Here is a 144,179-nt window from a genome sequence, read left to right as displayed (position 1 = left end):
CACAAAATATAATGCATAAATATTGATAGATTAGATTCACTAACCTGATGAAGCAGAAGAAGTTGAAGTGAAGACGTCACTCTAGCGTTACAGCACCGCACCACACTGGACAGTGCGACACCCACCACGCCACTGACAACAATCCACACCGCACTGACTGAGTGAGCAGCTGGGCCTCTCTGACTGGTATATAAGCATATACATATTATATATTTATATTTACTGCTTATCGCTGCGCTACTTAGCCCCTTCGCTGCATTAGTTCTCATGCCGTGTCTAATGAGGTAACATTGAGGGCGCTAATATACTCCCCAAAGTCTTAGCTTTACAAGCTGAAATAATTTTACATAGTTTTGCATCACTTCCAAGGATGGATAAACAATTTTGTACAATTCCACATATTTTCTTGTAATCTTTGCTATAACTTGTAACAAAGATAAGTCTGTTATTATTTCTCTTTCTCTGTTGTTTTATATTATTATTGTTTTTGAATAATATATCCTCTCTTTTTAGTTCATCTACTACAGTTTTAGTATCCTTTAAGAGTTTGATGTTATAACCACGGGCCTCCAATCTCTGACTGGTATATAAGCATATACATTTATATTTATATTTGCTGCTTATCGCTGCGCTACTTACCCCCTTCGCTGCGCTAGTTCTCATGTCGTGTCTCATGGCATCAGAACGAGGCTTCCATTGGAGCCTATTGAAGCGCACTTTCGTTAGTGCAATGCCTCTCAACTTGTATTTCCAGGTCACATTTGCATGCAGTGGTATTACTTATCTATAGCGCTCTAGATGCTGCGCTAATGGACCATCTACTTTAGAGCAGACTCTGGGATCCCTGCACCTACCCCCTCATCCCTGGTGGTCTGGTGGCCCAGCTTCACCAGGGGAATCCAGGGATGCTGGTGATGTCACTACAGCTATGTGTGGTGACATCACCAGGCCATGGTAACTTTAAAGCACTGGGTTACTGCAGAGGGCATAAGAGAGCTGGATGGAAGCGGTATGAATCCAAAAGCCCCAGTCTCAGCTCTAGAAACCCCTAAGAACCCTAGATTTAAAGCCCAGAAGCCCATCTTTAACATCAGGCCCTTTTATACCTTTTAATAGCCAGCAGATCACTATGGTAATAGTGTGGTGTGAATAATGGGGCATATATTTGAGCAAGGGTCAATTTTATTTGTTCTCTTTATATCCTTTACTGAAGAATACATCTATTTAGGCCCATAGGACTTCAGGAGTGTTCGCATGTCTAGCACTCTATGGCAGCAGTGTTTGCAACATTGTATAACATTGCAACAAACATTGTTGCAAAAACTGTTCCCATAGAGTTCTAAAGTACGTGCACGCTTTTGAAGTCTTATGAGCATACCTAGGTTTACTCTTCAAAATTTGATAATATTAGTAAAATAAAAAGTTGTTTAAAACTACATGCTCTATCCAGTTTTATTTTACTGTCCTTTTAAACGTCACCAAGTGGTGCTGCATCGCAAGTAGCGAGCAATTTAATTTTTTATATATATTTTATAGTATTTTTTTTTTTTTTTTGACCATATACAGTTTTTTTTTTACAAGTGGCTGGTTATTGCTACCGTGAGTTCAGGGTTCCCATAGACGTCAATGTAAAGGCATTTTTCAGTGCTGTTTTTTTTCTAACATTCCACACCTTCCAAATTTTAACCCCTTAAAAATGCCTAGTGCAGTATTTTTTTAAGAAAAAACATATGCTACATTTTTTTCTGAAAAAATAAATTAAAAAACCTTAGGGCGAGAATCTCAGGGGTCAAGTCCTACAAAAAAAGTGTGGGAACATGGGTAGTATTGAATGTAATGCTAAACCGTATATCATATTCCTTACTAGTGGTAGTGGACATAAATGTTTTCCCTTGTTGTATGTGAGTTTTACAGATTTCTCCATTACATTTTATGCACCCTACTTTTCTAGAAAGACAAGTTTGATTTTTATTTGGAGGTAACATAGAGGGCGCTAATATACTCCCCAAAGTCTTAGCTTTACAAGCTGAAAAATGGCAGCCTTCTGAAATCCTTTTACTTAGTTTTGCATCACTTGCAAGGATGGGTAACAATTTCGTACAATTCTACATATTTTCTTGTAATCTTTGCTATAACTTGTAACAAAGATAAGTCTGTTATTATTTCTCTTTCTCTGTTGTTTTTTTATTGTTCTTGTTTTTGAATAATAGATCCTCTCTTTTTAGTTCATCTACTCTAGTTTTAGTATCCTTTAAGAGTTTGATGTTATAACCATGGGCCTCCAATCTCTGCGCTACTTACCCCCTTCGTGCACTAGTTCTCATGCCGTGTCTCATGGCATTAGAACGAGGCTTCCATTGGATGCTATAGAAGCGCACTTTCGTGAGCGCAATTTCTCTCACTAAGACTTCCACCCTCTCTCACAATTCATATTGTTTTATATATATATATATATATATATATATATATATATCTACACATCAAAATAAATGAGGGCAGAAAAATAACCCCAGAGCAAGCCACACAAAAATGGAAGCACCATGTGTTACACACATTGCGGGGTGATAACACAGCAGGACCGCTGACAGTCTTACACTTAGGGCTCCATATACATGGCCACTTAAAGAGCTGATTGCCCTTTTAAGGGCAATGCCCATACAAATGCCCCTTTAGGAACAATAGGTAGTGTGTTTTTTAAGTTAGGTCTATTTTTATTTTGGGGGGTTTGTACTGTTAGGGGAAACTTTGAATTTCTTTTTTCAAAAAAAAGTTGATTTATTTAGGGCTATGCCCTACAAAAGGCCCTTTTAAGGGCTATTGACAGTTTATTGTTAGATTAGGGGGTGTTTTTATTTTGGGGTGACTTTTTTGTATTTAAGAGGGGATTAGAATAGGAATAACTTTTTTTTTTCCGAATAAATTTTTTTATTAAACAGGTTTAGAGTACATATCAAAAGATACACAGTTTATATAACAAAGACAAATTGTTCAGTTCCATCTAGGTGCAAGACTAAGAAAAAAAATATGAGCAGAATATATCGCTTCAACTGTGTACCTAAAGGACAATAGGTGTATAGACTTGAAAATAGGCCTCCGAAAAGGCTGGTCTTAGTAATTGCCCTTCCGAAACTTAAATAACCCTTTTTAACAATAATTAAAGGCAACAGATCGGAGAAGAGTAAGAAAAAGAAAGAGAAAAAAAAAAAGAAAAAAAAAAGAAAAACAAGATAAAAGAAAAAAGAAAAGAGAAAAAGGAAAAATAGATCTGACAGGAGTAAAGAATGGAGAAGTCTCTACCATAATATCTACTGCTACTGCTAAGTATCATGATTTTGTGAACATCTTGCTGGTCCCAGTGAGTACCAAAAAAGAAAAAGGAGAGGATGGGAGACACTATGCACAGCTTATATGTTAGTAAGTCGTCAGTGACTAGGAACCTGGGTCAAAGTTGTTATTATGGTGGAATTTGCAGCGTTTCCCAATAAAGTTTTATATTTAAAAACATGTAATGTCTATTTTGTTTGAGGTAGGAATATTCTTCCAACGAGATGAGTTCATGTGTTCTAGCTGCCCACTCCGCAATGGTCGGTGTAGTATGAGATTTCCATCTCCTGGCTATTAGGGACTTAGCTCCATTTATGCAAATTTGAAGCAAAGAGAGTCTAAGCTTGCAAGGAGTTTTAGGCCTACCATTGAATAATATAATCATGGGGGTAAGGTGAAATGTAATTCCAAATAACGGATGTAGTTTTTTTTCTAGGGATTTCCAAAAGGTTCGCAGGCAAGGGCATGACCACCATATGTGTGATAAGGTCCCTATACCCCCACATCCCTTCCAGCACAAGGGAGAAAACTCTGGGTATATTAATTTCAGTCTGACAGGAGTCATATACCACCTTGAGAGAATCTTGTAATTCATTTCAAGGATCTGGGGAGATGCCGATGACTTTCCAGTGAAGTCAAATATTTTGTACTAGTTCTGGGGCCATGTCTAAGTGCAGCTCTTCCTGCCAGGATTTAGTGTATGTCGGTAGTGTTTTATTTAAACAATAATCTAAAATTCGCTTAGACAGAGCTAAAGTTCCTCTCGAGGGAATGCCAGTCCTACAAAGCTTCTCAAATGGAGTAAGAGGGTGCATGAGCTGGGGGCTATGAGGGGAGACATGCAGTAGATGTTGTAATTGAGAATATTTCAACCAGCTAGTGAATGTACCCTCCAGAATCTCTGCCAAGTCTTGTCTAGGCTTAAGTTTCCCCTGAGAGAGAAAGTCTATCAACGGAGAGAAAAAACTCTCTATAGTGAATGTCACCTAGTGTAAGATGCATACCTAATAGCAGTTCTGTGTTTTGGAAAACCGGTGTCATAGGGGAATGTATTGTGGATATGCCTCTTATCTGTTTAATTATAGTATCCCAAGTGGAGAAAATGTGTCGATACAAAGGAGAAATCCTAGCTTTAGAAGGGCAATATTTATCTTGTAACCAGCAGATTGGGCCAACCTGAGGTGTTTTTAAGATATGCGTGTCCAGTGGAATCCATGCCTTATCCTGGGAGTCAGTGTGCCAATTCAAAATGCGTTTCATCATGTTAGCTTGATAGTATCAAAGTATATAAGGAGTTCCCAGCCCTCCCCCCTTCCTAGATCTGAATAAAGTTTGCCTAGCTACTCTCGGTTTCCGACCTCCCCAGATTAACCCGTTGAGGATGGACTGTAGCTGCCGGAGAAAGGCCGAAGGGAGGTGAATAGGGATAGTCTGTAATAAATAAAGTATTCAGGGCAATATTGACATTTTCGCAATCTGGTTTCTTCCCCACCAAGAGAAGTATTTATTTTGCCACGACTGACAGTCCCTCGATATTTCCTGTAAAAGCAGTGTGTAGTTAGATTTAAACAGGGATGTAATTTTTGGTGTAATATTTACTCCCAAGTAGCTAATTTGATCCCTCTTCAACTGATATGGGCAAACCCGGGCAAGAGCTGAGAACTTTTGTGCGTTCATTGTGATATTTAGGATGGTAGATTTCTGGTCATTGATCAGGAAATTGGAAAGATCACCAAAGCGCCGAAATTCGGCCAATACGGCTGGGAGAGATACAGCGGGTTCAGTTAGGGATAATAAGATGTCATCAGCATACAGACTTACTTTATAATTATTAGGTCCAATAGGTATCCCGGCAATGTTGTTATTTAATCTAATGTGGGCTGCAAGGGGTTCCATTGCGATGGCAAAAATTAGCGGGGAGAGAGGGCACCCTTGTCGCGTGCCATTATTTATATTGAAAGATTCTGAGATTATGCTGTTTACCCTGACTCCTGCAGTGGGGTTATTATATAGACTGAAGATCCTATTGATCAGTTTATCTCCAAACCCAGTTAAGGTAGATCGAAGATATACCCAATTCATCCTATCAAATGCTTTTTCCACGTCGGTTGAGGCCAGGACCATCTCTAGATTGGAAGTAACAGCGTAATCGATCAGATGAAGAGTCCTGATCGTATTGTCCCTGGCCTCCCGACGCAGAACAAAGCCTGCCTGATCCATGTGGATAAGATGAGGCAAGAATTTACTGAGTCTAGTTGCTAAGATCTTGGCATATATTTTCACATCCATATTTATTAGGAAAATAGGCCTGGTTCAAGTGGAGATTTCCCTGTTTTATGTATAAGTGTGATATGTGCCGATAAAAGATCCTGGGAGAAGAAACCGTTTTCATCTATTGAGTTGAAGAGTCTATGTAGGTGTGGCAGTAGTATATGTTTAAATGTTTTATAATATATGTTGGAAAAGCCGTCGGGCCCTGGACTTTTTTGTGTTGGTAGGGAGTCAATAGCTTTCATAATCTCTAGGGAGGAGGTGGGTTCATCTAGAGTAGCAGCATCCTCTTTCGTTATCTTAACCAATTCAGCCTCACTAATATACTTTTCCATATCTCTAATTTCCTCAGGGGTACCAATCGAGGGAAGATTATATAGTTTTCGATAGTAGTCGTGAAACGCCGAGGCAATAGACTTGCTATCTTGTACCTCATGCGCTCTGCAGTTTAAAGTTTTTGGACGTAGGAGTGCTTTGTGTTTAAGAAAAATGCCCCTTATTACTGCCTTGTGTGAATCCCATAGGGTACTGGGGGAGATGGAATCAGTTTCTTTTAACTTAAAGTACTCAGTCAGAGCTTTCGAGATTTGCTCTTTCAATATTGGGTCTTTTATAAAGGTTTCATCTAGTCTCCAACAATATTGGGAAAGTGGAGCTGAGGGCCAAGTAATAGTTAGCGTGGTCTGACCAAGGGGTTGACGAGATATTGGTGGAATCAACTAAATGTAAGCTGAGCTGGTTTACAAGAATGTAGTCAATTCTAGACCAGGACCTATTCGGGTGGGAGTAAAATGTGAACTCCCTGTTTTGGGGGTGTTGTAATCTCTATGCGTCAACCAGAGAGTGAGCTGCCAGCTTATTGTTAATGTTTTGCAATGTGGATATTGGGATACCACTTCGACTTTGGGAACAGTCTAGGAGGGGTGAGACCGCTACATTAAAATCGCCTGCACAAATAAGAGTTCCTTTAGCAATTGTCAAGAGGTTATCAAAAGACTGCCTAAGGGAATAACTTTTTTTATTTTGGCTACTTTTTTTGTAATCTTAGCTTTATATATTTTTGTAATTATTTTTTTTTTAAGTGTACTGTTAGTTGTTTTTTATTTTGAGTAAGGGTAGGTTTTTTATTTTCAGTAATGTTAGTGTTTTTAAAGTATTTTTTTGTAAATGTTTATTATTTTTTAATGCAGTTAGCATTTTTTTATATTTTGTTAGTGTATTGTAATTGTGGTTAATTTAGGGGGTGTTGCCCGATTAGTGGTTAATAGGTTAATTAGGTAGTTTACGCTGTGGGGGTTTTGGCGGATTAGGGTTTAATAGTGTTAATAGGTAGTTTGTGTTGTGGGGGTGGCGGTTTAAGGGTTAATAGTGTAATTAGGTACTTTGCATTGTGGGTGGTTGCTGGATTAGGGGTTAATAGGTTAATTAGGTAATTTATGATGTGGGGGTGGCGTTTTAGAGGTTAATAGGTTTATGTAGTATTTTGCTTTGTGGCGGTTTAGAGGTTAATACATTTTATTAGTTATTGTGGTGGGGGGATGGCAGATTAGGGGTTAATATGTTTTATTACGTATAGCAGGGTGGATGACGGATTAGGGGTGGATATTGCACATGCGTTAGGTGTTTGTTAAGGCTCCTAGGCTACATTTTTTCCCCATAAAAACTAAAAGGCCCTTTATTTATGTGTTAATATGTGTTAATACACATAAAAACACATAAATATATATATATATATATATATATATATATATATATATATATATATATATATATATATATATATATATATATATATAAAAGCATATAGTAGACACACTCTGCAATCCCTGCATCTCCAGATCAACAAAAAAGAAGAAAATTAAAAATCTGAATATCCTTTATTTAGAAAAAAGTAAAAAATCCATAACATGTAAAAACATGGGTATAGCTTACAGGCCTGTAACCAGGTGGAAACAAAAGCCAAATATGTTTCGAGCCAAGTCTCAGCCCTTGTTCACTGGCATATTCTGTGTTTTACCTGAATGCTATAATTAAAGACATGATTGCTTTTTAATTACAGGCACCTGTTACATGATTAACCTCTATCGTTTAGGTCAAGGGAACATTTTTATTTAAATTCAATAGTGTAACTCCAAATATTCGCCTAACCCCTATCCCGCCACTCCCGGACCCCGCCACCACCTAAATAAAGTTATTAACCCCTATCCCGCCACTCCCAGACCCTGTCCCCACCTAAATAAAGTTATTAACCCCTATCCCACCGCTTCTGGTCCCCCCGCCACCTAAATAAACGTATTACCCCTATCCCACCGCTCCCGGACCCCACAGCCACCTAAATAAACATATTAACACCTTCCTGCCGCTCCCGGACACTGCCTCCACCTAAATAAATATATTAACCCCTAAACCTCTGGCTCCCACATCACTACCACTAACTAAACCTATTAACCCCTAAACCACCAGCCCCCCACATCGCCATAAACTAAATTAAGCTATTAACCCCTAAACCTAACAAGCGGCTAATTTTAAATTAAAATTACATCCCTATCTTAAAATAAATTTAAACTTACCTGTAGAATTAAAATAAACTATTTTTAAACTATTAATTAACCTACCCGAACTATTATACTACATTATACTACACTTAAATTAACTAAATTACATATTAAAGAACCCTAACCCTACTCAAATTATTTAAATCTACTATTTAAACTTATTAAAAATTACTAAATTACAAAAAGAATGAACGATAAGTTACATAAAATTAAAAACACAAAATTACGAAAAAAAAACACATTATCAAAAATAAAAATGAATTATACCTAATCTAATAGCCCTATAAAAATAAAAACCCTCCCCCAAAATAAAAAAACCCCTAGCCTACAATAAGCTACCAATGGCCTTTAAAAGGGCCTTTTGTGAAGCTACCAATGGCCTTTAAAAGGGCCTTTTGTGGGGCATTGCCCCAAAGAAATTAGCTCTTTTACCTGTAAAAAAATATACAAACACCCCCCAACAGTAAAACCCACCACGCAACCAACCAACCCCCCCAAATAAAAACCGTATCTAAAATAACCTAAGCTCCCCATTGCCCTGAAAAGGGCATTTGTATGGGCATTGCCCTTAAAAGGGCATTTAACTATTTTACCTGCCCAGACCCTACTCTAAAAATAAAACCCACCCAAAAAACCCTTAAATAAATCTAACACTAACCCCCGACGATCCACTTCAGTTCTTGAAGTCCCACTTGAAGGATCCATCCAGCCAGCAAGAAGTCTTCATCCTGGCGGCAAGAAGTCTTCATCCGGACAGCCTCTTCCATCTTCATCCAGCTGGCAAAGTCTTCATCCAGATGGCATCTTCTATCTTCATCCATCCGACACGGAGCGGGTCCATCCTGAAGACATCTGGTGAGGAGCTCCTCTTCAATACGGTCGCCGCCGTAAACTGGAACTTGAATGCAAGTGATGTCATCCAAGATGGCATTCCTTGCATTCCTATTTGCTGAAAGGTTCCAATCAGCCAATAGGATTAGAGCAGCTCTCCTCCTATTGGGTGTTCCAATCAGCCAATAGGATTGAGCTCTCATCCTATTGGGTGTTCAAATCAGCCAATAGGATTGAGCTCTCATCCTATTGGCTGATTGGAACAGCCAATAGGATGAGAGCTCAATCCTATTGGCTGATTGGAACAGCCAATAGGATTTTAGCAGCTCTAATCCTTTTGGCTGATTGGAACCTTTCAGTCAATAGGAATGCAAGGGACGCCATCTTGGATGATGTCACTTGCATTCAAGTTCCAGTTTACGGCATCGACCGTATTGAAGAGGAGCTCCGCGCCGGATGTCTTCAGGATAACCCCGCTTTGCGCCGGATGGATGAAGATAGAAGATGCTGTCTGGATGAGGACTTCGCCGGCTGGATGAAGATGGAAGAGGCCGCCCAGATGAAGGCTTCTTGCCGCCCTGATGAAGACTTCTTGCCGGCAGGATGGATCTGGGCAGGTAAAAGAGCAGGTAAAAGAGCTAAATGCCCTTTTCAGGGCAATGAGGAGCTTAGGTTATTTTAGATAGGGTTTTTATTTGGGGGGCTTGGTTGGGTGGTGGGTTTTACTGTTGGGGGTGTTTGTATATTTTTTTACAGATAAAAGAGCTAATTTCTTTGGGGCAATGCCCCACAAAAGGCCTTTTTAAGGGCCATTGGTTGTTTATTGTAGGCTAGGGTTTTTTTTATTTGGGGGGGGGCTTTTTTTATTTTGATAGGGCTATTAGATTAGGTGTAATTTGTTTTTATTTTTGATAATGTGGTTTAATTTTTTCCGTAATTTAGTGTTTTTTATTTTTTGTAACTTAACATTTTTTTTTTTTTGAAAATTAGTAATTTTTAATAAGGTTAAATAGTAAATTTAAATAATTTGAGTAGGGTTAGGGTTCTTTAATATGTAATTATTTAATTGCTAGTTTAATTTAAGTGTAGTATAATAGTTAGGGTAGGTTAATTAATAGTTTAAAAATAGTTTATTTTAATTCTACAGGTAAGTCTAAATTTATTTGAAGATAGGGATGTTGTAATTTTAATTTAAAGTTAGGGGCTTGTTAGGTTTAGGGATTAATAGCTTAATTTAGTTAATGGCGATGTGGGGGGCTGGTGATTTAGGGGTCTATAAGTTTAGTTGGTGGTAGTGATGTGGGAGGCCAGAGATTTAGGGGTTAATATGTTTATTTAGGTGGCGGCGGGGTCCGGAAGCGGCGGAATAGGCGTTAATATATTTTATTTAGGTGGTGGCGATGTCGGGGGCGGCAGATTAGGGGTGTTTAGACTTGGGGTTTATGTTAGGATGTTAGGTGTAAATGTAACTTGTTGTCAACCATAGAAATGAATGGGATATCTGGCAGCTTTGAACATAAGCTTTCGGTGCTTTCAGACTCCCATTGATTCCTATGGCATCCTCGGCCTCCAGGGTGGTGGATTGAAAACCAGGTACGCTGGGCTGGAATAGCGCAAGCGTAACTGTTATAAATTTGATAAATGGGAAAAGGTGTCAAATAGGGCCGAATGTGTATTCAGAACATCTGTAATGATGTAAGCATCGATCTGTGTCGGATTGAGACCGGCGGATCCTATGTTACGTCACAGATTTCAAATTTTGCCGGTCTGTAGGCTTTGATAACTAGGTCGGATCAAGCTTGCAACAATTACGCTGCTGAATATTGCGGTTGACGGCTTGATAAATATCCCCCATAAAGTCTTATCATTTAAAATTTGTTTTTAAATTATGCATAATTAACCTATGTTTACTTAATAGAACAAATTCACATCCATGATAGAGTTTAGACCAATGGGATGTTTAGTTTTAAGATTAAAAATCCAAAAAACTTCCCTTTGGGCTAAAAGTCTCTCCCTATCTCCTCCCCTTCTGTGTCTAGGAACATGATCTATGCCTTGAACTGTCAAAATGGAATCATTTGAATTATGTTCCTGCCTAAAATGTTTGGCTATTGGTGTGGTACTATCAGGGTTCCCTATGTCTCTTAAGTGTTGTAACACTCTGTCCCGTAGGGCACGTTTCGTGCGCCCTACGTTCTGTTTCCCACATCCTTGACAAGTCAGCAAATAGATAACATGGGTAGTATTGCATGTAATGCTAAACCGTATATCATATTCCTTACTAGTGGTAGTCGACATAAATGTTATCCCTTGTTGTATGTGAGTGCAAGTTTTACAGATTTTTCCATTACATTTCATACGCCCTACTTTTCTAGAAAGACCAGTTTGATTTTTATTTGGCGGTAACATAGAGGGCTCTAATATACTCCCCAAAGTCTTAGCTTTACAAGCTGAAATCATTTTATTTAGTTTTGCATCACTTCCAAGGATGGATAAACAATTTTGTACAATTCCACATATTTTCTTGTAATCTTTGCTATAACTTGTAACAAAGATAAGTCTGTTATTATTTCTCTTTCTCTGTTGTTTTTTATTATTATTGCTTTTGAATAGATCCTCTCTTTTTAGTTCATCTACTCCAGTTTTAGTATCCTTTAAGAGTTTGTTGTTATAACCACGGGCCTCCAATCTCTGACTGGTATATAAGCATATACATTTATATTTATATTTGCTGCTTATCGCTGCGCTACTTACCCCCTTCGCTGCGCTAGTTCTCATGCCGTGTCTCATGGCATCAGATCGAGGCTTCCATTGGAGCCTATAGAAGAGAACTTTCTTGAGCGCTATGCCTCTCAACTTGTATTTCCAGGTCACATTAGAATGCGATGGTATTACTTAGTGGAGTGCAAATATCGCTTTCTCGAAAGTGTCAACTGTAGGAATTTTACTTATCTACAGCGCGCAAGGAAGCAATGATAATCCGACCTATCTTCACTAAGTCCAGGGTCACGTTAATAGGAGGATCAGTACGGTTGCTCCCAGAGCCTACGCTAATGGACCGTCAACTTTAGAGCAGACACTGGGATCCCTGCACCTACCCCCTCATCCCTGGTGGTCTGGTGGCCTAGCTTAACCAGGAGAATCCAGGGATACTGGTGATGTCAATACAGCTTTATTACATTTTGTTTTTAATTTTTTGTTTTGTTTCAGTAGTTCAGTATTATACTTATACATTCCAATAACTTCAATTGATTTTAATTTCAGGGCAGCAGGCATCACTCACACTTTATTTGATGTTTAAATTGTGACCTGCTGTCTGCCCTGGACTTTCCATTTTTGGAGCGCACTTCCGCGCAGATAGGGTAGCCTAGAGACTGAGTCTAAATAAAAAGAGAGAAGCGCTCAACCTGGAAACAAACAATAGCATAATAGCTTGTTCTATGGCTAGTTACCACCCAAGAAGCAGCCTCTTTTTGCTCAACATGTGCCTTTCACAGAGAAGAACTTTCCTGAAGCATATCAGTCTGATCCTGACTTCACAGTACAGTCCAACCCCGAAATACCAGGGGATATACACCCCCTATCCCCACACTACAGCCCCTATCCCCACACTACAGCCCCTATCCCCAAACTACACCCCCTATCCCCACACTACACCCCCTATCCTCACACTACAGCCCCTATCCCCACACTACAGCCCCTATCCCCTCACTAAAGCCCCTATCCCCTCACTACAGCCCCTATCCCCACACTACAGCCCCCTCACTACAGCCCCTATCTCCACACTACAGCCCCTATCTCCACACTACAGCCCCTATCCTCCTACAGCCCCTATACCCCACTACAGTCCCTATCCCCACACTGCAGCCCCTATCCCCTCACTACAGCCCCTATCCTTCTACAGCCCCTACAGCCCCTATACCCCACTACAGTCCCTATCCCCACACTGCAGCCCCTATCCCCACACTACATCCCCCTCACTACAGCCCCTATCCCCATACTACACCCCTATCCCCACACTACAGCCCCTATCCCCACACTACATCCCCCTCACTACAGCCCCTATCCCCACACTACAGCCCCTATCCCCATACTACACCCCCTATCCCCACACTACAGCCCCTATACCCTCACTAAAGCCCATATCCCCACACTACAGCCCCTAACCCCACACTACATCCCCATCCCCTCAATACAGCCCCTATCCCCACACTACAGCCCCTATCCCCACATTACAGCCCCTATCCCCACACTACAGCCCCTATCCCCTATAATAGGCGCATAGGGAGCAGTGGGCGCAATTGAAAAAAAAATTCACATTTTTTACACTTTGTAATTTATTTATTTTTTATTGTGGTGGAGACAGTGCGGCAGTTGGGCGGCGTTGGTTGAAGTTCTAGTAGTCAGACTCAGACAGTCAGTCAGAGAGGGAGGGAGGCGATTAGGCAAATGGTGGGACTATGAAACAACAGGAAGGAAGTTGGAACACTCAGAGACAGACAGTCGCCAGCTAGCGATAGAGCGGGAGGAAGGAAGTAGGTTTTTTCCCGCACTTTACAGTGTTTACACACACTAATCTCATCTGACTGTCTGTCTCTGACTGTGAGTGGGTGACTGTTGATAGAGACTACTGGTCCCAGGGCAGGCAGGTGTCTCCAGAGAGTCCTCAAGAGGTCGTCCATCCCCATCCTGAAAGCACATCAACCGGCAGCAGCAGGCACTCACCCACTCACTGACAGACACGCACGCACCTTATCCCCAGGGCCAGCCAGGGGGGACTCCAGCCGCCGACAGCCTCACCTCAGGCCAGCAATCAGAGACAGCCTTGCAGCTCTGACCAGACCATCCCAGTGAGCCCCCAGACAGACTGGCTGTACATCGATCATCATCAAGTTAAGTAAGCAAACTAATTTCGTAAAACACAGTCACCTCCCTCCAACTAGCTCCAACAACTTGTTACCCTATGACGGTCTCACAGTCACAGGCTAGCACTTTTTTTTAACTATATAGAGGTTGGCCTGTCATTTTGAACCCGGTGGTGTCCTGAGTGGTGACAGTGAGTGCACATTACGCCCTGCAATTAAAATCCATAGCTAAAATGGGTTAGTAAATAAAGTTTCTGTTCTGTGCCTCTTATTGTGTTTGTATTGTCACACAATTCTGATGCAATGCATCTATGGTATCAGTGTAATTAATTGGTGTAAACTCAGATCATTTAAAGCAGTTCTTAATAATATAACGACTACCCCTGAGGAGAGGGTAATACTATTTCTTCAAATATGCACCATATGTAGGTAGTGAATACTTCATGGGTAATGCACCAAGCAACATTTAGTAACTGCCAACAGAAATATAAGGTTTCAGATGAGTATCTGATAATATGGACAGATTCACAAAAAGTATCTGTTGGATACCTCTTATTGTGTTTAAATTCACGAACAAATCAAATGTGATGTATCTATAGCAATATCATGGTGATTAGTGTAAACGTAGGTCATTTACAGGCAAATTACCACAAACATTTGTTGTGATATCTGCAGTAAGCTAGTATGAATTAAACGGTTAAGGCAATATTAGTCGTTAATCAGCCATACAACTGGATATTAAAAACCTCTCTTGTGAGTTAAAAGGAATATATATTATTACTCTTACTTAAATTTCTCTGCGCTTCTAAACACTATTTATTAATAACAAGAACTAGCAATCAGTGTTTGATACGGCTATGTTGCCAATGTGAAATAAGGGGGAACTCTAGATCAGATACCAACATTGTATACAATCTATTTACACTATCAGATATTTATATGCAATCTGATATTCATATTGGCAGCAACCAAACGTCGGATCATATTCCATTAAGCATTTCTATCTTCGCATTGTGCGCTCTGTTATCCTCTCCTCAGAGATAGCTGTTGCAATATAAATAACAGCTATAAATGACCTAGGTTTACACTAATCACCATGATATTGATATAGATACATCACATTTGATTTGTGCGTGAATTTAAACACAATAAGAGGTATACAACAGATACTTTTTGTGAATCTGTCTATATTATCAGATACTCATCTGAAACCTTATATTCATGTTGGCAGTTACTAATTGTTGGTGCATTTTCCATGAAGTATTCACTACCTACATATGATGCATATTTATTTATTTATACAATATTTTACCAGGAAGGATAAATTGAGATTTCTCTCGTTTTCAAGTATGTTCTGGGGTACTATTTAGGTATGTCTGGAGTAATACTATTTACATTTGTACGGTATCGATTTGAAGAAATTAATAATGCTCTTATGAGCCTAGAAGAAGACATCAGTGACCCAGTAATCACATCAGAGGCAAAGTCACTTAATTTGCATTTTGAGGATTTCAGCTTCATTTTAACTCTTGTTATATGGTATGACCTTCTATTCCAAGTGAACATCGTAAGCAAGTCTATGCAGTCAAGACAATTTAATTTGGCACTCTACAATGATATTCTAAAGAAATGTATTCGTTTTGTTCAAAACTATAGAGATTCTGGCTACGAATCTGCCAAAGTGACTGCTAAGGAAATTGCTTTAGGTTTGGGTATTGAAACCACTTTCAAAGCAGACAAGAGGAAGAAGATGAAAAAAAGAATGTTTGCATATGAGATCAGAGATGAAACTCCTACAGATGAAGAACAACATTATAAGTCTACAGTATACTACCCTCTAATTGACAACATGACAACTTCTCTTGAACGTCGTTTCAGTCAATTATCAGTACACAATGAAAGATGGGGCTTTCTATATAACATAATGGCATTACCAGAGAAAGAAAAACTGCTAAGTTTATGCAAAGATCTGGAGCATATCGTGGCTAATAATAATCAATCAGCACCTGAATGTGATATAGATGGCTTCCAGTTGTCTGAAGAACTGACACAGATTATACCTACTATTCTGAAGGAATCTGTCACACCACTTGAAGTCTTACAACACATACAATCTACTAATACTAAATGCTTGTTTCCTAATATTTGGGTTGCCATGGGGATCTTACTCACCCTTCCAATCACTGTGGCTAACTATGAAAGAAGCTTTAGCAAAATAAAACTGATTAAAACCTATTTACGGTCGGAGGCGGAGCTTGGCTTTGCTAGAACATGGCCGCATAGAGTTAGAGCTCCGGTACCACTCTTCCCTATCAGCCCTCCTGCGAGACATCACCCTGACGAAACCTGACCCCGAGAGCTAAATGGGGTAAACTGCTTACCTGGAATCTTTTGGCAAAGAGCAGTTATGCCCGGAATTACCGCAACAGCAGTTCTGAACCAAAGGCATGCCACCCCCTCCACACGGAGCTGCCAGCACAGGCCTCCTAAATTAAAACACTCCGGATACACTGGGTAGGCTCTATGGCACTAAAGAGTACCTTATTAAAGCTGCTCTAGAAGCACACAGAAGAAACAAAGGAATCGTTATGAGGAGCAGTGCCGGTCGCCATCTTTAATTCCGGGCCCATCACGCTTACACCACCTAGCAGCATGGCGGAATAGAATCTGCAGTAGAATTGAAAGTAAAGGAGAAGCAGGTCAATCAAGTGCACAAGGTATTACACAGCCCTGTTGACTGTCCTACTTATGCATACCTTATGCCCACAATGTTTATGAACGAGGGGAACTGGGGAGAAGGGAAGGTGTAGTGACACACAGCAGTATAAGAGGATTCACCTCCTAAATGCCAGTTGGAAAGCATATCGGTTGATCAGAGGACCTAATTCATAACACATATGCAGCTCCTTAAATCTTTGGAGAGGGGAAGTTTTGTATGTAAATAGGAATAAGCTGACCTGCAGAAAAGGGGGTAATAACCTTATACAAGGAATGCTCTGGCCTATGGAAAAAGGCGCTGAGAGCTATACATACTTAAAAGCTATAACATAAAACACTTCATCTCAGCTTTATAATCCTACTTAAATATCTCACAATTACTTGTGAAAATGTCGTCTAGGAGACCAGCAAAGTCAGATAAAAATGGAAAACCTGCTACGCAGACAGCATCTGTGTCTGCCTTTTTTTCTCCCTCAGACCATGGCAAAACAGATACCCCCTCTTCACCAAAAGAGCACTCACAGGTTGCACCAATCCAAACAGCTGCCCAATCCTCAGAACAGTCTATAACACAGCAGCAACTCTCTACTCTGCAAGCTACCATAGACAAATTACCATCCAAATCTGATATAGCAGATCTTAAATCCTTTATACAGTCAGAGATCTCTACTGTCAAAAAAGAAATTAACACTTTAGGCACCAGAATTGAAGATCTGGAAGACAGCCAAGAAGTAATAAATTCCATGTTAACTAATACAGAATCAGGCCTATCAGAACAAGCTTCTCTAATCCACACTCTGCAAGACAAGGTGGAGGACTTGGAAAATAGGAGTAGGAGAAATAATCTGAGAATACGTGGAATACCAGAAGATGTTCCGGCAGAAGACCTCCACTCCTACTTAACACGTCTCTTCAACTCTATCACTAAGTCCCCCACCTTCACAAAATCAGCCATAGAAAGGGCTCACATGGCTTTAAGGCCTCGCCCTAATCCGTCTGCACCTCCAAGAGATGTGGTTATCAGAATGCTACATTATAAAGATAAAGAGTATATTTGGTCGGCTGCAAGAAATATCCACCCCCTGTCATTCCAAGACAAGGAATTACAAATCTACCAGGACTTGTGCCCAACTACTATTGAACGGCGGAAATCCTTGAAATTCATAACTTCAGTGTTACAAGATCATAAAATATGCTATCACTGGGGATTCCCCTTAAGCTTGCTTATACCACATGAGGGCAAATTGTTGATATACAGAGAGTCTTCGACTTGGACACTCTCTCCAAATCACAGATGAAGAAGGCGGCTCCAGAGGTCTACCCAAAAACAAAATATCTTCAAGCTCAAGCTCAGGTTGGACCTCTGTCCCCCTAAAGCATAAGCGAAGTAATTCGTCTGTTTGACAGAATCCTCCACCTTGATTTCCTTTATCATTTCGTCCATGAGATCCTTTGGTCCAACTACAGATAAGTATAAGTATACCTTCTTGACTGACATAACCTATTTTTCTAACAGGAAATCGCCTCCAAGTGAACTTTCAAGGGACGGTAAAATACTTCATCTTTAAACCATTTCCATATGGTTCCCTCACTGGACAATGCTTACACCTGTTGTGTGATTAATGTGCTTATGTGATAATTGCCTGATCAGTGTGGTATATGTTGACAAGTTTTAATGTCCTCTCTTTTCTCACCATTGTTCTGAGATGTGTTCAGTCATCTGGTTGTTTCATGCTCCCCTTTCCCTCGTTTGCTCTGACCTAGTTAAATGTGTTCACGTTGTGTTACAGTGCTGATCATCGGTGAAAGCTAAGATTTATACACTCCCCTTCATCTATTTAGATTTTCATCTCTGATTTGGAATGTTTCGTTCTCAATTTGGGGTCAGGCCTTGAAGGGCTTGTTTAAGACATACCTGTAGATACCCATACATCAGATGATACCTGATACTTTTAAAACAAAAAGTCACAATTCCTCACACATGGCTTCGCAAACTAGTAAAGGTGATAGTAGAAACATAAATTGTATAGCAATAAATACCAAGGGACTAAATTCTCCTAGAAAAAGAACAGCCTTGGCCGACTTTAAGAGAAAAAAGGGAGATATAATACTTCTCCAAGAAACCCACTTCCTAAAAGGAAAAGAACCCAAAACATTCCAATATAAATATGGTAAAAGTTATTATGCATCTCACCCTCAGAAAAAAATACAAGGAGTTGGCATCCTGATTAAAGAAGGAATCCCATTCCAGGAAGTCTCTGCCAATAGAGATAGAGAGGGCAGATACATTATTTTAACAGGTCTCTTATATGGACTTCCCATCACAATAGTCTCACTATACACCCCACACACAAAACAGCACTCCTTCCTTAAAAAAGTGTCAAACGCAGTCACAGAATTCCAAAAAGGCACGTTACTAATAGGCGGGGATCTCAACCTGCCATTATACCCTAAACTGGATAGTTCCACACACACTACATCTATCTCCAAAATTAATATTTGGAAATCGAATAATATACTGAGACAAATGGGTTGCTTGGACGTCTGGAGGACAGTGAACCCAGATGTTATAGACTATACATTTTACTCCTTCCCCCACAAAATATACAGTAGACTTGATTATATATTAAAAGGACATAACCAGCATGAGTCTAGTGAGAGATGTAGGTATCTCTTCGATAACATGGTCAGACAATGCGGGAGTTTGCTGTGCTCTAGAATGGCCTTCTAAACCTTTAAAAAAACAATATCTGGAAATTAGACGACAGCTTACTAACAGACCCCACCATTAAATTGAAAATACAAAACAAGATAGACAAATTCTTCCTACATAATGAACATACAGACACATCCCCACAAATCAATTGGGAAGCCCACAAATGTACTATTAGAGGCGAACTAATATCCTGCAAAGCATATCTCTCTAAATTAAAGAGGGAGGCAACTACTAACCTTATTAAAGAAATATCACAGCTAGAGGGAACTCACAAAGCAAATCCCAAGGACACATCCACTCTACAACTCCTACAAACTAAACATTTCAACCTAGCTTCTATTATTGGTAAGGAACAGAGTAGGAGAGCCTTCTTATTTAAACAACATTCATATATGGACTTAAATAAACAAGGACGCACGTTAGCCAGATACATAAAGAAAAAAACAAAATCCAATTATATTCTTCACATAAAGGACAGTAAGGGTAAATCGCATCGGTCAACACAGGCAATAGCAAAGACATTTAGGATGTACTACCAAAATTTATACAATTTACCAAACCCTTCCCGGGGCGCGGGCCCAATCACTTCAACACGGCAACAACTCATCACAGAGTACCTTTCGGAACTAAACCTCCCTAAAATAACCCAATTACAAAGGGAAGCATTAGATGAACCTTTCTCACTAGAAGAGCTGCAAATAGTAATTAAAAATCTCCCCACTAATAAAGCCCCAGGTCCTGATGGATACACGTACAAATATTTTTCAACATTTGTAGAACAACTATCCGTACGCCTATTACAATATTTTAATTCCATAGATTCTAAGCACCTCTTCCCGGAATCGGCCCTTGAGGCTCATATAACCATAATATTGAAACCTCAAAAACTTGCAGAAGAAACCACTAGCTACCGCCGAATTTCCTTACTGAATGCCGATATAAAAATGTACTCAAAATTGTTAGCTAATAGAATTAACGCCCTATTACCTGATCGTTGTGGGAAGGGAAGCTAAAGACAACACGGTCAGAGCCTTAAATACAATTTTTTACGCACAAGACCATAATTTACCATTAATAGCACTTTCTATTGACGCTGACAAGGCCTTTGACCGTGTCGCATGGGGTTATTTACAGCTCACACTTCAGGCCATGGGATTTGGGGAGGGGGTGATACAAAGAATATTCTCATTATACACTAATCCTAGCGCTAAGGTACTAATAAATGGGACCCTGTCGGGATCATTTAAAATATCTAATGGGACATGACAGGGATGCCCGCTATCCCCCTTGTTGTTCGCTTGTGTAATTGAGACGCTCAAAATCAGGTCCCATCCAAATATTAAAGGAGTCCCAATAGATAACCAGCAATACATCATATCATAGAAGTCTCGCTACCCTTGTTGATTGGGAAATTCCATGATTTCCATGTTTTATCAAACTTCCTGGTCAATATTACCAAGTCTGAAATACTAAATATCACATTTGACCCTCATAAAAAGGAACTACTAGAAAAGTTTACACCATTTAAATGGAACAAACACTGCCTTAAGTATTTGGGAATATGCCTAGCCATGTCCATAGAAGCGCTATTCCAACTCAATTACGAAAAGATTAAATTTGAAGTGATCAGAGATATATCAGCCTGGAGATCTAAAAAATTGTCTTGGCTAGGTCGTATTAACCTAATAAAGATGAACATATTTCCCTGAATATTATATATTCTCCAGACCCTACCAATCCCTTCACCAGAAAAATATTTAAACTCCTTACAATGAGCTCTTAGTGACATAAAAAACATCCTAGAATCAATAAAACAATTATGTCAATGCCTAAATTGCAAGGTGGATTGGGTCTGCCCAATTTAATCTACTACAGATATGCAATATTTTTACAAAGAGTTATAGACTGGAATGTTCATAAAAAGTACAAAAGATGGGTAGACATGAAACATGGGATAGCCCGATCACAGAACCTTAGCAGACCATGTTGGGCTTTTCAACCACAAAAAAGCATAACCTCTTGGTCGAGTATTACCATAGCAGAAAGATACAAATTATGGAATAAGATATTGATCCTGTTTCCAAATCTTTCCTCTAGACCCTCCCCATTAACATCTCTTATAACGAATGGAGAATTTGACCTCAGGCCTTGCATAAGAAAACATTCCCACCCTTCTCACCTCCATGATTTCCCAGTTTGCTGGCTTATTCAGAATGAACAGATCAAATCACAAATAGAATTAATACAACAGGGCTTCTCCTGTCTAACTAACATATTTATGTACAGACGAATCCACAACTTCCTTACAACCCATACACAATCCCTAAATATGACTAGACCTTTGACTACATACGAACAATTATGTATAAGAGCTCCCCCAATTCGTCATACCCTATCACTGATATATAAGATATTGATTACACCTTTCCCAGGATATCCCATTCCATACCTAGAGAGTTGGGAAAAAGACCTAGGAATAATAATTCCACAACACATTAGGATGAGGATAATCTGCATAACACTGAAAAAAACTCTATTTCCACAGCTACTACAGAAATTAACTTGAAGCTGCTCCATAGGTGGTACTATACACCTCAAAAATTACACTGATTATTTAATAAAACTAGAAACAAATGTTGGCGCTGTGGCCATGTTAACAGTGGAATGGCTCACTGTTACAGAAGCATTAGTTATTTTGTTGTGAAGAAACTTATTTCCCAGCAGCAATGCCTGAACCAGCCAAGCCAGCGCCTAAGAAGGGCTCCAAGAAAACTGTAACAAGTATCATTTCATAAAGGGTTAACTCTGTTCAGTTTTGAGAAAACTATTTTCTGAGGCAGGTTTCCTAGCATATTGTGTACTGTAATTAAGTTTGTGATAAGCATTCACTGCTAGGTGATAAGAAGGACTCAATTGTTTTCTTGTGTGTACTTGTTATCTGCGGTGGCCTGTCCAAGGGCTTTGTCTAAATGTGTGATGGGGGATTTTATGCTTCCCCCCCTGGGAGTGCCCTGTGTGCATGTAACCTAAATAAAAAGCAGGCTGGGCATCCCAGTCCTCAGTTCTTGGTTGTCCCTCAATCGCAGCGTTGACTCGTTTTTGTGGGCAGAAGGGTATCCTAGCTGTACTACAGCTAAGGGGGATTATTCTACATTTGCGAGACTCATATAGAATACTATGGAAAGCAGTTTCTCCCCTCTTCAGCAATAGGAATCCAGGCTACTAAGCGGTCCATCTCTCAGCGAGACTAAGGGTAACCGTAACATTTGGCGGCAGCGGTGGGATTTTTCCTGGATTTCCTAGGAGAGGTACAGAACGGATGGAGAGCGCTTACGAAAAATTGAAGCGTACAACCCTAAAGGATTTACTTGAAAGCAGAGGGGGGTACGCCAGCAACCGGCCGAGGAGAGAGCTGATCGCAGAATTGACCGAACTGGATCAGAGCTTCACAATGGCGGAAACACCGACCACGATTAGTGACGAAAAAACCAGGATTGTTCGGGAGAGGCTCTCACTGTACGGGCCGAACCCCTCCATGGAATTGGTACAGCAGTTGATGGCGGAAGCGGACAAGGATATACGAGAGACTCGAGCCCACGAACTCAACCTAGCGAACGCACACCGCAATGCTGAAGCCCCGCAGGTAATCATCCCTGTCGAAAATGCTGGGAGGCCCAAGATACCCTATGCGGCATTTCGACCCTTCCTAGAGAGCGAGACAGGGATTGATGAATATTTGGCGGACTTCGAAAGGCAATGTGCCCTGCACCAGATTCCCAACAGGGAGTGGCCCACGATATTGTCTGGGAAACTATCCGGGCGAGCCCTGGAAGCCTTTCGTACTCTGGGTGCTGAGGAAGTGACACAGTATGAGCTAGTTAAGGAGACACTGTTGCGACGGTACGCAGTAACTCCGGACGCGTATCGCCGACAGTTTCGGGGCACGAAAAAGAAGCCTAACGATACCCATATGGAATGGGCGCACCGAATGCGGAGAGCGGCAAATCACTGGATGAGCGGAAGTAAAGCGGTGACTGGTGAGGAAATTTTACAATTGTTTCTCTTAGAACATTTTTATAATGGCATGGAACAGCAAGGGAAGGAATGGCTGCGAGACAGGCGACCTTCTACCTTAGAAGAAGCAGCCAAATTGGCCGATGAACATTATGACTCCCGTCTTCACGAACCCAGAGAGGTTTACCGTGCACCCCCTCGTGCTGAATTCCGAGCCCCGGTGCCCGCAGGGCCCGCCCGACACTCAGGACCACCCAATAACAGCTCTGAGCGTCCCAGACCGACTTGCCACCGATGCAAGCAACCAGGGCATTTCATGGCTAGCTGCCCCCTTAATACGCACCAGACACCCAGGAATTACAATTACCCCTCTGGGGCATATCGTCCGGCCCGGACCCTCTGTGTTAACCAAGAGGCCCCTATGGAGGAATATTTGGGGCCGCTTCACGAGGCGGACCCTGTATATGCTGCCTCAGGTAACCGCCAGCACCATCGGCAGAAGGTATGGCTCGAGGGGCGATCTACCGAGGGATTGAGAGACACAGGGGCTACTATCACGCTGGTACAGAGTCATTTGGTGCCGGAGCACAAGCGATCTGGACAGACTGTGGCCGTTAGAGTGGCGGGGGGGGATGTGTACAAAATTCCAACAGCTAAAGTGCATCTTGATTGGGGAGCGGGAAAGGGGGCTGTGAACGTGGGCATAATGGATAATTTACCTGCCGAAGTACTACTGGGCAATGATTTGGGCCCCATGACTTCTGCCTATGCTCCAGTATGCAACAACGAGGCGGACCCAGTGACTACACGGGCCCAAGCCCGGACGGAGCGAGAACTCTCACCAGTGCGGGAGACACAGGTAAGACCTACCCCGACATTGCCTGACATGTTAGGCCCCATACCCTGGGACACCCCAGATGCTTTCGAGACAGAGTCTAAGACTGACCCGACCTTACAAAAGTACCGGGAACGAGCAGAGACCGGAGGGGGCGGGGCAGATAATGAAACATTCTTATGGGAAAAAGGGAAACTATACCGCTGGACAGAGAAAAGGGGACAGCGTAGGCGACAGCTGGTAGTGCCCCACAAATACCGTCAAGAAATCCTCAAGATAGGCCATGACATCCCCTTAGCAGGCCACCTAGCTGTAACCCGTACCCTACACCGCATTACTCACACGTTCTTTTGGCCAGGGGTACACGCCGACGTTAGAACTTACTGTAACACCTGCGATGTGTGTCAACGAGTAGGAAGGCGAGGCGATCACCCTAAAGCCCATCTAGTAAATATGCCCATTGTAGAGGAACCCTTCAGCCGGGTTGCTATTGACCTAGTGGGACCACTGGCTACCCCTAGTCCCTCCGGTAAGCGCTACATTCTTACCGTAGTGGACTACGCTACCAGGTACCCAGAGGCTGTCGCCCTATCCAACATACAAGCGGATACGGTAGCGAATGCACTAGTACAGGTGTTCTCCCGGGTAGGATTTCCAAAAGAAATCCTATCCGACCGAGGCACCCAATTTACGGCTGAATTGACCCAACAACTCTGGCAGGTTTGCAAAATTAAGTCCCTCCTGAGCTCCCCATACCACCCCCAGACGAACGGGCTGTGTGAGAGGTTCAATGGGACCCTCAAGCAAATGCTCAAGACGTTCACTCAGGAATACCGAGACTGGGAACGCTTCCTGCCGCACCTCCTTTTTGCTTATCGGGAGGTGCCCCAGGAAACGACAGGGTTCTCTCCCTTCGAGTTGCTCTACGGAAGAAAGGTACGGGGACCCCTAAACCTGATCCGGGAGCACTGGGAGGGAGAGATGGAGACTGACGGTGTCCCCATTGTGCCATACGTGCTAGAACTCAGGGACCGAATGGAGCAATTAGCCAAATCCGTGCGGGCTAATCTCCAGTCGGCCCAGAGAAGACAGAGAGTATGGTACGATCGGGGGGCCCGAAAGAGAATCTTTACCATAGGACAAAAGGTGTTAGTACTTAAGCCGGTGAAGACAGACAAATTGCAGGCGTCCTGGCAGGGCCCCTACCAGATCGTAGAGAAAAGGGGAGACACCACTTATGTGATAGCTAGCTGCCACGACAACAATCTTAGAAAGACATTCCATGTAAACATGCTCAAGGAATATTTTGAGCGACCAGAGAACGTGACAGCCGTATGTTGTTCCCCTCAGGAAGGCCCCGACAGTCTACCCATTCCAGACCTATTAGAAAAGAGTCTCCCCACAGGTATAGTGGCTCAGGTTCAGATAGGAGACCGACTTAGCCCCACTGAAAGGGAGCAGCTCAACCAACTCCTACAGTCCAAACACCTCACCTTCTCCCCGAAGCCAGGGTACACTACTTTAACCACCCACCAGGTAGATACTCCGGGACAAGCTCCCTTGCGCCAGGCTCCGTACCGAATCCCCGAAGCAGTTAGGATAGGAATGAAGAAGGAGATCGATGAGATGCTCCAACTCGGGGTAATTGAGCCCTCCGATAGTCCCTGGGCCTCCCCAGTTGTCTTGGTGCCCAAGAAAGATGGGACCACCCGGTTCTGCGTAGACTATCGGAGGCTCAATGAAAAGACCGTGACGGACGCTTACCCTATGCCCAGGGTAGACGAGCTACTCGATCGTATAGCCAGGGGAAATTACCTGACCACTATTGACCTCTGCAAAGGTTACTGGCAGATTCCCCTGGCCCCGGAGGCTATCCCCAAGTCGGCATTCGTCACCCCATTCGGCTTATATCAGTTTAGGGTAATGCCGTTTGGGATGAAGAATGCCCCAGCTACATTCCAGCGCTTGGTGGATAGGCTCCTGGATGGCTTCCAGAGTTTTGCTTGCGCCTACCTGGACGACATAGCGATCCACAGTGAGTCATGGGAGGACCACTTAGCTCACATAGGAATGGTTCTGGATCAGATCCGGGCTGCTGGCCTGACTCTGAAGCCAGAAAAATGCCACTTTGGGATGGCCGAGGTACAGTACCTGGGTCACCGGGTGGGGTGTGGAAAGCAGCGACCAGAGCCGGCCAAGATAGAAGCTGTCGCCAATTGGCCCACCCCCATCACTAAGACTCAGGTCCTAGCCTTCCTGGGCACGGCAGGGTACTATAGACGGTTCGTACCAGACTACAGCACACTTGCCAAACCCCTGACTGACTTGACCAAGAAGAACTTACCTCGACAGGTCCTGTGGTCTCCCCACTGTGAAACGGCTTTCCAGGCTCTCAAAAATGCTCTAATTAACGCTCCTGTCTTGGCGGCTCCAGCCCTTAACAAACGTTTTATCGTCCACACAGATGCTTCCATGTTCGGGCTGGGAGCCGTCCTCAGCCAAGTAGGCGAAGATGGAGGGGAGCATCCAGTTGCCTACATCAGCCGGAAGCTCCTGCCCCGCGAAGTCAGCTATGCAGCGGTCGAAAAGGAGTGTTTGGCTTTGGTGTGGGCATTAAAGAAATTGACTCCCTATTTATATGGGCAGGAGTTCACTCTGGTCACCGACCATAACCCGTTGGTGTGGCTGAACCGGGTCTCTGGAGATAATGGCAGGCTATTACGTTGGAGTTTATCGTTGCAACCCTTCAATTTCACCATTACTTACAGACCTGGGAAACAGAATGGCAACGCCGACGGGTTGTCCAGACAAACCGACCTCAGCCCCGCATAACCAGCGGTCTGGACAGCCTTAGTCTGCCCCGAAAAGGGGTCAGACCGTGTCTGCCAGAGTGTTCCACAGAAAGGGAGCACTGTTACAGAAGCATTAGTTATTTTGTTGTGAAGAAACTTATTTCCCAGCAGCAATGCCTGAACCAGCCAAGCCAGCGCCTAAGAAGGGCTCCAAGAAAACTGTAACAAGTATCATTTCATAAAGGGTTAACTCTGTTCAGTTTTGAGAAAACTATTTTCTGAGGCAGGTTTCCTAGCATATTGTGTACTGTAATTAAGTTTGTGATAAGCATTCACTGCTAGGTGATAAGAAGGACTCAATTGTTTTCTTGTGTGTACTTGTTATCTGCGGTGGCCTGTCCAAGGGCTTTGTCTAAATGTGTGATGGGGGATTTTATGCTTCCCCCCCTGGGAGTGCCCTGTGTGCATGTAACCTAAATAAAAAGCAGGCTGGGCATCCCAGTCCTCAGTTCTTGGTTGTCCCTCAATCGCAGCGTTGACTCGTTTTTGTGGGCAGAAGGGTATCCTAGCTGTACTACAGCTAAGGGGGATTATTCTACATTTGCGAGACTCATATAGAATACTATGGAAAGCAGTTTCTCCCCTCTTCAGCAATAGGAATCCAGGCTACTAAGCGGTCCATCTCTCAGCGAGACTAAGGGTAACCGTAACACTCACATGTGGTGGTGGTGCACGGCCATTCAAAACCTTTGGAGATCTGTTATATCGGAAATAGAGGACATACTTGAAGTACAATTCCCTTTGGATCCCCTACTTTGGCTACTAAACAATCCCCCTAAAATAAAACATAAACCCCCTCTCAAACTATTTTTTATAATGTCAAATAGTATAAAATTTTTGATAGCCAAAAACTGGAGGTCAAAAGACCCTCCCACTATGGAAATGTGGGTACAGAGTGTATCTGAACTAATCCACCTTGAAGAGCTTTACTACTTAAAAACTGATAGGATGGAGGTATACTTGGAAATCCTAACAACATGGGAAACCTACCTTAAAGATAGCTAGATGGGTCTGGTATTTGACATTAGCCATGTGGGGAGATAGGCATACCTGATCTATAGATTGTCCCTCCATATAAAAAATAGAACAGATACGCGGAGGCTATTGCTACTTACTGTAATTTCTATTAAATTTACCTCTCAAGAGACAATTCATATTGAAGTGCGTTGGTTGCACCAGCCAAGAGTTAAGTTATTAGCAAAATTGAATTAGCTTAAAATATAACATGTTGTGCTTAGCTTTATATATACTATCTTGGAGCTGCGTCTCCACAATCTGTAACTTTAACTTTATAATCTTCTAAATAAAGCTGATTCTTCAAAAACAAACAAACAAAAAAAAAAACTATTTACGGTCATCAATGGCAGAAGAAAGACTTTCAGCTCTTGCTCTATTGTCTATAGAGAGTGAACTGTCAGAGCAAATGGATTACACTACTGCAATAAACAATTTTGCAGCTGCTAAATCAAGAAAAGTAGCCTTTGTTTAGACCTTCATTTCTTTTAGTGGGCTAATATGTTTTCATTTTCTCTTAATTGTAGCCTTTATTGGTTTACTTTGCAGAAACCACACACTTTACCTACTATATATATATAGACTGTTCCAGGTGTAAAATCAAGAGCATTATAATACATGAAAGGGCTCTCCTTTATTATATAATAATATGATGTGTAAGTTTGCTTATGATGACATTTGCTGTTGGCGGTTGCTTTTTTTTAATTGTATTTCAAATGTGACATTATTGCTTTATTGTAAAAATGATAGTTGTTCTGGCTTTTAAAGGCCCAAGATTGGCCTTAGCCTTGCTAGTTAGTTTATCTCCATTATTAACCTATTATACACAGGTTCAAGAGTGGCCTCTTGATTTCATAGGAGGTTTATACAAAGAGGAGGTTTCAGCCTAACCTTTGGTTGACTCACTTGTAATTGTAGTAATGATGCTATTTGATTTGGAGAAGAATTTCTGACTTTGTTTCTTTTGTGGCATGATAAATGCTTTTTGTATTGTATTCCTAATAAGGTCAATAAAGTAATTATGTCATTTAAAAAAAAGTATCTGTTGTATTGTAATTATTTTGTATGTACACTTTACAGATTTAAATTAAAATTAAATGGCAGTGAGACATGGAAGGTAGACGGGAAAAGGTTGCACTTTAGAATGGGGGGGGCGAATTTTGAAATTTCGCCCTGGTTGCCAAAATCTCTAGAAACGGCCCTGCCTATCCCCTCACTATAGCCAATATCCCCACACTACAGCCCTCTCACTACAGCCCCTATCCCCTCACTACAGCCAATATCCCCACGCTACCGCCCTCTCACTACAGCCCCTATCCCCTCACTACAGCCAATATCCCCACACTACAGCCCTCTCACTACAGCCCCTATCCCGTCACTACAGCCCCTATCCTCCTACAGCCCCTATACCCCACTACAGTCCCTATCCCCCCCCCTACAGCTATCACTATCAGGCTATCAGTACAGGTGTGTTTGTCCTTTTCTCATTTTAAGTGTAAGTTGACATGATTAACAGAATTTTTTGACAGTGTTACATGTTGCAAAAAGCAAAGAGAAAAATTTAAATGTATCAAAATCACACTTTTTGGGGGGGAGGTGGGTGGGTGACCCTTCATGGATTCTTTCATTTGGCCCCTGCAGTTTCTAGTTACGCCTCTGCAGCTATGTGTGGTGACATCACCAGGCCACGGTAACTTTAAAGCACTGGGTTGCTGCAGAGGGCATAAGAGAGCTGGATAGAAGCGGTATGAATTCAAAAGCCCCTGTCTCAGCTCTTGAAACCCCTAAGACCCCTAGATTTTAAGCCCAGAAGCCCATCTTTAACATCAGGCCCTTTTATACCTTTTAATAGCCAGCAGGTCACTATGGTAATAGTGTGGTTTGAATAATGGTGCATATATTTGAGCAGGGGTCAATTTTATTTGTTCTCTTTATATCCTTTGCTGAAGAATAAATCTAGTTAGGCCCATAGGACTTCAGGAGTGTGCGCATGTCTAGCACTCTATGGCAGCAAAAGCATGTGCACACTTTTGAAGTCTTATGAGCATACCTAGGTTTACTCTTCAAAATTTGATAATATTAGTAAAATAAAAAATTGTTTAAAACTACATACTCTATCCACGCCATTAAAGTTTTATTTTACTGTCCTTTTAAACGTCACCAAGAGGTGCTGCATCGCAAGTGGCGAACAATTTAATTTTTGTATTTTTTATAGCATTTTTATTTAAAAAAATGTGTTGACCATGTACAATTTTTTTTACAAGGGGCTGATTATTGTTACCGTGAGCTCAGGGTAGCAATTAGCATTCAGAAAATTAACCAGAGATCAGATCTCTGGTTAGTTTTCTAAAAGTGCCCCAACTGCCTCCAAAATATATACAGTATGTAAATAGGCATATCCATATATATTTACAGGGAACTCACATTTCCCATAGACCGCAATATTTTTCAGTCCCACACCTTCCAAATTTTAACCCCTTAAAACTGCCTAGTGCAGTATTTTTTTAAGAAAAAAAACATATGCTACATTTTCTTTATTAAAAAAAATGAAAAAAACGCCTAGGGCGAGAATCTCAGGGGTCCTACAAAAAAGAAGTGTGGGAACTCAGTAAGACTTCTATCTCCCTCACAATTAATATTGTTTTATATATACTGTGTATATATATATATATATATATATATATATATATATACACACACACATTGTATTTATATGTATATAATCTATACACTTTGGTTAATGAAAGCAAATTAAATCAAATAAAGGGTTAAATGGTTGCCTTTGGGCCTGAGAATCCTCCCCTGTCACAGAGTCACACTCATTTAATTTGCAATAGTCCTATTTCTTCTGAGGGGAGCAAAATAACCCCAGAGCAAGTCACACAAAAATGGAAGCACCATGTGTTACACACATTGCAGGGTGATAACACAGCAGGACCGCTGACAGTCTTACAATTAGGGCTCCATATACATAGCCACTTAAAGAGCTAATGACACTTTTAAAGGCAATGCCCATACAAATGCCCCTTTAGGAACAATGGGTAGTGTTTGTTTTAAGTTAGGTCTATTTTTATCTTGGGGGTTGTACTGTTAGGGGGGACTTTGTATTTCTTGTTCCAAAAAGAGTTCTTTAGGGCAATGCCCTACTCAAGGCCCTTTTAAGGGCTATTGGCAGTATATTGTTGAGTATGGGTAGGTTTTTTATTTTCAATAATGTTAGTGTTTTTGAAGTATTTTTTTTGTAAATGTTTATTCGTTTTTAATGTAGTTAGTATTTTTTTTAATTTTTTGTTAGTGTATTGTAATTGGGGTTAATTTAGGGTGTGTTAGGTTAGGGGGCTTAGTTATTAGTTTAATACTTTGCGTTGTTGGGGGTTGGTGGATTAGTGGTTAATAGGTTAATAAGGTAGTTTGCGCTGTGGGGGGTTGGCAGATTAGTGTTAATAGGTAGTTTGCATTGTGGGGGGTGACGGTTTAAGGGTTAATAGTGTAATTAGGTACTTTGCATTGTGGGTGGTTGGTGGATTAGGGGTTAAAAAGGTTAATTAGGTAAAATACGCTGTTTAGAGGTTAATAGGTTTATGTTGTATTTTGCTTTGTGGCGGGATGGCGGTTCAGAGGTTAATACATGTTATTAGGTATTGCGGTGGGGGATGGCAGATTAGGGGTTATTACGTTTTATTACTTAATGCGGGATGGCTAATTAGGGGTGGATATTGCACATGCGTTAGGTGTTTGTTAAGGCTTCTAGGCTACAGTTTTTTCCATAAAAATCTAAAAGACCCTTTATGTTAATACATATACAAACACATAAATATATATATATATATATATATATATATATATATATATATATATATATATATATATATACATATATATACACTCTGCAATCCCGTATCTCCAGATCAAAAAAAGAAGAAAATTAAAAATCAGAAAATCCTTTATTAAGAAAAAAGTAAAAAATCCATAACATGTAAAATCATTGAGTATAGGTTACAGGCCGGTAACCAGGTGGAAACAAAAGCCAAATATGTTTCATGCTTAGTCTCAGCCCTTGTTCACTGGCATATTCTGTGTTTCATCTGAATGCTATAATTAAAGACATAATTGCTTTTTAATTACAGGCACCTTTATATCATTAACCTTTACCGTTTAGGTCAGGGGAACATTTTTTATTTAAATTCAATATTCAATATAGAGTTTAGATCAAAGGGATGTTTAGTTTTAAGATTAAAAATAAAAAAAAAACCTTCCCTTTGGTCTAAAAGTCTCTCCCTATCTCCTCCACTTTTGAGTCTAGGAACATGATCTATGCCTTGAACTGTCAAAGGGGAATCATTTTAATTATGTTCCTGAGTAGAATGTTTGGCGAATGGTGTGGTACTGTCAGGGTTCCCTAATCCCTATGTCTCTTAAGTGTTGTACAAATGTCAGCCTTCTGAAATAATTTTACTTAGCTTTGCATCACTTCCAAGGATGGATAAACAATTTTGTACAATTCCACATATTTTCTTGTAATCTTTGCTATAATTTATAACAAACAGCTAGCTTACAAGTTTTCAGCGCTATATGGAAATTAGCGACTGCCACAAAATTGGCGTTATTTCACCTCCCTGTAGCGCTGCTATTACAAGTTTACAAAAAGCATGCTTGTGCAGGCAATATGGTGGTGTTGAGCTCCATACCACACCGAAATACAAGCGCTGCTTTGACGCGCTTGTGCACGATTTCCCTATAGACATCAATGGGGAGAGCCGGCAAAAAAGAAGCCTAACACCTGTGATCGAGGAAATAAAAATGCATAAATAAAAAGAGTGAAGCGCTCAACCTAGGAACGAACAATAGCATAATAGCTTGTTCTATGACTAGTTACCACCCCAGAAGCAGCCTCTTTTTGCTCAACATGTGCCTTCCACAGAGAAGAGCTTTCCTGAAGCATATCAGTCTTATCCTGAATTCACAGTACTGTCCAGCCCGAAATACCAGGCAATCCCTCTCTGAATAAGAGAAACAGCAAAACCCCAGACGTACGTTTCGGCCTATCCCTCTAGGCACACTGAGCAACGGGTCCACATCTGGATTCCCGCATCACACTTAGGGAGACTTCCCTAAGTGTCATAATTTGCATAAATAAAAAGAGAGAAGCGCTCAACCTAGGAACGAAAAAGCAAAAGCTTCACAACGCAGCCCCATTAATGTCTATGGGGAAAGAAAAAGTTTGTTTAAACCTAACACCCTAACATAAAAACCACGTCCAAATACCACTAATCTGCTGCCCCCAACATCGCCGCAAACTACATAATGTTATTAACCCCTAATCTGCTGCCCTTAACATTGCCGCCACCTAAATAAAACGATTAACCCTTAATCCGCCGCTCATGATATCGCCTCCATCTAGATTACATTTATTAACCCCTAATCTGCCATCCCCAATGTCGCTGCCAATATACTAAAGTTATTTACCCCTAAACCTCTGGCCTCCAACATCACTAACACTAAATAAATATATTAACCCCTAAACCTAAGCATAACCCTAACCCTAATGTAACCCTAACCCTAACACCTCCTAAAAAGAGGATGCTCTGTGCCGGATGTCTTGAAGATGGACCCGCTCCGCGCCGATGGATGGATGAAGATAAAAGATGCCGTCTGGATGAAGACTTCTTGCCGTCTTAGCTTGTTTGGATCTATGATTACTGCCACTTGGCAGTTTAAAGATCATACCTGTCCTGATGAAGGCCCAACTGAGGGCCGAAACGTCGACCATGTATTAATGTTCTAAGAATAAAGAAAATATTCTTCTCTATACAAACCCTGAGAGTGCCCTTCTTCCACACTGTTCTCTCTCTCTCTCTCTCTCTCTCTCTCTCTCTCTATATATATATATATATATATATATATATATATATACACACACACACACACACTGTATTTATATGTATATAATCTATACACTTTGGTTAATGAAAGCAAATTAAATCCAATAAAGGGTTAAATGGTTGCCTTTGGGTCTGAGAATCCTCCTCTGCCACAGAGTCACACCCATTTAATTTGCAATAGTACTATTTCTTCTGAGGGGAGCAAAATAACCCCAGAGCAAGTCACACAAAAATGTAAGCACCATGTGTTACACACATTGTGGGGTGATAACACAGCAGGACCGCTGATAGGTTTACACTTAGGGCTCCATATACATGGGCATTTAAAGAGCTGATTGCAATGCCCATGCAAATGCCCCTTTAGCAACAATGGGTAGTGTTTTTTTAAAGTTAGGTATATTTTTATTTGGGGGGTTGTACTGTTAGTGGGGACTTTGTATTTCTTTCCAAAAAGAGCTGATTTCTTTAGGGCAATGCCCTACACAAGGCCCTTTTAAGGGCTATTGGCAGTTTATTGTTAGATTAGAGGGTGTTTTTATTTTTTGGGGTGGCTTTTTTGTATTTAAGGGGGATTAGAATAGGAATAACTTTTTTTATTTTGGATACTTTGTTTTTTTTTTGTAATTTTAGCTTTTTAAATGTTTGTAATTTTAGTTGTTTTTTTTTGGGTTGTGTACTGTTAGTTTTTTTTATTTTGAGTAAGGGTAGGTTTTTTTGGGGTTTTTTTTTGTTAGTGTATTGGGGTTAATTTAGGGGGTGTTAGGTTAGGGTCTTAGTTATTAGTTTAATACTTTGCATTGTTGGAGTTGGTGGATTAATGGTTAATAGGTTAATAAGGTAGTTTGCACTGTGGGGGGGTTGGCAAATTAGGGTTTAATAGTGTTAATAGGTAGTTTGCATTGGGGGTGACGGTTTAAGGGTTAATAGTGTAATTAGGTACTTTGCGTTGTGGCGGGTTGGTGGATTAGGGGTTAAAAGGTTAATTAGGTAAAATAGGATGTGGGGGATGGCGGTTTAGAGGTTAATAGGTTTATGTTGTATTTTGCTTTGTGGCGGGATGGCGGTTTAGAGGTTAATACATTTTATTAATTTTTGCAGTAGGGAGATGGCAGATTAGGGGTTAATACGTTTTATTACTTATTGCGGTGGGAGATGGCTAATTAGGGGTGGATATTGACACAAAAAAAAGCACATAAATATATATATAGAGAGAGGAAAATAGTTAGTGGTATGGTATTGATTGACTTATATTTCACTTCGGAGACTGAACACTGTCGTCCAAGCAGCGTGAAGCAGCTTATGCACTCGGAAATCCAAAACAAGAGTGAGGATATCCACACTGTGCGGTCTGCTCTAAATAAGTGGATAAAAAGAAACAAACTCCCAGAAACGGGAAGAAAGTGTATCCGTACAGGAAAATGCTGGAACTTATTGTATAAGCTGAGGCCGTACACTATGCACAAATACCTTGGGTAAGTATAAAACAATGTAGAAAATGTGTTCAGTATACATTCCAGTCCTTGTCTTTCAACTGTGAGTCTGTTCCTTTTCTTGAATTTTAATGTATACTGAATACATTTTCTACATTGTTTTATACTTACCCAAGGTATTTGTGCATAGTGTACTGCCTCAGCTTATACAATAAGCTCCAGCATTCTCCTGTACTGATACACTTTCTTCATGTTTCTGGGAGTTTGTTTCTTTATATATATATATATATATATATATATTTATATATTTTTAGATCCGTGTCAAGAAGGGCACTCTCAAGATTTGTAAATTCAAATACATTGGGGCATATGTATCAAGGTCTGGCGGACCTGATCTGGCACTTTGGATCAGGTCCACCAGACCTCACTGAATACGGCGAGCAATACGCTCGCCGTATTCAGCATTGCACCAGCAGCTCACAAGAGCTGCTGGTGCAACGCCGCCCCCTGCAAACTCACGGCCAATAGGCCGCCAGCAGGGTGTCAATCAATCCGATTATACTCGATCGGGTTGTATTGTGGCGATGTGTGTCAGAGCAGGCGGACAGGTTATGGAGCAGCGGTCTTTGTGACCGCTGCTTCATAAATTCTGTTTCTGGTGAGCCTGTAGTCTCGCCAGAAACACGGGGCATCAAGCTCCATTCGAAGCTTGATACATATGCCCAAATGACTTTATTTATAAATCAACAGAAAATGATCAGCGTTTCGGCTCCTAAACGAGCCTTCATCAGGACATAGTAAATCTGAAAACAAACACATAAAACAAAACAAATATAATAGACATTTTCGTGAGGACAAACAACAGAACTACCCATCACCAACCTTTATAAACATAATTTAAAAACATGATCAGTTAAATTATTCATCCATACTAACCAGAGGGCGAATTTCTAGGTATCAGCATATACAATCATATGTGTGTTCACACACATGCCTATCCAGGCAACCTTTAAACAGACATAAGCATCAGGGACCAACCATACTTAACAACAAATTCAATAAATGAATTCTGAAACTTCAGAAAATTCATAAGGCTCAAACTGCTAGCTCCCAGCCCTTAGCCAAAGGCATATCTAGGAAATAGCTACCTGGAGTACCTTACTCAAAATGGAGATCAGAAACAATGTGACAATTAAATCAAACTCACATATGAGTAAAGCATAATACAATCCAACCAATTATATAGTAGCAATCCGCTAACACTCACGGCTATCTCCTCTATGTGCATAAAACGCTACAGCACATCAGCCCTGTATCATAAGGGTAGAGAAAAATAAGAGCTGCACAGACTGCAATACTTTAAACATCATTCTATGAAATGCCTATGCAGCGAAGGCTGCGTATATATAGATAAGCATTATGCGATAAACTGCACCTCAACCCTGTTGTCTCACTCAGTGGTGTTCAAGAATGGCGCTTTGACATAGGCCGCAAGAACTTTCACTATTAGAGACCACCGTAAGTGGATAGAAACAAAATAACCTTCTATAATGTATCCACGGCACTAGACATAATTTCGGAAGCAATGTACACTAAAAAAACAAACATTCCTTAAACACCTACAAGTGGCGTGGAGCCCAACATAAGCATCAATCAGATGTCACAGGCCCGTGAGAACGCCAAACAAACCCACACCTGAGACCGGCTTCTTAGCCAGGCTGCTTTAGCGGCTATGCCGTGAAACTTTGCAGCGAAAAATACCCGGTCCACATAATGGAGCCTGTAATGAAAACAAAGGCATGCAGCTAAAAAAACTAATACAATATATCAGACATCAGATTAAAAGAGACGTCCATGCACAATTGACTGATAGCAACCTCAATCTCCAAATGCAACTTTACACATCAGACAAATACATATGCAGAACAACACATCAAACTAGCAAGACGAGCTGGGGCTAATGTCAATAAAATGGCGCCTGTGCATAATAGTGGCCGACCTGTCGCAATAAGGTAACAACTACGTATACATTGACACATCAAATAGAGAGCAAGACGTGTAGAAAATACAGCATACCTTCAGATGCTGGATTTTCTACACGTCTTGCTCTCTATTTGATGTGTCAATGTATACGTAGTTGTTACCTTATTGCGACAGGTCGGCAGCTATTATGCACAGGCGCAGTTTTAGTGACATTAGCCCCAGCTCGTCTTGCTAGTTTGATGTGTTGCTCTGCATATGTATTTATCTGATGTGTAAAGTTGCATTTAGAGATTGAGGTTGCTATCAGTCAATTGTGCACGGACGTCTCTTTTAATCTGATGTCTGGGGCGCGATCCGATATACATCGTAGTTTGCAGCGCAAGCGAGGGAACCCCCACCGCCCGTAGTTTCAGCTCGCAACTCGAGCTATCCAATATACCCTGCCGGCAATTGCTAAAGTGCCCTAAGTCGGATAAACTAGCGATGTCCAGAAATCTGCGAGTTGCCAGTGACTTACGGCACTTTAGAAACTGCTGTCGCCTACAAAACCTGACTAAAGTATTAAATCTCCTGTACTGTCTAACATGCCTCCCAAACATAAACCCGACATGTATACCCCTCTATCCGCTATCCCCCCTCACTCTCCTAATAATAAATGTATTAACCCCTAAACTGCCGCTCCCGGACCCCACTGCACCTAATAAAGTTATTAACCCCTAAACCGCCGCTCCCAGACCCCGCTGCCACCTACATTAACTACCCCCTAATGTGAGCCCCTTACAACGCCGCCACCTACATTAACTACCCCCTAATGTGAGCCCCTTACACCGCCGCCACCTACATTACCTACCCCCTAATGTGAGCCCCTTACACCGCCACCACCTACATTAACTACCCCCTAATGTGAGCCCCTTACACCGCTGCCACCTACATTATCTACCCCTAATGTGAGCCCCTTACACTGCCGCCAGCTATATTAAATTATTAACCCCTAATCTAATCCCCCTATACCGCCGCCACCTATATTAAATTAATTAACCCCTAAAATAATAAAATATCCCTACCACTAAACCTAAGTCTAACCCTACAAATATCCCTGAAAAGGGCTTTTTGCGTGGCATTGCCCCAAAGTAAACAGCCCTATTGCCATCCCTTAAAAGGGCCTTTTGCGGGCCATTGCCCTAAAGTAACCAGCTCTTTTACCAGCCCTTAAAAGGGCTTTTGCGGGGCATTGTCAAAAAAGTAATCAGCTTTTTTGCCTCTAATCTAAATCCCCCAACACCGCCGCCACTTATAATAAATGTATTACCCCCTACACCGCCACCACCTATATTAAAATTATTAACCCCTAATCTAATCCCCCTACACTGCCACTAGCTATATTAACTATATTAACCCTAATTAAATAAGGGTTAATGTAGTTAATATAGTTATAATTATATTAGGGTTAATATAGTTATTATATTATAAATATTAACTATATTAACCCTAATTATATTAGGGTTAATATAGTTAATATAGTTATTATATTATATATATTAACTATATTAACCCTATCTAACCCTAACACCCCTAACTAAATTCTTATTAAAATAAATCTAATTAATATTATTAATTAAAATATTCCTATTTACATTTTATTAACCCCTAATCTGCCCCCCCCCAACATCGCCGCCACCTACCTACACTTATTAACCCCTAATCTCCAGCCCCCAATGTCGCCGCTACTATAATAAAGTTTTTAACCCCTAAATCTAAGTCTTACCCTAACACCCCCCTAACTTAAATATAATTTAAATAAAACGAAATAAAATTAATATAATTCAATAAATTAATCCTATTTAAACCTAAATACTTACCTATAAAATAAACCCTAAGATAGCTACAATATAATTAATAATTACATTGTAGCTATTTTAGGGTTTATATTTATTTTACAGGTAACTTGGTATTTATTTTAACTAGGTACAATAGCTATTAAATAGTTAATAACTATTTAATAGCTACCTTGTTAAAATAATTACCATTTTACCTGTAAAATAAATCCTAAACTAAGTTACAAGTACACCTACACTATCAATAAATTAAATAAACTACAAATATCTAAACTAAAATAAACTTAAATACACTAAACTAAATTACAAAAACAAACAAACACTAAATTACAAAAAATACAACTATTCTAAGCCCCCTAATAAAATAATAAAGCCCCCCAAAATAAAAAAAAATCCCTACCCTAATCTAAATTACAAAAGTTAACAGCTCTATTACCAGCCCTTAAAAGGGCAGGGCATGCCCCAAAGTAATGAGCTCTTTTGCCTGTAAAAAAAAACACAATTCCACCCCCCAACATTACAACCCACTGCCCACATACCCCTACTCTAAACCCACCCAAACCCCCCTTAAAAAACCTAACACTAAGCCCCAGAAAATCTCGCTACCTTGAGTCGTCTTCACCCAGCCGGGACGAACTCTTCATCCAGATGTGGTCCTCCATCCCGGAGATGTCTTCATCCGAGTGGCAAAGAAGAGGTCTTCCATCCCGGCGATGTCTTCATCCAAGCGGCAAAGAAGAGGTCCTCCATCAGGGCGAAGTCTTCCTCCAAGCGGCATCTTGAGCTTGCATTCTATTGGCTGTTCCGATCAGCCAATAGAATGCAAGCTAAATCTGATTGGCTGATTGGATCAGCCAATCGGATTGTTTTTCAATCTGATTGGCTGATTGAATCAGCCAATCAGATTTTCTTACCTTAATTCTGATTGGCTGATAGAATCCTATCAGCTAATCGGAATTCGAGGGACGCCATCTTGGATGACGTAATTTAAAGGAAACTTCATTTGTTGTTCAGTAGTCGGGCCAGCTGGATGTTCCGCGTCGGAGATTGGAAGAAGCCGGAAGAAAGAAGATTGAAGATGCTGCTTGGAGGAAGACTTCACCCCAATGGAGGACCTCTTCTTTGCCGCTTGGATGAAGACATCGCTGGGATGGAAGACCTCTTCTTTGCCGCTTGGATGAAGACATCGCCGGGATGGAAGACCTCTTCTTTGCCGCTTGGATGAAGACATCGCCGGGATGGAGGACCACATCTGGATGAAGAGTTCGGCCCGGCTGGGTGAAGACGACTCAAGGTAGGGAGATCTTCTGGGGCTTAGTGTTAGGTTTTTTTAAGGGGGATTTGGGTGGGTTTAGAGTAGGGGTATGTGGGTGGTGGGTTGTAATGTTGGAGGGTGGTATTGTGTTTTTTTTACAGGCAAAAGAGCTGATTACTTTGGGGCATGCCACGCAAAAAGCCCTTTTAAGGGCTGGTAATAGAGCTGTTAACTTTTGTAATTTAGATTAGGGTAGGGAATTTTTTTTATTTTGGGGGCCTTTGTTATTTTATTAGGGGGCTTAGAATAGGTGTAATTAGCTTCAAATTCTTGTAATCTTTTTTATTTTTTGTAATTTAGTTTAGTGTATTTAATTGTATTTTAGTTTAGATATTTGTAGTTTATTTAATTTATTGATAGTGTAGGTGTATTTGTAACTTAGTTTAGGATTTATTTTACAGGTAAATTGGTAATTATTTTAACAAGGTAGCTATTAAATAGTTATTAACTATTTAATAACTATTGTAACTAGTTAAAATAAATACCAAGTTACCTGTAAAATAAATATAAACCCTAAAATAGCTACAATGTAATTATTAATAATATTGTAGTTATCTTAGGGTTTATTGTATAGGTAAGTATTTAGTTTTAAATAGGAATATTTTAATTAATAATATTAATATTAATTAGATTTATTTTAATAAGAATTTAGTTAGGGGTGTTAGGGTTAGATAGGGTTAATATAGTTAATATATATAATATAATAACTATATTAACTATATTAACCCTAATATAATTAGGGTTAATATTGTTAATATATATAATTGATAGTGTAGGTGTATTTGTAACTTAGTTTAGGATTTATTTTACAGGTAAATTGGTAATTATTTTAACAAGGTAGCTATTAAATAGTTATTAACTATTTAATAACTATTGTAACTAATTCAAATAAATACCAAGTTACCTGTAAAATAAATATAAACCCTAAAATAGCTACAATGTAATTATTAATTATATTGTAGCTATCTTAGGGTTTATTTTATAGGTAAGTATTTAGTTTTAAATAGGAATATTTTAATTAATAATATTAATATTAATTAGATTTATTTTAATAAGAATTTAGTTAGGGGTGTTAGGGTTAGATAGGGTTAATATAGTTAATATATATAATATAATAGCTATATTAACTATATTAACCCTAATATAATTAGGGTTAATATAGTTAATATATATATATATATATATATATATATATATATATATATATATATATATATATATAATATAATAACTATATTAACTATATTAACCCTAATATTATTAGGGTTAATATAGTTAATATAGCTGGCGGCGGTGTAGGGGGATTAGATTAGGGGTTAATTAATTTAATATAGGTGGCGGCGGTATAGGGGGATTAGATTAGGGGTTAATTAATTTAATATAGGAGGCGGCGGTGTAGGGGGATTTAGATTAGAGGCAAAAGAGCTGATTACTTTGTGACTATTCCCCGCAAAAAGCCCTTTTAAGGGCTCGTAAAAGAGCTGATTACTTTGGGGCAAAGCCCCCCAAAAAGCCCTTTTAAGGGCTGGCAATAGAGCTGTTTACTTTGGGGTAATGCCACGCAAAAAGCCCTTTTCAGGGCTATTTGTAGGGTTAGACTTAGGTTTAGTGGTAGGGATATTTTATTATTTTAGGGGTTAATTAATTTAATATAGGTGGCGGCGGTATAGGGGGATTAGATTAGGGGTTAATAATTTAAAATAGGTGGCTGCGATATAGGGGATTAGATTAGGGGTTAATAAATTAATATAGGTGGCAGCGGTGTAGGGGGCTCACATTAGGGGTTAATATAGTTTAAATAGGTGGCGGCGGTGTAGGGGGATCATGTTAGGGGGTAACATAGTTAATGTAGGTGGCGGCGGGGGAGGGGGCTCACATTAGGGGGTAAAACATTTAATGTAGCTAGCGGTGGTGTAGGGGGCTCAGATTAGTGGGTGATATCCGGGAGCGGTGGTTTAGGGGTTAAACACTTTATTAGGGATTGCGTCGGGGATCGCGGTTGACAGGTAGATAGACATTGCGCATGCATTAGGTGTTAGGTTTTATTTTGCAGGTAGTTTATGGAGTTACGGGGCTCCAATACACAGCGTAAGGCTTACTGCAATTTGTGGCGAGGTGAAAATGGAGTAAGATTTCTCCATTTTCGCCACGTAAGTCCTTACGCTGTATATTGAATACCAAACTGCTCTGGTTTGGTATACCTGTCTATGGGCCAAAAAACTACGGCCGAAGGCAGAAATATACAAGCGTAACTTCTAGGTTATGCCGTATATGTGATACCAAACCAGTGCAAAATTTGGCGTCACCGGCTTTTGCGGGCAACGCTGCATATCGGATCGAGGCCCAGATATATTGTATTAGTTTTTTTAGCTGCATGCCTTTGTTTTCATTACAGGCTCCATTATGTGGACCAGGTGTTTTTCGCTGCAAAGTTTTGCGGCATATCCGCTAATACAGCCTGGCTAAGAAGCCGGTCTCAGGTGTTGGTTTGTTTGGCGTTCTCACAGGCCTGTGACATCTGATTGATGCTTATGTTGGGCTCCACGCCACTTGTAGGTGTTTAAGGAATGTTTGTTTTTTAGCGTTCATTGCTTCCGAAATTATGTCTAGTGCAGTGGATACATTATAGAAGGTTATTTTGTTTCTATCCACTTACGGTGGTCTCTAATAGTGAAAGTTCTTGCCGCCTATGTCAAAGTATTGCAGTCTGTGCAGCTCTTATTTTTCTCTACCCATATGATACAGGGCTGATGTGCTGTAGCGTTTTATGCACATAGAGGAGATAGCCGTGAGTGTTAGCGGATTGCTAGTATATAATTGGTTGGATTGTATTATGCTTTACACATATGTGAGTTTGATTTAATTGTCACATTGTTTCTGATCTCCATTTTGAGTAAGGTACTCCAGGTAGCTATTTCCTAGATATGCCTTTGGCTAAGGGCTGGGAGCTAGCAGTTTGAGCCTTATGAATTTTCTGAAGTTTCAGAATTCATTTATTGAATTTGTTGTTAAGTATGGTTGATCCCTAATGCTTATGTCTGTTTAAAGGTTGCCTGGATAGGCATGTGTGTGAACTTGTGATTGTTCACACACATATGATTGTATATGCTGATACCTAGAAATTCGCCCTCTGGTTAGTATGGATGAATAATTTAACTGATCATGTTTTTAAATTATGTTTATAAAGGTTGGTGATGGGTAGTTCTGTTGTTTGTCCTCACGAAAATGTCTATTATATTTGTTTTGTTTTATGTGTTTGTTTTCAGATTTACTATGTCCTGATGAAGGCTCGTTTAGGAGCCGAAATGTCGACCATTTTCCATTGATGTATGAATAAATCAATTTTATATGAATTTACAAATCCTGAGAGTGCCCTTCTTGACACGGATCTACATAGCTACATTTTGAGGATTGCACCCAGGTCTACTATACACCCTGGTTGGAGTGCTGGGCCACAGGCTAATTGTTATATATATAAGCATATAGTAGACACACTCTGCAATCCCGTATCTCTAGACCAAGAAAAAAGAAGAAAATTAAAAATCAGAAAATCCTTTATTTAGAAAAAAGTAAAAAAAATCCATAGCATGTAAAATCATTGAGTATAGGTTACAGGCCTGTAACCAGGTGGAAAAAAAAGCCAAATATGTTTCATGCCTAGTCTCAGCCCTTGCTCACTGGCATATGCTGTGTTTCACCTGAATGCTATGATTAAAGACATAATTGCTTTTTAATTACAGGCACCTGTTATATCATTAACCTCTACCGTTTAGGTCAGGGGAACATTTTTTATTTAAATTCAATATTGTAACTCCAAATATTCGCCTATGTAAAAAACAAATTATGTAAATGAAATTATGTACAGTCCTGCATTAGAACCCAAATTTGACATTGATTTATCTAAAAAAGAAAACTTTCTTAAAGGGTTAAGACATAAAGTCTTATAATTTTTTTTTTTTTAAATGATACATGATTTCCCTATGTTTACTTAATAGAACAAATCCACATCCATGATAGAGTTTAGACCAAAGGGATCCAAAAAACTTCCCTTTGGTCTAAAAGTCTCTCCCTATCGCCTCCCCTTCTGTGTCTAGGAACATGATCTATGCCTTGAACTGTCAAAGGGGAATCATTTGAATTATGTTCCTGCCTAAAATGTTTGGCTATTGGCGTGGTACTATCAGGGTTCCCTATGTCTCTTAAGTGTTGTAAAAATGGCAGCCTTCTGAAATAATTTTACTTAATTTTGCATCACTTCGAAGGATGGGTAAACAATTTCGTACAATTCCACATATTTTCTTGTAATCTTTGCGTTAACTTATAACTAACAGCTAGATTACGAGTTTTCAGCGCTATAGGGAAATTAACGACTGACACAAAGGCGTCGTTATTTCACCTCCCTGTAGCGCTGCTATGACAAGATTACAAAAAGCAGGCTTGTGCGGGCAATATGGTGGCGTTGAGCTCCATACCGCACCGAAATACAAGCGCTGCTTTGACGCGCTCGTGCACAATTTCCCCATAGACATCAATGGGGACAACCGGCAAAAAATAAGCCTAACACCTGCGATCGCGGAAACAAAAGCTTCGTAATGCATCCCCATTGATGTCTATGGGGAAAGAAAAAGTTTGTTTAAATCTAACACCCTAACATAAAAACCATGTCTAAACACCACTAATCTGCTGCCCCCAACATTGCTGCAACCTACATAATGTTATTATCCCCTAATCTGCCGCACTTAACATCGCCACCACCTACATAAAACTATTAACTGCCGCTCCCGATATTGCCACCATCTACATTACATTTATTAACCCCTAATCTGCCGTCCCCAATGTCGCTGCCACTATACTAAAGTTATTAACCCCTAAACCTCTGGCCTCTAACATCACTAACACTAAATAAATATATTAACACCTAAACCTAAGCATAACCCTAACCCTAACGTAACCCTAACTCTAACACCCCCTAAGAAGAGGATGCTCCGGGCGGAAGTCTTGAAAATGGACCCGCTCCGTGCCGGATGGATGAAGATAGAAGATGCCGTCTGGTTGAAGACTTCTTGCCGTCTGGATGAGGACTTCGCCGGCTGGATGAAGATGGAAGAGGCCGCCCGGATGAAGACTTCTTGCCGTCTGGATGTCTGGACTTCGATAACTGTAAGTGGTTTGTCGGGGTTAGTGTTAGGTTTTTTTTAAGGTTTTTTGGGTGTTTTTTTTATTAGCTTAGGGTTTGGGCAATGTGAAAGAGCTAAATGCCATTTTAAGGGCAATGCCCATCCAAATTTTTAATTCCCCCCCAAAAAAATAATTTAAATCATTTTTCTAGTGTAATCTAATAGTATTTTCTATCAGGCGTGTGTGTATCTGACTTACAGAGCCTACTGTGTTTACTAGCTGCCCTTCCAAGGCTATCAGCCACGACTCATATGTATGTGCTTAACCTTTTTCTTTAAATTCCCCCCAAAAAAGTCTTTAAATCATTATGCTAGTGTAATCTAATTTTATTTTCTATCAGGCCTGTGTCTAACTGTCTATCTGACTTACACAGCATACTGTTGTTAATTGCTGCCCTACGTAGCAGCCAGCCAGTGCGACCACTCATATGTCATTGCACTTCTTAACATAATTTTAATATTAAAATCTAAAATTTTAAAATATTTTGCTAGTGTAATCTAACTTAATTTTCTCTCAGGCCTGTGTTTTTGTCACTTACACAGCATACTGTGTTAAATTGCTGCCCTACCTACCATCCACGACTCATATCTGCCAGCCTGTGTGCCAGGCCCAACTAGCCAATTAGTGGCGCCAATCATAATTCTTGTAACAGTATCCAAAAAATTAAAAATCATAATTTTTTTGTACTTCAAATATTCAGTCTACTAGTGCCATTGAATTGCAGTTTCCTCCTGCCTGGCAGCCTGTGTGCCAGGCACAAACTAGCCAATTAGTGCCACCAATCCTAGTTTTTGTAAAAGTATTGTTAATCTTTGAAATTCCAAATTGATCGTTTGTGATTCCTCAGTTTGCTCGGGCCATTGAATTTCACTTTCCTACTGCCTGCCAGCATGTTTTCAAGGCCCAACTAGCCAATTAGTGGAACCAATCATAATTCTTGTAACAGTATATAAAAAAATAAAAATCATAATTTTTTGGACTGCAAATATTCAGTCTCCTAGTGCCATTGAATTTCATTTACCTCCTGCCTGCCAGCCTTTTGTGCAAGGCCGTCTAGTCAACTTTTTACACCAATCATAATTGTTGTCATAGTATAGTTACTAATTAAAATTAAAAAATTTTTGATTGTTGATCTTAATCCTCAGTTTGCTCGTGCCATTGAATTGCACTTTTCTACTGCCTTCCAAGCCTGTGTGCCAGGCCTACTTTCAAAATATTTACACCAATCATATTTGTTGTCACAGTATTCTTAATAATTAAAAATTAAAATTTTTGTTAATAGTTCTGAATCCTCAGTTTGCTCGTGCCATTGAATTTCACTTTCCTCCTGCCTTGCAGCCTGCTGTGAGCCAATTATTGCCAGCAATCATATTTCTTTTAACAGTATTGCAAAAAATGTCAATCATCACTGTTTTGACTGTCAGTATTCAGTCTCCTAGTGTCCTTGAATTGCATTTACCTCCTGCCTGCCAGCCTTTTGTGCCAGGCAGTCTTGCCAACTATTTACACCAATCATAATTGTTGTCATAGTATAGTTACTAATTGAAATTAAAAAATTATTGATTGTTGATCTTAATCCTCAGTTTGCTTGTGCCATTGAATTGCACTTTTCTATTGCCTTGCAAGCCTGTGTGCCAGGCCTACTTTCAAAATATTTACACCAATCATATTTGTTGTCACAGTATTCTTAATAATTAAAAATTTAAATTTTTGGTAATAGTTGTTCTGAATCCTCAGTTTGCTTGTGCCATTGAATTGCACTTTCCTCCTGCCTTGCAGCCTGCTGTGTGCCAGGCCCACCTAGCCAATTATTGCCAGCAATCATATTTCTTTTAACAGTATTGCAAAATTGTCAATCATCACTGTTTTGACTGTCAGTATTCAGTCTTCTAGTGTCCTTGAATTGCATTCACCTCCTGCCTGCCAGCCTTTTGTGCCAGGCCGTCTTGCCAACTATTTACACCAATCATAATTGTTGTCACTGTATAGTTACTAATTAAAATTAAAAAAAATTTGATTGTTGATCTTAATCCTCAGTTTGCTCTTGCCATTGAATTGCACTTTTCTCCTGCCTGCCAGCCTGTGTGCCAGGCCCAACTATCCAATTAGTGCCAGCAATCATATTTCTTTTAACAGTATTGCAAAATTTGTCAATCATCACTGTTTTGACTGTCAATCTGCAGTCTACTAGTGCCCTTTAATTGCATTTTCCTCCTGCCTGCCTGTGTGCCAGTCCCAACTAGCCAATTAGTGCCACCAATCATATTTATTGTAACAGTATTGGAATTTTTGTTAATCATAACTGTTTTGACTGTGATTCTTCAGTCTCCTAGTGCCATTGAATTGCAGTTTCCTTTCTCCCAGCATGTGTGCCAGACAGGCCCATTTGCCAACTAGTGCCAAACAATCATATTTGTTGTCACAGTACTTGTAATATTTTAAAAAAATAACAATTTGTGATTTTTAAAAATCTGTCTTTTTTGTTGTTGTCAGTCTCACAGCGTTTACTGTGCCCACTTTCACAGTGCCACCACTCAATTGGTGTAATAGTATTGTTAGTGTCCATTTAAAAAAAAATGACAGGCAGAGGCAGGCCACCCCGCAGGTTCCGTGGTCGTGGTTGTGGTGCTGTGATTCCTTTAGACCCTACAAATATGCACATTGTTCAGACGCCGGGTGCCAGGGGGGATGCGAAAACTTCTGAGGAGGACCTAGTTGAATGGCTAACACAGGACACCCAATCTTCTTCAGCTTCCGCTGCTAGTCCTCCTAACCTTGACGCACCATCTACGTCCAGCTGTGCTTTGGGCAGGTCTCAAGTGACCAGTGCCACTCCCCCGCCTGTCGCCACCACCAACACTAGCACCACAGCCGCTTCACTTGATTTGTCACAGGAGTTATTGACACATCATTTGGAAGAAATGAGTGATGCGCAACCATCATTGACAGAGGATGTAGATAATAGTGATCAGTCTCAGTCAGGCAGCATTACCGACATGGAGGTACGGTGTGATGATGATGATGATGTTGTACCCGCTGCTGCTTCCTTTCTTGATGTTTCAGATACAAGTGAAGCGGTTGATGATGGTGTGTCGGTGGATGTCACGTGGGTGCCTGCTAGAAGAGAAGAAGAGGGGGAAAGTTCAGATGGGGAGACAGAGAGGAGGAGGAGGAGACGATTTGGAAGCATGGGGAGGTCGTCTCAAGGAGCTAGTGGCACAGTCAGACAGCATGCATCGTCACCAGGTGTCAGCCAGACAGCACGCCGACGCCCATCAACACATGCTGTTGCCACCACCAGAATGCCGTCATCACAGAGCTCAGCAGTGTGGCATTTTTTTTGTGTGTCTGCCTCTGACAACAGCGATGCCATTTGCAACCTGTGCCAAAAGAAACTGAGTCGTGGGAAGTCCAACAGCCACCTAGGTATAACTGCTTTGCGAAGGCACATGGTCTCCCATCACAAACGCCGATCGGAAGAACACATGAGTAGAAGCAGCACACAAAGTGAAAGCCGCCCTCCTCCTCCTGCTCCAGCATTTTCAGCCACGTCAACCAGTGCTGTCCTCCTTGCCCCCTCTCAACCATCCTCCACTCAGTCTCTCTTACGTAGCAGTTCCTGGTCATCTGCCCACAGTCAGGTGTCTGTCAAGGACATGTTTGAGCGTAAGAAGCCAATTTCTCAAAGTCACCCCCTTGCCCGGCGTCTGACAGCTGGCTTGTCTGAACTCTTAGCCTGCCAGCTTTTACCATACAAGCTGGTGGAGTCTGATGCTTTCAAAAAATTTGTTCTATTGGGACACCACAGTGTAAGGTACCTTGCAGAAATTTCTTTTCACAAAAGGCAATCCCAAACCTGTACTCTGTTGTTCGAAAGGAAGTTATGGCATGTCTGGCACACAGCGTTGGGGCAAGGGTCCATATGACCACGGATAGCTGGTCTGCAAAGCATGGTCAGGGCAGGTATATCACCTACACTGTGCATTGGGTAAACCTGCTGACTTCTGACAAGCATGGAATGCGTGGCTCTGCAGAAGAGTTGGTGACACCGCCATGACTTGGAGGCAGGCCTGCTGCTACCTCCTCTACTCCTCCTACTCCATCCTCTTCCATAACCTCTTCCTCGGCTGAGTCCTTTTCAACTTCTGCGTCTTGCTCCACATCTATGGCACCCCCCCCAGCTCCCCAGGTACTATGCTACATCCCGGGTACGGCAGTGTCACGCCGTCTTGGGGTTGACTTGCCTGAAAGCGGAGAGTCACACCACACCAGCACTCCTGACCGCCCTGAACGCACAGGTGGATCAGTGGCTGACTCCGCACCAACTGGAGATTGGCAAGGTTGTTTCTGACAATGGAAGTAATTTGGTGGCGGCATTGAAATTGGGCAAGTTGACACATGTGCCGTGCATGGCACATGTGTGTAATCTAATTTTACAACGATTTGTCCATAAGTACCCAGTCTTACAGGATGTCCTGAAGAAGGCCAGGAAGGTGTGTGACCATTTCAGGCGTTCCTACACGGCCATGGCGCACTTGTCCGATATCCAGCGTCGAAACAAACTGCCAGTGAGGCGCTTGATTTGCGACAGCCCGACACGGTGGAATTTAACACTCCTAATGTTTGAACGCCTGCTACAACAAGAAAAAGCTGTTAATGAGTATTTGTATGACCGGGGTAGTAGGCCAGCCTCTGGGGAGCTGGGGATATTTTTTCCAAATTACTGGACTCTAATGCGCAATGCCTGTAGGCTCATGCGTCCTTTTGAGGAGGTGACAAACCTTGTCAGTCACAATGAAGGCACCATCAGCGACATCATAGCATTTGTTTTCTTCCTGGAGCGTGAGTGTTGGATCAGGCAGTAGATGAGCGTGAAGAGGAAGAGGAAGAGTTGTGGTGTCCATCACCCCCACAAACAGCCAAATCAGCATCACTTGCTGGACCTGTAGCAACGCAGGAAGAGGATTGTGAGGAAGAGGAGTCAGAGGAGGAATGTGGCTTTGAGGAGGAGGAGGAAGACCAAGCACAACAGGCATCCCAGGGTGTTCGTTGTTGTCACCTCTCTGGTACCCGTGGTGTTGTACGTGGCTGGGGGGAAGAAGATACCATCAGTGAGATCAGTGAGGAGGAGGAACGGGACATGATTAGCTCGGCATCCAACCTTGTTCAAATGGGTTCTTTCATGCTGTCGTGCCTGTTGAGGGACCCTCGTATAAAAAAGCTGAAGGAGCTGTACTGGGTATCCACGCTCCTCAACCCCCGGTATAAGCATAAAGTGCCTGAAATGTTACCAAATTCCCGCAAGTCAGAAAGGATGGAGCATTTTAAGAATAAATTAAAAACTATGCTTTACACAGCGTATAAGGGTGATGTCACAGCACCACAGGAATGTAACAGGGGAAGAGATGAAATTAATCCTCCTCCTCCCATGACCACGGCGGCAAGGACAGGACGCTTTCCTGACGTCTTGTTGATGGAGGACATGCGTACCTTTTTAACTCCCATGCACCATCAGAGCCTTTCGGGATCCAGCCTTAGAGAAAGACTTAACCGACAGGTAGCAGACTACCTAGCTTTAACTGTGGATCTCGACACTCTCAGGAGCGATGGACCCCTTGACTACTGGATGTGCAGGCTGGACTTGTGGCCTGAGCTATCCCAATTTGCAATGGAACTTCTGGCCTGCCCCGCTTCAAGTGTCCTGTCCGAAAGGACTTTCAGTGCAGCAGGAGGTTTTGTCACTGAGAAGAGAAGTCGCCTAGGTCAAAAAAGCCTTGACTATCTCACTTTTCTAAAAATGAATGAGGGCTGGATCCCGAAGGGCGATACATTTGAATAAAAAAGGCCTGATGATGAGATGAGCTGGCTTGGGCTACAACTGGTACACAGGCTGGCCTTTTTTTTTGGTTATAAAGCCGGAGGACTTGCTTGACTTATCCACCAACAACTAGTGTTCAAGCCACAAGCTTTTAGGGCACTTTATAAATGTTTTACAAACATCAATTTTTCTGGCCGCTGCTACAGCAGTTGCTACAACAATACGCAAATTTTTCAGTCATTTGTACATTCCTAATTTTTCTGGCCTCTGCTGCAGCTCTGTGGGTACAAAACTCAAATAAAAAAAATAAGGCACATAACAGTGATTAAACTGTTACGAATAGTACAACTCATATCTGGTGGACCATTAAATTGAACGCAAAATGCCACAAATTTGAAGGAGGAGGACCGACCAAGCATCTTTATCCGTCTCTTGGTTGCTCTAAATTATCTCCGTGTTCCATCTATGCCATACCTGTACTCTATTGTGCAAAAGGGTGGCATATGTGGTGTTTCATGCTGTTGTGCCTGTTGCGGGTCGTGTCCCATGGTATAAAAAGGCTGAAGGAGAACGACCTGTAATGGGTGCCCCAGCAAATTTTGAGAAAAATGTTCCTGGTTCCTCTCAATTATCTCCGGAGAAAGAGGTGTACTGGGTGTCCACTCAATTTTTTTTTCTATTTCACATTTGCCCAAAATAATCTCTGGGTTTTTTAAAATCAATGCTGTACCTGTACTGTTCAAAAGGATGCCATACGTTCCCTTTCCTGCTGGTGTTTTGTTTGAGGGTCCTGGACCATCTTATAAAAAGGCCTAAGGAGAAAGAAGTGTACTGGGTGTCCATCGAATCATTTGTTTGATTCAAATTCCCGGTTGCAACAAATTATCTCCGGGTTTCTAAAATCAATGCCTTTCCTGTAATCTAATTTTCAAAAGGATGCCATATGTCCTCTTTCCTGCTGCTGGTTTTGTTGAGGGTCCTAGAGCCTCTGCTAAAAAGACCTAAGGATAAATAAATGTACTGGGTGTCTAATCAATGTTCTTTTAGATTTCCTGGTTGCAACTAATTATCTCTGTGTTTCTAAAATCAATGCCTTTCCTGTAATCTATTATTCAAAAGATGCCATATGTCCTCTTTCATGCTGTTGTTTCGGTTGAGGCTCCGGGACCCTCTTATTAAAAGGCCTAAGGATAAATAAGTGTACTGGGTGTCTAATCAATGTTTTTTTCTATTTCACGGCTGCAACTAATTATCTCTGGGTTTCTAAAATCAATGCCTTTCCTGTAATCTATTATTCAAAAGGATGCCATATGTCCTCTTTCATGCTGTTGTTTCGGTTGAGGCTCCGGGACCCTCTGCTAAAAAGGCCTATGGATAAAGAAGTGTACTGGGTGTCTATTCAATGTTTTTTTAGATTTCCCGGTTGCAACTAATTATCTTTGTGTTTCTAAAATCAATGCCTTTCCTGTAATCTATTATTCAAAAGATGCCATATGTCCTCTTTCATGCTGTTGTTTCGGTTGAGGCTCCGGGACCCTCTTATAAAAAGGCCTAAGGATAAATAAGTGTACTGGGTGTCTAATCAATGTTTTTTTCCATTTCCCGGTTGCAACTAATGATCTATGGGTTTCTAAAATCTATGCCTTTCCTGTAATCTATTATTCAAAAGGATGCCATATGTCCTCTTTCATGATGTTTTTTCTGTTGAGGCTCCGGGACCCTCTTATAAAAAGACCTAAGGATAAATAAGTGTACTGGGTGTCTAATCAATGATTTTTTCTATTTCCCGGTTGCAACTAATTATCTCTGGGTTTCTAAAATCAATGCCTTTCCTGTAATCTATTATTCAAAAGGATGCCATATGTCCTCTTTCATGATGTTTTTTCTGTTGAGGCTCCGGGAGCCTCTTATAAAAAGGCCTAAGGATAAAGAAGTGTACTGGGTGTCCAATCAATGTTTTTTTCTATTTCCCGGTTCATATAAATGATCTCTGGTATTCTAAAATCGATGCCTTTCCTGTAATCTATTATTCAAAAGGATGCCATATGTCCTCTTTCATGCTGTTGTTTCGGTTGAGGCTCCGGGACCCTCTTATTAAAAAGGCCTAAGGATAAATAAGTGTACTGGGTATCTTATCAATGTTTTTTTTCTATTTCCCGGTTGCAACTAATGATCTCTGGGTTTCTAAAATCTATGCCTTTCCTGTAATCTATTCTTCAAAAGGATGCCATATGTCCTCTTTCATGATGGTTTTTTCTGTTGAGGCTCCGGGACCCTCTTATAAAAAGGCCTAAAGATAAATAAGTGTACTGGGTGTCTAATCAATGTTTTTTTCTATTTCCCGGTTGCAACTATTGATTTCTGGGTTTTTAAAATCAATGCCTTTCCTGTAATCTATTATTCAAAAGGATGCCATATGTCCTCTTTCATTATGTTTTTTCTGTTGAGGCTCCGGGAGCCTCTTATAAAAAGGCCTAAGGATAAAGAAGTGTACTGGGTGTCCAATCAATGTTTTTTTCTATTTCCCGGGTCATATAAATGATCTCTGGGATTCTAAAATCAATGCCTTAACTGTAATCAATTGTTCACAAGGATGCCATATGTCCTCTTTCATGTTGTTGTTTCTGTTGAGGCTCCGGGAGCCTCTTATAAAAAGGCCTAATGATAAAGAAGTGTGCTGGGTGTCCAATCAATGTTTTTTTTTATTTCACAGATGCAAAAAAATTATCTTTGGCTTTCTAAAATCTATGCCTTACCTGTCATCTATTGTTCAAAAGGATGCCATATGTCCTCTTTCCTGCTGTTGTTTTTGTTGGGGGTCCGGAACACTATTCTAAAAAGGCCGAAGGAGAACGACCTGTACTGTACTGGGTGTCCAATCATGTTTTTGTTTTCAATTTCACGGTTCATAATAAATATCGTCGTGTAACTAAAATCAATGCCATACCTGTACTCTGTTGTTCAAAAGGATGGCAAATGTGGTGTTTCATTCTGTTGTGGTTGTTGAGGGTCGTGGCCGTGGGACAGCGTATAAAACGGCTGAAGGAGAACAACCTGTACAGCCTTGCTCCTCTTTTTAGGCAGGCCAGCTCTTTGCATACATGCCCACAGACTCTGTAACACATGCCTCTTTTAGGGAGAGGTGCAACCATAATGCAGGGTCAGAACCTCTGCCTGCAACTGTTATAATCGATTTTGCGAAAGGAAGTAGCTTTACCATGGTTCCCTACACGCACGTATTGTTGTTATATTTTGGTGAGGGTAATCACCACCACCGAGAGTCCTGGAAGTAACAGGGATGAGATGAAAGTGCTAAGAATAGTACAACTTGAAACAACAGAGTTAGCCATGGGTGTTAGTGCAAGACCGCTTGGCTTTTTTTTGGCTTTGGGTGCGGCTAATCATGCAGGCCATATAGAGCTGCCACCATTCGGTGTTGTATCAGGTATTAAACTAATAAGAACAGTACTACCAAAATACAGCCAATGAAGGGCCTTATGAAGACTGAGCCAAGGTTGGATTGTAGTATTTGGTTAGGCTAATCATGATGGCCATGTAGACCACCACCGAGAGTCCTGGAAGTAACAGGGATGAGATGAAAGTGCTAAGAATAGTACTACTTGAAACAACCGAGTTAGCCATGGGTGTTAATCCAAGACCGCTTGGCTTTATTTTTGTTTTGGGTGCGGCTAATCATATAGGCCATATAGAGCTGCCACCATTCGGTGTTGTATCAGCTATTTAACTAATAAGAACAGAACTACAAAAATACAACCAATGAAGGGCCTTATGAAGACTGAGCCAAGGTTGGATTGTAGTATTTGGTTAGGCTAATCATGATGGCCATGTAGACCACCACCGAGAGTCCTGGAAGTAACAGGGATGATGAGATGAAAGTGCTAAGAATAGTACTACTTGAAACAACAGAGTTAGCCATGGGTGTTAATCCAAGACCGCTTGGATTTATTTTTGTTTTGGGTGCGGCTAATAATGCAGGCCATATAGAGCTGCCACCATTCGGTGTTGTATCAGCTATAAATATAATAAGAACTGTACTATCAAAATACAGCCAATGAAGGGCCTATGAAGACTGAGCAAAGGTTGGATTGTTGTATTTTGTTCGGCTAATCATGATGGCCATGTAGACCACCCGTAACAGTGATGAAAGTGCTAAGAATAGTACTAATTGAAACAACCGAGTTAGCCATGGGTGTTAGTCTAAGACAACTCAGCTTTTTTGGGGGTTTGGGTGCAGCTAATCATGAAGGCCAGATAGACCTGCCAACATTTGGTGTTGTAACAGGTATTAAACTGCAAAGAACAGTACTACTTAACACAACCTACTTACCATGGGTCCCAGAGCATATGTTTGGTTATTATATTTTGTAAGGGTAATCATGCAGGCCATATAGACCTCCACTGATAGGGTGAGTATGAGTAACAGCTAAGGACATTACTAATTAACACAACATAGTTACCATGGGTCACAGACCAAGAGCAGATGTCTTATTATTATATTTTGTATGGGTAATTCTCCAGGCCGTATAGACCTCACCAAATAGAGGGAGTTACAGAGATTAAAGTGCTAAGAATGGTAGTACATAAAACACAACCTAGTTAAAATGGGTACCAGACCGCATGTCTTATTATTATATTTTTTCAGGGTAATCAGGCAGGCCATATAGACCACCCCCAATGGGGGGGTAACAGGGATTAAAGTGCTAAGAAAAGTACTAATTAACACAAGCTAGTTATCATGGGTCCAACACCGTGTGTCTTGATATTATACCTTGTCAGGGTAATCATGCAGGCCATATAGACGTCCCTTGATAGGGGGAGTAACAGGGATTACAGTTATAAGAATAGTACTACTTAAACACAACCTAATTACCATGGGTCCAAGACCAGATGTTTTATTATTATACTTTGTCAGGCTAATCATGTAGGCCATATAGAGCTCCAACAAAAAGGGGGGTAAGAGGGATTCAAGTGATAAGAAAAGTTTTACTTAACACAACAAAATTACCATGGGTCCCAGACCGTGTGTCTTGTTGTTATACTTTGTCAGGGTAATAATAACCGCCATATGGACCTCCACCAATAGGGGGAGTTACAGGGCTGAAAGTGCGAAGAATAGTACTACTTAACACAACCTAGTTGGGTCCAAGAAAGCATGTTTAATTATTAGACTTTATCAGGGTAATTATATCTAACAAATCTATCTATTTCTCTTCTATCGATTCTATCTAACTATCAATCTATGTATATCTATCTATCTATCCTATCTATCAATCTATCTTCTGTCCGGGATGTTTTGAGACAGCCACTTGTGTTTCTGACAAATTTGAAGTAGGAGGACAGAACAATCATCTTCTTCCATCTCCCGGTTCCACAAATGAAGGCCATATAGACCTCATCTGATAGGGGGAGTAACAGGTTGTAGTAAAATGTTAAGAATACTACATGTCTTATTGTTATACTCTGTCAGTGAAATTATATATATTTCAAATCCATTTATTTATATATCAAATCGATCGAACTATCAAACGTATCGATCAAATGTAGATTGTATCTATTGATCGATGTAATTCGTATATATAAAATGTATATTACATATTTTGGTTGATGTCATTCGTATCTATAAAATGTATATTGCATCTTTGATTCGATAACATTCGTATCTATCAAATGTATATTACATCTATTGATCGATGTAATTCGTATCGATCGAATGTATATTGCATCTATTGAGCTATGTACAGTGTATCGATCATATGTATATTTCATCGATTGAGCTATGTTATCTATGTATTTATCTATCAAATCTATCTATCTCGTGGTTGTGCAAGTGGACTGTTTGCGGTTGATCGCGGTGCGTAACACTTGGAGTTTGCTCTGTCACTGTGATGCGGCCGTAACCCTTACACTACCTGATGGATACGACATCATAACTGATTTTTTTAAAGCACGTTATTGCAAACAATTTGGGAATGTTAGTTGATTTAGGCCCATTATGGGTTAAAAGCAGACTCTGCATAAACTATGTAATTTTCCATGGGAGTTTTGCCAGCATGCCACAGTCCAGGTGTTAGTACCCTTGAAACAACTTTTCCATCACTATTGTGGCCAGAAAGAGTCCATGTAGGTTTTAAAGTTCGCCTGCCTATTGAAGTCATTAGTTTTAATTTTTGATCATTTCATTTTTTATTTTTTGTAATTTAGTGTTTATTTTTTTTGTAATTTAGAAAATTGTATTTTAATAATTAAATTTATTTTATTTTATTGTAATGTTAGTTTTTAGTGTAAGGCAGGTTAGATTTTATTTCACAGGTAAGTTTGTATTTATTTTAACTAGATAGCAAATAGTCAATAACTATTTACTAACTAGTCTACCTAGTTAAAATAAATACAAACTTACCTGTGAAATAAAAATAAAACCTAAGATAGCTACAATATAACTATTAGTTATATTGTAGCTAGCTTACGGCTAGAATACGAGTTTTGCGTTATGAGTAAAAAAGCAGCGTTAAGGCTCATAACGCTGCTTTTTCACTACCGCTGCTATTACAAGTCTTGTAGGTACAGCTGTCCCGCACACTTTTTTGGCCGTTCCGCAAATTAACTTACACAATTTTCGTAAAGTCTTTTTTCAATGGGACTTCCTTAGCGCCGATATTACAAGCTTTCTTTTGGAGGCCAAAAAGTGAGCGGTACAGCCTATCCCGCAAGATTCGTAACACATTCTAAAGTCAGTTGTTATGAGTTTTACACTACAAAGCTGTAGCATAAAGCTCATAACTAAAGTGTTAAAAAGTACACTAACACCCATAAACTACCTATTAACCCCTAAACCGAGGCCCTCCCGCATCGCAAACACTAAAATAAAATTATTAACCCCTAATCTGCCGCTCCGGACATCGCCACCACTAGAATAAACATATTAACCCGTTGCGACATTGGGGGCGGCAGATTAGGGGTTAATAAATGTAGGTAGGTGGCGGCGATGTTAGGGGCGGAAGATTAGGGGTTAATAATATTTAACTAGTGTTTGGGAGTCAGGAGTAAATTAGGGGTAAATAATCTTTAAATAGTGTTTGTGATGCGGGAGGGCAGCGGATTAGGGGTTTTTAGGTTTATTATAGTAGCGACGATGTCGGGGAGCTGCGGAATAGGGGTTAATAAAAAATTTTTTGGTGGCGCCAATGTCTGGAGCGGCAGATTAGGGGTTAATAATTTTTTTATAGTGTTTGCAATGCGGAAGGGCCTCGGTTTAGGTGTAAAGTAGTTTATGGGCGTTTTGTATATTTTGTAGGAGTTTAGTTATGAATTTTATGCTACAGCTTTGTAACGTAAAACTCATAACTACTGACTTCAGATGGCGGTACGGATCTTGTCAGTATAGAGTGTACCGCTCACTTTTTGGCTTCCCAGGCAAACTCGTAATACCGGCGCTATGGAAGTCCCATTGAAAAAGGACTTTTTTTTAAAGTGCGGTACTGACGTTGTGTGACGACCAAAAAGGTGTGCGGTACACCTATACCTGCAAGACTTGTAATATCAGCTTTAGGGAAAAAGCAGCGTTATGAAGCATAACATACGGCTAGGTTACAAGTTTTGCGGTAAGCTGAAAAAGCAGCGTTAACAGGTCCTAACGCTGCTTTTTCACTACCGCTGGTATTACAAGTCTTGCAGGTTTAGGGGCACCGCACACTTTTTTGCCCTTACCGCAAACCGACTTACGTAAACTTCGTAAAGTATTTTTTCTATGGGACTTCCATAGCGCCGGTATTACGAGTCTGTACTGGGAGGCCAAAAAGTGAATGGTACACCCTCTACCTCCAAGATTCCTAACGCATTTTAAAGTCAGTAGTTATGAGTTTTACACTACAGCGCCATAGCATAAAACTCATAACTAAAGTGCTAAAAAGTACACTAACACCCATAAACTACCTATTAACCCCTCAAACAAGGCCCTCCCGCATCGCAAACACTATAATAAAAATTTTAACCCCAAATCTGCCGCTCCGGACATCGCCGCCACTATAATAAACATATCAACCCCTAAACCGCACCACTCCCGCCTCGCAAACACTAGTTAAATATTATTAACCCCTAATCTGCCGCCTCTAACATCGCCACCACTTACATTATACTTATTAACTCCTAATCTTCCGCTCCGGACATCGCCGCAACCTACATTATATTTATTAAGCCCTAATCTGCTGCCCCCAACATCGCCGCCACCTACCTACATATATTAACCCCTAATCTGCCGTCCTTAACGTCGCCGCCAGTATATTAAATTTATTAACCCCTAAACCTAAGTCTAACCCTAACACCCCCTAACTTAAATATAATTTAAATAAATCTAAATAAAACCTACTATCATTAACTATATTATTCCTATTTAAAACGAAATACTTACCTATAAAATAAACCCTAAACTAGCTAGAATATAACTAATAGTTACATTGTAGCTAGTATAGGGTTTCTTTTTATTTTACAGGCAAGTTTGTATTTATTTTAACTAGGTAGAATAGTTATTAAATAGTTATTAACTATTTAATAACTACCTAGCTAAAATAAATAAAAATTTACCTGTAAAATAAAACCTAACCTAAGTTACAATAACACCTAACCTTACACTATAATTAAATAAATTCCCTACATTAAATATAATTAAATAAATTAAAGGGACATAATACTCATATGCTAAATCACTTGAAACTGATGCAGTATAACTGTAAAAAGCTGACAGGAAAATATCACCTGAGTATCTCTATGTAAAAAAAGGAAGATATTTTACCTCAAAATCTCCTCAGCTCAGCAGAGTAAGTTCTGTGTAAAAAGTTATACTTCATCTGCTCCCAGCTGCAGGTAAAAAAAAAAAAAAAAAAAATGAAGAAATGAACAGCAGCCAATCAGCATCAGCAGTGCTGAGGTCATGAACTCTTACTGTGATCTCATGAGATTTGACTTAACTCTCATGAGATTTCATAGTAAGCTTCCTTTACCTGATTGGTGAAATAATATGAGAGTTCAAGAGGCTCATCCCCTAAGCTGTCCTAGGACAGACACACTAAAATGCTGCTTAGAAATCCTTTACAATGGGAGGTGGCTACTGAGGAACTTTTGAGGTAAAATATCTTTCTTTTTTAGCCTTATCTAAGAGCCCTAGCAATATAAAAAAGCCCCTCCAAAAAATAAAAAAATAAAATACCTAGCCTAAACTAAACTACCAATAGCCCTTAAAAGGGCCTTTTGCGGTGCATTGCCCAAAAGAAATCAGCTCTTTTACCTGTAAAAAAAAATACAAACAACCCCCCAACAGTAAAACCCACCACCCACACAACCAACCCCCCAAATAAAATACTAACTTAAAAAACATAAGCTCCCCATTGCCCTGAAAAGGGCATTTGTATGGGCATTGCCCATAAAAGGGCATTTAGCTCTATTGCAGCTGAAAGGCCCTAATCTAAAAAATAAACCCACCCAATACACCCTTAAAAAAATCCTAACACTAACCCCCGAAGATTCACTTACCGGGAGAAGTCTTCATCCAAGCGGCAAGATGTACTCAACGAAGCCAGCAGAAGTTGTCCTCCAGATGGGCAGAAGTTGTCCTCCAGATGGGCAGAAGTCTTCATCCAGACAGCATCTTCTATCTTCATCCTTCCGGCGCGGAGCAGGTCCATCTTCAAGACATCCGACGTGGAGCATCCTCTTCTTCCGACGGCTTCTTCGTAATGAATATCACTTTAAGTGACGTCATCCAAGATGGCGTCCTTTAGATTCCGATTGGCTGATAGAATTCTATCAGCCAATCGGAATTAAGGTAGAAAAAATCCTATTGGCTGATGCAATCAGCCAATAGGATTGAACTTCAATCCTATTGGCTGATCCAATCAACCAATAGGATTCAGCTTGCATTCTATTGGCTGATTGGAACAGCCAATAGAATGCCAGTTCAATCCTATTGGCTGATTGCATCTGGATGAAGACTTCTGCCTGTCTGGAGGACCACTTCTGCCCGTCTGGAGGACCACTTCTGCCAGCTTCGTTGAGGACATCTTACCGCTTGGATGAAGACTTCTCCCGATAAGTGAATCTTCAGTGGTTAGTGTTAGGATTTTTTTAAGGGTGTATTGGGTGGGTTTATTTTTTAGATTAGGGACTTTCGGCCGCAATAGAGCTAAATGCCCTTTTAAGGGCAATGTCCATACAAATGCCCTTTTCAGGGCAATTGGGAGTTTAGGATTTTTTAGTTAGTATTTTATTTGGGGGGTTGGTTGTGTGGGTGGTGGGTTTTACTGTTGGGGGGTTGTTTGTATTTTTTTTTACAGGGAAAAGAGCTGATTTCTTTGGGGCAATGCCCAGCAAAAGGCCCTTTTAAGGGCTATTGGTAGTTTAATTTAGGCTAGGGTTATTTTTATTTTGGGGGGGCTTTTTTTTATTTTGATAGGGTTCTTAGATTAGGTGCAATTAGTTTAAAGATCTGTAATTTGTTTTTTATTTTCTGTAATTTAGTTTTTGTTTGTTTTTTGTGATTTAGCTAATTTAATTTAATTTATTTAATTGTATTTAATGTAGGGAATTTATTTATTTATATTGTAGTGTTAGGTGTTATTGTAACTTAGGTTTTATTTTACAGGTAGATTTGTATTTATTTTAGCTAGGTAGTTAGTAAATAGTTAATAACTATTTAATAACTATTCTACCTAGTTAAAATAAATACAAACTTGCCTGTAAAATAAAAATAAACCTTAAGCTAGATACAATGTAACTATTAGTTATATTGTAGCTAGCTTAGGGTTTATTTTATAGGTAAGTATTTAGTTTTAAATAGGAATAATGTAGTTAATGATAGTAATTTTATTTAGATTTTTAAAAAATTATATTTAAGTTATAGGGTGTTGGGGTTAAGGTTAGACTTAGGTTTAGGGGTTAATACATTTAATATAGTGGCAGCGATATTGGGGCAGCAGATTAGGGGTTAATAAATATAATGTAAGTGTCGGCGATGGTGGGGGGCAGCAGATTAGGGGTTCATAAGTATAATGTAGGTGGCGGCGGTGTCCGGAGGGGCAGATTAGGGATTAATAAATATAATGCAGGTGTCGGCGATGTTGGGGCAGCAGATTAGGGGTTAATAAGTGTAAGATTAGGGGTGTTTAGACTCGGGGTTCATCTTAGGGTGTTAGGTGTAAACATAAATGTGCTTCCCCATAGGAATCAATGGGGCTGCGTTACTGAGTTTTACGCTGCTTTTTTGCAGGTGTTAGACTTTTTCTCCGCCGGCTCTCCCCATTGATGTCTATGGGGAAATCGTACACGAGCACGTACGACCAGCTCACTGCTGACTTAGGCAGCGCTGGTATTGGAGTGCGGTAAGGAGCTCAATTTTGCTCTACGCTCACTTCTTGTCTTTTAACGCTGGGTTTCAGAAAACCTGTAATACCAGCGCTGTAGGTATGTGAGCGGTGAGACAAAACTGCTCGTTAGCACCACACAGCTCCTAACGCAAAACTCGTAATCTAGCTGAAAGATAGGTCTGTTATTATTTCTCTTTCTCTGTTGTTTTATATTATTATTGTTTTTGAATAATAGATCCTCTCTTTTTAGTTGATCTACTCTAGTTTTAGTATCCTTTAAGAGTTTGATGTTACAACCACGGGCCTCCAATCTCTGACTGGTATATAAGCATATACATATTGTATTTATATTTGCTGCTTATCGCTGCGCTACTTACCCCCTTCGCTGTGGTAGTTCTCATGTCGTGTCTCATGGCATCAGAATGAGGCTTCCATTGGAGCCTATAGAAGCGCACTTTCGTGAGTGCAATGCCTCTCAACTTGTATTTCCAGGTCACATTAGCATGCGGTGGTCTTACTCAGTGGAGTGCAAATATCACTTTCTCGAAAGTGTCACCTGTAGGATATTACTTATCTATAGCTCGTTAGGGAGCAGCACTAATCCAACCTATCTTCACTAAGTCCAGGGCCATGTTAGTAGGAGGATCAGTACGGTGGCTGCCAGAGCCTGCGCTAATGGACCGTCTACTTTAGAGCAGACTCTGGGATCCCTGCACCTACCCCCTCATCCCTGGTGGTCTGGTGGCCCAGCTTCACCAGGGGAATCCAGGGATGCTGGTGATGTCACTACAGCTATGTGTGGTGACATCACCAGGCCATGGTAACTTTAAAGCACTGGGTTGCTGCAGAGGGCATAAGAGAGCTGGATGGAAGCGGTATGAATCCAAAAGCCCCAGTCTCAGCTCTAGAAACCCCTAAGAACCCTAGATTTAAAGCCCAGAAGCCCATCTTTAACATCAGGCCCTTTTATACCTTTTAATAGCCAGCAGATCACTATGGTAATAGTGTGATGTGAATAATGGTGCATATATTTGAGCAGGGGTCAATTTTATTTGTTCTCTTTATATCCTTTGCTGAAGAATAAATCTAGTTAGGCCCATAGGACTTCAGGAGTGTGCGCATGTCTAGCAATCTATTGGCTAGATTTAGAGTTTTGTCAGTAACGACCCGCGTAGCTAACGCTGGCTTTTTTCTGGCCGCACCTTTAAAATAACTCTGGTATTGAGAGTCCACAGAATGGCTGCGTTAGGCTCCAAAAAGGGAGCGTACAGGCATATTTAACGCCACTGCAACTCTCGATACCAGAGTTGCTTACGGACGCGGCCAGCCTCAAAAACGTGCTCGTGCACGATTCCCCCATAGAAAACAATGGGGCTGTTTGAGCTGAAAAAAAACCTAACACCTGCAAAAAAGCCGCGTTCAGCTCCTAACGCAGCCCCATTGTTGTCTATGGGGAAACACTTCCTACGTCTGCACCTAACACCCTAACATGAACCCCGAGTCTAAACACCCCTAACCTTACACTTATTAACCCCTAATCTGCCGCCCCCGCTATCGCTGACCCCTGCATATTATTATTAACCCCTAATCTACCGCTCCGTAAACCGCCGCTACTTACATTATCCCTATGTACCCCTAATCTGCTGTCCCTAACACCGCCGACCCCTATTTTATATTTATTAACCCCTAATCTGCCCCCCACACCATCGCCTCCACCTGCCTACACTTATTAACCCCTAATCTGCCGAGCGGACCGCACCGCTATTATAATAAAGTTATTAACCCCTAATCCGCCTCACTAACCCTATAATAAATAGTATTAACCCCTAATCTGCCCTCCCTAACATCGCCGACACCTAACTTCAAACATTAACCCCTAATCTGCTGACTGGAGCTCACCGCTATTCTAATAAATGTATTAACCCCTAAAGCTAAGTCTAACCCTAACACTAACACCCCCCTAAGTTAAATATAATTTAAATCTAACAAAATAAATTAACTCTTATTAAATAAATTATTCCTATTTAAAACTAAATACTTACCTGTAAAATAAACCCTAATATAGCTACAATATAAAATATAATTATATTATAGCTATTTTAGGATTTATATTTATTTTACAGGTAACTTTGTATTTATTTTAACCAGGTACAATAGCTATTAAATAGTTAAGAACTATTTAATAGCTAAAATAGTTAAAATAATTACAAAATTACCTGTAAAATAAATCCTAACCTAAGTTACAATTAAACCTAACACTACACTATCAATAAATTAATTAAATAAAATACCTACAATTACCTACAATTAAACCTAACACTACACTATCAATAAATTAAATACAATATCTACAAATAAATACAATGAAATAAACTAACTAAAGTACAAAAAATAAAAAAGAACTAAGTTACAAAAAATAAAAAATATTTAGGACTAGTTGTGCCCTTTTTAGGTTTTTTTTATGGAGTCCCTTACGCTAGCTAGAAGCTAGCTCAGCATACTAATGCACTGTGGCTACTCTGCACTGTAGCAAACCGAGGGTTGCAAGTTCAATATCCGGCGAGGTCTACTCAGCCTTTCCTCCTTTCGAGGTTGAAAATAAGCAGCACCTTGAGTCCCTTAAGGGGGATTAGCCGCACTTTACAAGTACAATCATGTTTTCTCTGTGCAGTTTCTTCTGTGGAAGAATACGGTAGTTTGTTCCCTTTCTTTAGTAAAGGGTGTGGTGTTTGGAGACTGACTGCTGGGGACGGTGTCTCTTGGAGACTGTTGACTCAGTTGAGTCTAGTTCCTGCAGTCTCTAGCAAGGCTTTGGACTATCTTCGGGTCAGTGTCCTTGGGCCTTTTACTTTTTTTCAAAGTTGTTCTCAGCTTCGGACTAAGCAGGATTTTATTGGGTAGGGGTTTTCAGGCCAGGTGCCCTCAGAGTAGGCCACCTCTTGTATCCTCCCGTTTTTGCATTCAGTGTCCTCTATAGCTTGGGTATTGTTTTCCCAAAAGTAATGAATGCAGCTGTGGACTCTTTCTATTTATGAAGAAAAACTTTGCTTATGCTTAGTAAACAAACTCCTAAATGATAGGGAAGACAGAGACGCCTGATAGTGTAAAACTATCACACCTTTTGAACAGTATCAGAATATTTTGTAAACAAAACTTTTTATATTAAAAGTTTACTTTCTGGTAAATGAATGTCTCAGTTTCCTTGACTACAAACAGCTGAAAGTACTGCAGGCAGAGAATCTGAGTTTGATATATGCCTAATGCAGTAGTGATAGACAGACACTGGAGTCTGTATCACTGTGCAGAGGCGTGGAGAAAATGGTAGAAATCACAAGTAATAATATGGAGAGTAATACTGCAGTTTAAAATATGAATATAGGAGTTACAGCGTTCATGAACAAGAATAAATATCACCAGTTTGGAAATATACGACCTGAGGTTGCTGTTAGAGGGAACCGTCACAAGCCAGTAGATAATACAGCTTGATTTACCCCTGCTCTGAGGATCTGTGAGAGCGGTAACGATTGCGGCTGCAGCTGATGATGTAACAGCATGTGCTGACAGGCTGTGAGTGCTGAGAGGCAGTGAGAGCTGACAGGCTCTGAGCGCAGAGTGTTAGGAGGAGCGCAAAAGGCTTGAGAGGAGCAGAGTCCACAGAAGCAACTGACTTCCTGTAAGGTGAGAACCGGATTGGTTCACTGAAACTCTGAAACGTCAGAGACAGGAAAAATAATCCAGCAAAGAGTTAGAGAAGCTGTGGGGTTTTATAGGCTGACAAGAGAAATTTAAAGGAACAGTAACAGGGGGCAGATAGGATCTGACACAGCCCCCCCCAAAAGGAACGCACCACGAGTGTTCAGGGTGCAGGCCTATCTGGGTTTCGATGGTGGAACAAGGACACACACCTAGGAGCAGATACAGAAGTAGCCGGCTCCCAGGAGTCCTCAGAATGATCGAAGTCCTTCCAGTGGATGACATATTCCAGAACACCCTTTCTGCGCCTGGAATCAACAATAGAATGCACCTCATATTCCAGATCCTGGGCTACGTTGTGGGAGACCAAATCGGGAGTCAGGTTGTGAACAAGACAGGGTTTCACTAGGGAAACGTGGAATGTGGGATGAATTTTGTAGGCATCAGGTAGTTGAAGAGTAACAGTCGTAGGATGTTTAATGTCCACAATTGGGAAAGGACCAATAAAAAGTTTACTTAACTTCTTAGATGGGGTACGTAAGCGTAGATTCTTAGTAGAGAGCCATACATGTTGACCAATTTGATAGGTAGGTTGAGGTGTATGACGCAAATCGTAGTATTTTTTATGCGATGCTTGTGCAGATTGAATGTTACGATGAGCAACGGTGAAAGTTTGGGAGATATCGTTTACAGCATCATTCACCCTTGGGTTTGAGGATGGAGTGTAGGGTAGGTAGGAAATCCTTGGATGTAAACCATAATTGAGAAAGAACGGGCGGAAAGAGGTGGATGAGTTAGTGGAATTATTATAAGCGAATTCTGCCAAAGCTAGATGCTTCGCCCAAGTGTCTTGTTGGTTTGAGCAGAAACACTGCAGATACTGCTCCAACCATTGGTTAGTTCGTTCTGCTTGCCCGTTGGACTAGGGGTGATAAGAAGTTGTGAGTTTCTGAGTAATTTGCAGGGTTTGGCAGAGGGTCCTCCAGAATCGAGACGTAAATTGTGAACCCCTATCAGTCAAAATCACTGTGGGGAGCCCGTGTAAGCGGACTACTTCTTTAATGAACATGTCGCAGGTCTCTTGAGCAGTAGGAAAACCAACTGCAGGGAAAAATGTGCCATTTTCGTGAATAAGTCTACTATTACAAGTACTGAAGTGTAACAGTTGGATGGTGGGAGGTCGACAATGTAATCCATTGCAATATGGGACCAAGGAGTTTCAGGAACAGGAATGATTGGAGCAACCCTATTGGAAATCGATGACTTGGTTTCGAAGTTGCACATGTGGTACATTGAGTGATGAAATTTTGAACTGATGTGGTCATAGCTGGCCACCAATAGTGACGGCGAAGCAAATCCAGTGTTTTCCTAAAACCTAAATGTCCAGATAGAGGAGAGGTATGACAAGAGTGAAGGAGATCAGTCCTGCAAGTAGGAGGTATATATAGTAAGCTTTTGTAATAATACAACCCGTTTTGTTTTGTATGGAGGAGATGCAGTGGTTTGGATGGATCATTGATTTGAGAGTTTTGAAAATCTGGATGAGAGGTTATAAGTAACCCTAGAATTTTAGATTTTGGAATAATGGTAGATGGTGCTTCCAGAGTAAGAGGTCTGGAGTCCCTTCTGGAAAGGGCATCAGTCTTACCATTTCGACTACCTGGTCGATAAGTTATGATAAAGTCGAATCGAGAGAAGTAGAGATTCCAGCGAAGTTGTCTGGCTGAGAGAGTTCTATTTTGCTGTAAGTACTGCAAGTTTTTATGATCCGTTATAACTACAATAGGACATGTAGCACCCTCAAGTAGGTGTCTCCACTGCTCAAACGCAATCTTGATCGCCAGTAATTCTCTTTCCCCAACGGGGTAATTACGTTCGGCAGATGTAAGTAGTCTGGACAGGTAAGCAACTGGATGCATTTTATCAGTAAGAATTGTTTTTTGCGTCAAGATTGCCCCCAGAGCATAATCCGAAGCGTCAACCTCGACTATGAACTGTCTGTTAGTGTCTGGGAACTGCAGTATGGGAGCTGTGGTGAAGTCTTTTTTTAATTTTTGGAAGACCTGTTCACATTCATCAGTCCATTTAAAAGGCTTTCCCAACTTAGTCAAGTAAGTAAGAGGTCTGGCTGTATGTGCAAAATTACAAATAAACTTACGGTAAAAGTTGGCGAATCCAAGAAACCGTTGTACCTGTTTCTTGGTATTAGGAGTTGGCCATTGGGTTATCGCATGGATTTTTGAGTCATCCATCATAATTCCAGAGTTGGAAATGACATATCCCAAAAAAGTGACCCTTGAACTATGGAACTCACATTTTTCTACTTTGGCATACAGGCATTAATAAAACATTGAAATGTTGCTGGGGCATTACAAAGGCCAAATGGCATGACAGTATATTCATAATGGCCATACCGGGTTCTAAATGCCGTCAACCATTCATCTCCAGCCCTCATTCGTATGAGATTGTAAGCACCCCTGAGATCCAATTTTGTAAAGATCTTGGCAGTGCGTAACCTCTCTATAAGTTCGGGTATAAGTGGGAGTGGATAGCGGTTCTTCTTTGTTCTTTTGTTTAGCTCTCTATAATCTATTATAGGCCTGAGAGTCTGATCTTTATTTTTAACGAAAAAAATACCAGCCCCAGCTGGGGAGGTTGAAGGTCTTATAAAACCTTTGGCTAAATTCTCTTGTAGGTATAACTTCAAGTGATCTAGTTCAGGTTTTGACAATGGATATCTGTGACCTACGGGAATAGTTGCACCAGGAAGAAGGTCAATGGGGCAGTCGTATGGCCTGTGTGGCGGAAGGACCTGTGCCTCAATTTTATTAAATACATCCTGGAAGTCTTGATATTCAGTAGGTATATTTTCGGTAGTGGTGAGTAAAATATTGTCAAGTGGATAACAAGTTTGTGTACAATATGTGGATTTTAGATTTACTGTCGAGTGTTGCCAGTCAAAATCAGGTTTGTGTAATTGCAACCAAGATAAGCCTAGAATGATAGGATATAAAGGGCTAGGGATAATGTCAAAACTAATAACTTCCCTGTGACGTGAATTAATGCAGAGTAGTAAGGGTATATTAACCTGTGGAAAGAGATGATCCATCAACTAAATTAATTGAGACGGAAACCTGTTTTGCAAGGAAGGGAATTTTATTTAGGTTAACAAATTGTGAATCGATATAACTTGCTGAAGCCCCGGTATCGATTAAAGCCTCGACTTCAATGTAATGGAGATCCCACTGTAAGATAAGTGGCAATGTAATATGAGTGTTAGATTTTTTGTTTAAAGATAGGCTAAGAGAATTAGAAATTGTCTTACCAAGTTTTGTCTTTTTCAAAAGAGGGCAGGCGTTCACATCATGCTCTGGGGATGCACAGTACATGCACAATCTTAAAGCGCGTCTTCTACTTTTCTCTTCAGTAGAAAGTGGACCACGCATAAACCCGATCTCCATCGGTGTTTCTGACTCCTTAGGAATTGGAGCTGAGGCGGTGTACTTTTTATAAATTGATGAGGTACCAGATCTCTCAAGTTTGCGTTCACGCAGACGTCTGTCTATGGTAGTACAAAGACTACAGAGATCTTCCAACCTGGTTGGTACTCCAGTGCGGGACAACTCATCCTTTATCTCCTTGCTGAGTCCAATTCTAAATTGATGTCTCAGTGATGCCTCATTCCATTTGGATTCGATGGCATATATTTTAAATTGGGATATATAATTCTCAACAGGCTGTCTGCCTTGTTTTAAACCCCTAAGTGATGTCTCGGCGGATTCCTGCTTGAAAGGGTCATCATACAAAGATGAAAATGCCTTTAGGAAATCTTGTAGTGAATCTAATATAGTATTTTGGTTTTCAAATAGACTGTCAGCCCAAATACGGGGCTCAGACCTTAAATAAGAAATAATGGTTAGAACCTTTAACCGGTCAGTATTATAAGTTTTAGGTTTGAGTTCAAACAGAAGCAAACAGGCATTTCTGAATTCTTTGAAATTAGCCCTGTTACCACTGAATTTATCTGGCATGGAAACCTGAGGTTCTGGTTGTGCAGTTTTAACTGCATACATCTCTCTTACACAATCTTTTAACACCTGGGTTTCACCTTGTAATTCCCTGATTGTTTGAGTCACATTATCCATGCGCTGTGTGAGCACTGTTAATTGATTTGATACCTCAGTGATATCCATAACTGTAGCACCAGTGTATATACTTTTTTGGGCTGGATTATTATATCACACCTTTTGAACAGTATCAGAATATTTTGTAAACAAAACTTTTTATATTAGAAGTTTACTTTCTGGTAAATGAATGTCTCAGTTTCCTTGACAACAAACAGCTGAAAGTACTGCAGGCAGAGAATCTTAGTTTTATATATGCCTAATGCAGTAGTGATAGACAGACACTGGAGTCTGTATCACTGTGCAGAGGCGTGGAGAAAATGGTAGAAATCACAAGTAATAATATGGAGAGTAATACTGCAGTTTAAAATATGAATATAGGAGTTACAGCGTTCATGAACAAGAATAAATATCACCAGTTTGGAAATATACGACCTGAGGTTGCTGTTAGAGGGAACCGTCACAAGCCAGTAGATAATACAGCTTGATTTACCCCTGCTCTGAGGATCTGTGAGAGCGGTAACGATTGCGGCTGCAGCTGATGATGTAACAGCATGTGCTGACAGGCTGTGAGTGCTGAGAGGCAGTGATAGCTGACAGGCTCTGAGCGCAGAGTGTTAGGAGGAGTGCAAAAGGCTTGAGAGGAGCAGAGTCCACAGAAGCAACTGACTTCCTGTAAGGTGAGAACCGGATTGGTTCACTGAAACTCTGAAACGTCAGAGACAGGAAAAATAATCCAGCAAAGAGTTAGAGAAGCTGTGGGGTTTTATAGGCTGACAAGAGAAATTTAAAGGAACAGTAACAGGGGGCAGATAGGATCTGACAAAAACCAAAGAGACAATTAATATAATGAAAGGTGAGTGTAAATGAATACTCACAAACCAATTTGCAATCCAGTGCAATAATTTGCAGACCAAGACTTCGGAGCCGCTTGCTTGGCTGACTCAACCACTCAAAGGATCAGCTGGGCCAAGTACCTGATACAACCGGATCCAACACACCAGGATGATCACCTGTGGGAGACACCTGCAGGATAGCTGTAAGACGAGTACGTATTTCCCCTCTGAGTCCAAAAAGCAGGAGCAGGGTGCGAGTATAAAAATGTATTTTATTTATGTTTTTTTAAAAACAATTAAAAACAGAAGAACATAGCAACGCGTTTCTCAGTGAGAAGTTGAGCGATACAGCCTGATGAAATGGCACTTTCGCTGAGAAATACATTGCTGTGCTCTTCTGTTTTTAATTGTTTTTAAAAAAACATAAATAAAATACATTTTTATACTCGCACCTTGCTCCTGCTTTTTGGACTCCGAGGGGAAATACGTACCTGGCTTACAGCTATCCTGTGCGTGTATTTCCCACAGGTGATCATCCTGGTGTATTGGACCCGGTTTGTTTCAGGTACTTGGCCCAGCTGATCCTTTGAGTGGTTGAGTCAGCTGAGCGGCTCCGACGTCTCGGTCTGCTTATTATTGCACTGGATGTGCAAATTGGTTTGTGAGTATCCATTTACACTCACCTTTCATTATATTGATTGTTTCTTTGGTTTTATACTATCTGGTGCCCCTGTCTTCCCTATCATTTAGGAGTTTTTTTACTGACTATCTTTTCAATCAAGAGAGCTGCCAACACAGATATCATTGGATATTCCTCCTGAGCCACCTAGCAAAATTAATCTGCATATATCAAGTAACTTTCTTGCGTGACTTTTGGTTTGGACTATTCTGATCTGGACTATATTGAGTCATATAATCAGGTTGAATTTATTACTATCACACATCATTGTGATCTGTTTTTTGCTTTTTATTTTGTTTAAAGTTCTAATTCTCCAACAACACTTGTTCACTTATTCACTGATCCATCCACAACAATAATATTGTTTAGATTTTATTTAATAATTTGTATTTTATTATCGTATAATTGTATACACATTTAGTTCACACTTTTGGAATAGGCGCACCCTTTATACCCAATCGTAGTTCAGATTGGAATATATATACCTTGTGTTTAAATTATGCTTACCTGATCATTTTCTTTTCTTCAGATGAAAAGAGTCCACAGCTCCCGCCCAAATTTTTTCCGAGGGGCGCCTTATATTTTTGTTCTTCTGGCATTTTTCACCCTGATGTTTCTTCTACTGTTCCTTGTTCCTCTGCGGAATGACTGGGGGATGAGGGAAGTGGGAGGAGTATTTAAGCCTTTGGCTGGGGTGTCTTTGCCTCCTACTGGTGGCCAGGTTCTTATTTCCGAAAAGTAATGAATGCAGCTGTGGACTATATTAAAAAATGAAAAAACCCTAGGGCGAGAATCTCAGGGGTCAAGTCCTACAAAAAAAGTGTAGGAACTCACTAAGACGTCCACCCTCCCTCACAATTAATATATATATATATATATATATATATATATATAAAAAATCCAATAAAGGGTTAAATGGTTGCCTTTGGGCCTGAGAATCCTCCTCTGTCACAGAGTCACACCCATTTAATTTGCAATAGTCCTATTTCTTCTGAGGGGAGCAAAATAACCCCAGAGCAAGTCACACAAAAATGGAAGCACCATGTGTTACACACATTGTGGGGTGATAACACAGCAGGACCGCTGACAGGTTTACACTTAGGGCTCCATATACATGGGCACTTAAAGAGCTGATTGCCCTTTTAAGGGCAATGCCCATACAAATGCCCCTTTAGGAACAATGGGTAGTGTGTTTTAAAGTTTGGTCTATTTTTATTTGGGGGGTTGTACTGTTAGGGGGGTACTTTGTATTTTTTTTCCAAAAAGAGCTGATTTCTTTAGGGCAATGCCCTACACAAGGCCCTTTTAAGGGCTATTGGCAGTTTATTGTTAGATTTGTTTTGGTTTTTTTTATTTTGGGGTGACTTTTTTGTATTTAAGGGGGGATTAGAATAGGAATAACTTTTTTATTTTGGATACTTTAGTTTGTTATTTTTTGTAATCTTAGCTTTTTAAATTTTTGTAATTTTAGTTGTTTTTTTAAGTGTACTGTTAGTTATTTTTTATTTTGAGTAAGGTTAGGTTTTTTATTTTCAGTAATGTTAGGGTTTTTAAAGTATTTTTTTGGTAAATGTTTATTATTTTATAATGTAGTTAGTATTTTTTTTATTTTTTGTTAGTGTATTGTATTGGGGTTAATTTAGGGGTTTTTTTAGGTTAGGGGGCTTAGTTATTAGTTTAATAATTTGCGTTGTTGGGGGTTGGTGGATTAGTGGTTTATAGGTTAGTTAGGTAGTTTTTTGCTGTGGTGGGTTGGCGGATTAGGGTTATTCGGTGATATTCGCTTATTTGTTGCACACTTCAGATATGTGATACCAATACAAATAAGACCTCATTTGATGCAGCTGGGGTGTAGTTTCTAAAAATATATAGTTCTGTTGTCATATCTTAACTTCCCAGGCAGCTAAAACTGTTTAATTGCTGGCAACAATACATTCAATTTAGAGATGCTTTTTGTTAAGGTCTATCAAATTGACACATTGGCAATATAAACAAATTCTGCCTATTTTAGACAGGTTACCTACTGCAAATATTTAGCAACACAGGTTTGGATGATAGAGTTTAGAAAAATACAATTAAACTAATTTTTATTGAGTGTGGAGTTAAAAAATACACTTTTTTTCATATTTTTGCTTTATTTTTAAAACCTGTTGAGACATACACATATAATAATGTCAACATCCCAAATCTCCCGGAAGGTCCCAGAGTCTCCCGCATTGAGAAAGCTGCTTCCTGACACCTGCAAATGAAACACAATCCCCTGGAAATAGCGGTGCCAGAGAAAATCAAATTTGTGCCTGCACTTTTCATTTCTACCTCTAGGTGTCACTGTTTAATTATAGCTCAATGTAAATAGTTACTGCGTTCCTCTCTAGACTTTTTCCCCCCTTCCTGATCTCTACTCTAGTGTGGTGTGAGACAGCAGCAGACCTGATATAAATAAGTGAGATGTACAGACTCCTATACCTCTATATTGTGCAGACTCCCATACCTCTATATTGTGCAGACTCCCATACCTCTATTTTGTGCAGACACCCATACCTCTATATTGTGCAGACACTCTCATACCTCTATATTGTGCAGACTCCCATACCTCTATATTGTGCAGACTCCCATACCTCTATTTTGTGCAGACTCCCATACCTCTATATTGTGCAGACTCCCATACCTCTATTTTGTGCAGTCTCCCATACCTCTATTTTGTGCAGTCTCCCATAAATCGATATTGTGCAGACTCCCATACCTCTATATTGTGCAGACTCCCATACCTCTATATTGTGCAGTCTCCCAAACCTCTATATTGTGCAGACTCCCATACCTCTATATTGTTCAAACTCCCATACCTCTATTTTGTGCAGTCTCCCATACCTCTATATTGTGCAGACTCCCATACCTCTATATTGTGCAGACTCCCATACCTCTATATTGTGCAGTCTCCCAAACCTCTATATTGTGCAGACTCCCATACCTCTATATTGTTCAAACTCCCATACCTCTATTTTGTGCAGTCCCCCATACCTCTATATTGTGCAGACTCCCATACCTCTATATTGTGCAGACTCCCATACTCTACAATGTGATAACATTTTCAATTTCATAATTGATTTTGAATTGGGGTTGGGGGGGATGGGGGGTACAATAGTGAGGTGGTACAGTGAGGTACTACACAGAGGTGGTACAGTGTGGTACTATAGTGAGGTGGTACTGTGAGGTACTATAGTGAGGTGGTACAGTGAGGTACTATAGTGAGGTGGTACAGTGAGGTAATATATAGAGGTGGTACAGTGAGGTACTATACAGAGGTAGTACGGTGAGGTATTATAGTGAGGTTGGCATGCAGTGAGGTAGTATAGAGGGGCGCAGGGGGGGCACGTCCCTGAAATTAGTTTTTGCAGGATGGGATGTCTGATAATGGTATATTTGGAGTCTGCTGAAAGAAAAAACAATATATAGTTTGTATAGTATATTCACACAAATTTTACTTCTAAAAGTGTTTAAACGTGAACTGCAACACAAAGCTCAAAACCAGCTTAGCACCCAGGTGGGAAATGGCTTAGCAGCCAAAGGGATAAAGGTCCCGTAAACACAGTAAATTTGCATAAAAAAGACAATGTAATAGCACTTAGTCTGAACTTCAAATGAGTAGTAGATTTTTTATGACAAAAAGTTATGTCTATATCCACTCCCCCTGTATCATGTGACAGTTGTTAGCCAATCACAAATGTATATACGTATATTATGTAAATTCAAAAAGTGTAAATATAAAAAGACAGCACATTTTGTTAATGGACTTAAATTGGAAAGTTGTTTAAATTGCTGCTCTATCTGAATCATGACATTTTGACTTGAATATCCCTTTAATATAACTGTGTTGGTTATGCAAAACTGGGGAATGGGTAATAAAGGGATTATCTATCTATTTAAATAATAACAATTCTGGAGTAGACTGTCCCTTTTCATCTCTGCCTCCTCAGAGGCAGCAGAGATAAATGACCCTGAACTTGCTTATAGGGACAATAAAGTTAAAATGACATTTTTTCAATTTAGATAAAGCATACCATATTAAAGGGACATGAAATACTAAATATATTACAAGCACCTCCCTCTAATCATGGGGGCTGCCATATTGGAACCTTAGTTACCCTACAGGCATCTGAATTTGAGTAGCTCCACATGTGTAAACACATCAGTGCTGTAATGCATTGAAAGTTGCTTTCGACATGGCAGCACCCATGACTGGAGAGAGGCGGACCATAACTATAATAATTTGCTTCTAAAATTTATTTACGGCTAGATTGCAAATTTGCCCGTTTACAAGTGTGCGATAAATAACCAGCCATTACAAGTGGCTGGTTACTGCTACTGCGATCTTGTGGTAGCAATTAGCGCTCAGAAAATTGATAAGATCTCTGGTTAATCTTCTAAAAGTGACTCAAATACCATCAAAATAGAGGGGGCCCAATCATATATGCGGTGTCGGGCGCAAAAACCGGCATCGCTTATTTTTAGTTGGATCGACCCATCACATTTACAGTGCCACATACAAGTTTGGCGCGTATATTTCACCCGTCACCCGCTGTTTTTACTCCCATAAACTTGCATAGAACCAAGTCGGTATCACATATTCAGCACAAGGACTTACGCAGTGAGAATGGAGAACTTTTACTCCATATTCACCTTGCCACACAAGCCTTGCACTGAATCTGAAAGTACCGTAACTGCCTAAAAGCCTTAACAAACACCTAACACATGCGCAATATCCACCCCTAATCCGCAATCCCCCACCGCAATAATAAAACATATTAACCCCTAATCTGCCATACCCCCACCGCATTAACTAATAAAATGTATTAACCTTTAAATCCGGCCACAAAGCAAAATACTACATAAACCAATTAACCTCTAAACTGCCATCCTCCACATTGCAAATTACCTAATTAACCTATTAACCCCTAATCCACCAACCCCCCACAACGCAAAGTACCTAATAACACTATTAACCCTTAAACCACCACCCCCACAACACAAACTACCTATTAACACTATTAAACCCTAATCCGCCAACCCCCCACAGCGCAAACTACCTAATTAACCTATTAACCCCTAATCCGCAATCCCCTAATCCCCAACAAAGCAAAGTATTAAACTAATAACAAAGCCCCCTAACCTAACACCCCCTAAAATTACTCCAATTACAATACACTAACAAAAAATTAAAAAATACTAACTACATTATAAAATAATAAACATTTACAAAAAAAAATACTTTAAAAACCCTAACATTACTGAAAATAAAAAACCTACCCTTACTCAAAATACAAAAAAACTAACAGTACAGTTAAAAAACCCCAACTAAAATTTCAAAAATTTAAAAAGTGAAGATTACAAAAAATAACAAACTAAAGTATCCAAAATAAAAAGTTATGCCTATTCTAATCCCCCCTTAAATACAAAAAAGCCACCCCAAAATAAAACACCCCCTAATCTAACAATAAACTGGCATTGCCCTAAAGAAATCAGCTCTTTTTGGAACAAGAAATTTTGGAACAAGTCCCCCTAACAGTACAACCCCCCTAAAATAAAAATAGACCTAACTTAAAACAAACACTACCCATTGTTCCTAATGGGGCATTTGTATGGGCATTGGCCTTAAAAGGGCAATCAGCTCTTTAAGTGCCCATGTATATGGAGCCCTAAGTGTAAACCTGTCAGCGATCCTGCTGTGTTATCACCCCACAATGTGTGTAACACATGGTGCTTCCATTTTTGTGTGACTTGCTCTGGAGTTATTTTGCTCCCCTCAGAAGAAATAGGACTATTGCAAATTAAATGGGTGTGACTCTGTGACAGAGGAGGATTCTCAGACCCTTTATTGGATTTAATTTGCTTTCATTAACCAAAATGTATAGATTGTATACATATAAATACAGTGTGTGTATATATATATATATATATATATATATATATATATATATATACATATACAACTTTAACAGGTAAGTCCAGCACCCTTCTTTATGCTATTATTTAAGCATTTTTCAGCATATTTTTCCAGGTTTAGAATAGTGCACGTACGCTGAGTGGGATCTGCCAACCCACATAAATGGATATAGTAAAGCAAATAGTGCAGCACTTGTAGATAAAAAATTCCACTTTATTGAGGTAACAAACAAAGTTAAAAACAGCAGCGACGTTTCGAGTCAACACAGACCTTTACTCATGCTATGGATTGTGGGAAATCACCTTCTTATATAGCACCTGTGTATTAATTAGCTTAATTTATCTGTATGCATTCTAATCTCCATTTTGGATTTTTATCCCCTAACGGGTCAGAATGTTCAGCAGTAATCATTGTACTTAAATCACAGCTTATTACACATAATACGTTTTTCTATCAAGTGACTCTAACCCAAGACTATATTTCTATACATATTGTTAAAATGATTTCAAACAAAATTACAAATACACAAAATTACATAACAAAATTTATAAAAACAAATGAAGATCATAGTCTTTGTTTAGAGCATTCGGACTAAGTGTTTTTAGATGCTGTATCCACCATACCTCCCTTTTTTTTTTTAAAAGTAACTCTCTGTTACCCCCTCTTCTTTGTTTAGGTATGTGGTCAATGATTTGGAACCTTAACTGGCTGACTGTGTGTCCAGCATTGATGAAGTGGGAAGATACAGGCAGTGTCATCCTATCTTTGATGGGGTTAATGGTCACCCCCACATAGCCCCGCCCACATGGGCACTAAAGGATATATACCACATAGTCAGTGTTACATTTATACAGGCCTTTAATTTCACGTTTTTTTGTTATCATTTATCTGTGCAATATATCTTCCCTTAATCATAGAATTGCACTGGGCACAGTTAAGACAAGGGTATGACCCTTTATTGGCTGTAGTAAGATAATTGATAGTGTCTTTCTTATTTGTCCCCACATCTGATTTTACCACTAGATCTCTAATATTTTTAACCCTGTTAAAGGAGTTAATGGGTAGTCTACCAAACTCCTCTATGTGTGGATTGGTTTTATTCAGTATATATATATATATATATATATATATATATATATATATATTTCCAATAAGGGACTGCACTCACTGGATTTGGTTAAAGAAACCTTTAAATCTTTATTGTGGTAACGTTTCGGGGTTCGCAGACCCCTTCCTTAGACCAGATAACATTGCAAGTGAACAAAGTGTGCACTATATAGCACTAGCCCCACCCATCACCAATTGCAAATATTGCGCCAAAAAACAAAATCACCATGGTAACACATAAACAAGGCCTAATGGCCAAAACACCAAATACCAAACCTCAAAAAGAAAACAATACAGAAAGAAAAAATATATATAATATAATAAACTGCAAATGCAAATATCTCACATTACCACATAGCTGAATGGTGAAATATATACACACACAACACAAGGGTGTACACATAAGAGATTGCAGGGATACAGTTATAATAATAATAATATATAATAACTACAACTTGTAGCGGTATGATCCCATGCAAAATATTCAGACACCCCCACACCAACCAAAAATTCACTATAAAGCACTTTATCACCTGCACTACTAACTATGTGATATATCTATTGAGCTGTTGCTGTGGACGTTTTTACGTTGGTAAAACAACGGATAACGCACGTTTAAGAATGGCAAACCATCGCTCAGCTATACGGACTGCTATTGACAAAGGGACTTCAGACCAACTGGTGGCAAGACATTTTTTACATGCAGGACATAAGTTTACTGATTTACGCTTCATCTTAATTGACCACGTCCCCCCCCTTAGACGCGGTGGTGACCGTGGCAGAACTCTCTTGCAGAAGGAGGCTAGATGGATTCATAGACTGGATACCATCTACCCCAAAGGATTAAACATGTCAAATGATTGGCATTGTTTCCTCTGATGGTTTGACTGATGACATGAATCTATGCTCATTTATACAATAAGAAATTCAGGGTTGACATTACTTAGAATACTTAGTACGCTTACTCTCCCGCTGATTGGGAGCAACTCTACAACATACATGATATATTGAATTACAGGTGCCATGCTCTGATCACCCTGATCTCTTTTTCCATTCCATTGGCATACGTATCCAGGTGCCAACAGTGTTTTTTCTGTGGTTTTATTGTTCTCTCAACCTTATTGATCTTGATTGCCATATGTATACAGTGGATCAATGATACTCCCTTTGAGATCCATCTGTACGAGTAACGTTCTCGGGCACAAGACAGCATAACTAATATGTCTTTTTTAAGTTGAATATGTTACACCAGTCATAGACCATGCAGCCTATCTTATATACTGCTGACCTTCCAATAGATCATAGGTCACAACACTGACACTTCCACACTTTAGAGAGTCTGGGGTTAATATTTGACACTTCATAACAGTGCCTAACCACCCCCCTTGGTCTAAGTAATTACTGATGATATATTGCACCGATTCAGACATAACAGGCAATCTGCATTCAGAGTGAATTCACTCACCTATTTTGTTAAGATATTAAGCTTTACTTGTATTTTATTGCTCTTTTAGATATTGATTAATGTATTCTTTCCTGCTGAAGATGAAGTTGTTTATCCCTCTCTGCCCACTGCCTTTTTTTTACACATAGTGGAATACAGGTTATAGGTTTAGACTACACGATATGTAACATTGATGCCCTTATATATCTAAATTCTCTCTTGACAATATGGCACGTATTGGGGGTGTTTTTTAACATTCTTCTATGCATTAGGTGTAAAACCTCTGGCCCTACAAGGGAACACATAGGGGCTCTGATACGATAGACACATGAGCGGTTCTGCATAGCGCGATTTGTGTATTCCACACGCCCACATAGTGACTGACAGGCTATGCTAATTAGCCATGCGGTCGGGTTGAAACTTTCACTTGCACGCTGCAGGGTTGAGCCGCGCCTGTTACTCGGGTAAGTGTTCTTTAATACACTTGTCATATATGTATATGCCGCATAACATTTCTGAAGCCATGCCCCATATGATAATACTATAAACTGTCACACTGGCTAGGTACTATACATGGGATCTCATTATGGCGTAACACGGGCCGGTTAACTCACTGGTTACATGAGACAGGTTTGACACTGACTATTGGATTCTTTATATTTTGCTGTTACTTGAGTGGCCGGACACATCTCACACAGTCTATTATTACCATAGGAGATGTTAGTACGGGTTTTACATGTTTTAGGTTTATGTAAGGTACATGGATCTCACTATAGCAGTTCTGATTTATAAACTCTAGCCACTTATTTCAGATCTAAAGAGGTTTAAACGGCTAGGTGAGCATATAGCATTAAAATGTTGATGGCTTATTAATTGTTAATTTATGTTGATGGCTCATGTAAATATTTATTCTAGCAATCTAATGCACATATGGCAATGAGGTTTACCTAAAATGAAGCTGTTATAGAGATTCCCTGCTGACATATGTTTTAATTTGAATCTGTGTATGATTAATCAGTGTTTGCCTAAGTATATAGTTTTAATCCTCTGAGACTATGCTATTATATATTATTATAACTGTATCCCTGCAATCTCTTATGTGTACACCCTTGTGTTGTGTGTGTATATATTTCACCATTCAGCTATGTGGTAATGTGAGATATTTGCATTTGCAGTTTATTATATTATATATATTTTTTCTTTTTGTATTGTTTTCTTTTTGAGGTTTGGTATTTGGTGTTTTGGCCATTAGGCCTTGTTTATGTGTTACCATTGTGATTTTGTTTTTTGGCGCAATATTTGCAATTGGTGATGGGTGGGGCTAGTGCTATATAGTGCACACTTTGTTCACTTGCAATGTTATCTGGTCTGAGGAAGGGGTCTGCGAACCCCGAAACGTTACCACAATAAAGATTTAAAGGTTTCTTTAACCAAATCCAGTGAGTGCAGTCCCTTATTGGAAATAGATTGCATACTTGATTGACTTTGCACCCTGGTGGATGACCACACAGCATTGGGAGTGCAGACACACATGGTGGATATATATATATATATATATATATATATATATAAAACAGCACTGAAAAGTGCCTTTATATTGCTGTATATGGGAACTGTGATTTCCCTGTAAATATATATGAATATGCCTATATATATACTGTATATATTTTGGGGTCAGTTGGGGCACTTTTAGAAAACTAACCAGAGATCTGGGGCGCGATCAAACATACAGCACAGTTTTCGGCGCAAACATGGGAACCTGCGCCGCCCGTAATTTCACCTTGCACATCGGGGTATTACATAAACCCCGCCGGCAGTTCATAAGTGCCGTAAGTCGGATAAACTAGCGATGTCCAGAAATAAGCGTAAATACAATTTTTTGGAGTTTCGAGTGACTTACGGCACTTTAGAAACTGCCGGCGCCTAAGAAAAGTAAAGAAAATAACAAATCTCCCGTAAAAGTCTAAACGCCTCCCAAAAATAAGCCCGACACGTAAAACCCCTATTTCTCTTTTTAAGTGTATCCAGTCCACGAATCATCCATTACTTGTGGGATATTCTCCTTCCCAACAGGAAGTTGCAAGAGGATCACCCACAGCAGAACTGCTATATAGCTCCTCCCCTCACTGCCATACCCAGTCATTCTCTTGCAACTCTCAACAAAGATGGACGTAGTAAGAGGAAAGTGGTGTATTATAGTTAGTTTTTTAACTTCAATCAAAAGTTTGTTATTTTTAAATGGTACTGGAGTGTACTGTTTCATCTCAGGCAGCATTAGAAGAAGAATCTGCCTGTGATTTCTATGATCTTAGCAGAAGTAACTAAGATCCACTGCCGTTCTCACATATTCTGAGGAGTGAGGTAACTTCAGAGGGGGAATGGCGTGCAGGTTTTCCTGCAATAAGGTATGTGCAGTTAACATATTTCCAGGGATGGAATGCTGCTGATACCGGACTAATGTAAGTTAAGCCTTAAATGCAGTGATAGCGACTGGTATCAGGCTTATTAACAGAGATACATACTCTTATAAAAGTGTAATATAAAACATTTGCTGGCATGTTAATCGTTTTTATATATGTTTGGTGACAAAACTTATTGGGCCTAGTTTTTTTCCACATGGCTGGCTTGATTTTTGCCTAGAAACAGTTTCCTGAGGCTTTCCACTGTTGTAATATGAGTGGGAGGGGCTTTTTTTAGTGCTTTTCTGTGCATATAAAAATACTGACAGAGACATTCAGCTTCCCTCCGCATGATACATGACATCTCTGAAGGGCTCAAAAGGCTTCAAAGTCATGTTTGAGGAGGGTAACAATCACAGTAGACTGTGGCAGTTGTTTTGACTGTGTTTAAAAAACGTTTTTGTCATTTATTATTCTGTTTTTGTTATTAAGGGGTTAATCATCCATTTGCAAGTGGGTGCAATGCTCTGCTGACTTGTTACATACACTGTAAAAATTTTGTTAGTGTAACTGCCTTTTTTCACTGTTATTTCAAATTTTGTCAAAATTTGTTTCTCTTAAAGGCACAGTAACGTTTTTTATATTGCTTGTTAACTTGCTTTAAAGTGTTTTCCAAGCGTGCTAGTCTCATTGCTAGTCTGTACAAACATGTCTGAAACAGAGGATACTTGTTCATTATGTTTAAAATCCATGGTGGAGCCCCATAGGAGAATGTGTACTAAATGTATTGATTTCACCTTAAACAGTAAAGATCAGTCTTTATCTATAAAAGAATTGTCACCAGAGGGGTCTGTCGAGGGGGAAGTTATGCCGACTAACTCTCCCCACGTGTCGGACCCTTCGTCTCCCGCTCAAGGGACGCACGCTAATATGGCGCCAAGTACATCAGGGACGCCCATAGCGATTACTTTGCAGGACATGGCTGCAATCATGAATAATACCCTGTCAGATGTATTATCCAGATTGCCTGAATTGAGAGGCAAGCGCGATAGCTCTGGGGTTAGACGAGATACAGAGCGCGTAGATGCTGTAAGAGCCATGTCTTATACTGCGTCACAATATGCAGAACCTGAGGACGGAGAGCTTCAGTCTGTGGGTGACGTCTCTGAATCGGGGAGACCTGATTCAGAGATTTCTAATTTTAAATTTAAGTTTGAGAACCTCTGTGTAAAAGGCTTACAGAAATTATTAGTAAGGAGTGGGATAGGCCCGGTGTGCCCTTTCCCCCACTTCCTATATTTAGAAAAATGTTTCCAATAGATGCCACTACACGGGACTTATGGCAGACTGTCCCTAAGGTGGAGGGAGCAGTTTCTACTTTAGCAAAGCGTACCACTATCCCGGTTGAGGACAGTTGTGCTTTTTCAGATCCAATGGAAAAAAAATTAGAGGGTTACCTTAAGAAAATGTTTATTCAACAAGGTTTTATTTTACAGCGCCTTGCATGCATTGCGCCTGTCACTGCTGCAGCGGCATTCTGGTTTGAGGCCCTGGAAGAGGCCATCCATACAGCTCCATTGACTGAAATTGTTGACAAGCTTAGAACTCTTAAGCTAGCTAACTCATTTGTTTCTGATGCCATTGTTCATTTGACTAAACTAAGAATTCCGGATTCGCCATCCAGGCGCGTAGGGCGCTATGGCTCAAATCCTGGTCAGCTGATGTGACTTCAAAGTCTAAATTACTCAACATTCCTTTCAAGGGGCAGACCTTATTCAGGCCTGGTTTGAAAGAAATTATTGCTGACATTACTGGAGGTAAGGGTCATACCCTTCCTCAGGACAAGGCAAAATCAAAGGCCAAACAGTCTAATTTTCGTGCCTTTCGAAATTTCAAGGCAGGTGCAGCATCAACTTCCTCTGCTTCAAAACAAGAGGGAACTTTTGCTCAATCCAAGCAGGCCTGGAAACCTAACCAGTCCTGGAACGAGGGCAAGCAGGCCAGAAAGTCTGCTGCTGCCTCTAAGACAGCATGAAGGAGCGGCCCTCTATCCGACAACGGATCTAGTAGGGGGCAGACTCTCTCTCTTCGCCCAGGCATGGGCAAGAGATGTTCAGGATCCCATGGCGTTGGAGATCATATCTCAGGGATATCTTCTGGACTTCAAAGCTTCTCCTCCACAAGGGAGATTTCACCTTTCAAGATTATCTGCAAACCAGATAAAGAAAGAGGCATTCCTAAGCTGCGTACAAGATCTCCTTGTAATGGGAGTGATCCATCCAGTTCCGCGGACGGAACAAGGACAGGGGTTTTATTCAAATCTGTTTGTGGTTCCCAAAAAAGAGGGAACCTTCAGACCAATTTTGGATTTAAAGATCCTAAACAAATTCCTCAGAGTTCCGTCATTCAAGATGGAAACTATTCGAACCATTTTACCCATGATCCAAGAGGGTCAGTACATGACCACAGTGGACTTAAAGGATGCCTACCTTCACATTCCGATTCACAAGAATCATCATCAGTTCCTGAGGTTTGCCTTTCTAGACAGGCATTACCAATTTGTAGCTCTTCCCTTCAGGTTGGCTACAGCCCCAAGAATTTTTACAAAGGTTCTGGGCTCACTTCTGGCGGTCCTAAGACCGCGAGGCATAGCGGTGGCTCCTTACCTGGACGATATCTTGATACAGGCGTCAAGCTTTCAAATTGCCAAATCTCATACAGAGATAGTTCTGGCATTCCTGAGGTCGCATGGGTGGAAAGTGAACGAAGAAAAGAGTTCTCTATCTCCTCTCACAAGGGTTTCCTTCCTAGGGACTCTAATAGATTCTGTAGAAATGAAAATTTACCTGACGGAGTCCAGGTTATCAAAACTTCAAAATACTTGCTGTGTTCTTCACTCCATTCCGCGCCCCACGGTGGCTCAGTGCATGGAAGTAATCGGCTTAATGGTAGCGGCGATGGACATAGTGCCATTCGCGCGCCTGCATCTCAGACTGCTGCAATTATGCATGCTCAGTCAGTGGAATGGGGATTACACAGATTTGTCCCCTCTACTAAATCTGGATCAGGAAACCAGAGATTCTCTTCTCTGGTGGTTATCTCGGGCCCATCTGTCCAAGGGTATGACCTTTCGCAGACCAGATTCGACAATTGTAACAACAGATGCCAGCCTTCTAGGTTGGGGTGCAGTCTGGAACTCCCTGAAGGCTCAGGGTTCATGGACTCAGGAGGAGAAACTCCTCCCAATAAATATTCTGGAGTTAAGAGCAATATTCAATGCTCTTCTGGCTTGGCCTCAGCTAGCAACACTGAGGTTCATCAGATTTCAGTCGGACAACATCACAACTGTGGTTTACATCAACCATCAAGGGGGAACCAGGAGTTCCCTAGTGATGTCAGAAGTCTCCAAGATAATTCGCTGGGCAGAGACTCACTCTTGCCACCTGTCAGCGATCCATATCCCAGGTGTAGAGAACTGGGAGGCGGATTTTCTAAGTCGTCAGACTTTTCATCCGGGGGAATGGGAACTCCATCCGGAGGTGTTTGCTCAATTGGTTCTCCGTTGGGGCAAACCAGAATTGGATCTCATGGCGTCTCGCCAGAACGCCAAGCTTCCTTGTTATGGATCCAGGTCCAGGGACCCAGAAGCGGCACTGATAGATGCTCTAGCAGTGCCTTGGTTCTTCAACCTGGCTTATGTGTTTCCACCGTTTCCTCTGCTCCCTCGTCTGATTGCCAAAATCAAACAGGAAAGAGCATCAGTGATATTGATAGCGCCTGCGTGGCCACGCAGGACCTGGTATGCAGACCTAGTGGACATGTCATCCTTTCCACCATGGACTCTGCCTCTGAGACAAGACCTTCTAATACAAGGTCCTTACAAACAATCCGAATCTACTTTCTCTGAGACTGACTGCATGGAGATTGAACGCTTGATCCTATCAAAGTGTGGCTTCTCCGAGTCAGTAATTGATACCTTAATACAGGCACGAAAGCCTGTCACCAGGAAAATTTACCACAAGATATGGCGTAAATATCTTCATTGGTGTGAATCCAAGAATTACTCATGGAGTAGGGTTAGGATTCCTAGGATATTGTCCTTCCTCCAAGAGGGTTTGGACAATGGATTATCAGCTAGTTCTTTAAAGGGACAGATTTCTGCTCTGTCTATTCTTTTACACAAGCGTCTGGCAGAAGTTCCAGACGTTCAGGCATTTTGTCAGGCTTTAGTTAGAATTAAGCCTGTGTTTAAACCTGTTGCTCCTCCATGGAGCTTAAACTTGGTTCTTAAAGTTCTTCAAGGGGTTCCGTTTGAACCCCTTCATTCTATTGATATCAAACTTCTTTCATGGAAAGTTCTTTTTCTGATGGCTATTTCCTCGGCTCAAAGAGTCTCAGAGTTATCTGCCTTACATTGTGATTCTCCTTATCTGATCTTTCATTCAGATAAAGTTGTTCTGCGTACAAAACCTGGGTTTTTACCTAAGGTGGTTTCTAACAAGAATATCAATCAAGAGATTGTTGTTCCATCATTATGTCCTAATCCTTCTTCAAAGAAGGAAGTCTTTTGCATAATCTAGACGTAGTCCGTGCCTTGAAGTTTTACTTACAGGCTACTAAAGATTTTCGCCAAACATCTAACCTGTTTGTTGTTTACTCTGGACAGAGGAGAGGTCAGAAGGCCTCGGCAACCTCTCTTTCTTTTTGGTTTCGGAGTATAATCCATTTAGCCTATGAGACTGCTGGACAGCAGCCTCCTGAAAGGATTACAGGTCATTCTACTAGAGCTGTGGCTTCCACCTGGGCCTTTAAAAATGAGGCCTCTGTTGAACAGATTTGCAAGGCTGCAACTTGGTCTTCGCTTCATACTTTTTCCAAATTTTACAAATTTGATACTTTTGCTTCTTTGGAGGCTGTTTTTGGGAGAAAGGTTCTACAGGCAGTGGTTCCTTCCGTTTAAGTTCCTGCCTTGTCCTTCCCATCATCCGTGTACTTTAGCTTTGGTATTGGTATCCCACAAGTAATGGATGATCCATGGACTGGATACACTTAACAAGAGAAAACATAATTTATGCTTACCTGATAAATTTATTTCTCTTGTAGTGTATCCAGTCCACGGCTCGCCCTGTCCTTTTCAGGCAGGTCTAAATTTTAATTAAACTACAGTCACCACTGCACCCTATGGTTTCTCCTTTCTCGGCTTGTTTCGGTTGAATGACTGGATATGGCAGTGAGGGGAGGAGCTATATAGCAGCTCTGCTGTGGGTGATCCTCTTGCAACTTCCTGTTGGGAAGGAGAATATCCCACAAGTAATGGATGATCCGTGGACTGGATACACTACAAGTGAAATAAATTTATCAGGTAAGCATAAATTATGTTATCCACAATCCCCCCTCTCATTACTAATATTAAATGTATTAACCCCTAGACCATTAGTTATTGAGTGGGGGATTGCGGTTGACAGGTAGATAGACATTGTGCATGCGTTAGGTGTTATTAGTTAGTTTATTTTTGCAGGCATTTTTGGGAGTTACAGTGCTCCCATACTCAGCGCAAGGCCTGCTACGGCTGCCTTTTATGGCGGGGTAAAAATGGAGTAAGATTTCTCCATTTTCGCCACGTAAGGCCTTGCGCTGGATATTGGATACCGATTTACGATGCGGTCCCATGTTAGCCTATGGGAGTAATAATTGCGAGTGAAATATACTCGCGTAAATTGTATGCTACGCCGTATATGTAATACCAAAATCACGTAAAAATCTGGCATCGCCGGCTTTTGCGGGCGACGCTGCATATGTAATGGAGGCCCTGATCTCTGGTTAATTTTCTGAATGCTAATTGCTACCGTGAGCTCACGGTAGCAATAACCAGCCACTTGTAAAAAAAACTGTATATGGTTAAAATAAAAATATTATAGAAAATACAAAAATTTAATTTTTGATTATTATACATTATTACAGGTCCGTGACAGGCACACCTACATTGTTATTTATCCATTGTCCTATTTTCTTCAATGGAGGGCACCAAGATGTTTGCTTATTCAGATCTGGATGCCTCACGAATAGCCACTTTATGTGTAGGCAACAGAGATTTTCTAAACACAGAACCAGACATTAAGGAGTCTCCTAGTTTAGAACAAATGATCAAACAGAAAATTGTTTATGATCTTCACTCTGTCACTTTGGCAGAGTATTTCAGACAAAAACGTATTCCTAGGGGCCTTAGAAGTCACCTACACCCCACACTATTCAACACAGAATATTGTGATAAATTTGAAGGCATTTTAAATAAATGCTCATATGATATTATAATTCTGACAATTGAATATATACAAAAGGAGTTACCCAGAATGCAACAAGAGATTGATAAGGTGGAATTGTCCATTAAGGAGTTGAAGTCAGAGACAGAGTTTTCTAGTTTTAAGAACAAATTGAATGGTGATCTGAATAATTTAAAAAAAAAGCCTAGAAAGTAAGATCTGAATAATTTTAAAAAAAGCCTAGAAAGTAAGAAATACAAAAAATTTCAGAGAGAGATCTCACTGATTATCAAAATAACAAAGTATACAGGTGGCGTAACCCTGATTTTATACCCTTCAGGAGATTTAGAAGGGTGCACAACCCAGTAACTTTACAGGTGAATCTTCCTCTGATAGGGATTTCAGTGATTCCTCTGTCCCTTTTCCTTTAAGAGGACGTGGCACAAGGAACAGAAGAACAGGCAGAGGAGAGGGGGGAGGGAAAATACAAGCAACACAAGAGACACCACATACCAGATTTCTACCAGACAGAACAGGAGGTAACTACAGATAGTTTAGTAGTTAACATCTCTGATATCAATATTTCGGATGACATTTTGGGAGTATTACAAAAGTGATTGTCTTTTGTCCCCACCACTTTCCCTGATTTTTTTGCGATTGAATGTGATCTACACAGATTTTTTAGAAACTTGCGATTGAAAAGCTTTTTTGCTAATAAAGAACAATTCACCAAAACCGAGTTTACTGGTCCTTTCCAGTTCTACACACAGAATATTAAGCCTAAAAGCACTTTTAATCCACCTCATACTAATGCTTCTGTTGAAGCATATATTACTGTGGTTAAAAAGGAATTTGAGAAAATGAGGAGGAGCTTCCATACAAAGGCAAAATTTAATATGACTAAGAAGGAGAAAGAACTCCTTGGGGAAATCCAGTATCATACTGACCTGATCCTGAAGCCAGCCGACAAGGGTGGAGCCCTTGTAATTATGAGTAAAACCAAATACAAGGAAGAAGTTTTACGACATTTACAGGACCAGGAAAACTATGCTAAAATGGCAGGTGATCCTACCATGAGAATTAAAAGTAAGGTATTGAAGACAGTTGAGGAAGCATTAGCCTCTGACATAATTACAAACAAACAAGCCAAATTCTTGATTACAGAAAATCCCATCACACCAGTCTTCTATGTATTACCCAAAATACATAAGAGACTGCATGATCCTCCTGGTCGTCCAATTGTGGCAGGTACTGACTCTATTTTCCAAGACACATTCATACTTACAAGACACAACAGATTTCCTATGTAAGATTGCACCCAAGGTTGTTCCTCCTAATAGTCAATTGGTAACTATGGATATAGCCAGTCTTTACACCTCTATTCCCCATGATCTAGGTATTGAGAGTATTTTCTATTTCTTAGATAAGGATAACTTATATTCACCGAGTGAAAGGAGATTCATTAAAGATCTCTTTGAGATAATTCTGAATGAGAACTTTTTTCTATTCGAAGACACATTTTATGTCCAGAAGAAAGGAACGGCTATGGGCTCGAATGTAGCACCAACCTATGCGAACTTATTTGTCGGCAAATTTGAAGAAGACATAATCTTCAGAGATCAGGGTATAGAGATTATGTACAAGGCTGGTATCGTTACATAGACAATATCTTTTTCATTTGGACGGGGAGTGATGATGAATTGATGAATTTCGTATCTAGGTTGAACTCTGCACATGTATCGTTGAAATTTACCATGGAAGCAAGTAAGATACAAGTGAGTTTCCTAGACACTATGATATCTGTTGTAGATTGACAATTGAGAAGTGATCTATTCACCAAAGAAACAGACCAAAAAAAATACATTATTGTATGATAGTTTCCATCCACCCTCTTTGATTAAAAACCTTCCATTGGGTCAATTGTTGCGAGCAAAAAGAATTGTTGATGATCCGGAGGTTTGCCTAAGAAGATTGGAAGAGATGTCCAAAAAATTCCTGAACAGAGGCTACCCAACTGAAATCCTGATACATAACATGAGGATAGTTATGGATATTGACAGGATGAGCCTCTTAACCAAAAAGAATCCTAATCCGAAAAAAAATTTCTGGACCATTTGTCAGTCATTTTGGATTCCACAGTAGAACCCTTAAGAGGATTATACTACAACATTGGCACTTATTGAGAGAGGACGCCGAAATGGGTAATGTGTTTACTGATACCCCACTATTTTCTTTTAGAAGAAATAGAAATTTAAGAGATACCTTAATTCGTGCTGACTGGGGTCCTACAAAGAAACCAATGGAAATGATCAAGAAAGGATCCTTTTCCTGCATGAATTGTGCCTTGTGCCATTCAATGCAACAAGGGGATTGTATCACTCATCCACTCTCAGGCAAGAGGATACCCATCAAAGGGAGGTTCTCATGCAGCTCCAAGTATGTGATATACATGATTAAATGCCCTTGTGGCCTGGCCTACGTGGGCGAGACCACCCAAACGGCAAGGGATAGGATACGCCAACATAAAGCAGCTATAGGCAAAGATGATGAAGATGCTCCGGTAGCACATCATTTCACGAGATTTTCACATAATAAAAGTCAATTGAGGTTCCAAATAGTTGATGGGGTACCTCCTCTACGTAGAGGTGGGGGTAGACAGAAACTATTATTTAAGAAAGAAGCCCAGTGGATCAGGAAACTTGATACCATGACAAACCAAAGACACTCAATAGAGACATTTCCTGGGATAAATTCATCTGAATATTGAACATCTCATGCTTAAATGTTTAAGCTTGAATTTAATAACATAATATGACAAGGTGGAAATCAGTTTTGCTCAGTGGGCTTCCGTAAATGCAATTGTAGTCTGTGTTACTAGTCAACTTTAATGTGATTTTGGACCTCAGCAAATGACATTGTGGAATGACTTTACTGATAGTATATTAGAATCCTGTCCCTGTTAATAAGAGCGATATACATTCTTGGATTTCAATCTAGGCAGCATGTAGAATATTGAACACCTTAAAACTAATCAATTGGGTGCTTACGTTAAAATAGTAGAATTAATTTTAGTTCACTGAGGTTTCTCTGGAATATACAGTGGGGCAAAAAAGTATTTAGTCAGTCACCAATTGTGCAAGTTCTCCCACTTAAGAAGATGAGAGAGGCCTGTAATTTTCATCATAGGTATACCTCAACTATGAAAGACAAAATGTGGAAACAAATCCAGACAATCACATTGTCTGATTTGGAAAGAATTTATTTGCATATTATGGTGGAAAATAAGTATTTGGTCACCTACAAACAAGCAAGATTTCTGGCTCTCACAGACCTGTATCTTCTTCTTTAAGAGGCTCCTCTGTCCTCCACTCATTACCTGTATTAATGGCACCTATTTGAACTTGTTATTAGTATAACAGACACCTGTCCACAATCTCAAACAGTCACACTCCAAACTCCACTATGGTGAACACCAAAGAGCTGTCGAAGGACACCAGAAACAGAATTGTAGACCTGCACCAGGCTGGGAAGACTGAATCTGCAATAGGCAAGCAGTTGGTGTGAAGAAATCAACTGTGGGAGCAATAATTATAAAATGGAAGACATACAAGACCACTGATAATCTCCCTTGATCTGGGGCTCCACGCAAGATCTCACCCCGTGGGTGGGGTCAAAATGATCACAAGAAAGGTGAGCAAACATCCCAGAACCACACAGGGGGACCAAGTGAATGACCTGCAGAGAGCTGGGAACAACGTAACAAAGGCTACCATCAGTAACACACTACGCCGCCAGGGACTCAGATCCTGCAGTGCCAGACTTGTCCTCCTGTTTAAGCCAGTACATGTCTGGGCCCATCTGAAGTATGCTAGAGAACATTTGGATGATCCAGAAGCGGATTGGGAGAATGTCCTATGGTCAGATGAAACCAAAGTAGAACTGTTTGGTAGAAACACAAATAGTCCTGTTTGGAGGAGAGAGAATGCTGAGTTGCAACCAAAGAACACCATACCTACTGTGAAGCATGGGGGTGGCAACATCATGCTTTGGGGCTGTTTCTCTGCAAAGGGAACAGGACGACTGATCTGTGTACATGAAAGAATGAATGGGGCCATATATTGTGAGATTTTGAGTGCAAACCTCCTTCCATCAGCAAGGGCATTGAAGATGAAACATGGCTGGGTCTTTCAGCATGACAATGATCCCAAACACACCACCCGGGCAATGAAGGAGTGACTTTGTAAGAAGCATTTCAAGGTCCTGGAGTGGCCTAGCCAGTCTCCAGATCTCAACCCCATAGAAAACCTTAGGAGGGAGTTGAAAGTACGTGTTGCCCAGCGACAGCCCCAAAACATCACTGCTCTAGAGGAGATCTGCATGCAGGAATGGGCCAACATACCAGCAACAGTGTGTGACAACCTTGTGAAGACTTACAGAAAATGTTTGACCTCTGTCATTGCCAACAAAGGATATATAACAAAGTATTGAGATGAACTTTTGATATTGACCAAATATTTATTTTCCACCATAATTTGCAAATAAATTCTTTCCAAATCAGACAATGTGATTGTCTGGATTTGTTTCCACATTTGGTCTCTCATAGTTGAGGTATACCTATGACGAAAGTTACAGGCCTCTTTCATCTTCTTAAGTGGAGGAACTTGCACAATTGGTGGCTGACTAAATACTTTTTTGCCCCACTGTATGTACAGATAGTGATTAGGACTATTTAATTCTAAACACCATCCAATACTAGTTTCTTATAATAGGTGTCATCACTTTAGGTAATGATAGGTGTGATAGGGCCCTATTGATAGTATAGTTATGAGTTTATTCCTTATTTAGCTTGTTAACTTATACAATACTATAATGTTCCTTGTATACTAGATGTACTTATTTTAGTTTATCATTTTTTCATATTTATTCAATATATTTAGGAACGTTTAAAGTAAGGACTCATTTATGAACTTCGTTCATAACTGTATGACAGATTTTTCAGAGCCCTTATATGACCCCATTAAATACACATATTTTTTATGGTTACTTCTGGGTTAAGCAATTATGACACTAAAATCCAGCTTCTTGATATGACCTTATCATTTGTAACATATTCTAAGTACTGCATCTGGGTGAGTCTTTTTATATATGCGATCGTTGCATTATTAATTTCTGTTTATTGTATATAGAATGGATTATCACCTCAATGTCATATAAGAATTGGAATTATTCTTCTGTTTGGTGTGGGGATGTATGTGTCTTCATACGTTACGTTATGTGTCTCCGGAGTTGTTCAGATTAGTCTAAATATTAGGGTTTTACTTTGTAATATAACCATGCATTTGGTCTATGTTCATGAAGTTTGGGTTACACAGACTATTAGTTAAGGTACAGGAGTACACCTAACGATCAACATTATTGCCTAATTTTTTCTTTTTCGTTTTGTACATACCTATGTTTGTGCTTTATTTGTGAGGGTTACACATATCCGTTGTTCCATATAAATATGAATGAAAGTGACGTGCATGGAGAGAATGTGACGTGGGGGGGGGGGTGAATCCATTATCCAATAGATAATTTGTAGTATTGATTCAAATAACACCTCCTCACAAGCACCTGGACATTTCCTTGACAAAGGGACGGAGTCCCCGAAACACGCGTCGGAACCAGTCAAGACGCCAACACCTGTCCTTACCTGTGCTGTTTGAGCCACTCTCTATGCAAACTGTGAACGGCTTCTGAGACGGAGGAAGCGAGATGGGAGTATCATGATTGCGGTCCATTTCCACACTGAAAAATACGACGCTGACAAGTCTCACGGTAGTACCGCACATACCAGCATTGGCTGTTACAGGTAACACTGTCTATCGCTATTGCTCTCATCTGCATTGAAGAGTTTACCATTTGAATACAAGGTACTTAAAACCGGCATCTTCAGCTAATCTCCCTGGTCTGGGATGTGTACTGAGCATATGAATGGGATTTTGCATGCTGTGTTAGCGTGTTCACCGTGAGTGAAAATAGCAAAGGGTGTGAGGTTGGACCTGCAGCCTGAATTTACCTCGCTTCTGAATAGCTGTTTTGTATCTTATAATTTGTGGCCGCTCATATGACAGCTTGAATTTCCTTACGTGACACAATAAAACACGGATTAGAAATATCATTAGCATTTACAAAGTATCCTGGGTTTATTATATGACACCACATGCTATAAGTAACCGGACTGAAAGTTCATAAGTTACAAAGTATCTGGATTCAAATGTGATGACTGTGTTTCATTAACTCTTTCAATAAATTGGATACAGTTTTTGCTATTTCTCTTTCAATGATGAGAATTATCCTGTTTTTCCTTGAAATCATATTGTCACATGATTCTTGACAGGTTGTGTGACAGAGCTGTTGTCCTTCACTCCCTGGGGACGCCCTGGGGGTGTTGTTTTTTTTGTTTGTTTTTTGTTCTATTCATCATTTGTTATTTTTGTTTTTTTCTATAATTGAGTATTATATGGTACGGATGTGTATGGTGGATGGGGTTTGTGTGGATATGAGTGAGCTTATCTCTGGTCTTCTCCTGTTGTTACTTAAGCAATGCCAGATTAATTATTATTCAGTGTGCAACTATTAAAATTCTTTGTTGAAAAATTTCCAAGACTCATTGGCTGGGATTATTGAGTATTACAAAAATGTAATTGTTCGTCACTTGCGATGCAGCACCTCTTGGTGACGTTTAAAAGGACAGTAAAATAAAACTTTAATGGCGTGGATAGAGCATGTAGTTTTAAACAATTTTTTATTTTACTAATATTATCAAATTTGAAGAGTAAACTTAGGTATGCTCATAAGACTTCAAAAGTGTGCACATGCTTTAGAACTCTATGGGAACAGTGTTTGCAACAATGTTTGTTGCAATGTTATACAATGTTGCAAACACTGCTGTCATAGAGTGCTAGACATGCACACTCTCCTGAAGTCCTATGGGCCTTCAGGAGTGTGTGCATGTCTAGCATCCCTGGATTCCCCTGGTGAAGCTGGGCTCTAAAGTAGACGGTCCATTAGCGCAGGCTCTGGGAGCCACCGCACTGATCCTCCTATTAACGTGGCCCTGGACTTAGTGAAGAAAGGTTGGATTAGTGCTGCTCCACAGCGCACTATAGATAAGTAATATCCTACAGGTGACACTTTCGAGAAAGCAATATTTGCACTCCACTGAGTAAGACCACCGCATGCTAATGTGACCTGGAAATACAAGTTGAGAGGCATTGCGCTCACGAAAGTGCGCTTCTATAGGCTCCAATGGAAGCCTCATTCTGATGCCATGAGACACGACATGAGAACTAGCGCAGCGAAGGGGGTAAGTAGCGCAGCGATAAGCAGCAAATATAAATATATATGTATATGCTTATATACCAGTCAGAGATTGGAGGCCCGTGGTTATAACATCAAACTCTTAAAGGATACTACAACTAGAGTAGATGAACTAAAAAGAGAGGATCTATTCAAAAGCAATAATAATATAAAACAACAGAGAAAGAGAAATAATAACAGACTTATCTTTGTTACAAGTTATAGCAAAGATTACAAGAAAATATGTAGAATTGTATGAAATTGTTTACCCATCCTTGGAAGTGATGCAAAACTAAATAAAATGATTTCAGAAGGCTGCCATTTTTCAGCTTGTAAAGCTAAGACTTTGGGGAGTATATTAGCTCCCTCTATGTTACCTCCAAATAAAAATCAAACTTGTTTTTCTAGAAAAGTAGGGCGCGTGAAATGTAATAGAAGAATCTGTAAACTTGCACTCACATACAACAAGGGATAATATTTATGCCGAGTACCACTAGTAATGAATGTGATATACGGTTTAGCATTACATGCAATACTACCCATGTTATCTATTTGCTGACTTGCCTAGGATGTGGGAAACAGAACGTAGGGCGCACGAAATGTGCCCTACGGGACAGAGTGTTACAACACTTAAGAGACATAGGGAACCCTGATAGTACCACACCAATAGCCAAATATTTTTGGCAGGAACATAATTCAAATGATTCCCCTTTGACAGTTCAAGGCATAGATCATGTTCCTAGACACAGAAGGGGAGGAGATAGGAAGAGACCTTTAGACCAAAGGGAAGTTTTTTGGATTTTTAATCTTAAGACTAAACATCCCTTTGGTCTAAACTCTATCATGGATGTGGATTTGCTTTATTAAGTAAACATCATGTATCATTTAAAAACACATTTTAAATTTTGAGACTTTATGACTTAACCCTTTAACAAATTTTTCTTTTTAGATAAATCAATGTCAAATTTGGGTTCTAATGCAGGAACCACTCCAATAATGTACATAATTTCATTTACATAATTAGTTTTTTGCATAGGCGGATATTTGGAGTTAAAATATTGAATTTAAATAAAAAATGTTCCCCTGACCTAAACGGTAAAGGTTAAGGATATAAAGGTGCCTGTAATTAAAAGCAATTATGTCTTTAATTATAGCATTCAGATGAAACACAGAATATGCCAGTGAACAAGGGCTGAGACTAGGCATGAAACATATTTGGCTTTTGTTTCCACCTGGTTACAGGCCTGTAACCTATACTCAATGATTTTACATGCTATGGATTTTTTACTTTTTTCTTAATAAAGGATTTTCTGATTTAAAATTTTCTTCTTTTCGTTGGTCTGGAGATGCGGGATTGCAGATTGTGTCTACTATATATGATGTCTATGAATAAGGCCAGGGGGGCCGAAACGCGTAAGACAGCTTAAGGGATGAGCTGTGATTGAAATGTTTGGATTTTAAGCAAGTTTTACATTTTGAATAAAGCTTTGATTTTTGTAAGCGCTAAGTCTGACTCGCTGGTGTTCTCAAGTTTTCTGTGTCTACTATATGCTTATATATAAATATATATATATATATATATATATATATATATGTGTGTGTGTGTGTGTGTGTTTGTATGTGTATTAACACATATTAACACATAAATAAAGGGTCTTTTAGTTTTTTATGGGGACAAAATGTAGCCTAGAAACCTTAACAAACACCTTACGCATGTCCAATATCCACCCCTAATCCGCCATCCCTCACCGCAATAAGTAATAAAATGTATTAACCCCTAATCTGCCATCCCCCACCGCAATAACTAATAAAATGTATTAACCTCTAAACCGTCATCCTGCCACAAAGCAAAATACTACATAAACCTATTAACCTCTAAACCGCCATCCCCCACATCGCAAATTACCTAATTAACCTATTAACCCCTATTCCACCAACCCCCCATAAAAAAAATAATTAAACAAAGCGACATGTTCATTTATATCTTACGCACTCCAAGTACCTGCAGCCCCTCATATTATGCGCCAAGGGGTGAACTTTCCAAAACTGTGTACCTTGTATACTGTATCTTAAATTCCCAGGGGGCTACAGCTGTCTAATTGTAGACCTCACCCCTAAAAGTTTAAAGACAATTTTTAAATAAGATTTTCAAGGTTGCCATATCTGCAGTTAAACAGCTCTAGCCACCTGGGAAGTTGAATTGGGATACATAATGTCAAAAAAACCTGTGTACTTTGTATACTGTATCTCTAGGTAAGTTAAATGTATAGGGGTTATATCTGCAATTAAAGAGTTTACCTCATTAATTGATTAACTTTATTCTAAATATTTTTTTTTATGTTTAAAAATATAACACTTTTTTGCATTACTCACACAAGTATTACAGGCACTCACACTGGATACCCATGTGAGCAGTAATGCCACGTAAAGGCTTCAACCCTTGCTACTGACCATTCACACACCTTTCATGTTTGATTCACTTACAGAAGCACCCACCCCCTACATACATCAGGACTTTCATCCCTACTACTGACCATACACACACGTTTCGTATCTTCATTCACTCACAGAAACACAACCCCTACCACTGGCCAGTCACATACCTTTCATATCTCCATTAATACGTACCTTTTGCTAGGGGCAAATCAATCACTGAGCTGGTCAGGCGAAGCCTCAACCAGGGTATTGGGCTGGTCAGGCGTAAGCCTCAACCAGGGCATTGGGCTGCTCAGGCGTAAGCCTCAACCAGGGTACTGGGCTCGTCAGGCGTAAGCCTCAACCAGGGCAATGGGCTGGTCAGGCATAAGCCTCAACGAGGGCACTGGGCTGGTCAGTTGTAAGCCTCAACCAGAGCATTGGGCTGGTCAGGCGTAAGCCTCAACGAGGGCACTGGGCTGCAACCTTGCATTCTCCCCACTTACTGGAATATCCCCTGATGATGAGAGAAGGCTTTTAATAACAGGTTCCTGAAATTTGAAGAAACATAGCCCCTTGGGTAGCCTGATACAGGACATAGAAAGGTGATGCGCTTTCATCATGTATAGTTGTGAGAAGATGCACATCCTTTTTGTCTTTGATTAAAGAAGGAGGCATAAAGAATGATACCTATAAATTGCTAACTGCAAGAAACAAGTATTTATATTATATTCTGTCACATAATCCAACTTAAAACTGATTCATTTATTTCAGTTGCAGTCTATTGTCAAACTAAATCTCAGATATTACAGAATTCTTTGTTATTTAAAATAACCCTGTCAGAGTTCAATAAATACATTAGATTTAATGAATTGATTCAAGTGACATTTAAACAAATATATGGTTATTTGGCTACGAACCAGTCAACAACTATAACTGCAATAAGTTTTATTGCTGCTTAACAGCTAAGCTGTGGTCTATTATAAGTAAGTTTCTACAAATAAACACCTCTAATTAAGGCAATAGGGGACAGCAAACAAGGGATGCAAGATTTATCCGATTCTACTGAATTGACATAACTTTCAAATTGATCTGATTATAGTTTTGCTCTAACAAAACGGATTTCTTTTACATGGACAAGACTGTATAGGGTCTATTTCTCGAGCTCCGAGCTTGATGCCTGTGTTTCTGGCGAGCCTTCAGGCTCGCCAAAAACACAAGTTATGAAGCATCGGTCTAAAGACCGCTGTTCCATAACCTGTCCCCCTGCTCTGATACGATCAGGATGATTGACACCCCCTGCTGGCGGCCAAATGGCGCAAATCTGCAGGGGCGGCATTGCACCAGCAGTTCACAAGAACTGCTGGTGCAATGATAAATGCTGACAGCGTATGCTATCAGCATTTATCGATGTGCGGCGACATGGTTCGCTATAGCGGATCATGTTTGTCCGCACAATGATAAATGGACCCCCATGAGTCTTTATTTCTTAATATTACAAGTTTTGCATGGAACTATATTACTACTACTCTCATGAGATGTATAAGCCTTCTTATCCTGAATTAAGGATAACATGAAATTGCAGGCTGCAAGACGAGATCTACATTCCTCAGTCGTGCAGAGAGGTCAAATGTCCTGCTTGTTACTGACTGGAACGTACCTGATTTTCAAATCATTACTGAATTAAACATATTGTGGGTTTTTTTTATACTTTAGTTGGGTGACAAAGCTAGAGGGGGACATAGTATTTTCTTTTCCTCCACATAAAAAGGTTATTAAACTAAAACTCATACATCTATAGGCCTAGCTTAATAGCTAAATAACAAGGCCTCTTGCTAACCATACTGGTGAAAAACTGGATTCCCTATAATATACCATTAGGGGAAGGGAATCTTATAAGAGTTGTAACATACTCAGAGCAAGAAAGTAAGATTAAGGCCTCTAGTTATGAAAGTCTGGCGGACCTGATCCGCCAGTGCGGATCAGGTCCGCCAGACTTTGCTGAATACGGCGAGCAATATGCTCGGGGGGTGTCAATCGTACTCGATTGGGTTGATTTTCGGCGATGTCTGTCCGCCTGCTCAGAGCAGGCGGACAGGTTATGGAGCAGCGGTCTTTGTGACCGCTGCTTCATAAATGCTGTTTCTGGTGAGTCTGATGATGCTTGATACATATGCCCCTTTGACAGCTAAACTAGGCTTTGGTCAGAGGTGTTCCATGAAGAGTATACGAGGAGGTAAGCTTCTCCAAAAGCACAAAGGTACTTTACCAGTGAAAACCCACCTAGGTATAAATAGGGTGAGAAAGGTACATTGTAGGCTTGAAATGCCGTACCTAAAGTTTCCTCAGGGTTGCAGATTCCCCATTAGAAGGAATACCTTGCCTAAGGTTAAAAAGGTGTATATGGTTTAAAAGTCTAAAAGTGCAAAACTGAAAAGGTTCCCTAGAATAGGGTAAACCTGGTAAAAGAAGCTAATAAAGTTAAGACATAGAGGCCTATATTCAGAGCTTGGCCTTATAGCCAATACCATGAATCCTCCTGATCTTATGGAACTTAAATTAGTCCAGGGTCAAACATGACTCTAGGATGTCTTGTTTACTAGGCCAAAGTAAATAGGCAATCAAACTGAAGGTATCTATGATGCTGTAAGTAAGTCTGAAACTAAAACTTGCTTAAATTACTTGCTCAATTAAACCAATGTATGAAATGGTTCTTACCAAATATTTAAGCTATACTTTAATAGTTAAACTGCTCAGAAATAACTAGAGGGGTGATTCTTCATACTAATCACCTGTTTGAAACTGCATTACAAACTAATATGACAATAAACAAGTGGTATAGTTAATAACCCAGTTGTATCTATGTAACTGCAAATGAATATAACATCCTAAAAGATGAATAATTAACTATTTTACAATATATGCTATGGGTTGAAACAAATCTGCTTATTAACCAAGGATGATTTGTTTTATTTTTTTTTCCAGGTATCAACTTATTCTTGCAGGAAAAATAGTGACAGATATTACAATATGTGAAAACTGCATCCAAGTGAAGCATTAATAAGATAATATGACAAAATGTTGCATGTTTAATAGATATTTTTCTTAGGTCTCACATCTCATAGCAAGTAGAGATGTGATGTGACATCACTTTATAGAAATATACTTAATGTGCTATTTCTTATTTTATAGAAGTCAAGCTTAAACTGACAAATGCTTGATCCAAAAAGAGATGACCATTAAAGGGACCACCATGTTCTGGGCCATCCTCATACAGTGCCAAGTGTTCCTCATGGATCCATGATGTCTATCAAATACCTGATCCACCTGATGGAAGCCTGATACAGGCACAACCATGATGTTTAATCAACCAAAATGGTTTTGCTTTCAAAGTGCTAGGCCCAATTCTCCAGCACAATAACTTGTTATACAGTTGCTGCACACATTCTCCTGGGCTACATACACAAAAGTAATGTTGTTCTGAAACAATCTTGTGGTTTAATCCTGACAGTAACCACACACTATACAATAACTTGATTTATGCGGATGCCTGGATAAAGAAACTGTACACTTTTTTTTTGTTTCGTGGAGATGCAGCAATTGCAACCACTTAAAGGGATATAGACTTTAAACACAAGTGGGCATTGCTTGACTGACTTTTGATATTCTTCCACACCAATAAATGTCAAAATATTTTATATGTTGAATTTTCCCCCATTCAGGTACTAAATCACTGTGCACCTGATAACAGGACATTTATCAAGATCGCCTTGTCTCACTTACTCGTGACAGGTCATCTCGACAGGTTGATTATGTCAATTGATCACGTGTTTTTACTTATTTATTTAGGTACATATTCACATATATATTATTAATCAGTATTAATATGTAACTATTAACTAGTGTTGCTTCTCAGTATATAATTGCTTATGGTGAAGTTTTTGTACTTTAACAAAATAATTAATACTTAGTTATTATGATATCCAAGGTCCCCAACATAGCTACATAATTTCTATCATTATATTATTGGTATAAATATCCACAAATATCCCCATGTTTTTCATACATGGTTCCAGTAATTCTCTTTTTCTATATACATTAGTGGGGTTCAACCTTGGTTAACGGTCAAATAGAGATACTGGGGCTGAATTATCATTGTGCGAGCGGACATGATCCGATATTGCGGATCATGCCCACTGCACATTGATAAATGCCGACAGTATACGCTCTCGGCATTTATCATTGCAATGCCGTCCCCTGCAGATTCGCAAGCCAATCGGCCGCTAGCAGGGGGTGTCAATTAACCCGATCGTATTGGATCGGGTTGGTTTCCGTCTATTTTTTTCTGCCGCCTCAGAGCAGGTGGACAGGTTATGGAGCAGCGGTCTTTAGACCGCTGCTTCATGATTTGTGTTTCTGGCGAGCCTGAAGGCTTGCCAGAAACACAGGGCATCAAGCTCCGTACGGAGCTTGATAAATATGCCCCACTGACTTGTTTTTCAGAATATATTTACAAAATACATTTTGTCTATTATAGCTTAGTGACGAGTACCATCTTCCAAGGAAAAATATTCTGATGCTAAACCTTAGCTCAGTAACAAAAATGTTAATTAATCTGTAATTAGTGTTAGCCTTATCAGAGGGGTGGAGATAAAAGTTTTCCATAAAATACTCACCCACAAGAGGGGGGACAAGGGGACACAAGCAGAGGGCACAAGGGGCCACACTGAGCATGCATGGTGACCATACCCTGTCCAGAGGAGATGGGAGGCTAAGCTTACCAGACAGACAAGTCAGGATAATGGCGAGAGAGGGTCCAGGGGTAACCTAAGAGGGTCTTTTTACTCTGAACCCCAGTGAAGAATCCAACAATATTGATAAGTAAGAAACAAACCCACATGAAACAGTTTGTTAATATGATTTATGCTCTTAACATTTTTATTCAAAGTTTTATTATTGAATCAGGTGAGTTAATCAATTCTGGTTTGTCCTTTATAGTTACAAATGTTTTTGTTAGGTTATTATCTGTCAACAATAACACTGGATCAATCAGGAATCTGGTAATAATATAATTTGCTTATGGTTTGCCAGTATTATTAGTTTACCTGATTCTTGCCAGCTATGTTGAGAATTTAAATAACAAACATTTCTGTTTCTCTATTATACATGCAAGCCACCGCTAGATAAAATTATTTAGTGATTGTTTTTATTAAACTGATAATCATTAAATCATTGTAATGAGTTATGCTTATTGATTTGCTTTATTCAAGTATTGCTTATTATTTCCAATAATTATTTTAATAAACTATGTTTGTTTCTTGATCTGGTCTCAGTTTAATTTATAGACAAATTCAGAACTAAAAGGATTCAAGTTTTATATGTATAATCCTTTGCAAATGATATAATTCAGAGTGTTATTAAATTGCACACATTGCCCCTGCAAAGTTGGTACCACTATTATATATATATCGAGTTACATTAACAGAATAATAAAGTGGTTCCATAATATTTATTGTGTCTTTACACATAATAAACTTTGCAAGTACACTACTGAAATAATAATAATAATAATAAAGATAATATTCACAACACTATATAGCAATTTAAATAATGGCACACCAGTGTAAAAGCTATCCACATATACATGGCAACCTTTATTAAATATTGGGTGAAGTAAGTCCCACATTCTTTTTTCACTGGCAGCAAGGGAGGAGGGACAGTCAGGGGGTGATAGAATCCTTGCCAGTGTATACCCTAAAACGATAGGTGAATCCACTAGAGCTCTCGCACAGCTTATACAGCTTGATCCCATAGTGAGCTCTCTTAGAAGGAATGTATTGTTTAAAACAATACATCCCTTATATAAGATCATGGATTCATCAACCGATATGTTCTGGCCTGGAGTATAGCACTCTTGATATCTTGCCAATAAATGGCCAAGAACAGGCCTTATTTTAAATAATCGGTCATGTTCTGGGTTGTTCTGTGGCAGAGCATTTGCATTATTATTATAATACAAAAACTTGAGCAGTAACCTATATCTGTCCCTGCTCATTGTAGCAGGGAAGATAGGGGTTATCTGAGTAGACTGCTTTGACCAATATGAGGCTATGCTTGGCTTTTGCACAATCCCCATTAGCAGAGTGAGGCTCCAGAATTTCCTCATCTCTTGCAAATTGGTCGCAGTCCACTGAATTCTGCGCCAGTATTTTGAAAAAATTGCTCAGGTCACAGATTTGTCTGCTGAACAATAAATTCTAAGAACTCATCATCCACAAACAATTGAAAGTAGTTGATGGGTTGAAAATTTGCAGTGCCCACCAAGAGGCCAGAATTGCAAGTAAATGGAGGCAACGCTGGCTGAACCATATTAGGGGAGGTCTAGTTGTAGCTTGGAACAGGCCTGCTTGTGCCTGGGAATGCAACATGTCTCATGCTGTGTCAGTATGCTGTGGGGCCACTGCGGATGTTGTTGCCATCCCCCATGACTCCAACAGTATGCTGTGTGGCCACTGTAGATGTTGTTGCAACATCCCCCATGACTCCAACAGTATAGTGTGGGGCCACTGTGGATGTTGTTGCCATCCCTCTTCCACGGGAACTGACAGCTCTGAACTGTCCTCGGCCACGCCGTGGCTCAGTTAGTTCATCTGTCTTACTTGAACTGTCACTATATGATGACAGCCCAGGGAAAAAGATGCTGTCAGAATCTTCTGCAGCAGATGTGTCATCAGAAAATAAATCAGAGTCTGAGTTCATAAGAATCTCAGCTGCTTCCTCAGCACTCATCAGACGCTTAGACATAATTTTCTTTACAAAAATAAAGATATTTTCAAAGAAATGATGCTGCTAGAAATAAAAGATATAAATTTTACTGCAAAAAAATAAGCTTTTTGTATCAAAAATTAAAGGATTTTAGACTATGGGTAGAGTTGAACAAAGAGGCCAAACAGGCCAAAAGTTTTTTTTATTAGTTTTTTATAAAAAGCACCCCTCTATCATTGGTAATTTGTAACTACATGATCTATTTTTAGAAAATATATTTTGGGGGTCTCTAGGCAATTTTGATCTTTATTTATGATCCCCTAAAAAAAACCCACATTTTTTTAAAAACTTTTTTTTACATATTGTTTAAGAACTTTTTTTTTTATCACAGATAAATAAACTTTTTGTAGCAAAAATGAAAGGATTTTAGACTATGGGGAGAGCTGAGCAAAGAGGATGTTTACTCACCTAACACACAGGCCAAAAGACTGAAAATAAAAATATTATTGGTTTTTCATAAAAAGCATCCCTCTACCATTGGTAATTTGTAACCACATGATATAAAATATAATATCAGGAGCCATATTGGAAAAGGGCCTCTAGGCAATTTTGAGCTTTATTTATGAGCCCCTAAAGACCCCCAAATCTTTTTTTTAACTTTTTTTTTAGATATTGTTTAATAACTTATACAATTGGAAAGGTTAGGCGATTACCTTTCCAAGGGTGGGTCTTGGTGGTCTGCAGCTGCTTAAATGCCTGAGATATAGGCTTCTAAGCAGCATGCCCCCATCTCCCTATAACTGACAATTGTCAATTTTGAATAAAGTTGAGCTGTGATGTCATCACGTCATTGCGCCTGATGTCACTGTGTGAAACGTGAAGCCCCAGCGATGCCTGTCACTAGTGGGACACTAGTGGGTGAGAGTAGGTGGGAGCCCCTAGATTGCCCTAAAGGTGGGTGAGTGCTACACGACGGCTCTGAGCCATTGTCAGCACCTGACTGGGAAAATTTGTGACGACTCAGAGCCGTTGTTAGCACTCAAGTGGTTAATACACTTTTTACCTCTGTGATTCCTTTGTATCTAAACTTCTGCAGACTGCCCCCTTATCTCAGTGCTTTTGACAGACTAGCATTTTAGCCAATCAGTGCTGACTGTTAAATAGCTCCATGAGAGTGAGCACAATGTTATTTATATGGCACACATGAACTAGCACTGTCTAACTATGAAAAACTGTCAAAATGCGCTGAGATAAGAGGTGGTTTTTAACAGTTTAGAAATCAGCTTGTGTCTACCTTTCAGCTAAGAATAGCAAGAGAACAAAGCAAATTTGATGATAAAAGTAAATTGGAAAGTTGTTTAAAATTACATGCTCTATCTGAATTATGAAAGTTTAATTTTGACTTGACTGTCCCTTTAAATGTGTGGCTGCAGACTGGCTCATGTGAGCTTGCACAGCAATCTGTAAGTGCAGTTTGATACATTCTCCCTAAAGTCACCAGCAAATAAATAATAGCTATTATTATCCATCTTTATGGTACTTGTTTGTTGACCTTGGAATGATGAAAAGGTGAGTAAGACATAGGGGCCTATTTATTAAATGCCTGTCCGACATGATTCGATCAGCGGATCATGTCTGACAGACATCGCTGAATGCGGAGAGCAATACGCTCTCCGCATTCAGCATTGCATCAGCAGCTCTTGTGAGCTGCTGGTGCAACGCCACCCCCTACAGATTCACGGCCAATCGGCCGCCAGCAGGGGGTGTCGATCAACTCGATCGGGTTGATTTCACGTGAGTTCTGTCCGTCTCCTCAGAGCAGGCGGACAGGTTATGGAGCAGCGGTCTTTAGACCGCTGCTTCATAACTGCTGTTTCTGGAGAGTCTGAAGGCTCGCAAGAAACACGGCCCTTCAAGCTCCATACGGAACTTGATAAATGGGCCCTACAACACAGGGGTTTGAACATAACTACATAATTACCTAAGCCATTTAAACTAAAAATAGTTACATACAATTTGTTTTGTCATGTACGATCATTTAAGTTTATGCCTCAGAGAGATAATTAATTTAAATTGTTGTGCAATAATAGCATTTGTCATAGTATTAGTATTACTATTATTAAATTTATTTGTAATGCAACAACATATGATTATGTTATGGGAACTTTCTTTAAAGAGGCAGTAAACCTAGAAAATTATGTTATATAATTCTGCACATAGTGCTCTACTGAGTGGGTCTGGTTTTCCCCCGATCGCACCATTACACTCAATGCAGCTCGCTCCTGTCTGATAGCGGGAGCGAGCTGCATTGAGTGTAATGGCTCGATCGGGCCGGGCTGTGACTAGACAGCTGCCCAGATGTGCTCAGGGGGAAAACCAGACCCGCTTAGTAGAGCAAGAGCGGCGGTCTGAAAACCCCTCTTTTTTTAATCAAATTTCACAGGCAATATTATGTTGAATAAAGTTTTGCTAAGATAATGTTATATAATTCTGCACTATGTGCAGAAATATATAACATTATTTTCTAGGTTTACTGCCCCTTTAACCTTACATTGCAGCATAAATGTACCATATTGTGTCAACTGTAAGGAATAAGCGTGGGGACAATATGGATCATGATTATGCCACTTTATACATCAAGAAATGATTTGGGATGGAAACTCAAACTATTATAGATGGGGCCATTAGTCTGAGTTTTTAGAATAATGAATTTTCAAACCTTGCTAAACTTAAAGGGACAATCTAGTCGAAATTCAACTTTCATGATTCAGATAGAGCATGTAATTTTAAACAACTTTCTAGTTTACTTTTTATCATCAAATTTGCTTTGTTCTATTGGTATTCTTAGTTGAAAGCTAAACCTAGGTAGGATCAAATGCTAATTTCTAAGACATTGAAGGCTGCCTCTTATCTGAATACATTTTACATATTTTTATAGCTAGAGGGTGTTAGTTAATGTGTGCCATATAGATACATTGTGCTCACGTCTGTGGATCTATTTATAAAAGAGGGCACTGATTGGCTAAAATGCATGTCTTTCAAAAGAACTGAAATAAGTCTACAGAGGCTTAGATACAAGGTAATCACAGAGGTAACAAAGTATATTTATACACTCATCGGCCACTTTATTATCACATGGCAGCAACTCAATGCATTTAGGCATCTAGACGTGGTGAAGATGACTTGCTGAAGTTCAAACCGAGCATCAGAATGGGGAAAAAAGGAGATTTAAGTGACTTTGAACGTGGCATGGTTGTTCGCGCCAGATGGGCTGGTCTGAGTATTTCAAAAACTGCTGATCTACTGGGATTTTCATGCACAACCATCTTTAGGGTTTACAGAAAATGGTCCAAAAAAGAGAAAATATCCAGTGAGTGGAAGTTGTGTGGACGACAATGCATTGTTGATGTCAGAAGTCAGAGGAGAATGGTTTGAGATGATAGAAAGGCAACAGTAACTCAAATAACCACTCGTTACAACCAAGGTATACAGAATACCATCTCTGAACACACAACACGTCGAACCTTAAGGCAGATGGGCTACAGCAGCAGAAGACCACTCCTGTCAGCTAAGAACAGGAAACTGAGGCTACAGTTATCACAGGCTCACCAAAATTGGACAATAGAAGATTGGAAAAATGTTGCCTGGTCTGATGAGTCTCAATTTCAGCTGCGACATTCAGATGGTAGGGTCAGAATTTGGCGTAAACAACATAAAAGCTTGGATCCATCCTGCCTTGTATCAACGGTTAAGGCAGGTAGTGGTGGTGTAATGGTGTGGGGGATATTTTCTTGGCACTCTTTGGGCCCCTTACTACCAATTGACCATCGTTTAAGCACCTCTGCCTACCTGAGTATTGTTGCTGACCATGTCCATCCCTTTATGACTACAGTGTAGCCATCTTCTGATGGCTACTTCCAGCAGGATAATGCACCATGTCACAAAGCTCAAATCATCTCAAACTGGCTTCTTGAACATGACAATGAGCTCACTGTCCTCCAATGGCCTCCACAGTGACAAGATCACAATCCAATAGAGCAACTTTGGGATGTGGTGGAACGGTAGATTCGTATCATGGATGTGCAGCCGACAAATCTGCAGCAACTGCGTGATGCTATCATGTCAATATGGACCAAAATGTCTGAAGAATGTTTCCATCACCTTGTTGAATCTATGCCATGAAGAATTAAGGCAGTTCTGAAGGCAAAAGGGGGTGCAATCCGGTACTAGCAAGGTGTACCTAATAAAGTGGCCGGTGAGGCTGGGGAATGGGTAATAAAGGGATGATCTATCTTTTTAAACAATAAAAGTTCTGGAGTAGACTGTCCCTTTAATACAAAAATATAAATATGAACCCAGCTATAATATTGACTTATTATGCAAGTTCGTGTTACAATAATGATCACATTGTCTGCATTGTTAAATCACATGGTGGATTAGAAACTGACCTTTAAAGAATAGCCCTGAAATTAATTATTTATTTTTGCTTGTTATTTGCTTTTGATTTTGCTACCAAGTGAAGAATGAGTTGTATCAAATAAAGAATTGTATCAGATTACAGTGGACAGTGTGCTTCAGATTAAAAAAGAAGAATATGCTGAAATGTAATTGCATATGTTTTATTGGGATGTCAGTATATGTAAATGAATAAGCTTGATTTTAACAGAGGTTATCATTAATCATTTATGCCAGTTTTTGCAAATGAATGCATAGTAAAGTAAAGTAACTCCCTAACATATGGGGGCTGTGGTATTAATAAAAAAAAAGAGAGAAAAGCAAAAGCAGACCCTATCCAGCACAACCTGATTCACAGGCAAAATAAATAAATATTAAACCAAAATCTAAGGAGCAGGTGATCCCATGGGGGCCAATTTAATAAAGGTCTGTCGGACCTGATCCGACAGTGCGGATCAGGTCTGACAGACCTCGCTGAATGCGGAGAGCAATACGCTCTCCGTATTCAGCATTGCACCAGCAGCTCTTGTGAGCTGCTGGTGCAACGCCGCCCCCTGCAGATTTGCGGCCAATCGACCACCAGCAGGGGGGTGTCAATCAACCGGATCGTACTTGATCGGGTTGAATTGCGGGGATGTCTGTCCGCCTGCTCAGAGCAGACGGACAGTTTATGGAGCAGCGGTCTTTAGAAACACAGGGCTTCAAACTCTGTACGGAGCTTGATAGATATGCCCCATTGTGTGAATAAATCAATGAACATTTATTGAAATATAATACCCATGAGCAAAACAACATCTCCTCATATTCTATGAAGAAATAAAGCATAAAGTTCATGTAGGTGGGGTACCCCTATGTAATCACTTCCCAAATCACACGAGGATCTTGTAGCACAGATATGCAGCCCAAAAAAGCAACAGCAAAATCAATGCAGCAGCAATTATTCAAGTATAATGTGTGCAGCTGGTAGGTCAGGTGTTATTGTGTCAGTAGTGCTCCATATGATATCAAGATCACGGCCAGACAGTCATTCGTACAATTTCATATATTGCCATACAGTTAAAGTTCCTTAGTTAGGAGCATTATTAGTATAGAAAGCAAGGCTGCAGCCCACTGCTCCCAGATAGGGAGTTAAAGGGACAGTCTGCACCTTAACCATCTTAAAGTCTTACCTTAGATTAAGCTGCTAATAGCCTCCTGCACCCTTTCTATATCATGCAGCAGGAACAATAAATAGTTATTTTAAAATGAATATTGTTGGACACTTTGAAATTGCTGCCAAACTCCGCCCACTGATGACATCACGATTCTTGCAGCATATGGCGTTTAATCAATAAAGCCTCACTAGTTGGATTCAGCAGATGGTCAATGCTATTCAGCAGATTGCAGAGATGCAGCCCAGATAGCCATATCATCAGTTTGGGAAAGTTATTTAAAATTGCATGATCTATCTGGATCATGAAAGTTTAATTTTTTTCTTTACTGTCACTTTAATATACAGTATATATTCCATTCCAATGTTCTTCACTTAACATATGTTTTATTTGTTCATAAATAAATATATTTACATATATCTCATATTTTTTGTACAATTTATATATATATATATATATATATATATATATATATATATATACATACAGGGAGTGCAGAATTATTAGGCAAGTTGTATTTTTGAGGATTAATTTTATTATTGAACAACAACCATGTTTTCAATGAACCCAAAAAACTCATTAATATCAAAGCTGAATAGTTTTGGAAGTAGTTTTTAGTTTGTTTTTAGTTATAGCTATTTTAGGGGGATATCTGTGTGTGCAGGTGACTATTACTGTGCATAATTATTAGGCAACTTAACAAAAAACAAATATATACCCATTTCAATTATTTATTTTTACCAGTGAAACCAATATAACATCTCAACATTCACAAATATACATTTCTGACATTCAAAAACAAAACAAAAACAAATCAGTGACCAATATAGCCACCTTTCTTTACAAGGACACTCAAAAGCCTGCCATCCATGGATTCTGTCAGTGTTTTGATCTGTTCACCATCAACATTGCGTGCAGCAGCAACCACAGCCTCCCAGACACTGTTCAGAGAGGTGTACTGTTTTCCCTCCTTGTAAATCTCACATTTGATGATGGACCACAGGTTCTCAATGGGGTTCAGATCAGGTGAACAAGGAGGCCATGTCATTAGATTTTCTTCTTTTATACCCTTTCTTGCCAGCCACGCTGTGGAGTACTTGGACGCGTGTGATGGAGCATTGTCCTGCATGAAAATCATGTTTTTCTTGAAGGATGCAGACTTCTTCCTGTACCACTGCTTGAAGAAGGTGTCTTCCAGAAACTGGCAGTAGGACTGGGAGTTGAGCTTGACTCCATCCTCAACCCGAAAAGGCCCCACAAGCTCATCTTTGATGATACCAGCCCAAACCAGTACTCCACCTCCACCTTGCTGGCGTCTGAGTCGGACTGGAGCTCTCTGCCCTTTACCAATCCAGCCACGGGCCCATCCATCTGGCCCATCAAGACTCACTCTCATTTCATCAGTCCATAAAACCTTAGAAAAATCAGTCTTGAGATATTTCTTGGCCCAGTCTTGACGTTTCAGCTTGTGTGTCTTGTTCAGTGGTGGTCGTCTTTCAGCCTTTCTTACCTTGGCCATGTCTCTGAGTATTGCACACCTTGTGCTTTTGGGCACTCCAGTGATGTTGCAGCTCTGAAATATGGCCAAACTGGTGGCAAGTGGCATCTTGGCAGCTGCACGCTTGACTTTTCTCAGTTCATGGGCAGTTATTTTGCGCCTTGGTTTTTCCACACGCTTCTTGCGACCCTGTTGACTATTTTGAATGAAACGCTTGATTGTTCGATGATCATGCTTCAGAAGCTTTGCAATTTTAAGAGTGCTGCATCCCTCTGCAAGATATCTCACTATTTTTGAATTTTCTGAGCCTGTCAACTCCTTCTTTTGACCCATTTTGCCAAAGGAAAGGAAGTTGCCTAATAATTATGCACACCTGATATAGGGTGTTGATGTCATTAGACCACACCCCTTCTCATTACAAAGATGCACATCACCTAATATGCTTAATTGGTAGTAGGCTTTCGAGCCTATACAGCTTGGAGTAAAGACAACATGCATAAAGAGGATGATGTGGTCAAAATACTCACTTGCCTAATAATTCTGCACTCCCTGTATATATATATATATATAGATGGTTATATAAAGGTATATATATATATATATATATATAGGGATATCTATTTATAAATACATGAAACATATTCTACTATGTGCATAAAATTGGAATGCCAAATATTTACAGCAAATACATAGTTAAAACCTTTATTAAATGTTAATATTGCATAAATATGATTTTTCATGTTTTCATCTTCTTAACTGCTCCTTAAGGGCTCCCAATGCGCACACACACACACACACACATATATATATATATATATATATATATATATATATATATATATATATATATAGCACCAAAATAATTAAAAAGCACTGGATAGTATATTCTTTAGTTATATTAATAGGAGGACACTCAGTACTCCCAACAGCAGCTGCAACCTATGGAGTAAGTTGTGTACAGGCCCACTATAGTACACTCAATACTGGAGAAGAAATGTATTACAAGTGTGTGGAGAGCGCTTTGTTGGAAAATACCTTGGTTCTCTGTTCTAATGATTTCACAAAAACCAATATATATATTGTCTAAGTGTCACATCTAAGTAACAAACATATATTTATACAAAAATAATTATACAAAACCCTTATGGAGTATATTTAAACTCCTTATAGATATTCACAACTGTCCAGTAAATACAAGAACAAGATAATCCCCTCTTCTCTGCTTCTTTGGGATGGTAGAATGGTCATTTCTGTCACAGGGTGCAAGAATATGTAAGTTCAAAGATGGTGGTGCCCAATATGATGTAAGCTTCACAATGGAACCTGGATCCTCCTCAGAAGAATATCTATAAGGAGTTTAAATATACTCCATAAGGGTTTTGTATAATTATTTTTGTATAAATATGACACTTAGACAATATATATATTGTTTTTTTTGTGAAATCATTAGAACAGAGAACCAAGGTATTTTCCAACAAAGTGCTCTCCACACACTTGTAATACATATATACATATGTCTCTTGATGTTGTTTGCAGGCAATTTTTTGCAGCAGCTCAAAAAAATATGTTGTGCTTTTGAAAATGGATGTGCGCCAATACCTTTTTGTTTGTGTAATTACTGGGTCATATTGGCAGCACTCCCAAAGTTGTGTATATAAACTTTTTGTAAGGTGTGCTAAACCAAATTTTGTATTGATATATACAGTATATATATATATATATATATATATATATATATAAATCAATGTAAATATTTGCATAGGAAATTAGTACATCTAAGCAAGTATCCCCGCTTGCCCCCAGAAATTCTTAATATGCAATGTTTCCAATGCACAAGAGAATTGTGGGTAAGATATGCAAATTAGGTATGCAAATTCTCAGTTTTTTTGCTTCAAAATACTGTTTTAACACAGCGATCCTTTTAAACAGGAATATGACAGCAAACCAGAAATCACTCACTATACAAGCCTGTTTCGTTCTTTTTAGAACTCATCAGTAGGAGATAGATTTCTGATTGCTGCATTGGAAAAGCTATTTTCATGGTTAAACCAAAATTCATTAAAATTATGGGGGGGGAGATAAAAAACTGAAATTAAAATCCTCCATGTCTCAAAATTAAATCAATGTAAATATTTGCATAGGAAATTAGTACATCTAAGCAAGTATCCCCGCTTGCCCCCAGAAATTCTTAATATGCAATGTTTCCAATGCACAAGAAAATTGTGGGTAAGATATGCAAATTAGGTATGCAAATTCTCAGTTTTTTTGCTTCAAAATACTGTTTTAACACAGCGATCCTTTTAAACAGGAATATGACAGCAAACCAGAAATCACTCACTATACAAGCCTGTTTCGTTCTTTTTAGAACTCATCAGTAGGAGATAGATTTCTGATTGCTGCATTGGAAAAGCTATTTTCATGGTTAAACCAAAATTCATTAAAATTATGGGGGGGGAGATAAAAAACTGAAATTAAAATCCTCCATGTCTCAAAATTAAATCAATGTAAATATTTGCATAGGAAATTAGTACATCTAAGCAAGTATCCCCGCTTGCCCCCAGAAATTCTTAATATGCAATGTTTCCAATGCACAAGAGAATTGTGGGTAAGATATGCAAATTAGGTATGCAAATTCTCAGTTTTTTTGCTTCAAAATACTGTTTTAACACAGCGATCCTTTTAAACAGGAATATGACAGCAAACCAGAAATCACTCACTATACAAGCCTGTTTCGTTCTTTTTAGAACTCATCAGTAGGAGATAGATTTCTGATTGCTGCATTGGAAAAGCTATTTTCATGGTTAAACCAAAATTCATTAAAATTATGGGGGGGAGATAAAAAACTGAAATTAAAATCCTCCATGTCTCAAAATTAAATCAATGTAAATATTTGCATAGGAAATTAGTACATCTAAGCAAGTATCCCCGCTTGCCCCCAGAAATTCTTAATATGCAATGTTTCCAATGCACAAGAGAATTGTGGGTAAGATATGCAAATTAGGTATGCAAATTCTCAGTTTTTTTGCTTCAAAATACTGTTTTAACACAGCGATCCTTTTAACCAGAAATCACTCACTATACAAGCCTGTTTCGTTCTTTTTAGAACTCATCAGTAGGAGATAGATTTCTGATTGCTGCATTGGAAAAGCTATTTTCATGGTTAAACCAAAATTCATTAAAATTATGGGGGGGGAGATAAAAAACTGAAATTAAAATCCTCCATGTCTCAAAATTAAATCAATGTAAATATTTGCATAGGAAATTAGTACATCTAAGCAAGTATCCCCGCTTGCCCCCAGAAATTCTTAATATGCAATGTTTCCAATGCACAAGAGAATTGTGGGTAAGATATGCAAATTAGGTATGCAAATTCTCAGTTTTTTTGCTTCAAAATACTGTTTTAACACAGCGATCCTTTTAAACAGGAATATGACAGCAAACCAGAAATCACTCACTATACAAGCCTGTTTCGTTCTTTTTAGAACTCATCAGTAGGAGATAGATTTCTGATTGCTGCATTGGAAAAGCTATTTTCATGGTTAAACCAAAATTCATTAAAATTACGGGGGGGGGGGATAAAAAACTGAAATTAAAATCCTCCATGTCTCAAAATTAAATCAATGTAAATATTTGCATAGGAAATTAGTACATCTAAGCAAGTATCCCCGCTTGCCCCCAGAAATTCATATATATATATATAGTACATCTAAGCAAGTATCCCCGCTTGCCCCCAGAAATTCATATATATTGCCCCCAGAATATATATATATATATATAAAGTCCAGAAAAGAGCACTCTCACCCAATCCACAACTGCCAGGGTGCCAGCGGGTCACATACACAGGATATTATTAGAAGGCACTCACTGGTCTTTTTCAAATAGTATTTAATAATAAGCGTGACGTTTCGGGACACACTTCCCTTCCTCAGGGTCTGAGGAAGGGGAGTGTCCCCCCGAAACGTCACGTTTATTATTAAATACTATTTGAAAAAGACCAGTGAGTGCCTTCTTATATCCTGTATATATATATATGTATATATATATATATATATATATATATATATATATATATATATATACAGTATATATATGTCTATGTATGTGTACATATGTATTTAGGTGTTTAAATGTGTATATTTGTCTGTAAATACATATATACACATACAAATATATAAATACATTTGTTCACATATTTATACACATATATATATATATATATATATATATATATATATATATACATACACACATACAGTACATATACATCTTTAGACATGTATATGTATGTATCTCTATGTTAAAATCATTTGCCTGCCCTAGCACCTTAGACTTCCTATCTCAGAACCCTTATATCTTTTGTATGCAATATTTTTTAACTTACTTTTTATTAGATGGTGTTACAAGATAGAGATTACGTTTACTTTCTACTTTTAATACCAGTGGTAAGTCTTATGAGTGCAAACACCCGCGTTTTTCAGCTTCACTCGTAATCTGGCCCTTTACAAATAAAACATTAGAATCAAGATAATTGTTAAAGATTCATACGATTTTATTGTATATGTCATGATACATATAATATTCTCTTTAAAGTCAAATCAGGTGTCTGGCTAATATATATATAAAAAGATTAAAGAGAAAAAGGGTTCCTAGGAGCCAGTAGTCTATTATAGCCAGCACTGATTTATAACACCAAAATTTTACCAAACTCCATAGGGAAGAGGAAGGACTGAGGGAGAAAACATAAAGACATAAATACCATACTAATTTAATAAACATTTATTGAACCGCAGTTCCACACATTGGAACACAGAATGACTGATCAAAATTATCAATCCAACATAAATGGCAGTCCTATGTAAGTAAAACCATCCCGGGAGGCAAAAATAAAAAACTTATATTCAAATAGCAAAAATTGTGCACAAAACGTATTATTGTGAAGCTTCATCAAAATAAAACAAAAAGAAAGAAAAATAGTCTTCCTTAGGTTGATAATTGAATATAGTCATAGGGATGCAGAAAAGCAAGAGAACAGCTGTTCATAGTATAACCCCAGTGTGTAGAAAATACAGCAAAGTGACCCGGCTGTCAAAAAGACGAATTCATATGTTCCAATGTAACAATTATGAAGAGGCTAACTGATGCCAGTATCAGGCTTAGATTTACACCTGACCCATCCTTAGACGGTCCGTTCTGTGCCTTTAAGTGTGCAGCAACATTTCACTCAGGTAGTGTATGCTTAAAGTCCCAAAGGTGAACGAAAGGATATTTACGGATACCAGTATCAGACGTACTCACATACCTGACCCATCCTTAGACGGTCTGTTCTGTACCTTTAAATGTCCTTCTTAGACGTTAAAGCTGTTGCTGGTTTTCACTAAAGATTTATGTTGTGCAATCAACCAAATGATACCGGGTCCCGGAAAGTAGTTACATAGGGGTCAGCAATCTCAGCCTCAATATTGTTCCACAGAGTCAGTCAACTGTTTAAGGTTCCAGTTCCAGGGGGTTCAGCTGATACCCCCGCTTATGCTACGCGCATTTCACCCGCACATGGAAAATTTTAATCGGGCTTCGTCAGGCCGTATATCCCAATCTGATTGGTCACTCTTTATTTATTCACGTCAGCTTCTCTGACGTATAGGGTGAATTGATACAAAGTAACTGCGGTGTCCATTTTTGAACAGGGATTGCAACATTGAGCAACACAATACTTCATATGCTGTATCCATCTTATTTATACATTTATGGCTGTTAACTAATTTTAATTTACAAAATGACAATAGAAATTACACTTTTGTATGGCAAACGACGACGGGTTCTAATGTTAAATCTCTCAAAAGGGGAGGGGAAAAAAACATACTTTTATTATACATATATTTTATGTCACATTTTAAAGTGGTATCTAACGCTTTTAAGTGTCAGTAGTGAGTAGGGTAGCTGTTTATATACTCGCTAGGCAGAGGATTAGTGTCTATTGCATAAATAAATTTAATAAAAATAAAATTAAAATATAATAATAATACTGGTGGCAATGCTTCAAAATTATCTCACCACAAATATCTCTAATTTTATAAATGGATTTTGAATCAATAAATAATAATGACATCAGTAATAACAATACAATAAAACAAAATAATGATAATAGAACATTTTACAAAAATGGGGCATAATTTATTTCCTCATTAAGGCCACTAGGGGTTAAGGATTTTAAATTAAAAATCCACTTACATTCTTTCTGCAGTAGTAGATTAATCAATATCACCTCCTCTGCCTTTAAGGTCTACCTTTTCTAAACCCATAAATCGTAATTCATCCTTTTTGCTTTGAAGGAAAGCTTGAAAATGTCTTGCTACACTACTCGTTGTGATCTCATTGTCTATATCTCTCTTATGTTCTTTTATGCTCTCTCTTAGCTCTTTATAGGTTTTGCCTATGTAATACATGGGACAGTTGCAAAATACTATATAAACTATACCCTCTGATCTGCAATTGATTCTACCATTAATAGTATGTGTCAAGCCCCATTTATCTAAAAAATAAGAGCCTTGTTGCATATTTTTACAAACAGAACTTCTACATTTTACATTTCCATTTTTTTGTGACTCTTTTCTCAGCCAATTTTGTGTGTCATCTCTAATATAATAGCTAGAGACTAATCTATCTTTTAAATTTGGAACTTTTCTCGGTGTCATAAGGGGTCTGTCTCCCACTATTTGTTTAATCTCATTATCAAGTGTAAGGACATCCCAGTGTTTCTGTAAAATTGCTCTTATGTCATTCCATTTATTGTTGTATTTACTAATCAGTGATAAATCTAACAATTGGTTCTGGATTTGTAACTTTATTTTTATACAGTAACTCATCTCTTGTATACATCTTAAATTAATTTAAAAGATAGATTTCTCGAAAGAGGATATTCACATACTGTTTTGAAAAAAGCATACAGTGCAACAAAGATGTATACAAGAGATGAGTTACTGTATAAAAATAAAGTTACAAATCCAGAACCAATTGTTAGATTTATCAGTCAACAGCCATAAATGTATAAATAAGATGGATACAGCATATGAAGTATTGTGTTGCTCAATGTTGCAATCCCTGTTCAAAAATGGACACCGCAGTTACTTTGTATCAATTCACCCTATACGTCAGAGAAGCTGACGTGAATAAATAAAGAGTGACCAATCAGATTGGGATATACGGCCTGACGAAGCCCGATTAAAATTTTCCATGTGCAGGTGAAACGCGCGTAGCATAAGCGGGGATATCAGCTGAACCCCCTGGAACTGGAACCTTAAACAGTTGACTGACTCTGTGGAACAATATTGAGGCTGAGACTGCTGACCCCTATGTAACTACTTTCCGGGACCCGGTATCATTTGGTTGATTGCACAACATAAATCTTCAGTGAAAACCAGCAACAGCTTTAACGTCTAAGAAGGACATTTAAAGGTACAGAACGGACCGTCTAAGGATGGGTCAGGTATGTGAGTACGTCTGATACTGGTATCCGTAAATATCCTTTCGTTCACCTTTGGGACTTTAAGCATACACTACCTGAGTGAAATGTTGCTGCACACTTAAAGGCACAGAACAGACCGTCTAAGGATGGGTCAGATGTAAATCTAAGCCTGATACTGGCATCAGTTAGCCTCTTCATAATTGTTACATTGGAACATAGGAATTCGTCTTTATAACAACCTGGTCACATTGCAATTATTACATTACCGGGACTTTGCTGTATTTTCTACACACTGGGGTTATACTATGTACAGCAGTTCTCTTGCTTTTCCGCATTCCTATGACTACATTAAATTATCAACCTAAGGAAGACTGTTTTTCTTTCTTTTTGTTTTATTTTGATGAAGCTTCCAATGTGTGGAACTGCGGTTCAATAAATGTTTATTAAATTAGTATGGTATTTATGTCTTTATGTTTTCTCCCTCAGTCCTTCTTCCTCCCTATGGAGTTTGGTAAAATTTTGGTGTTATAAATCAGTGCTGGCTATAATAGACTACTGGGCTCCTAGGAACCCTTTTTCTCTTTAATCTTTTATTATTATAGAATCTATTGTCTGGCACCTCTTGTCTGCTATACTTAAAATTTGCAGATCAAGGGTAGATTTTATAGTATTTATTAACAAATGGTGCTGTGAAACTTTTTTCTGTTATATATATAATACTACTAATGAGGATCATAATAATGTGAGCTGTCTCTGATAGGTCCTTTCCATTATCTAACATAGCCAACTGTGGAGTCTTAAAGGGTACACTGTTCTATAAAATGTGTTTCTCCTTAATGGGTTTCAAATGACTTGTTATACCTACGGCAAAATATTAAATATATGAGACATTGCTCCTTCTTGTTTATTTTAATATTTTAAATATATGTTTTTACACAATAAAACCATTACAAGGAGATGCCCAAAACAATAGGCTGAGTCTGCAGGTCAAGCAGACCTGTTGATGTTATTTATGTTCATACATAGTTAGGTATTGAAATCCTAATGATGGCTTGGCAGAACCAGCTGGTTCAGTTCTGTCTCCCTCCTACTTCCCAATGAGAGATTAATTAGTGCTATTGTCTCTGGTTTCCAGAGCTTTTCTACTGAGAATACATTTGTTATTCATATTTTCAGTGTAGGTGTTGGTTTCTACAGGGAAAAACAGTTATTTCAAATAACACAATAAATTTAAAGGATCTGTTTGCAAACATAGACAAACAATTCTGCAGGTTAAATGGACCATTAAGAAAATATCAAAGAGTATAATGTCCCTTTAATTTCCACTCGGTTTGTTAATAGTTAGTACAATACCCTGTGTGTAGACCCCTGGAAGTCCCATTCTCTCTATAGCCTGTCCTCTTTTTCAAGATTTAGATTTGTCGCATGCCATTGTTATCTATGTTTAATGATTAACTGTTTAAGAGCCTTAAATATGTTCTATAAATCTTTAGTGACTTGCTCATTATCAAAATTGGCTTCGCGATCAAAAGAACCAGCTGTCTCCTATTTACCTTTATAATAAATAAATCTCACACCTCGAAACTTAACCCAATTAATAACAAGTTTGGAACTGTGTCTGCTACAACAGAATCAATTAAATTATAGTCAGTTTATAGAAGATATAAAAATACCAGCAAACCCATAAAGTGCAGGACACTGGAAGAGAAAACAAGACTTCTGTCGTATGCAATTCTATCAATATCAAATTGTCTTTGTTCTCTTGTTATCTTTTGTTAAAAACTGGTATGTAAGCTCAGGAGTATGCACGTATACGGAGCACTGTTTGGCAGAAGTTTTGCAAGAATGTCATCTATTTGCAAGAGCACTATATGGCAGCACACCTACCTAGGTATCAATTCAACAAAGAATACTATGGGAATCGAGCAAATTTAATATTAGAAGTAATTTGGAAACCCTTTTGCATAAGGTGCACAAAAGGACATTTTTGGGGTCTCATATCCTTTTAAAGTAGAATCTAAATATAGTAATGTTTAGTAATATATTTTAAGCAAATAAAAGATAATATACAGATTTATTTTTACAGCTCTTTGAATATTAAATAAAGTTTTAGTGCCAATAAATAAATTAGTGTCGTAATGATGTAAGTTGAGTATCCCTAGGTTTAAAAGTTTATTTTCCTATCTTATCTCCTCTGCTGAGGACAATTAGAGACAGGAATAATCTTACAGTGTTTAATGTTCCTTTAATTAAAAAATGTGTACAACTTTTTATTCTTTTTGTTTTACTCACCTGCCGTTATATCTGTGAGTTGTGAGTCACCCTCCTTTATAATCATTGGAGCATCATCTATTTCTGTACAATTCACCTCTCTGTGCATCACAAAAAAACCTTGAAAATATTATAGAAAAAAGAAAATCCCACCTCTATAAAACAGTCCCTGTTAATGTGCGCACAAAAGAAAACTTGACAACAGTTAAACAGAAGTAAAAGGAAAATAAAATAGACAGCTCTACCAGCTTAGAATCAGAGAAATGCGTGTAAGACAATATAGACCTTATGAATCCGGCCACACCTTTATGGCGCTGGAGAAGACCCAAGGCCAGCAACTCATTCACGTCTTTGATATCACCGACATCCCTTTGGTTCTATCTAGTGAGACTGCATGACAGGGTGTTCTATCAATATTGTGGATCCGTGTTATATATAATGCACAATATAGTATTACAAGTCCATGGTAAAACAGAATTACTAGAGAATCTTTATCTCTTTAGTGCCCACTATACTTTAAATTTATAGTAAAATAGAAAGAGAAGTGCACTCTCAGGAACTAGCACCAGCTTAATAAATCGTTAGTTTGTTCTAGACCGATTTACCACTTGGGTGCTGTTTCTTTTAGCCCAATTATGCTTTTCACAGAGAATAACTTTACTGATGTATATCAGTCTGAACCTGCCTAGTAAGGTCAGTCGAGCCTCGAAATACCAGGCAATCCTTCTCTGAACATGGCAACCCCAGACAAATATTTCAGCCTTCATTGGGCCTCATCAGTAAGGCTGGAACAATTGTCTGGGGTTGGCGTTTTCGAGCTATAGTAGGAGGTACCAAGCTGTCAAGGATCGATGTAAGAGTTGAGTTGTAGTGTATGATAGATTGGTAAGGGCAGGAAAAGGAGCAGATGTTTGAGAGAGATTGAAAGATGTTGCTAGTGGCTTAATACGTCTGTGGAGTTTGGTGTGAGGTTTAGAAGGAGGAAGAGTTGCAGGATGTTCTGTGATGCTACAAGTGAGGAGATAATCATCAGAAGAAGGAAATGGGGAATTAGTGAAGTTTGAGTGCATCGATAGCTAAAGATCAGATCAAGGAAGTGTCCATCTCTGAGTGGAAGAGTCTTTCCATTGGGATAGACCATAAGAGGAAGTAAGCTGGAAATGTTTTGTTGCTCCAGAAGCATTGAGATTGTCAACAGGGAGATTGAAGTCGCCAAGAATGAGGGCAGCTACTAATAAGAAATGTGTGGAGGAACAGGATTGTGAGAGATATTACCAGTAGCTAGTATGAGCAAGAGACATAAGATGAGAAACAGATTTTCAATAAGTGTCTTTGGGATGTGGTGCAGGGAGGAGAGATTCACTTGACATACCTGAACGCAAAATAGAGAGTAGGATTAACTTGATGTAGTGTTTATTCCTTCAACAGATGTCAGTGGGCAGTTCGTTTAAGCTTAATAAGCAGAATTGCGGTGAGTATTGAATATAATTCTTGTATAATTCTTTTGCCTAATGCTAATATTTGCTTATTAAGGGCCAGATTACAAGTGGAGTGGTATTTAGTTAACGCCGCTAGAAGTAAACTTTTTGCACAAATCAAGTAGCGTTCGTTTTTCAAGTGGAAAGTAAAAAGTTTTTACTTGCATGCTAACCTGATGTGCGTTAACGTATTCCCCCATAGAAGTCAGTGAAGCAAAAAAAAGTGAAAAAATAAATAAACTGACACCCTACTCAAGCGCAAACCTGATCGCATAATCTCAAGTGTGCTAACCTGACATGAAAATATTAATATTTCACATTCCAATGTTCTTCACATAGCAGAATATGTTCTATTTATTCAGCGCAAGGACAAACACACCTGGCGTTCCAACTGACCCCGCATCGTGTGGTGGAGTGGGCGTGACCAGACGGGTGCGGAGTGGGCATGACCGGGCGGGTGTGGAGTGGGCGTGTCCGGACGGGTGCGCCGTGGCCGGCGGGTGCAATGTGGGCGTGACCAGGCGTGGTCGGGTGTGACGCAGGCGTGGCCAGATGCCGAGAGACAGAGAGCAGAATAGGGTAGATAGAGCAGAGGAGGGGGATAGAGAGAGGGAGAGACAGCAAAAAAAGAGGGGGCGAGAGACAGCAAAAGAGAGGGGGGAGAGAGACAGCAAAAGAGAGGGGGAGAGAGATAGCAAAAGAGAGGAGGGAGGGGAGAGAGACAGCAAAAGAGAGCAGGGAGAGAGACAGCAAAAGAGAGGAGGGAGAGAGACAGCAAAAGAGAGGAGGGAGAGAGCACAAAAGAGAGGGGGAGAGAGACAGCAAAAGAGAGGGGGGAGAGAGACAGCAAAAGAAAGGGGGAGAGAGACAGCAAAAGAGAGGGGGGAGAGAGCGCAAAAGAGAGGGGGGAGAGTGACAGCAAAAGAGAGGGGGGAGAGAGCACAAAAGAGAGGGGGGAGAGAGCCAAAAGAGAGGGTGGGGATAGCGCAAAAGAGAGGGGGGGAGTGACAGCAAAAGAGAGGGGGGAGAGAGACAGCAAAAGAGAGGGGGAGAGAGACAGCAAAAGAGGGGGGGGGAGAGACAGCAAAAGAGAGGGGAGGAGAGACAGCAAATGAGAGGGGGGAGAGAGACAGCAAAAAAAAGGGTAGAGAGAGACAGCAAAAGAGAGGGGAGAGAGACAGCAAAAAAGAGGGGGGAGAGAGACAGCAAAAGAGAGGGGGAGAGAGCGCAAAAGAGAGGGGGGAGAATGACAGCAAAAGAGAGGGTGGAGAGTGACAGCAAAAGAGAGGGGGTAGAGAGCGCAAAAGAGAGAGGGAGAGAAGGCAAAAGAGAGGGGGGAGAGAGCGCAAAAGAGAGGGGAGAGAGCGCAAAAGACAGGGGGAGAGAGCGCAAAAGAGAGGGGAGAGAGTGCAAAAGAGAGGGGGAGAGAGGGCAAAAGAGACACGGAGAGAGTGCAAAAGAGAGGGGGAACAAGTGCAAAAGAGAGGGGGAGAGAGCGCAAAAGAGAGGGGAAGAGAGCGCAAAAGAGAGTGGTGAGAGAGCACAAAAGAGAGGGGGAGAGAGCACAAAAGAGAGGGGGAGAGAGCGCAAAAGAGAGGGGGAGAGAGCGCAAAAGAGAGGGGAGAGAGCGCAAAAGAGAGGGGAGAGAGCGCAAAAGAGAGGAAGGAGAGCGCAAATAGAGGGGGGAGAGAGTGCAAAAGAGAGGTGGGAGAGAGCGCAAAAGAGAGGGGGGAGAGAGCACAAAAGAGAGGGGGGAAGAGAGCACAAAAGAAAGGGGGAGAGAGCGCAAAAGAGAGGGGGAGAGAGAGCAAAAGAGAGGGAGAGAGACAGCAAAAGAGAGGAGCAAGAGAGCAAACGAGAGGAGAGAGAGCAAACGAGAGGGGGAAGAGAGAGAGCAAACGAGAGGGGGAAGAGAGAGAGCAAACGAGAGGGGGAAGAGAGAGAGCAAAAGAGAGGGAGAGAGACAGCAAAAGAGGGGGAGAGAGAGAGCAAAAGAGAGGGAGAGAGACAGGAAAAGAGGGGGAGAGAGAGCAAAAGAGAGGGGGGGGAGAGAGCAAAAGAGAGGGGGGGGAGAGAGCAAAAGAGAGGGGGGGAGAGAGACAGCAAAAGAGAGGGGGAGAGAGACAGCAAAAGAGAGGGGGGAGAGAGACAGCAAAAGAGAGGGGGGAGAGAGCCCAAAAGAGAGAGGGGTGTGACAGCAAAAGAGGGGGGGGGAGTGACAGCAAAAGAGGGGGGGGGGAGTGACAGCAAAAGAGAGGGGGGAGAGAGCGCAAAAGAGAGGGGGGAGAGAGCGCAAAAGAGAGGGAGAGAGTGACAGCAAAAGAGAGGGGGGAGAGTGACAGCAAAAGAGTGGGGGGAGAGAGTGCAAAAGAGAGGGGGGAGAGAGCGCAAAAGAGAGGGGAGAGAGTTCAAAAGAGAGGGGGAGAGAGCAAAAAAGAGAGGGGAGAGAGCGCAAAAGAGAGGGGGAGAGAGCGCAAAAGAGAGGTGGAGATAGCGCAAAAGAAAGGGGGAGAGAGTGCAAAAGAGAGGGGAAGAGAGAGAGCAAAAGAGAGGGAGAGAGACAGCAAAAGAGAGGAGCAAGAGAGCAAACGAGAGGAGAGAGAGCAAATGAGAGGGGGAAGAGAGACAGCAAAAGAGAGGGAGCGAGACAGCAAAAGAGGGGGAGAGAGAGAGCAAAAGAGAGGGAGAGAGACAGCAAAAGAGAGGAGCAAGAGAGCAAACGAGAGGAGAGAGAGCAAACGAGAGGGGGAAGAGAGACAGCAAAAGTGAGGGAGCGAGACAGCAAAAGAGGGGGAGAGAGAGAGCAAAAGAAAGGGAGAGAGACAGGAAAAGAGGGGGGAGAGAGAGCAAAAGAGAGGGGGGAGAGAGAGAGCAAAAGAGAGGGGGGAGAGACAGCAAAAGAGAGGGGGAGAGAGACAGCAAAAGAGAGGGGGGAGAGAGCACAAAAGAGAGGGGGAGAGTGACAGCAAAAGAGATGGGAGAGAGAGCGCAAAAGAGAGGGGGGAGAGAGCGCAAAAGAGAGGGGGGAGAGTGACGGCAAAAGAGAGGGGGGAGAGTGACAGCAAAAGAGAGGGGGGAGAGAGCACAAAAGAGAGGGGGGAGAGAGCGCAAAAGAGAGGGGAGAGAAAGCAAAAGAGAGGGGGAGAGAGCGCAAAAGAGAGGGGAGAGAGCGCAAAAGAGAGGGGGAGAGAGCGCAAAAGAGAGGGGGAGAGAGCGCAAAGGAGAGGGGGAGAGAGCGCAAAGGAGAGGGGGAGAGAGTGCAAAAGAGAGGGGGAGAGAGCACAAAAGAGAGGGGGACAGAGCGCAAAAGAGAGGGGGGAGAGAGCACAAAAGAGAGGGGGACAGAGCGCAAAAGAGAGGGGGGAGAGAGCGCAAAGAGAGGGGGAGAGAGCACAAAAGAGAGGGGGAGAGAGCGCAAAAGAGAGGGGGGAGAGAGCGCAAAAGAGAGGGGAGAGAGTGCAAAAGAGAGGTAGGAGAGCGCAAATAGAGGGGGGAGAGAGCGCAAAGGAGAGGGGGGAGAGAGGGTGCAAAAGAGAGGGGGGAGAGAGCACAAAAGAGAGGGGAAGAGAGCACAAAAGAAAGTGGGGAGAGAGCGCAAAAGAGAGGGGTAGAGAGCGCAAAAGAAAGGGGGAGAGAGAGCAAAAGAGAGGGAGAGAGACAGCAAAAGAGAGGAGCAAGAGAGCAAACGAGAGGAGAGAGAGCAAACGAGAGGGGGAAGAGAGAGAGCAAAAGAGAGAAAGAGAGACAGCAAAAGAGGTGGAGAGAGAGAGAGCAAAAGAGAGGGAGAGAGACAGGAAAAAAGGGGGAGAGAGAGCAAAAGAGAGGGGGGAGAGAGAGAGCAAAAGAGAGGGGGGAGAGAGAGAGCAAAATAGAGGGGGAAGAGAGAGCAAAAGAGAGGGGGGAGAGAGAGAGCAAAAGAGAGGGGGGAAGAGATCAGAAGATTGGGAGGAACAATCTGGAGTTTTGTCGAAAGTGGTATGTAATACTAAATAAGTGTTCCTTGGACTTAATTCTATTAATAATTCATGAAGCAGGTATCACTCTAAAACAACTTGAAGAGGAGATAAGGGTATTTGAATTGGAACATCTATCACAATTGGATCAAGGTGATTGGTTAACCAATATGAAAAAACTATTGAATGATTATGAGGCAGAACTAGTAGCCTTTAAAGAACGAAAATGGGAAGCGGTTACAACAGAATACAAAGACAAAAGAGTGTACAAATGGCTACTAGGAGTGGATGAAAGACGCTCACTCTATAGAACCAGACGCACTCGCCCAATCAAACCAAAATCCTTGGTAACTGTCAATAGTTCTGGCAATAGTACAGACAATGATACCACTGGAGCATTAACAACAGTACTCCCCACTTCTGAACCCACATGTGTGCTGCTCTGCCACATACGGAAACTCTGCAGCATCCTCCTATCGCCACTGCGCATGCAGGACTACGGAGGGCCATCTGGGCCAACAGAAAAAACTATTTAAAAATACATACTCAGAAATTGCAAACGGATTATAGTCTAGTTTTCAAAAATCTATATAAACATATAGATTATACGGCAGGAGTTAACTAGCAATGATATAATATGACTCACATACAAAACTATAATTATAGCTGTTAGTAATATTGTTGGAATATCTTTTTATTTCTAAGTGATTATCATGTAGTCTATAGTGAGGATAGATTTTTTTTGATACAGGTACACATATTTGGTAGGTGTTAGGCTTTAAATTAATATTGTTGGAATATCTTTTTATTACTAACAGCTATAATTATAGTTTTGTATGTTAGTCATATTATATCATTGCTAGTTAACTCCTGCCATATAATCTATATGTCTATATAGATATTTTTGAAAACTAGACTATAATCTGTTTGCAATTTCTGAGCATATATTTTTAAATTGCTATTTCTGTTGGCCCAGATGGCGCTCCGTAGCCCTGCATGCGCATGCCCAGTGGCGCTAGTAGGATGCTGCAGAGTTTCTGGATGTGGCAGAGCACCACACATCTGGGTTCAGAAGTGGGGGGCACTTATAAAGTGATAAGTTGTTTGTTATGTTTTATCTGAGGATGGGTGTTTACCCGAAAACGTTTACTTGTTTACAGTAAAAATTGTTATAATTACCGGAGAGTGCCTTCTGTGGTAAATTTACTATATACATATATATTTATATCAGAGGTGGGACAGAATATTTTTTTTTTTTAGGTCCCAAGTAAGTCTCAAATTTTTGCATTCAAGTCTCAAGTCAAGTCCTGAGTCTACACAGTCAAGTCCCAAGTTAAGAAAGGCAAGTCCAAGTAAAGTTGTAAACTTCAAGTGTTAAACAAGTCATTAGTGCTCTTTACCCAATTTAGGGCTAGAATATGAGTGGAGCAGTAACTTGTGCACGTATTCCCCCACAGAGATCAATGAAGAAAAAATTCATTTTCGCATTCCCAATGAACTCTATGGAAAAAATAAAGTTTTACAAACACCTAACACCCTAACATAAGCCCCTAGTCTAACCGGCGAAACCGCTGCCCCCCCACATTGCTAACACTAAATAAATCTATTAACCTCTAAACCGCCGTCCCCCCCACATCGCGACTACCTAAATTAAACTATTACATCTTAACTTTTTTAAGCCTTAATCTTAAAAAAGAAAACACCCCAAAAATAAAAAACACTAACACCAAAATCAGTACTCACCATTGCTGAAGTCCGGTGATCCATCTTCTTCCAGGCGGCTAAAGGTCTTTCATTCAGGCGGCTCCATCTTCATCTATCGTGGGTCCATCTTCTATCTTCTTGGTGGAGGAGAGGTCGTCTGAGGCATAGAGCGATCGTCGGAGTCGCTGATCTGGAGCGGTCAGTGGTGACGATCATCGGCAACACCGATGTCCTCTTCATGCGATCATCCGCCGCACATTGAAGCTTCAATGCAAGGAACCCATTTATATTGGGGTACCCTTACATTTCTATTGGCTGAAAAATTCAAATCATCCAATAGGATGAGAGCTGCTTATTGGCTAGTTTTTTCAAGATTAGGGTTTTTTTATTTTTATGGGCATAAAAAGAAGTTTTTTTATTTTTTATTTTGGGGGGTTGGGAGGGTGGGGGGTTGTAATGTTAGGGGGCAGTTTAGGGGTTAATAGGTTTATTTCTTAGTTGCAATGTGGGCGGATGGATAATTAGGGGTTAATAACACTGCAGAATCCGTTGGCCCTCTACAAATAACCAATAATAATAATAGTGTAGTGTAGCAAAAGGTGTATATATACACAGTATCTCACAAAGTGAGTACACCCCTCACATTTTTATAGATATTTTATTATATCTTTTCATGTGACAACACTGAAGAAATTACACTTTGCTACAATGTAAAATAGTGAGTGTACAGCCTGTATAACAGTGTAAATTTGCTGTCCCCTAATAAATAACTCAACACACAGCCATTAATATCTAAACCGTTGGCAACAAAAGTGAGTACACCCCTAAGTGGAAATGTCCAAAATTGAGGCCAAATAATCCATTTTCCCTCCCCAGTGTCATGTGATTCGTTAGTGTTACAAGGTCTCAGGTGTGAATGGGGAGCAGGTCTGTTAAATTTGGTGTTATCGCTCTCACACTCTCTCATACTGGTCACTGAAAGTTCAACATGGCACCTCATGGCAAAGAACTCTCTGAGGATCTGAAAAAAAGAATTGTTGCTCTACATAAAGATGGCCTACACTATAAGAAGATTGCCAAGACCCTGAAACTGAGCTGCAGCACAGTGGGCAAGACCTTACAGCGATTTCTCAGAACAGGCCTTGTCATGTTCGACTAAAGAAGTTGAGTACACGTGCTCAGTGTCATATCCATAGGTTGTCTTTGGGAAATAGATGTATGAGTACTGCCAGCATTGCTGCAGAGGTTGAAGGGGTGGGGATCAGCCTATCAGTGCTCAGACCATACACCGAACACTGCATCAAATTGGTCTGCATGGCTGTCCCAGAAGGAAGCCTCTTCTAAAGATGATGCACAAGAAAACCTGCAAACAGTTTGCTGAAGACAAGCAGACTAAGTACATGGATTACAGGAAAACAAGCAAGAAGTGCTCAAAGGACCAATCTCACCCCACCGGACCGGACCTAAACGCCAAACTATTCAGTCGCCTTTACGCTAACTTACACAGGCCATGCAGGTGACATCATCCACCGGTGCCAGTTGCAGTGGCACTCCATCTAACGCCTCCAATTGAAAATACAACAAATAGGAAAAGGCACCCAGTCTCCAGACATCCAATCTCCAAACAGCAATACAAGTGAAATGATCCAAGGGAAGTAATCCACAGACTATCACTCTCAAAAATAAAAGCAAGCTGGAATTTTATTCAGCAGTTAAATTTCTATAAACACCGGCATCCATAAAGGAAGTTACAAATAATTAGCACAGGTCAAACATGTTTCGTATACATCAGATACTGAACTTTCTCAATGACCGCTAGTTGATAAATGGCTGCAGTAGCCTTTAAATATGCCTGAAGAGGGGGGGGCGGAGCCAACTACAGAGGCGCTCAGACGTGTTTACTTGGAGCTCCGGGCTTTTAAATTAAATTTTATGGCTTAAAGTACATCTGGAGAAGTTTAATTGCTACCACCTTATATCAGAAGTCAATTCTCATCTGTTTTATCTTTGGAGAGACTGGGGTAGTGTCGTTCGGGGAAGATATAACTGCCTCCTACCTAGGAACTACGCCACGTGGAGCCATCAGAAGCTGCCTATACTTATAAGGCTATACTGACATGGAGGCCCTGAATGCATGGGAGCAACGCACCCAAAGATTGTTGGAAAGTCATTATCAGAGCCTGAAAGGGGACCTTATATCAATATTGTCTGCTCTTATACTGCCGCTGGACAATTCAGACAAGTGCACTGAACCTGTACAATGTAACGGGGCCTGTGCTACATCTACGCCTAAGCCATTGGAAAATACGGAGACCCCATCTGAACAACTGACTTTGAGCTCTAAGCGCGGCAAACTGTGGAGAGTGTCAGATCGCTATCCTGAACTGCCCATATCAGCTGGAAAAGGAGCGGCGGAGACATCACCCTATGACATCTCACACGCATCGGGAAGCATGCCTGAGGCTCTGTTGCCTCATTATGATGCCACAGTTCAGCTTCTAGAGTACACTTCAAGGTACGGGTCATGCCCGAAAGCGATATCATATCCTAGCCCCATACCTGGAGAGGTGACCAGCGTTAGCAGAATATCTGGCATTAAAGGAGGGCCGCAGATCCCCGCTATCAGGTTTTTCCTACAGACTCAGAAGGCCCACTTTGGATGTGTCAGTGTTGCTCTCAGGCAGAGCTCCCATGCAGTTTCGGCGTCTCTGGCTCTCAGATGTGGAATGGGGTAAATTATCGGCTGACTTGGCTTATGTGTCTAGTCTTCTTGCTGGTGTGGATGTAAGGTGACTGGACATAACATAAGATTCTCTACTTTCAAACCCTTTGACGGAACTCTGCCCCGCTCTCTCCCAAGTGAACTATAACCTATTGTCAGATAATGAGCCAGTGAAACTTACTTGTAGTTAGACCCTCAGACTTATCAGTTTGGACACTTTCACATCTATATTTTCTCACCCACCAACTGTCCCCTTCTCACCCTCGGACCCAGATCATGAGGATCCCTTTCTTAAACACAGACCCCAGTGATTCCACCCCACGATCGCAAATATCTGATCGCTATAGGTACTCAGCTACTCCAGAGGGCACGACTACCGATACAACCAACACTGGCTTTGTCTTATTTACATCCTTGGACATTGACAACAAAACTAGATGCTCTTGCTGGACTCTAACTGGACATAGATAGTTGCGGCAGTAGTTATGCGGTCAAGCATATCCCCATAGAAGTTTAATTATGTATTATTAATCTGAGTAGCCTGAGAGTGCCGGTTCTGGCCCTGGGTGACAACATTATTACTCTATTAGTCTGGATGTTTGTGAATATTATTTCTGGGCTCACTTTACAACAATAGTAGATGGGAGCTGTTACCAATGTTTAACCTGTTATTCCAGTTAGTTGTTTATTGTAGATAATGTCTAATGAACTCCCTCCCTCAGCATCCCTCATTCATTGCTCAGTAAGCTCATGAGCTCAGTAAGCTATCTCTAGCTCACTTACTATTATTATATAAGCAGTTTGACTATAAATTAGCTAAAGTGTGATCCTTCTGTTAGAAAAACCCAGGGGCACTCTCAGTATGACTCTTAAATAAGCAAGTAGTCACATTTTGATTTATTCCTCCATATAAGACACTTAGGGGTAAATGTTTGTCTATACTGTACAGTTCCATTAGTTATACCCAGCTATTACAAAATGTGCCATAATACTCATACCTCCCATGTCTATGTATGAGTTAAATAAATGGGCATATCGTGCTCTACTGCTGTATTAATACTGTATGACCTATCATGTCTCTCTTACTCTGTTATTAGTATGAGCCTACTTCAATCTATTTATGCTCCCAAGTTTTAGTTTTATGGCTGTGTTAGACTTAGATATGTCCCTCTTACATTTTTACATTTATATGTTTGTGTATGTATGTGCATATATATATATATGTCTACATGTTTCAGAGAAAATAGACTCAGGGTTGATTAATATCTTTTATTTATATGTCTATATGGGTGTTTGCGAATATTTATACATGCATGTGCTTGGTCTACATGGATTAGCTCTAATGCTTACTCATTTGAAATATTATATTAAGCTCACCCACTAGGGTAGTAGCAAGCAGTATTTAATAACCATACCTGTATTCATCTCACACCTATATAATTTTGCAATTTATCGGCTATTCCTGACATTCCGTTGGTTGTTGTATTGGCCGTCAAATTACCTCATGATTATATGTTTAGAAACCTAGTTTACACGAGCACATACTATTACTTACTACATCAATAAATAACATGTTACCTTGTTCCTTATATTTCAAAATAAGCCAACACATATCTTAGTTCTTCACCCCTACCTATAACATAACTAGAAGATATTCTTCCTTATGCTTTATTTAAAATCTCAGAGGCCTGAGCATGTTCACTAGTGTAATATTTTGACTAGCTCCGCCCCCCCCATCCTCCCCCTTATTTTAGCGGCTCTGGACCGCTGTACCCCCTCACCCAATCTCCTGCTCACTAGCTAAGCTCACTGTTTATATGCATTAAATCTTTTGTGGGGGAACTATATATTAACCACTGTTCCTTAGAAGAAATATGCTAGGTTTCCACTGATCCTCTAATAGGTAAGCCTTTTCTTTTTTCTCTTTTCTTTTCCATATTTCTTTTTAACGGATCCCCCAGTAATTTTCATTATACCTGAGCTTTAGCTACCATAACCTATTCCATATTAAAAATGAGGTCACTTTCAATACAACTCAACATTATGCACAGTAGAATATAATCCACTTGCTTAGCTCACTCTGCAGCACAGATTGAAAACTGAATTTTCATGTTAATGCATACCAATATGTTACCTATGACACATATGCTGTTGTTCCATACTGTCTGTACATGGAGATAATTTTTTGTTTTATAACTTAATTGACTTATGGAATGTTGAGCTGTTGTTGTTTTGATTTATGTATTTTGTTGAAACCTCAATAAAAATATATTATAAAAAAAAAAAAAAAAAAAAATATGCCTGAAGAGACTCCTCCTCTAATGGTCACCCAATCTAAATGTTTAGATAGTTGAAAAATAATTAATTAATTAAATTAATCCCAATCAGCATATGTGCTTATGAATGGGAATAACACAATGATAGCAAACAATTTACATATAAGGAATAACCCATTAGTAAAGGTACAATATTATTACATCAACATGTCACTTAAATCAGATTGGAAATAAAGGAGATTGTAAAAATTACTCAAAGATAAATTACTATATCCAAAAACAAAAACGAAACATAATTATTCATTTCGAGAACAATTTTACATCCCACTCAGAGTTTAATCCTCTCGGCACTTTAGTGTTCAATTGAAATATCCAAAATACTTCTCTTTTTCTGAGAATCTCATCTATAATACCCCCTCTGTCTGGGGATAACTTGGATACACTGGAATGTCAAGAGGGAAACATCTGAATTATGTTTCCTTTTGAAATGTAGCGACACAGGAGTAGTGGACTCAATTGACCTAAGATGTTCTAAAAAACGATCTTTCAGGGGACGAGTAGTGAGCCCTACATACTGCTTATTGCACCCCCTGCAGGTCAGAAGATATATTACATATGAAGAATTGCATTTTGAATGCTGTCTAATCTGATATGTCTTACCAGTTATTTGTGAGGTAAATTCTAGACCAAAAAAGGCAAAAGAACAAGATTTAAGTCTAGTGCTGCTGCATTTAAAAAAATCAGGCTTCAAAGAAAGACAATTTTTATTCTTGTTGAGTGGCAACATAGAGGGTGACAACATGTTTCCCAAGGTCTTGTTTTTACGTAAAATAAAGTTAAACCCCTCATGCACTATATCTTTAAGAGCTTTATCCACTTCTAAAATAGATAACTAACTTTGGTGTAGTCTCAAAGATAATAGGCTTATACTTACGGACAAAAGAGAACCTCTTTCCAAGGCATCCACTTGTGTCTTGGCATCATCAAGCATACTCTTGTTATAGCCCCTTTTCAAAAAACGATAAGTTAATTCCTGAGCATGCAACTCATATTTCTCAGGCTCTGTACAATTACGTTTAACCCTCATATACTGGCTTTTAGGTATTAAGGCAATAGTATTTCTAGGGTGACATGAATTGGCATTCAAAATAGTATTGCCAGCAACCTCCTTACGTTACAATTGAATGCCAATGTTTTGTTTCTCAATATTAGGATAAAGCTCAATGTCAAGGTAAGAAATTTTCTCCTCACTATTCTCATATGTGAATTTCAAATTCATATCATTATCCTGCAGGTACATCACAAATCGGGGAAACATTTCTTTGGGACCCCTACAAATAAAGAGAAGGTCGTCTATATAACGTCCAAAATACTCAATGTGCTCCTTGAAGGAGTTAGTATCTCCAAAGATGTGGAACAGCTCCCACCAACCTAAATAAAGGTTGGCATAAGAGGGGGCAAATTTCGCCCCCATAGCTGTTCGGCGCCTCTGGAGATAATAATCCCCCTCAAACAGGAAAAAATTGTGTGTAAGGAGAAAATTAATTGACTTCCGAATGAATTCTTTTAACTCAATACTATAACCTGAGTAATTATCCAAAAAGTACTCAACAGCTTGAACAACCTTATCATAAAGTATGCAAGTGTAGAGTAAGACAACATCCACTGATAGAATAGAATAGCCAGTCTTCCAGGCCAGACCTTCCATCTGTTTAATCACATCACTGATATCCCTTATATAACTCATTAAATTCACAACCAAAGGTTGCAAATAAGCATCTATCATTTCTAATAATGGCTCAATGAGAAAACTGATTCCAGCCACTATTGGCTGCCCAGGTGGATTATATAGATATTTATAGATTTTTGTCAGATAATGAAAAATTGCCACTTTAGGATGTTTAACTGCCAAGAATTCTGCATTATTCTGGTTTATTACACCATTGTAGGTAGCCCAATCAATGATGGAATTTAATTCTCTTTGGAACTGAAAAGTGGGGTTATGGGGCAGCTTAACATATACCTTAAAAAAAACACCCATTGATTGGAGCAGCCAATGGAATGCAAGCTCAATCCTATTGGCTGATTGGATCACCCAATAGAATTGAAGTTCAATCCTATTGGCTGATTGCTCAGCCAATAGGATTTTTTTCAACCTTAATTCCGATTGGCTGATAGAATTCTATTAGCCAATTGGAATCTAAGGGATGCCATCTTGGATGATATAACTTAAAGGAACCTTCATTCGTCGGGAGTCGTCATAAGAAGAGGATGCTCCTCGCCGGATGTCTTGAAGATGGACCCCCTCCGTGCCGGATGGATGAAGATAGAAGATGCCGTCTGGATGAAGACTTCTGCCCGTCTGGAGGACCACTTCTCCCAGCTTGGATGAAGACTTCTTGCTGCTATGTTGAGGACTTCTCCCAGTTTGGTTGACGATGGATGTCGGCTCTTCAAAACTGTAAGTGGATCTTCAGGGGTTAGTGTTAGGTTTTTATAAGGGTTTATTGGGTGGGTTTTAGTTTTAGATTAGGGTTTGGGCAGCAATAGAGTTAAATGCCCTTTTAAGGGCAATGCCCATCCAAATGCCCTTTTCAGGGCAATGGGGAGCTTAGGTTTTTTTAGTTAGGATTTTATTTGCGGGGTTGATTGTGTGGGTGGTGGGTTTTACTGTTGGGTTGTTTGCATTTTTTTACAGGTAAAAGAGCTGATTTCTTTGGGGCAATGCCCCGCAAAAGGCCCTTTTAAGGGTTATTGGTACTTTAGTTTAGGCTAGGTTTTTTTTTTTATTTTGGGGGGCTTTTATTATTTTGATAGGGCTATTAGATTAGGTGTAATTAGTTTAAATATCTTGTAATTAGTTTTTTATTTTGTGTAATTTAGTGTTTGTTTTTTTGTAATTTAGCTATCTATATTTAATTTAGTTAATTGTATTTAATTTTGGTAATTTATTTAATTGTAGTGTAAGGTTAGGTGTTATTGTAACTCAGGTTAGGTTTTATTTTACAGGTAAATTTGCATTTATTTTAGCTAGGTAGTAAATAGTTAATAACTATTTAGTAACTATTCTACCTAGCTAAAATAAATACAAACTTGCCTGTAAAATAAAAATAAGCCCTAAGCTAGCTACAATTTAACTATTAGTTATATTGTAGCTATCTTAGGGTTTATTTTATAGGTAAGTATTTATTTTTAAATAGGAATTATTTAGTTATTAATAGTAGGGTTTTTTAGATTTATTTTAATTATATTTAAGTTAGGGGGTGTTAGGGTTAGGGTTAGACAGGTTTAGGGGTTAATAACTTTAGTATAGTGGCGGCAACGTTGGGGCGGCAGATTAGGGGATAATAAATGTAGGTAGGTGGCGGCATGTTAGGGGCGGCGGTTTCGGGGTTAATATGTTTATTATAGTGGCGGTGACATTGGGGGCAGCAGATTAGGGGTTATTAAGTGTAGGTATTTTGCAGCAACATTGGGGCGGGAGATTAGGGGTTAATACATTTAATATAGGTTTCGGCGATGTTAGGGGTGGCAGATTAGGGGTTAATAAGTTTAATGTAGGTGGTGGCGATGTCCGGAGCAGGAAGATTAGGGGTTAATAAGTATAATGTAGGTGTCTGCGATGTCGGGGGCGGCGGATTAGGGATTAATAAGTGTAAGAGTGTTTAGACTCAGGGTTCATGTTAGGGTGTTAGGTGTAAACATAAATTTAGGTCCCCATAGGAATCAATAGGGGCTGTGTTACTGAGCTATACGCTGCTTTTTTGCAGGTGTTAGGCTTTTTTTCCGCCAGCTCTCCCCATTGATGTCTATGGGGAAATTGTGCACGAGCACGTACAACCAGCTCACCGCTGACTTAAGCAGCGCTGGTATTGGAGTGCGATATGGAGTACAAGTTTTCTCTACGCTCACTTCTTGTCTTTTAACGCTGGGTTTATAAAAACCTGTAATACCAGTGCTGTAGGTAAGTGAGCGGTGACAATAACGTGCAAGTTAGCACCGCACCCCTCATAACGCAAAACTCGTAATCTAGCCGGAAGTTAGGTATTTTATGTATATTGTTTTGTTTGTTGAGCTTCAATAAGTAACAAGTAATACTTGCACAAAAATGGAAATGGAACAACAATGTGTATGTTTACGACAGAAGACTCAGCATTGCTTGTTAGTAGTAATCCTGGCTGGGATGAACTCCACCAGTTCATCAAACATGGTGCACCACTGCCTTGCTAAAGAAGCTGAGGGTAAAGGTGATGGACTGGCCAAGCATGTCTCCAGACCTAAACCCTATTGAGCATCTGTGGGGCATCCTCAAATAGTGGGAGAGTGCAAGGTCTCTAATATCCACCAGCTCCGTGATGTCATCATGGAGGAGTGGAAGAGAACTTCAGTAGCAACCTGTGAAGCTCTGGTGAACTCCGTGCCCAAGAGGGTTAAGGCAGTGCTGGAAAATAATAGTGGCTACACAAAATATTGACACTTTGGGCCCAATTCTGCACATATATGACTTTTGTGATTGGTCCACCCGAATGTGTGCAGCTAGCTACCATTAGGGCATTGTTGCTTCTTCACTAAAGGATACCATAATAGACGTAAATTGGAAAGTTGTTAAAAACTGTAGGCTCTAGTGGAATAAAAAAATACAAATTTGGGGTTTTATGTCCTTTTAAAAAGTAATAACCTCAATGCAAAAATATATTAGGGTGAAGACTCAATGTTTAAAGAAATGGTATCAATCCTGTACTATTAGCTCATTATTAAACACTATTTTTTTTTCTTTCATGATCCAGACAACTTCTATTATAAAATTAGATTTTTTCTCCTGGTATTCTTTGATAAACAGCATATATAGCTAGGTAGCATGAATGTTTTTGCAAATGTACAAATAACATTGACATCTAGTGATACAGACACATGAGAAAACTTTCCTGATTTTTAACAAAGGAAGAAACAATAAAAAAAACCAAAGTAAATTATGTAATAGAAATAAATTTGTTTTTTTTTTAACTGTACGCTCCATGAAAGGATTTTTTTAAAGGGATTTATATCTTGTTTATAATCTGATTGGAATAAATTAAATTACAGCCAGTTTAGAGACAATATAAAAATATCAGCAAACTCATACAGTATAGGTCAATGCACTAAGGGAAAACACATTTGTAGAATACATCTTTTATTTTTTGGGATGAAAAAACTTCTGAAAAGAACTTTAAAGAAACATGAATGACAAAATCAAACTTTCATGATTTTCTGCAACATGCTTCTAGTATTAAATTGTCTTTGTTTTTCTTTGTTGAAGTTTATTTCTACAAGTGTTCTAAGGTAGGTTCAGGAGCGTGCACGTATCTTCAGCACTCTACATATGTATAGCATTGTTGCATACACTGCTACCATATAGTGCTCAGACTGATATACTTCAGGAAAGTTTTCCTCTGTGAAAAGCACAATTTGGCTAAAAGAGGCTGCTCGTAGGGGGTAACTCGCCATAGAACAAGCTACTGAGCTGCTCCTCAGTAGCTTGTTCTAGGGACATATGATAATAAAAACAAGGATATCCCTATGTCCCTTTAATTATTGAGTCTGTTTTATTATATAAATAAACATGTTTCTAATAAATGTATTTAACAAGCACTCATTTATGGCTACCTGATATTTGTTAAGATCTCATGACCCAAAAGCAATAGGTAGAGTTCTGGGCAGCTGATATATTTATTCTTGACTTATATTGGTCTGTTTATTCTACTTTATAAAGCTGCCTTGAGCAATTATATTATTTGCTGTATTTTAAGTTACACACCGTCGCACATGATAAATAGTGTCAAGAATTGAAGGTGTGAAATATTCTGTTTCTATTAAAACATTTATTAGAAATATAAACACGGGAGGCAGGTATTTTTGAGTTATCTGCCAGTGTTGATAATGGAGAAGTCATTAAACATTTATATTATTGAAGACTCATAAATGGTTGATCATTGACAATATTCTTTAAAACATGTTGTATGAATCTAAAAGGTACAAGGTAATGCAGTAACTGCTTTGAGAACAATTGTAATTATTACTAATGACAATTATAGCTGCTCAGGAGTAACTGTAGTTGGTGTTTTCATTTGTTGAAAGTTCAGTTTATTTGTACGTCTGACTTTTCAACTGTGATTTAAGAAATTACAGCAAAAACACAGGGTTAATTACATTAGCTGCACTAATATTAGCATGCGTGTGATATTACAATATTGCTCCCGCGCTTGTGCTCATATTACGAGTTGACAGTAAAGGACATATATATATATATATATATATATATATCCTCCATGTGTATCTGCACTCTCAATGTCAAATAGTCGCCAACCAGGGTACCAGATCAATAAGTAATCATAGTAATCTGCAACATAGGACTGCACTCACTGGATTTATGTAAAAAACTCTTTAATTAGGTAACGTTTCGGAGCACGCAGGCCCCTTCCTCAGACCAGTACAAACCATGCAACTAAACACTGTGTCTTATAAACATATTAAGCCCCACCCACCACCAAATCAATTGTGAATTGCGCCAAAACTGGGGTTGTCATGGTGATAACCCCTGACCCCCTCAATGTGACCATACTACTAATCAAACAATTCATAAAACAATTCATAAGAGCTTCAAAGTTGTATAAGTGGTACAATAAATGCATGAGCCAAAAAATATGCCTATTATTAAATGTATAAGTAAAGCTAAACATCCCTGTGTTCAATTGTATACGTAAGTGGATTCATAAGATAAGAGACATATGAAAGACAAAGCATTTCATATTGGTGTAAAATAAAACCATCATATGTGATATAAAGACATATATGTCAGTACAGCAGTGCATCACATACAGTCAAAAAGGTTATACATGCATCTGTCATTAACTGAGAATAGCACTGTGAAACCCTCTTGTTGTATCAAACTGTGACTTCATTCTATAGTATATGATAATCAGTTCCCACTAGGTGATAATGTGCCTGCAGCTAATCACTATACAATCAAATTTAGAGATTCATACGGTATACCCTCTACGCAGCCTCATCACTCTTACCTTAAACATAGCTCTATAGCTTCTCTGTATATCTAGTGAGTTTTATGCTCAGACTAGGCTCCAAACCTTCTATAAGGAAAAATCGCTGCATGAAAAGCGAGCCTATACATTGTAATAGGCTCCCAAAGAAGCAGCTACGGCACCCGTAATGCTCATTAACATAGCGCATGGCTAATTTACATAAATTGATGACATATGCGCGTGTGTATGCGCGTAGTCATGGTGACCCAGCAAAGCGTTTAGTCAATAAGCGATCTTGACCGCCTATGTTACATTGTGCTAGGTATGGTTAAAGCTTTAACGTGGGACACATCAGAAGGCATATTCCTTCGGCAAGGACATCTAAGTAAAATAAAATAAAATAACTCTAAGTGGGCTAAGAGCATTGTAGTGGATATGTACATATGACACCACGGGATCTCTGTCATACACCTAAGCATCTCATAGGGCTAACAACATTATGCATAAAATATGTACATACTTAGTGTGCTTAACATAAAGTATATTTAACATAAAGTGTATGACCAGAGGCTTCATCCCCTGTAGTGTTAATAGCCAAAATAATCCTGTAGCAATCCATAGAACTGCAGAAGGCTGTGTAAATCTCAGTAGCCTATTACTCAGTAAATCAGCCCTAGGGTTCAACTACGTGTGGAGTCAATTCAGACTGAACTGAAAGTTTTTTACATTACCACATATGTGCATATAAATATTTCATAATAGTACAGCCTAAGACCTTGTGCCTGGACCCCCACCAGTCCAATCAGTAAAACCTCAAAATATATCATTGGTTCACTGTTATAAATGGCAATCAAAGTGATATCACGTTCTCCTGAATAGCTTAGTAGAGGTTTAACACTATAATATTATAAGAATGTTAATATTTTCAGGTCAAAAGAAGGTCTGTGTCAGTCCTACTGTACACAGATCCTGTGTTAGGTAGCCAGGAACAAACACAATGTACTTCAACCAGTTCCAGAATATCACAGGCATCCCATTAATACCCATATGTCATGTATTTAGGTGGCCTGCTTCCATCACTGAGTAGCCACCACACAGGCCCATAAACGACACTTAAGTTGGACCCACCAAGTGTGTATCACACTAGAGCATATGAACCTCACTGGTTAGTTAACCAACTATGGTGCGTCCAGGCAGGACCAAGCCGTGTACCTTATCTGTGCCCCGCTGGTCCAACATCAAGACCTGACTTGTGTCCCACAATCGCGGGTGAAATGCACCAGGTGCCTCATCACAAGAGCGGAATGTAACGTAGTTATTGCAGATCAGTCTCAGAGGAAGCAGTGCCAGTCATTGGACATATTCAGGCCTTTGGGGTATAGGGTACCAAGTCTATGAATCCATCTAGATTCCATCTGGAGTAGGGTTCTATCCCTGTCCCCACCTCGTTTGAGGGACGGAACATGGTCAATCAAGATGAACCTTAAATCAGTTACTTTATGTTTGGCCATAAGGAAATGTCTTGCCACAGGTTGGTCCGAAGTTCCTTTGTCCAGGGCGCTCCTTATGGCTGATCTATGGTTAGCCATTCTGAGACGTGCATTGTCTGTCGTTTTTCCTACATAAAATTGGCCACAGCAGCAGCTCAATAGATAGATCACATGAGTCGTCGTGCAGGTGATATAATGTCTTATTGTGTACTTTTGGGTCGTGTGTGGATGTCTAAACACTTTACATGGGATCATTCCACTGCAAGTTGTACATCCCAGGCATCTGTAACAGCCCTTTTTCTTCATCTTAAGCCATTGTTGTTTCATATAGCAATGCTGTGGGTCTGTAGCCATGAGTAGATCCCTTAGACTCCTTCCACGTCTATACCCCATAATTGGGGGGTCCATATGTGTAAATGGTAAACTTTGGTCAGTCGCTAGGATCTCCCATCTGTTCCTGATGTCCCGTGCCATCTTGTCTTTCCCTTTGTTATAGGTGGTGGTGAATATCATCCTTTCCTTTTTGGTCTGCTCCAGTCGTTCAGATTGGTGATCCTCATGAGTAATGATCTCATCTATGACCCCCTGTATGAGCTCCATCTTGTATCCTCTTTGTAGGAACTTCTCTGTCATCATTTGTAATTGTGGTTCACGATTGCTATTTTCAGTATTATTTCTTAATACTCGGATCATCTGTGACTTTATGATCGCCCTTCTGGTGTGTGGAGGATGGTTACTGGATGCCTCAAGAATAGAGTTTCGATCCGTTGGTTTGGTGTATATGGTTGTGAATAGTTTGCCTCCTTTCTTATAAATTCTTAGATCCAGAAAGTCAATACTATTCAGGTCATAATTCAACTCGAATTTAATTGGGGACTCAAGTGTGTTAGT

Source organism: Bombina bombina, chromosome 2 (genome assembly GCF_027579735.1).
Source record: "Bombina bombina isolate aBomBom1 chromosome 2, aBomBom1.pri, whole genome shotgun sequence".
Classification (NCBI taxonomy): domain Eukaryota; kingdom Metazoa; phylum Chordata; class Amphibia; order Anura; family Bombinatoridae; genus Bombina; species Bombina bombina.
This window is presented reverse-complemented; position numbering follows the sequence as displayed.